General features: G+C 45.5%; 2 protein-coding genes, 1 long non-coding RNA gene and 1 pseudogene across 3 annotated transcripts; 3 read left to right on the top strand and 1 right to left on the bottom strand.

Moving 5' to 3' along the window:
• Positions 1–6,938: 6,938 nt before the first annotated feature.
• On the top strand, positions 6,939–7,482 carry LOC110197981 (large ribosomal subunit protein uL11 pseudogene; annotated as a pseudogene).
• A 51,887-nt stretch (positions 7,483–59,369) lies between these two features.
• Positions 59,370–88,576, top strand: SLC25A33 (solute carrier family 25 member 33). The gene is made up of 7 exons (XM_020974403.2): positions 59,370–59,719; positions 77,980–78,159; positions 81,964–82,041; positions 83,673–83,773; positions 84,321–84,387; positions 85,583–85,869; positions 87,057–88,576. The coding sequence occupies exons 1-7, from the start codon at positions 59,661–59,663 to the stop codon at positions 87,257–87,259; spliced, it is 975 nt and encodes a 324-aa protein (XP_020830062.1). The 5' UTR covers positions 59,370–59,660; the 3' UTR covers positions 87,260–88,576.
• A 977-nt stretch (positions 88,577–89,553) lies between these two features.
• On the top strand, positions 89,554–138,948 carry TMEM201 (transmembrane protein 201). Its single transcript, XM_020974395.2, has 11 exons — positions 89,554–89,834; positions 101,600–101,720; positions 103,082–103,278; positions 108,559–108,751; positions 110,390–110,757; positions 113,278–113,481; positions 124,614–124,837; positions 127,601–127,672; positions 131,436–131,735; positions 132,719–132,856; positions 135,596–138,948. Exons 1-11 carry the CDS (start codon positions 89,722–89,724, stop codon positions 135,691–135,693), a joined length of 2,028 nt encoding a protein of 675 aa, XP_020830054.1. The 5' UTR covers positions 89,554–89,721; the 3' UTR covers positions 135,694–138,948.
• Positions 138,949–139,050: 102 nt separating this feature from the next.
• On the bottom strand, positions 139,051–142,496 carry LOC110199511 (uncharacterized). Its single transcript, XR_002322001.2, has 4 exons — positions 142,211–142,496; positions 140,983–141,237; positions 140,123–140,229; positions 139,051–139,226 (listed from the first exon to the last, which is right to left on the bottom strand). It is a non-coding gene; the product is annotated as an uncharacterized LOC110199511 (long non-coding RNA).
• Positions 142,497–142,879: the final 383 nt, after the last annotated feature.

The raw sequence follows: 142,879 nt of genomic DNA, 5'->3' as shown, positions 1-142,879 counted from the left end.
GAAGCATGGAACTAATGCTTGTTGATTTAACCTAACCCTCTTCGGCATTCTCTGCAAGCTGGCTTCCAGACTCAGCATTCACGGAAAACTCTTCTCCCCCAAGTTACCAAAGGTCTCTTAATTGCCAACCCTAATGGCCTTTTCCTAGTCTGTGTGCATCCTTCTTGACCTCTCTCTCAGCCGGTCACCCTCTTCTCCTCCATACTCTCTTCCCAAGGTTTTGGTGACACTGCTCTCTCCTCCTACCTGTCTGACTGCTCCTTCCTTGTCCCTTTGGATGCATCTTCATACAGGGCACACACACTGACCATGGGTGTCTTCTGAGCTCTGTCCTGAGCCCTCTTCACTTCTTCCTCCAGACTGTTTCACTTGGTTATCTCATCAGCTCTCATGGATTAAATGATCATCTCTGTTGCTTTCCAGATCTACTTATCAAGCCCTAACCTCCACGTCTGGCCAGCTCCAGCTGCCTATTGGAAATGTAGATCTTAAACTCCACAACTCGTTTATGCTTCCCCTCAGCCTTTCCTTTCTTCCTAATGTGTCTGTTACCATTGAGCACGCCATCTTGCCAGCCACCCAGGTGCACAATCTAGGTATCATCCCAGACTTCTCACTCTCATCTGCCATATCCATTCTCTAGCCAAGTCCTAGCATCTCTGTCTTCATAACGTTTTCTCCCATATATCCCCTTCTCTCCTCCAACACTGTCCCCACCCTGGTGCCCATCACCTCCAGCCTGGACTATTGCAATAGCCTGCTGGTGAGTCTCCTGGCTTCGGGCCTCTTCCCACTGCATTCCATCCCCCACTCACCTGTCAAATTGATCTTCCTAAAGCTCAAGTCTAACCAAGTCACACACACACACACACACACTCAAAAAACTACAGTAACTCCTTATTATCTCCAAGACCAAATATAAAATCCTTTATTTGACCTTCGAAGCTTTTCATAACCTGGTTCCCTCCTACCTTTCCAGTCAATTTAAACCTCACTGCCCACCACATGTTCTACAATCCAGCGACACCTGCCTCCTTGATGAACAGGACCCTCCATCTCCCTTCTCTGGGCACTTTCTCGGCTTATCCCCCATGCCTAGAATTCTCTCCTCCCTCATCTTCTCTCCTGGCTGCCTTCAAATTCCAGCTACAATCCCACCTTCACCAAGAAGCTTCTCTCATCCTCCTTAATTCTGATATCCTTCCTCTATTGATTATCTCCAGTGCATCCTGTCTGTATATCTTGTTCGTAAGGTACGTAGTTGTTTGCATCTTGTTTCAACCATTAGACTGGGAGCAACCTGAGGATAGGGGCTGTTTAGTTTTTATTTTGCCTTTTTTGTGTCCCCAACATTTAGCCTAGTCCTTAATAAATACTTAACTGACTTTCTAAAAGTTAGTTACTGAGAGTATGTGTCGGAGGACAGACAATGTTAGATTGCAAACCTTTCTGAAACCAAAGCTCTCTCTGCTCACTTGGACACTGGGCCTCATCTTTCTAACCTCTAGAGCTGTCTGGAGTGATACAAACAGCCCGGGGAAGGTGGGAAATTCCCTGTCACTGGGAATCTTCAAGCAGAAACTGATTGGCCACTCGTCGGTGCCAATGGAAGGCCCTGATCCTCATTCCAATATGGGCTGAACTCAAGGGAGTTCCTTCCATTTCTGAGTCTGTCATTCCAAGGAAGTGTCCTTGGGACAAGGGATAAGGACCACAAAGTCCACAAATTGACCCCTCTTCTCTACCTCTAGGGCCTCCCCGCCCCAATTTCATTACCACACCCAGAGCAATTGCTACCCACACCTCCACATACCCCAGCTATAGCCCAGAAGGCAGAAGCTTTGTTTGAGAGTCCTTTCTGTTTCCTTTGTAACTCCCCGCATATGGAGTCAGGCAGATTCAAGGCTCAGTAAATATTGGTGAATGAACGATTTCGAAAACCCTAAACAAACAAGGCGAGGTGTCACTTTCAACAACTGCTCTAGTTCCATCGGGCTGAGAAGCCCCTTCCCATCTTTCTAGTCTTCTTGCAATTTCAGCCTCAGCCACACGGGTCTGTTTACTGTTCCTCACACACAATGCCCCATCTCCTGTCCCTCTGCCTCAGCACTGGCTCTTCCCCACACCTGCAAGAAGCGCTTTTTGACTTTTTTGCATCCCCTATGCCTGCCATATATATAGTAAGCTCCTAATAAATGCTCATTGACTGCTTGGTGGGTTGGTCACTGCCTCTTAGAATCTCTGGCTTCCTTCAAAGCTAAGCTCCTGTGCAAACTCCTATGGGAAACCTTTCCTGCTCCCTCTTGTTTTAAGTGCCCTTCTCCTCTCCAAATTACTATTGTATGCAGACTTATAGGTTCTCAAGTTGTATTCCTATAGTAAGCTTCTTGAAGGCAATGACTGGCTTTCCTTTTGTCGTTGAATCCTTATTGTCTTATACTAAGAAAGCATTTAAGAAATGGGGTGTGTGTGTGTGTGTGTGTTCATTTGGATCAAGTAAGATTGGATGGGATAAGATAGACCATGATGGGGTGGGATTAGATTAGATGGATGGGATAGGATGAGATGAAATATAATGGAATGGGATGAGGTAGGATGGGATGGAATGGGATGGGATGAGGTGGGTTGGGATAGTCTGGGATGGGATTGGATAGGATGGGTTGGGATAGGATGGAATGAAATTGGATAGGATAAGCTTGGGTTGATAAATCTCAGAGCCAAGTGAATCCACTGCATACCTAAACAGGAATCCCTTCTACTACATCCCTAACAAATGTCATCTTGTCTCCTCTTAAAGCTCTCCAATAATGGGGAATTCACTGTGACACAGCTCTAGCAGTTAGCAGATTGTAAGTGGGAGGCAGGGTCACAGAGTCAGAATTGATGCTAATAGCTGATACTTTCAGTGCTTGGATCATTTTTGTTTTTAACCCTTATGTGCCACTGCGGCCAACTGGGGCCAATTATTGATTAATAGAAAACTAGTGAGTCTCATGTGGGTTTTGGTTTTGTTTTTACAATAAAATGGAGGCATTTAGGTTTTAAAAAAACCCCAACAAGACCTCAAATATAACTACAGTTTAAATGAGGTGAAGAAGACCAGAACTACATTATAATTTTGCAACGTCCCTCTGCCAAGGGCTTTAACCTGAGTAGCAAAGTGCCACAGTGGAAAGAGTGCTAGATTTGGAGTCAGGAAGAACTGCATTTAAATCCTGCCTCAAACATGTACTAGCTGTATGAACCTGGGCAAGTCCCTTAACCTCTTTCAGCCTCTGTTTCCTCATCTACAAAATGGGGATAATAATAGCACCTACCTCCTGGGGTTGTTGTGAAGACAAAATTACACACCCTTAAAGCTCTACATAAATCTTAGTTATTATTTCCCTGTTACTATCAAGGGCACCCATCATTCTCCCAAATTCCCAACCTAGAGGTCATCCTCCACTTCTCTCTCTTGGCCCTCATGTCCAATATGTTCTCGAGTCTTGTTGTCTCTACCCTCATAACACGTCTTCTAACATAACATACCGTCTCTTCTAAAATAGCACTCCTCCTCTCTGACACTGAGATCACCCTGGGGCAGGCCCTCATCATTATCCCAAGCCTGGGCTATTATAACAGCCTGCTGATAGGTCTCCCTTTCTCACGTTTCTCCCTATTCCAGTCCATCCTCCACTCAGCTGTCAAATTAATATCCCTAGAGAACAGATCTGACCACGTCACCCCCTCTACTTAGTAATCTCTATTGCCTTCCTATCAACTCCATGATCGAATACAAAATCCTCTGTTTGTCGGGCAGAGACCTTCATAACTTGATCCCTTCCCACCCTTCACTTCACCCTTCATCCTTTACTTCCCTTCATACTCTCTATGATCCAGTGACGATGGCATTGAACAAGACATTCCATCTCTCACCTCTGGACATTTTTACTGGCAGCCACCCATACGTGGAATGTTCTCACTCCCCTTCTCTGCCTCCTGGTTTCCCTGGTTTCCTTCAAATCCCAGATAAAATCCCACTTTCTACAAGAAGCCTTTCCTAATTCCCCCTTAATGCTACTGCCTTCCCTCTGAGTTTCTTCCCAGTTTATCCCGTATATACCTTGTACGGACACAGCCATGTGCAGGTTATCTCCCCTGTCAGAACTGTAGCTCCTCCAGGGCAAGAACCATATTTTTGTCCTTCTTTGTATCCCCAGAGCTTATTTCAGTGCCTGGCGTGCAGTAGACGTTTAACAAATGTGTATTAACTGACTAATGAGTCCAAGAAAGACAAGAATCAATATTGTATTTGGACCCATTCTTCCTCCATGCAGCCGCTGCCCTCCTCTGAACAGGAAATGTTGTTAGAAGAACAGAACACTGTTTATTCAGTACCTATTACACACAAGACAGAGAGGCACCATGATGTTTTGGATGCAAAGCCAACCTCAGAGGCAGGAAGAGCTGGGCTGAAGTCACCTAACCTCTGAGTTGCCCCAGGCAACTGCTTAAGACTGGGTTACAAAGCAGGTGTTGATCTGCATTGATAGATATCACTCCTCACAGTGATTTCCCTATACAGATGAAATCTCAAGTCTAGATTTGAAATGTTCAAGGCACAGAAATTTACAAGGATTCAACAAACATTTCATTCTAATCAATAAGCATTGATGCTAAGCTCTAGAGGTATAAAGAAAAAGCAAAAACAATCCCTGCCCTCAAGGAGTTTAATGGAGGAGACAACTTGCATGAATCCGTGTATATATACATCAGGCAAAATAAAGAGTAGATATAAGGGTAGCCTTAGACTAGAAGGCACTAGCAGCTTGGGTGACCTTCAAAAGCCTCCCAGAGGAGCTGGTACTTAGGCTGTGTCTTATGAGAGGTGGGGGATGCTAAGAGGTAATGAGGGAGAGCATTCCAGGCATAAGGTACAGGCATAGCAAAGGCATTAGAGGTGGGAGACAGAGTGTCTTGTGTGAAGAACAGCAAAGTAGGCTATTATGGCTCTACACTAGGCTTCATGGAGGGTGTAATGGGTTAAAAGCCTAGAAAAAAATAAGAGGGGATCAAGTTGTGAAAAGGTTTAACGCCAAACAGAGGAATTTATAAGGATTGTAGCAGCAATAGGAAACCACTGGAGTTTATCGAGAAGGTGAGCAACGTGGTCAGCCCCACACTTTAGGAGCATTGATTTGACTGCCATGTGGAGGATGGATTGGAGGGGAGAGACTTGAGGAAGGGAGTCTAATTAGGAGATGATTGCAATAATGCACATGATTAGGGCCTCAAGTGATTAGAAGTTGCAGAAAGATAATGAGTTCTGTTTTGTACGTGATGCCTGTGGGACATCCATTTCAAAATGCCTGATGCAGGAGTGGAACTCAAGAGAGAGGCTAGAGCCACATAAACATATCTGAACATACAGATGATGATAATTGAGCCTATGAGGGCTAATGAAACAACCATGTGAGAGAATATACAGAGGAAAGAGAAGAGGGCCCAGGACAGAGGCACCCACAGTTATGGAGTTTGACTTACATGAAGATTCAGCAAAGAAAACTTGGGGGGGGGGGGCAGAGCCAAAATGGCAGAGTGAAAGCGGTGACTTGCTTGAGCTCTCCCCAAACCCTTCCAAATACCTATAAAAAATGGCTCTAAACAAATTCTAAAGCAGCACAACCCACAAAAAGACAGAGTGAAACAAATTTCCAGCCCAAGACAACCTGGATGACTGATCAGAAAGGTATATCATCTTGGGCTCTGAGAGGAGCTCAGTGCAGCATGGGCTCTCAGGCCACTGCTGCCTCAGAGCACTGAATCATAGGAAGCTGTGGGGGTTTCCAGACACCTCAATCCACGAATGCTAAAAACAACTTAGAAGGTCAGTGGGAAAAGTCTATTTTTGCAGTGCTGACAGAGGAACATGGGGTCTCAGTTCCAGTTCCCCAAGCGTGTGGCCCTGGGGGGGCAGCGGCCTCCTGAGCTTCCAGCCCACATACTGAGGGGGAATCCAGTGGCTGATCAGAGAGGGATTGCAGGGATCTCTTTGCCAGAGCTGAGGCAGGAATCTCTTGCTTTGCCCATGCTTGGATCTGGGTCACAGTTCTGGGCAGTGGTCCTGTGGTGAGGAGGAGTGCTGCCATGGTAGAGCTTGTAGTGGCTGTAGGGAGTAAACCCTCCTCACAGTTACAGGACAGAAAGGAGTACTTGTGGTCACTAATAGACCAGAGCACAGGCCAGGAAAGGAGTAAACACCTCGCCCTTTATCATACCACCTTGGAAGAACTGAAAATTTACGGGTCCCTAGAAGTATCTCTGAAAACAACTGTACAAACCCCCAAAGTTTGGGACAATACATTCTCCACATTGGAAGCAGACTCTTACCTTAACAAAGAGTTGAAAACTCAAGTAATTGGCCAGGATCATGAGCAAGCAGCGCAAAAAAAGTCAGACTATATTATCTTACTTTGGTGACAAAGATTAACATATACAACCAGAAGAAGACAACAAAGTCAAAGCTCCTACATCCAAAGCCTCCAAGAAAAATATAATCAGTCCCAGGCCTTGGAAGAGCTCAAAAGGGATTTTGAGAAGCAAGTAAGAGAAGTAGAGGAAAAACTGGGAAGACAAATGAGAGTGATGCAAGAAAATCATGAAAAACAAGTCAACAGCTTGCTAAAGGAGACCCAAAAAAATACTGATGAAAATAACACCTTAAAAAATAGCCTAACCCAAATGGCAAAAGAGATCCAAAAAGCCAATGAGGAGAAGAATGCCCTAAAAAGAAAAATTGGCCAAATGGAAAAGGAAGTCCAAAAGATTACTGAAGAAAATACTTCCTTAAAAATTAGAATAGAGCTTTTGGCTTCCAGCTCGTGGTGGTGAAGGTGCAACTTCTTTCAGTCATCCCAAATCCAGGTTCATCCGACACTGGCACCCACCCTGCAGCATCCAGGCCAAGCCTTCACCTTCACTGCTGCCATGCCTCCCAAGTTTGACCCTAATGAAATTAAAGTTGTGTTTTTAAGGTGCACTGGTGGTGAACTTGGTGCCACATCAGCTCTGGCCCCCAAAATTGGTCCCTTGGGTTTGTCTCCCAAAAAGGTTGGTGATGACATTGCCAAAGCTACTGCTGATTGGAAAGGGCTAAGGATCACAGTGAAACTTACCATTCAGAATAGACAGGCCCAGATTGAGGTTGTGCCTTCTACTTCAGCCTTGATCATCAAAGCCCTAAAGGAACCTCCTCGGGACAGAAAGAAGCAGAAAAATATTAAACACAATGGAAACATCACTTTCGATGAAATTGTCAGCATTGCTCGACAGATGAGACATCGATCCTTGGCGAGAGACCTTTCTGGAACCATTAAAGAGATACTTGGAACAGCCCAGTCTGTGGGCTGCAATATTGATGGCAGACATCCTCATGATGTCATTGATGACATCAATAGCGGTGCTGTGGAATGCCCAGCAAATTAAAAGCTACCAAGGAGACTATTGCAATAAATTAACATTTGACAACAGACAGAGGCTCTTCGTTTTTCGGTTTGGAAAATTTTTGTGTCAGAAGCTACCACGAATTCTGGGAAATAACTGTTAACTTAATTTCATTAGCCCTTTTACTCTGCAACAACTTTCAGCTACTTTGCAGTTCATTTGGAGGAGGGAGGGTAGTGTTAGAAAAGCAGGGAAGTTGTTCAAACTTAGCAGGGGGGCTGTAAATTGAGAGAAAACTGGTTTGGCAAGCCAAATTTGCCCCAGTAGTGAGCAAAGTTTGTCATCTTTGCAGACTAATGGGAAAGAGTGTACCTGTTTGCCTTAAAAACCTTGAATGTGGGGTATTTTGGGGTTGAAGATCTCCTCAATACAAACTCAGGACAGTTCAGTTAATGACAGTAATAGCTGGGACTCAGGAATCAAGAAATGGAGGAGAGATTCTAAAGGAATAATAACCTTTGGCTCGAGATTTTTGCACAAATAGTATGTGTGTATTCTAAGTTAATTGTACGTGATCAGCAATGCATAAACGTTTTGTATTCCTTTGTGTTCAAAAAAAAATTAGAATAGAGCAATTGGAAGATAGTGACTTTATGAGAAATCAAGACACTGTAAAACAAATCCAAAAGAATGAAAAAATAGAAGAATGTGAAATATCTCATTGGAAAAACAACTGACCTGGAAAATAGATCCAGGAGAGAGAACTTAAAAATTATCAGAGAAAGCCATGATCAAAAAAAAGCCTAGACATCATCTTTCAAGAAATTATCAAGGAAAACTGCCCTGATATGTTAGAACCAGAAGGCAAAATAGAAACTGAAAGAATCCATCAATCTCCCCCTGAAAGAGACCCCAAAGGAAAACTCCTAGGAATATTGTAGCCAAATTCTAGAGTTCCCAGGTCAAGGAGAAAATATTACAAGCTGCCAGAAAGAAACAATTCAAGTACTGTGGAAACACAATCAGGATAACACAAGATTTAGCAGCTTCTACATTAAAGGACCAGGGCATGGAATATAATATTCCAGAGGGCAAAGGAGATAGGATTACAACCAAGAATCACCTACCCAGCAAAACTGAGTATAATCCTTCAGGGGAAAAAATGGTCATTCAGTGAAATAGAGGACTTTCAAGCATTCCTGATGAAAAGACCAGAGCTGAATAGAAAATTTGACTTTCAAATACAACTCAAGTGGAACATGAAGAGGTAAACAGGAAAGAGAAATCATAAGAGACTTATTAAGTTGAACTGTTTACATTCCTGCATGGAAAGATGATATTTATAACTCATGAGACCTTTGTCAGTATTAGGGTAGTTGGAGGAAAAAATTATATGATAGTAGATAGATAGATAGATAGATAGATAGATAGATAGAGGGCACAGGGTGAGTTGAAGATGAAAGGGTGGTATCTGGAGAATAAAATTAAGGGATGACAGAGGATTATACTCGGAGAAGAAGAAAGGGAGAGGTAGAATGGGGTAAATTATCTCACAAAAAAAAAAGAAAGAAAAGTCTCTTACAGTGGAGGGGAAACAGGGGAAGGTGAGAGGGAATGAGTGAATCTTATTCTCATAGGATTTGGCTTAAGGAGGAAGCTTAAGGATATGGAAATCTGTCTTACCCTACAGGAAAATAGGGGGAGAAGGGGACAAGAGAGCAGGGGGATGATAGAGAGGAGGGCAGATTGGGAAAGGGGATAATCAGAAGCAAATACTTCTGAGGAGGGATAGAGTCAAAAGAAAGAATAGAATAAATGGGAGAGCAGGATAGGATTAAGGGAAATAGAGTTAGTTTTTCACAACACATCTACTATGGAAGTGTTTTGCATAACTATATTGATTTGCTTGCCTTTTCAATGAGGGTAGGTGGGGAGGGAGGAAGGGAGAAAATTTGAAACCTAAAGTTTTAAAAACATATGTTTAAAAAAAATGTTTTCACATGCTACTGGGAAATAAGAAATATAGGAAATGGGGTACAGAAGTCTATCCTGCCCTATAGGAAAATAGAAGGGGAAGTGGAGGTGGGGGAGATAGAAGAGAGGACAGACTAGGGGAAGGGATATTCAGAATGCATGCCATCTTGGGATGGGGGGGAGGGATGAGATGGGGTGAAAATTTGGAACTCAAAATCTTGTGGAAGTAAATATTGAAAACTAAAAATAAAAAATAAAAATAAAACAAAAAATCATTAGAAAAAGAAAATAAACAAAAATAAACAAAAATTTAAAAGAAATTTAAAAAAAAAAAAAGAAAACTTAGAAGGAGGAGCAGGCAAACACCAACACCTGGACTCTCAAGTGCCTCACTAAGGGTGAGGGAACTGGTGGAAACCAGCTTGGAAAACCACCAGGTGCCAGGGCATTCTACAGCAACTGGCTCTCCCAGTGCCTCAGCAAAACTAAGGCAAGCAGATAGGTTGCACAGTGGATAGAGCACCAGCCCTGAAGTCAGGAAGACCTGAGTTCAAATCCAATCTCAGACCAAACACTTGACATTTACTAGCTGTGTGACCCTGGGCAAGTCACTTAACCCCAATTGCCTAAAAAATAAAAAATAAAATTTTTTTTTAAATAAAAAAAAAAAAACTAAGGCAAGCAGTGCTCCAAGGGACCCCAGGTCGATAAACATCCTGCAACATCCATCTGAAAGGAGCTGAAGAAAGCAAAAGGAAGGAAAGGCCCAGGTGAACAGGAAATCTCCAGGAGCCATACTACCCAATTCTACCCCTAGGGTTCCAGTGTTGCTGATTCCAGCCCAACACCAGGTAAGCTGCCAGAACCTTACAGCCTCCAACTGCCAGTGTTGGAGGCCCCAGCACACAAAGCCAGCGACCAGGTCCTAGGTTCCCAACACAAGAAGCTTGGGTCGGTGCCCTCTGCTCCCCAGCAGGAGAGCTCAGTCTCTTTAAAGGCCAGGAAATAAGCAAACACCAGGAGCAAAAAGAAATGTACGATAGATTCTTATTATGGGAAGAGAAAAGATGAAGGCAGAAATTCTGAAGAGGACAACATTGTCAACAAACCCACATCTGGAAATTCAAAAGGGAATATGAACTGGTCTGAAGCCCAAAAAGCCTTCTTAGAAGAGCTCAAGAAGGATTTTAAAAGTCAAATGAGAGAGGTAGAAGAAAAAAATGGGAAAAGAAATGAGAGGTATGCAAAAGACAGTCAATAGCTTGGAAAAGGAAGGACAAAAATTAACTGCAGAAAACAAGTCCTTAAAAAATACAATTGGCCAACTGGAAAAATAGTACACTGAAGAAAACAGGTCCCTAAAAAATGCAATTGGCCAACTAGAAAAAAAGTACACTGAAGAAAACAGGTCCCTAAAAAATACAATTGGCCAAATGGGGAAGGAGGTACAAAATCTAATAGAAGAAAACAATTTGTTAGAAATTAGAATTGGGCAAATGGAAGCTAATGACTCTATGAGAGAGCAAAAATCAGTCAAACAAAAACAAAAGAATGAAAAAATAGATGAAAATGTAAAATACCTCATTGGTAAAAACAACTGACCTGGAAAATTGATCCAGGACAGACAATTTAAAAATTATTGGTCTACCTGAAAATCACGATGAAAAAAGAGCCTGGACAGTATCTTTCAGGAAATCATAAAGGGAAACTGCCCTGAGATCCTAGAATCAGAGGGTAAAATAGCCATAGAAAGAATCCATCGAACACCTCCTGAAAGAGATCCCAAATTGAAAACACCGAAGAATAGAGTAGCCAAATCCCAAAATTACCGTATCAAAGAGAAAATACTGCAGACTGCCAAAAAAGAAACAATTTAAATATCATGGAACCACAGTCAGGATTACACAGGACCTTGCAGCTTCTACATTAAATGACCATAGGGCGTAGAATATGATATTCTGTAAGGCAAAGGAGCTTGGATTACAACCAAGGATCAACTACCCAGCAAAAATGTGCATGATCTTTCAGGGGAGGAAATGGATATTCAATGAAATAGGGAACCTCCAAACCTTCTTGATAAAAAGACCAGAGCTCAACAGAAAATTTGATCTTCAAATACAAGACTAAAGAGAGACATAAAATGGTAAACAGGACAGAAAGAAACAACATGTTATTATTAAGGGCTAACTGTTTACATCCCTACAACGGAAGATGACACTTGTAACCTTTGAGAACTGTATTGTTATTATACCATGTTAAAGGAGTATACACAAAGGGAATGGGTATAAGTTGACTTTGATGTAATGATAAAAAAAATCTAATCAAGTGGGTTAAATGAATCCAAGTAAATGGATTAATCTGATCTAACTAAGAAAATGTACTGAGAGAAAAGGAAAGGAAGAGGCAGACAAGGGTAAACTACATTACAGGAAAAGGCACAAAAACCTATTACAGCAGAGGGAAAGAAGGGAAAGAGATGAGCATTATTTGAACCTTACTCTCATCAGATTTGTCTCAAGAAGGTAATAATATAATCAATTAGGTACTAATATTGATGGACAACCCTTCTCAGCAATACAAGGATCTAAGACATCTCCAAAGGCCTCATGATGGAAAATGCTATCCACATCCAAAGGAAGAACTTGGAGTTTGAATTAAAGCATACTATTTGCTATTTTTTTTTCTTCTGTTTTGTTTTGTTTTCTCTTTCTGGTGGTTCCTCCTATTGGTTCTAATTCTTCCTTATAACATCACTAACGTGAAAATATGTTTGATAGGAATGTATATGTGTGTGTGTGTGTGTGTGTGTGTGTGTGTGTGTGTGTGTATACACACACACACATATTTATATATATATATATATATATATATATATATATATATATATATATATATATATAAATATATATATACATAGCCTATGTCAGATTGTGTGCCGTCTTGGAGAGGAAGGTGGGGAGGGTGGGGGAGAAAAATTTTCAACTCAAAAGCTTATGGAAGTGATTGTTGATAAATCAAAATAAATTAGTTTTTAAAAAAGAGCTTGTTTATTTTATCATAGAGGCAATTAGAGTTTATTGAATGGGAAAATAACAGTAGATAGAGCACTGGCCCCGAAGTCAGGAGGACCTGAGTTCAACTCTAGCCTCAGACTAAACCCTTGAAACTTACTAGCTGTGTGACCCTGGGCAAGTCACTTAACCCCAATTGCATAAAAAGAAAAAAAAAAGGAGAGAAGGTATGGGACAAAGAGGTGTGAAAGGCTGGAGAAGAGAAGAGGAAGTTGGGCACAGATAAAGTAGTGAAAGCCTGCTAAATTTAGAGCGTATTATGTGCAATGCACTGAAATTTACATAGAGTCGATGAATCTTTCAGGTACCCCTTTACATTGTGCTTTGCACAGAGTACGCACTAAATAATTGATGGGGGAGGGACCAGGGGCTAAATCATGATTTCGGATTTCATTAATAACAGGAAGTTCTTAGATGCGGAAACTTTACCTTACAAATGCAGGTCAGCTCCTTCTCTGCTATTCAGGTCACTAAGTTCACTGGCAACATTCAAGAGACCAGTTTCAGGTGAATGACGAAAGTTGGAAGTTCATTCGCCAAAGTGCCTGGCACATTGTAGGTGCTCATCCAATTCTTATTCCCTTCCCTTCTCGAGCACAGAGAAGTTAAGTGGCTTGCCTGGGGTCACACAGCCAGTATGTGTTAGAAGTAGCATTAAAACTCAGGTCTCCCAATATCACTCCTCCAAGTGGCTGCTGATTTCAGTGCCTTGCCTAATAGTATGCTCCAGAGAAATGTATATTTCAATGGTGTTTCCAGTGATTTAGGTCAAGCGGCATATTCCATTCTCATGCCTGGTGCTGGTCTCTCTCTCTCTCTCTCTCTCTCTCTCTGTGTGTGTCTCTCTCTCTGTGTTTCTTTCTCTGTCTCTCTGTCTCTTTTTCTGTCTGTCTCTGTCTGTCCCTGTCTGTCTGTGTCTCTCTGTTACTTTGTCTGTCCCTCTGTCTCTGTTTCTCTGTCTGTCTCTGCCTCTGTCTTTCTCTGTCTCTCTGTCTCTCTGCCTGACTCTCTCTCTCTCTCTCTCTCTCTCTCTCTCTCTTTCTCTCTCTCTCTCTCTTTCTCCTTCCCTCCTTCCCTCTCACAATCAAATGTTCTAATTTGTTTAAACAAACAAGACCAGAAGGGGACCTGGCATCTCTCATTGAAACAAACCAGTTTCATCCAGGAACTGTCCTGAGATAGCCCAGGAAATAAAAATAACCCCAGCTGCAGGACTGGCCTTGCTCCGAGGGTGTGTTTGTACAGTACGTACCGGCTCCCCAGGCTCTGCGCCTTATTATTTTATCTTTCGCCCTGTGGCATCAGCTGAGCCCACATTTGAGGCAAGGAGAGAAGGAGGGTGATAAAGGTACACTGATCATGTGGCATTCCTGGATGAGTCCCTCTGGTCAACTGCAGCCCAGCCAGCTTCCACATATAGCCCTCCTCGGCTAGAGAAAGGTCATGACTCCAAAGTTATCCCGATTGATGTCACCCAGCTTGTCTGCAGACCTCAGTCTCAGGGTCGGCTTGTTTGCTAGCCTCTCCTTTATCAGTTGCAGGGGGGAAAAAAGAGCTGAGAAGTGAACTTTCAGTAGTCCTGGAGAAAAGAAACATCCATCCATCCTTTCATCAATTAGCCTTTATCTAGTGTCTGAGAATCCAGAGTGTTCGGGCTAGGGACTCTCCAGAGAGAATTACACAGACACAATCCTCACCCTCTGGGAACATCCAAGTAAGACAGATGGACTGGCTCACATAAACCAACGTGTAAAGGACAGCAGCTAATAGTAGGAAACCACTTAACCACTGCATGAATAGAAAAAAGCGCGTTATTGTTGGCTCCTTGTCAGGAAGGATTGAATACTGAACTTAGAGTTAGAGGACTTGGGTCTGAGAGCTACTTTAGATATTGTGTGACCCCTGGACCTTCATGTCATCGTTCATAGCCTCAGTTTCTTCATTTGCAAAATAAAGGGAGTTGTACTGATTAACCTCTAAGATCTCTTCCGAGTCTAAATGACTGGTCCTATGGAAACGATTGGAATAAAATCTAGGCTGCATAAAAATGACTATTCCTAGGGTTTTAAAAAAATTGTTGTTCATTTTATTCCCAGACCACAGTACTTGGCTCAACGTAAGTGCTTAATAATAAATCCTTGTTTAATTCAATTGACTCTGTCTTCTAAAAACAAGGTCCAAGTCTATGAACACAGTTAATTTGGCTCAAAAACAGTTGGTTTCTCCCTTGTGGTGTTGGGTTGTCTAGGAGGTTTCTGCAATTCCTTAAAACATTAGTTATCGATGAAAGTTTAATTCTCTGAAGCCTTTAAACTAGTATTTCCCAAACTATGTTCCCTAGATGGTTGGCATTCCAGGAGATTTAAATCATGGGGCCTCTGTGGGGCAATGGCAGTGCCAACAATGCCATTACCTCTAAAATATTAAACATTTCAAGTATATATCAATTCAAAACATTTCTTCAAAGGGACAGTTTTTTTTGGTTATGGAAAGAGGTCCAAAATTCCCTCTATTTGCCTCCAAAATTTCTCCAACTCTTTCCTTGAACTATTCATTCATTCAACAAACATTAAGTATTTTATGCCAAGCCCTCAGACCAAAAAACATAATTGTCCCTGCCTCAATGAGCTTACATTGTATTAAAGCAGGAAGGCAAGAAACATTAATTAAGTGTTTAGTATGTGCCAGGTAAACAAACTGCTCACAGATAAATAAATATGAGAGAGAGAATAGATAATAGATGGATGAATGAATGTATAGGTAGATATATGATAGAGAGATGGATGGATGGATGGACTAGATAGATGATGGATAGAAGGATGGATGGATGGATAGAGGAGAGAGATGATAGAGGTAGATAGATAGATAGATAGACAGACAGATAGATGATGGATAGATGGATGGATGATGGATAGATAGATAGATGGATGGATAGATGGATATAGACATAGATATAGTGAATACCATACAAAGTATGGAGGTGGCTAATACCATACAAAGGGAGATGGCTAACAATTGGACGAATCCAATATTCCTTACATATAGATGATCTCTGCCCCAAACAAAGCATTTATGGATTCTAACAATATATTTCAAACCCCAAAGTATTCCGTGACCAAATTACTTTGAGCCTCAGTTTCCTTCTCTATAAAATAAAGAGTGGATTAGATCAGGGATTCTTAAACTTTTTCCACTCACAATCCTTTTTTTCCATTAGTGTCGCACAGCCTGAGGGCATGCACAGTGCAAAGTGAGCATGCTTTGTGTCTGGAACCAAGGCTGCAGTGAAGTTTCCCAATGCAACATGGGCAAGTGATGTCAGAAACACCTCAGATCCATTATGTGTTTGATTTTGAATTAATTTTTGGTCACTGTGCATTCAGAAACCTTTTACTGTTGTCAGATTTTTCATGAACCCACATAGGGTCGGGACCCACAGCACTGGACTAGATGACACTGTCTAGCTGACTCTAAGCTTCTTTTGAGGTCTAATATTCTATGTTGGAATGGATACCTCTCAGGAGAGGCTGCTGCAGGCTAAGATACCCAGGAACAGAGGGAAAAAGAGATCATCAGAGTTGTGATTGGCATTCTGAAGAGTCTAGAGGAAGTTCCCTGTGGATATCACCCTGGGAAGCCAGAATCTATTCAAGGAGGCTGCTTGTCAGAGCAAAAGCTGAAAGCTGAGTGGCATAGGAAAAGCATTTCTCAAGTGCCTCCTAAGTGCACAAATAGAAAAACCTAATCACTCCCTGCTTTTAAGGAGTAGACATTTTCATTAGGGAAAGATGAGAAATAAGGGAGGGTTCATCAGCAGGGTACATGGCAAGGTCCAGTGGTCCACCATCAAATTGTAGCCGGGGATTCCTGCTCATACAAGTGCTGGGAACTGTCCCTGAGCAATGACTTTTGGGAAGAGAGGTAGTGGTCCTGAAGGGCAGGTTGGAGTGGTGTGGGAGGCGAGAAGTTGGCCTCCAGCTAGGAGACAGTGTCCAGCATCTCACCTGGTAATGGGTGCTGGAGCAGGGTAGAAAAGGGTCACTAAGGTCAAAGCCAGAGAAAATCAGACCCCGTTGACAGAGTGAAACACCTCTCATTAGAAGCCTATCTGAATTTGAGAACTATGGGTGGATTGATTCCCTCTTCCGGCCCAGTGATGCTGGTGTGACCTTGGGTAAGTCATTTTTCTGGGCCTCAGTGACCTCACCAGTAAAAGAAGGAAGTTAAGCCCTATGACCCTTACAGCTCTGAGCCGCAAAATAATTTTTAAAGATACTGATTTGTGGTTACTTTAGAACCCTAGTGGAACTGGAATTGCTTCATTGAATAAATGGAAATGGATCTATTAGCATATCAAAGCCTAACTAGTGAAAGCAACCAGCTCAGGGCAGAGTAAGTACTTTGTATGAAAATTAATTCCACTCACAGAAATGGATGTGGCTAAAGTCCTTTGAAAAAAAATTTTAATTCTCTAGTTGATAAACATTACTCTCCCAATTTTGTAATGGCTCTTTGAATCAAAGGACTCAATGGTTAGGAAAGACTTAGCAAAAATGGTACTAGATGGAGTGATGGATTGGAGGTTAGGAAGACCTGGGTTCAAATCCTGCCTCAAACACTTATTAAAGTGACCCTTGGCAAGTCACTTAACCTCTTTTTACCTCAGTTTCCTCATCCGCAAAATGAAGATTTTTAAAAACGGTCATTGCTCCTGCTTCATAGGGTTTCTGTGATACGCAAATGAGATTTGTTGTTCAATTGTTTTTCAGTTATGTCCCACTCTTCATGACCCCATTTGGGGTTTTCTAGGCAAAGGTATTAGATCAGTTTGCCATTTCCTTCTTCAGCTCATTTTACAGATGAGGAAACTGAGGCAAACAGGATGAAGTTACTTGCTCATAGCTAAGTGTCAGAAGCTAGATTTGAACTTAGGAAAATGAGTCTTCCTGACCCCAGGCCTGGCACTTTATCCACTGCACCACCTAGCTGCCCTCAAATGAGGTAGTGTATAGGAAATACTTTGCAAACCTTCAAGTTATCTATAAATACATTTATTATTACTGTCTATTTCAGTTGCCAAATAAACATTTTTCTCTTCTTTTTTTCTTTATTTAATGTTTCACTAAAACCTTAACATTGAACATTGGTACAATAAGTCATAACATTTTATTTTTTTTACTTTTTTTCACCTCCCTATCTAGGGTCAACAGCTAGATGGTGCAGTGGATAGATCATTGGGCCTGAAATCAGGAAGACTCATCTTCCTGAGCTCAAATCCTACCTCAGACACTTACTAGCTGTGTGACCCTGAGCAAGTCATCTCACCCCATTTGCCTCAGTTCCTCATCTGCAAAATGAGCTGGAGAAGGAAATGGCAAACCATTCCAGTATATCTGCCAAGAAAACCCCAAATGGAGTCGTGAAGAGTCGGTCATGCTTGAAGTGACTCAACAGCCTCCCTATCTAGATTGGCTAGAAATACAGAGGTCAGTCACAGGCCTGACCACATTGCTTATCATCAGGGAAGGTTTCTATATCTGGCCTGGACTGGTCTGACCCTCCTTAAATAGCCTGGTGGCTCCCTTGCTCTCAGAGCTTGCCATATTGGGGGCAGATCAGCTTTTTGCACCTCAAAACTCCTGAGCTCAAGCAATCCACCAGCCTCAGACGGCCCTGGTAGTAGGGATTATAGGCAAGCCCTACCATGACCCAGCATGGAAGTTTTAGAATGTAGATACTGAAGGACCCTTATAGCTTTAATAGTCCAACCTTTGACACAGTCAGTCAGCAGACTGGCATTGGCAAAAACAAAACAAAATAACAACCAAAAAAATTGGTCCATGCTCTCAGGGAGCTCACAATGTGATATGGAGACAACAGGTAAGCCACGCTGCATAAAGAAGAGATAGACAGAATCCGTTGGGGGTGGACTCAGAAGGAAGACCCTAAGATTAAGGACTGGAAAGCCTGCAGGCAGAAAATGGGACTCTGGCTGAGAATTAAAAAGAGAATAGCTACGTTTGAAGTTACATCACAATTTGAGTAAGGGAATCGTTATAAATTATTTTATTGTTTGTTCATATTTATTTTAGATTTATGAAACTTGTTATATATAACATGTCTGGTTCCTGGTACGTAGAAGAGACAAGGGGAAGGGAAAAAGCATTTACTAAGTGCCTACTACATGTTGGGGATCTGTAAGGATGTAGAGGGTCACAGGCTGTTCATGAGGTCTCATTGATGGGCAGAGGGAGGACCCTCTTGAATGACTGATCTATGAGCAAAGGTCACCTGGTTCGGTGCTCCACTGTATGGATCTGTAACAATCTTTAACACCCCTAGTTATTGTATGGTCATTAGCGGTTTCTCTGGGATTGGAGTCAGATAAGTGCACAGGACGTGCATGCACTGTCCTTAGCACAGCATGAGCTCTACGTCACGGTAACTTGAGAAGAAGCTCCTGTTACTTTACTGCTTAAGTGAATGCTTTGCTAAAATTAAACAGAGTTGCTTCCATCTTGTCTCCTGCCTCATCAATGCGCATCCGAGATAGAAGGTTAAGCTGGCCTTATCCCTTCAGAGTTAGTATAGGATCCTTGCTCTTGTGCTGAGCTGAATTAGTTGTGCACAACAACTACATCCCAAACGAAGCATTTTATAAAGATGATCTCATTTGATCCTCAAAACAACCTTGTGAGGTAAATGGTGTTATCATCCCCACTTTACAGTTGAGGAAACTGAGTCAGACAGTGGTTAAGTGACTTGCCCAGGGTCACTCATCTAGGAAGTGTCTGAGGCCAGATTTGGACTCAGACCTTCCTGACTCTAAGTCCAGCTCTAATCATTGCACTACCCAGTCTAGGTGCCAGATCTGTAATTTCATTGGCTTAGGAAACTTCTAGGTGAGGAAACTCCTGCATCTTATGATCTTAGAGGGCTGCCTAGAGCACTGAGAGGGTAAGTGACTTGGCTGGGATCAAACAGCCAGAATGGTCAGAGGTGGGATTTGAACCTGGGTCTTCCTGATTCCTGACTACCTTTTATATAGCAGACACTTAATAAATGCTTACTGATTGACTGATGTGTGCACGTATTGGGGGTAGTCCCAGGGGGCAGCTAAGTGACGTCATAGTGCACAGAGCTCCTTGCTTGGAGTCAGGAGCACCTGAGTTCAAATCCAGCCTCAGATATTTACTAGCTGTGGGACCCTGGGCAAGTCACTTCACCCTGTTTGCCTCAATTTCCTCCTCTGTAAAATGGGCTGGAAAAGGAATGGCAAACCGCTGCAGTGCCTTTGCCAAGAAAACCCCAAATGGGGTCATGGAGCGTGGGACAACTCAACGCCAACAAAGTGGTCGCCGGTCCTTTCCAAGGTATACCACTCAGGGTGTCACCCACACTACCCACCCATACTCAACCACTTGTTGGGGTTGTAGCAGAGGGGATTCATGGGCAAGTACAGTTAGATGGTCTCTGCTGTCCTTTCCTGCTCTAAGTTCCCATGACTCCAAGCCTTTAAAACTGGCAGGACATCATGAATCCTTAGTAGCTTTGGATGAGGGGTTGCATTCAGAAATTTAAGCTAGCTCAAGGTTGCCTTTAGCAACAAGCCTTTCCTATCTCCACCCCCTCACTACCCTCCTCCATTTTCCATGGAAACTCTACCAAGCCCTCACTAATGCAAAGGCTGGTCTCAGGCTCTCCAATCCTCTCACTGAGCAGAGGCCAGGGACCCCGTGTCCCCCCCAGAGGCCCTTATGTAATGCTTGGATTCACAGCAGTTCCATTTACCGGGGGGACCTTTCCATTTCAGTGGTAAGCCGGCTCAGGTCCTGGAATGCCAGGTATCCCTCCATTTGGTCTCCCCAAGAGCTTGGTCACAGGACAGCTGACACTTTGCCCTTTGGTAATTCAGGAAGCACAGGACTCCCTATTAAACCAGCTCCTAGCACGGAGCCTTGAACCAGAGGGAAGAAGGGGATGGGACCAGATTTGTGATTACATCTGTGTAAGGAGTTCCCGAAAGGAATTGTCTCTACCAGTGCAGACAGGAATTTGTCCTGCAGTTTAGAGTGTGGGGGCCCAGAGAAGTTAAGGTACCTGTCCAGGGTCTGTATGTCAGAGATTGAACTCAGGTCTTCCTGTCTTAGTGTGCTCCTCCAAGCCTTGCACGTAGCAAGCCCTTAATATGTATTTGTTGGATTTTGTTTCATTCCAGTCCAGATCAATCCAAAACAGCTCAACAAGTGTTTATGAGTCATCCAGAATGTATTAAGCACTCAACTATGTGCCCGGTGCTCTTAAAGTCCTGGGAACACAAAGAAGTAAAAATAAGCCCTACTTACTGGCTGTGTGACCCTAGGCAAGTCACTTAACCCATTGCCTCGCCAAAACAAAAAACAAGCCCTGCCTTCAAGTGGCTCCCATTCTAATAAAGGAGAAGGCATGGAAATCCTTAGAAGCCAACAAGATACGTACAAATGAAAGGCAGTCTGAGAGGGAAATGCACTAGCATCCTGAGGGACTGGACCCTTAGATTGGAGTCTTGGATGAAGCAGAGGAATGAGGGCAGAGCGTGCCACGCCCAGGATACAAAGTCAAGAGGTGGAGCATCCCGTTCAAGGGAAAGCATGAGGAGGTCAGTGAAGCCAGCTACAGTATTCCTGGAGGAAGTACAGCATAAGAAGCCCGGAAAGGGAGGAAGGGGCCGGGACTTGGCCAGAGCAGTTTTTATTTAATCCCAAAGACAACCAGGAACCACTGGAACTCCCTGAGCAGGGGAGGAAGGTAAGAAAGGAGGTGGCAAGTCATACCTACAATTTAGAAAAATTGCCTGGGTAGCCAAATAACAGACTAGCAAAACAGCTTGACAAGTATGTGTTAAGGGAATTTGCCAAGTCCTGGGAATATGATGTGAGAGAAAAGACAGTCCCTGCCCTCAAGGAGCTTGCAATCTAACGAGAGAGACACCATGCAATATGTACAGGATACTTTGTATATATACACAATATATACATAAATATATATATATATTATATATAACATATACATAAATATATACAATCTATTGTGTATATACATAAATATATACAAAGCAAGCTTTAGATGGGATCAATAGGAGATAATTACCAGAGGGACTTGAATGAAGAAGGCTAGGAAAGGCTTCATATAAAAGATGGGATTTTAATTGGGACTTAAAGCTGATAAGGGAGGGCATTCCAAGAATCTTTTAATTAACAAAATTCTATTTTCTCACCTTTTCACTCCACAGCCCCAATTGGGAAAACAAAAAGAAAGAAAAACAAACCCTTGTATTAATACACATAATCGAACGAAACAAATTCTGTCATTAGCCATGTTGAACATACACACACACACACACACACACACACACACACACATATACACACATATATATAATTCTACACCTCTAGATCATCCCCTCCTTCTCAGCAGGGGCAGCATGCTTCATCATTGGTCTTCTGGCATCATGATTGGTTATTGCATTGACGAGCAGTAAGTCTTTCAAAGGGATTTGTAATTACTGTATAGATTATTCTGTTTCTGCTCCCTTCACCCTGCATCAATTCGTACAAGTTTTCACAGGTTTCTCTGAAATCATCCACTTCCATCATTTCTTAAAATAGTAAAAAATTACAGTCTACACTAGTAATACAATTACCAAGTAATTACATTATGTTCATAAACCATAATTTGCTTATCATTTCCCAATTGAGGGGCACCCCCTCAGATTCTAATTTCTTTGCTAGCACAAAAAAAAAGGATTTCTATAAATATAGCTAGGTCCAGCTTAGTACAAATAATGAATATCATGAATGTGATTGCATGTATTCAAATTAGGTAAAAATTGGCAAGGGTTTTAGCCATATGGAAATATGCATTGCTAATTTGACCACTGAGGGAGAGGGGAGATTCGTTCATTATTCTCACTAATCGGCAACCACCTGTATTTTTTCACATAAAGGATCTTTTCCCTTTTCCTTGATCTCTTTGGGACTATAGACTTAGTAGCATCAATGGGCATTTGTTAAGCACCTGTCCTGTGGCAAGCATTGTGCTAGATACTGAAAACACAAGGATAAAAGCAGACTGGACCCTGCCCTCAGGAGATTGTTCCAAAGGGAGGAAAATCATGCCCATTCATAAGCAGATATCAACTGTGTATCTCTTGAGGCCCAAAACATTCTAAGTCTATGATTGCCTCATGCCTCTACAAAACTAATGCAAGATTATTTGGGGCAAGGGAAGCATTAGTAGTTGAGGGATCAGGCAAGTTCTCACTGGTGCTGGTGCTTCAGCTGAGCTTAGAAGGAAGCAGGGAACGCTGAGAGACAAAGGAGGGAAGATTGTATTTCAGACCTGGGGGACGGGCCCACATAAACGCATGAAGGTGGGAAATGAAAAGCTGTGGCTGAAGGATTATGTGAAAGTCTGTTTGGCTGGACCAAAGGAGTGCATGAAGCCAAGTAATGTATAATAACCTGGGAGAAGTTGGTGGGATCCCCACTTGTGGAAGACTTTAAATGTGAAAAAGTGGGGAGGGGAAGGAAATAAGCATGTGTATGGTGCCTACTACGTGCCAGGCACTGTGCTAAGCACTTTTTACAAATGCTGTTTCATTTGATTGTCACAACAACCCTGAGGGGTAGATGCTGTTATTTTCCCCATTTTACAGTTGAGGAAACTGAGGTAGAGGTTAAGTGACTTGACTTGCCCAGAGTCACACAGCTAGCATCTGAAGCTAGATATGAACTCAGGTCTTCTTGACTCTAGGCTCAGAGCTCTATCCACTGTGCCAACCAATGCTAAATTATATTTGCTCCCAGAGGCAAGGAGGAGCTGAATGGAATGTGGTGAAAACCCCTCATAAAATCTAAACTCAAAATACAGGCCTTTTGCCCAACTGTGTGAAGAAATGGTTGTATCGAGTCTGCAGGGGACCCTGAGTGGGGTGGGAACAGGAATTTTGCAGGGATTTGCAGAATTCGAACATTTCAAGATAACCACATCTGTTTGTTTGTCTCTATCTCCGGGAAGATTTACCTTCAAGGCTTGGGGGGTGGGGAGATGAACTGTTGGGGAGGGCCTTATAAAAACCTGCTGTATCTATGTTCAGCGCGCCCTGACACTGAGAGTTTTTCAGTGTGGGTCGCCTTTTCTTGTGAGATCGTAATAAAAATTCCTTTCTGCCTTCTACCTGGAGAAGCCTCTGAATTTATTGGAAATAAGGATAGCTGTCCCACACAGGAGCCAAGGAAGTTTATTGAGCAGGGGGATAATTTCCTTTAGGAAAATCATTTTGATTACATTAAATTGAAAAGATTTTGCACGAACAAAGCCAATGCAACCAAGATTAAGAGGGAAGCAGAAAATTGGGAATTTTTACAACCAATGTCTCTGATACAGGCTTCATATCTAAAACATATAGAGAACTGAATCAAATTTATAAGAATATGAATCATTCCCCAAATGACAAATAATGGTCAAAGAATATGAATGGGCAGTTTTCAGATGAAGAAATAAAAGCTATCTATAATCTTATGAAAAATGTCTAAATCACTATTGATAAGAGAAATGCAAAACAGAACAACTCTTAGGTATCACGTCACACCTATCAGATTGGTTAACACGACGAAACAAGAAAATTATAAATGCTGGAGAAGATATGGAAAAAGTTGCAACACTAATGCATTGTTGGTGGAGTTGTGAACCAATCTAACCATTCTGAAGAGCAATGTGGAACTATGCCCAAAGGGCTATAAAATTGTGCATACCCTTTTTGGCCCAGCAATACCACTTCTAGGTCTGTATCCCAAAGAGAGCATACAAATGGGGAAAAGACTCTCATGTACAAAAATATTTATAGCAGCTCTTTTTGTGGTGGCCAAGAATTGGAAATTGAGGGGCTGCCCATCAATTGGGGAATGGCTGAACAAGTCGCAGTATGTGAATATAATGGAATACTGTTGTGCTATAAGAAATTGATGAGCAGGTGACCATCAGAAAAGCCTGGAAGAATTTATATGAACTGATGCTAAGTGAAGTGAACAGAACCAGGAGAACATTGTACACAGTAGCAGCCACATTGTATGATGACTGACTTTGACAGACTTAGCTCTTCTCAGCAATGTAAGGATCTAAGACATCTCCAAAAGACTCACAATGGAAAAAGCTATCCACATCCAGAGAAGAACTATGGAGTCTGAATGCAGATGGAAGCATACTATTTACTCTCCTTTTCTTTTGTTGTTTTGTTTTGTTTCCTCTTTCTTGTGGTTTCTCCTATTGGTTCTAATTCTTCCTTACAACATGACAAATGTGAAAATATGTTTAACAAGAATGTATACATAGAGCCTATATCAGATTGCACGCCATCTTGGGAAGGGGGGAGGAGAGGGAGGTGGAGAAAATTTAAAACTCAAGTTTATGGAAGTGAATGTTGAAAACTAAAATTGAGCAAATTAGTTTACAAAGAAAAAAGGAAATTAAAAAAAAGAAATTGAAATGCACAAGATACTGAGTTCAAATCCGGCCTCAGACACATAACACTTACTAGCTGTGTGACCCTGGGCAAGTCACTTAACTCCATTGCCTAGCCAAAAATGACAAACAAACAACAACAACAATAAAAAATGCACAAGATTGAAAGTTCATATGTAAATGTAGCTTTAAAGAAAAAAAAGAAAATCACTTTGGCAGCTGAGTGGAGAGTAGATTGGAGATGAGGGAGACAAAGCAGGGAGACCAAAGCTATTGGAAGAATCCCGGTTAGAGGTGATGAGGGTTGAATAAGTGAAGAGAAGGGGACAGATGAGAGAGACATTTTGAAAACAGAATAGACAAGACTTAGCAACTAATTGTCTATGAGGGACCTTTGGAAATCAAGGACGATCCCTACCACCCTCCCCTTTCCAAACTACTCAAGCTCTGTTAACAAGGGGAAGTGGGAAAGCTTATCTCTGATTCCTAGTGCTTTGGGGCAGGTAGACATTATCTATGAAGTGATAATTGGTGATACAGATAGACCTGGGCTGGGTTTAAGGCTAAAAGCTAAAGAGAGCTAGAAGCAACAGAAACTACATAGGTAGGTATCCATGGTAGTTGGCAATTTGTATAGTCATGGGTCTCTCTATTTCCCATCCTGCTACACCCCTTTGGATTTCCTCATCAGGCCCCCAGAACCTCGCCATCCTGCAAAATCACTTCAGCCTTGATCTAACGGAGGGCTCCTGGGACCCCTACAAATGGAGAGGGGAAGAGAGAGTTTCTCCCCAACCCTCCATTTAAAGAAGGAAGCCAAGTCTGACATCTCCCAGTTCCCACCCAACGGCACAGAGCTGCACTTCATCATGGCCCCAGGCCCGTTCCTTCCATCAACTCCCTTTAGCAGCTTTTTGTTTTATTCTCTTCCTTCATTAGGTTGTAAGCTCCTTCAGGGCAAGATCTTCCTTTTTCCAATTTGCCTCCCAGGTGCCTGGCACCTAGCAGAAGGGATTAATAAATGTTTATTTAGACTCTCTCTAAATTGGCCAGACTTTGTAGTCAGAACAATATCCTAGCTCCTCCCCCTATGCAATTTAGGCTAGTCTTTGCATAAAACTTATTGGAACTATCCTCATACTTAGTCAGCTCAGAGGACTAAAGTCTCGGGCCATTGACATCACTGCCTGGTTGTCTAAGTACAAAATAACCACAAGGCACTTCAGGTACCGGCAGCTAGGTGATGCAGTGGATAGCGTGCCAGGCCTAGAGTCAGGAAGACTTATCTTCCTAAATTCAAATCTGACCTCTGACACTTAGCTATGTGACCCTGGGCAAGTAACTTCATCCTGTTTGCCTCAGTTTCCTCATCTGTAAAATGAGCTGGAAAAGGAAATGCCAAACCACTGTCCAGTATCTTTGCCAAGAAAACCCGAGTCGGACACAACTGAAAACAATTGAACAACAAAAGCTTGGATTAATGGACCACAATGGGTAACTCAGGCAAGGGAGTTTTCATTAACAGAATCAAATCAGGGTATTCTTAGTGCATATCTTTGTTGAATATCCCTCTCCTGCTATGGATAAGTAAATCTCTTTTTGCTAACTGTTGAATGACCTACAAATGTCCCGACATTCATTTTGTTCCAATATTGAACATAAACTACCAGGACCTCGACCTGAGGCAGATCTGGCTTACAACAATCGGCATAGCCCCAAAGGATTGGAACAGAATGGCAGGCGGACAGTACAGAGGAAAGTGAGTTGAAATTGACCATCATGTTTCCATGATGTTTTTGATGGTGGCTTTAGAGATGGTAGTTTCTTATTTGGAAGCACCTACCAACCCTAGAATACTAGAGTGTAAACTACCTGCTACAATTATTCCTGAGACAATTGTGGTACACTCTTTTAGGTCCACCAGCTGTGTTTTCCTTGGACCTTCCAGCCTGGCAATTAGCACATAGTAGGCATTTAATAAGTGTACTGATTGATTAAAGTCTCCTCTAAATTCTACCAGAGAGGGGCAGCTAGGTGGCACGCTGGATAGAGTACTGGCCTTGGAGTCAGGAGGACCTGAGGTCAAATCCGGTCTCAGACCAGACACTTGACGCTAGCTGTGTGACCCTGGGCAAGTCACTTAAACCCAATTGCCTGGAACAAATAAACCCCCAAAAAATAAAAATAAAAAAAAAATTCTACCAGCGGATTTGCTCAGAATTTGGTTTACCTTCAAAGCAGCCAGTAGTAATTGATTTGGGGGAAGAGAGGGAGGGAGGATTGAATGTTCCTTTCTTCTCAGTAGAAAAGGACAAATTCAGAAGAATGAGTTGTCCTCTACCCTCTAGGACTAGATGTCCTTGTATTACTTTAGTGTTCGACATCATCTAATTGCCTCAGGAGAAGACAGTTGAAACAGGTCTCCTCCCAGCTTTAAGAGAGTCATCGTTGTATGTCAACAGGGAAGGAATTGTGGTTTTGAACTGCAGTTACAAGAGCTATCTTTAATATTATGACTGTATATGGATATAGCTAGAAGGCTGGCATGAGGCTTCCCAACAGTGAGAATGCCAACCAAATTCCCTGGAATTTTAGGATCACCTAATAACTACTGAAGGAACTATTTGAGCTTTTGGGGGTTCTTGTTTTTGTTTTTTTCTGATTTAGGATTGTGAAGTCAACCAAAATTGTGCCTCATGATTTTCCTTGTGATTCTTTGGTACAAGCCATTGGGGACGGCACTTGAAAGGACAATGATTCATTCCAGAGACATTTCTGGAATTAACCACATGGACAAAAATGCCAATTGCACCCCCAGTTAATTTGCTGAAGACAAGGAAGGGTGCTGCATCACTTTAAAAAATTCCCATTCTCACTCTTAAACTGTGAACTGTAGGGGAAGGGGGAGGGGCTGGAAGCAGACGGTATCAGCTTTGAGTTGATTGTTAAATTTTCAGTTTGAGTATTCGCCCTTCAGAAATTGGTAGATCCTATATATCTAGGCTTAAGAAAATGATAGAAAATTGTTAATAATTCAGATTAAAACTGAAATTTATCATGTGTGTATGTGTATATATATAATTTTTTTCTTTTATTTTTTTGCAGAGAACCCATGATTAACCATTTACCAGCAAACTGCTGACTGTAGTTGTCTCTCTGGACTTCTAGTAAAGATCCTGTTCAGAGCTCAGGACCCAGGCACTGTCTGCCATACTGGTAGAAATTCTAAGTGCTTTCACAGGCAAATAGAGCACATATACCCAGCTAAAGGAACCTCTGGCTCCCCTCTCTTCAACACAATCTCTGCCTTTTGTGTCTTTTTCCTGAGCAGAAGGAGGTGATTCTGAGTTTGTGGCAGCTTTGTGAGTATCAGGGGCCTGGAGCGTCCGTGTCCCTCAGTGGGGACTGAGTAGCTGCAGAATTTCTTGTTACCGAAAAGACGATCGCTGATCAACCCAAGAACTAGAGCAATGGGCCAGAATCCTTTGGAACTGCCTGAGATACCCTGAGTGGCAGTCCTTGACCTCATCAACTATGACAGTCCAGCCAGGGACAGTGCCGCTCTGACCCAGTAGTACCTGGCCCCATCATAGGCGGACTGAGTGGATAGAGTTCTGGGCTGGGGTCAGGAAGATGAGTTCAAATGCAGCCTCAGGCACTTATTAATTGAGGAACCCTAGGCAAGTCACTTAACCTCCGCCTGCCTCAGTTTTCTAAACTGTACATGGGGATAATAATAGCCCCTGCCTTCCAATGTTGTATGAGAATCATATGAGAAGTTTGCAACATTCTTATGATGCTGCCTGGCCCAGACACAGTTGGGCAGTGGCAGCAGTGTGGACAGCAGTCAGACTCTGGTTCAGAGGGGCTAGCCTTTGATCCTGGCAGAGGAAGCCCTGGGCCTCAGTGGTGATACTGGTAACTAGTATGGACAGTGGCAAAGTCAGGCCCATTGTAGCTCTTTAGAACTGACTGGCTCCTCCGTATCACTGCCAGTGCTCCACCTTCTCAGAAGGGCTTGGAGGTCCAAGGCATGGTGCTGTTGGGAGGTGATTTGCTTTCTGGGAACAAGTGGGAAGTGAGAGTGTCTCCTCAGCCCCCACCAGAGAAGGAAGGAAGTTCCTCAGGACCCTCTCATGGGGTAAAGATTTTGTATTACATTCCACACCCCTGAGGGTCCTAAGGAGGAGGCTTTCCTGGCTGCTGGATGGTCTCACAAGGCAATTCTCCCTGAATTGTGATGAGGATCAGTGACTAAGCAGCAGGAAGTGCCATCATCTCTGCTGTTTCCCTGATATTCCTGGTGCTGCACTTTTTACATTAAAAGGCCTATTGTGAAGGGCAAAGATGTGTAATCACTCACCACAATTCATGATTGTTGGGCCTGGAATTCAGTTCTTCAAAGAGGGGAAGTTTGAAGCCTGGGATTTCTGGGCTTTATTCTTCCATATTCAGTCATTCCTTCAGGGAGCCATCGTTAATTTTGTTTTTGTTGTGTTTCTGGTTTATTTTTTTCCCCCTCATTTAATGCTACCTATATTAGGTTTCTTAAATACTAGTAGACTGATTAAAAGCTATGCTTTAAGAAACTCATTGATAGCTCCTGGAGGTGGAGTCAAGATGGCGGAATAATACCAGGTATCAAAGTTAACCTAATTCCTAAAGCCATTTAAGTGGTGAAAGTCCCCTAAAAGACCTTAAAGACCTTACCACCAAGGGGTAGAATGTGATAGGAGAACTCGCCTAACCACTGCCTTCAAGCAAATTAGGTTAGTTTTTCCTTAAAAGGCATAGAAACATTCTCAAGACTCAAGCGCTTCAAGGGACTAAAGGCTCAGTCCATTAACATTGCTTCTGGTTTGCCTTAGTACAAAACAGACATGAGGAGTTCCAGGCATTCTCTGATCATTGCTGAGTAAACCACAAAGGGTAACTTAAGCAAGAGAACTTCACTCTGCTAAAAACAATTTGGAGTATCCTCAATGCATTTCTCTCTCCTGCTTTCATCGCTGTTCAATCGTGTCCAATTCTTTATGACCCCCATGGGGTTCTCTTGTCAAAGATGCTGGAGAGGTTTGCCATTTCCTTCTCCAGGATCATTTTACAGATGAGGAAACTGAGGCAAACAGGGAGAAGTGACCTGCCCAGGATCAAACAGCTAGTGAGCGTCTGAGGCTGAATTTGAACTCAGGTCTTCCTGACTCCAGGCCCAGCCTCTATCTACTGTGCCAGTTAGCTGCCCCTTTCTCTTGCTATAACTAAGTAAATCTCATTTCGTTAACTTTTGAGTGACCTAGGTGTGAGCCTCATAAGCTACCAGAAGACTGGCCTAAAGCAAGACTGGCCCAAATAGATGGATGGCCTTAGACTGGTCTCTGAAGATAAAGATCCTTTGATGGAGGTATTCATTGGTTTTCCTTGGGGATTCTACATATGAATACCCACTCATCTTTTATAGGAGAGGGGGGATTAACTTTGAATATAAAGAGCCCAATATGGAGGTGGGATGGGGTGGAGAAAGGCCTTAATTATTAATATAGCTATACATAAATGTGTGCATGCATGTGTACATCTGACACATAGTGGCTGTGTGACCCCTGGGAAGTCAACTAACTTCCATATCCATTCTATGTCCTCAATGCCCCAAGCAACTCTCTAAATTTTTTAGTTACCTGCATGGATGGGAGAGTTCCCTCACCAAGAGTTCCCTTTACCAATGAAATCACAGGTCCCTATTCTTATATTTATGTGTTCATCCCCTAGCAAGTCATATCAAACCATTTGCGTTCCCAGAGGAAGGATGGTATTTGCCATTATGATAATCCCAAGAAGCACACACACACCCTTATATAAATCCCAAGATAAATCATAGCAACCACAAACCAAATACTATGAAACAAATCAGAGAAATCTTAGTCAAATGGATTCTACAACAGATACCCAGTTCAATATTTTAAAAAATCAACTTCACATGCATAAAAAATATTTACTTTTATATTTATAAACTATGAAAATGGGTTAGACAGCATTGGTTCAGAAAACTATCTGAGGGTTTTAGTGGACCATACGCTCCATATAAGTCAATAGTGTGGTGTGGCAGCCAAAAAAGTTAATGGGCTTCATTAAAAGTGGCCCAGATCCCAGGAAGAGGAGGGGATAGTTCAACTGTATTCCTCCCTGTCAGCCATCATCTGGACTATAGTGGTCACCCATGCTTCAAGAAGCTCGTTAATAGTACCTGGAAGTGGAATCAAGAGGACAGACTAAAGCAGGAGAAGTACTGCTTATCTTCTCCTCCCCATCACATTTCCTCTGTGAAGAACTAGAAAACACACCAAAGTAAACCATAATTGCAAAATCCAAGAGAAAGACACAGTGAGTAATTGTTTCTACCCAAGGCAGTTTAGGGAGACAGACAGAGAGGTCTTCAGACAGTGGGGGTGGTATCTGCCTGACCAGGAACCCACAACAGCAGCCAGGAGCTGAAAGCGAGGTGAGACTGGGCACTGGGGCAAGAAGAGATCCCAGGAGTTCCATGAATTAATGTGTACAAGAACTGGTACCATCTAGTATCTCTGTCACCTACTCCCCAGTTCCAGGCCATAAATCCTGGAGGGCAGGGGGGCCTGAACCTTGGAGTGGAGGACAGAAATGCTCTCAGTGTACTGAGCCCTAACTATGTCACTGAGCAAGGAACAAGTCCATGAGTCAACAGTAGCTGTGTGGCTCTGATCCCAGGAACAGAGCTGGGACTCAGTTCTGGCCTCCAACCCAGGCTGAAGCCTGCAGTAACCAGGACAGAAGTCCTAGACCAAAGGGGAGCTGGCAGTTCTGTCCCTCTGAACCTGCAGAACTTCCCAGAGGACTAAGTGTGGCTCAGTCCAGCAGGACTCTACTGGCACTCCCAACCAGGGACCAGCCAACAGGCCCAAACCTGGGTCAAGAACTTGTGGAGCTCAAAACAGGAGGGCAATGAGCAGATGTCACCCCAGATCACCTCTCTTTGTAAGTGCTGAAAGCTTGCACATGGCCAGCCCAACCTGTGAAAACAGCAGGACCCAAGAAGACAACAGCTCAGCACAAACATTCCCCACCCCCTGCAGAAGCATGTACATCCCAAACCTAACTTAGAGTCCAAAGTCAAAAAGTCCATGGAAAAATGAGCCAACAACAACAACAGAAAAAAAAAAGCCCACCATGAAGAGGTATTACTGTGACCTAGCCAGGAAGCTAAAGACACTAAACCAAGAAAAGAAAATAACTCAAAAATATCTTCAAACAAAGCCTCGAAAGCAACTTGGACACAAATCCAGCCAGATGCCTAGAAGAGATAAAGAAATAGAGAAAAGACAGAAAGTAAAAAGAGGAAAATGGAGGCTTGATGTCTGGAAAACCTTCTAAGCCTTAGGGCTGCCATAGAACGGTAGAACAGGCTGCCTTAGGAGGTGGTAAGGTTTTCCTCCTTGGACGTCTTCAAGGACAGGAATGCTGAGGACCAGTGGTCAGAAACCTCACACTAGGGATTCCTCTTGTGGATGGGTTGCACCAGATGGCTACCAAGATACCTTCCAACTGTCAAATTCCACATTTCTGTGATTCTGTGAAATGTCAGTACTCACCAGGGACCAGTCCAGTTGGTGACATGGGACTGTTTATGATCAGGAAGCCATTGGCATAGAGATGGTAATTGAACCCGTGGGAGCTGATGAAGTCACCAAAAAAGAGAGTGTGGAGAGAAAAGACACTATTTTTAGGAGGGAAAGAGCTAAAAAATCAAGGCCATCCTGTAAAAGGGAGCACATCAGGCTAGCCTTGAACGAAGGCAGGGATACTAAGCTGTGGACATGAAGAGGGAGTGCATTCTAGGCCTGTGCAAACACATGGGGGCCGAGGGACAGCAGGGTGGTGCCATAGTGCACAGAGCACTTGGCCTGGAGTCAAGAAGACTCCTGGGCAAGTCACTTAACTCTGATTGCCACCCCCCCCTCAAAAAAAAGCAAACATATGGGGGCAAGAGATGGAATATTCAATACATAGATACATAAATCCTAAAGCAGAGGAGAAAGAGCTCCCCCCTCCCAATTGTTCATACATGTATTCATTATCAATTATTGATATAGCTATGGGTAAATGTGTTTATGCAAGTGGACCATTTGAACTGGAATGTAAATGAGCCTAGATTACAAGAAAGAAAGCTCAGTCTTTCCATGGCTTAACCAGCATCAGGTTCCAGAATCCCAGCCCCCACCCTCCAACCTCCAGGGGGCTTGCTTTCTCTCCAAGAATAGACTGTATTCTCTTCTATCTAGGGTGCTTCTGCCTTTTGCACCTGGGGCAAATACTAAAAACTGAGAGGAGGACAGTAAGAGCCAGGAGTCCTCACTTTCATTTGGGGAGTGGGGAGGAGACAAGAGACCCCAGGATACTGGGAGGCAATGGCTACAGGAGATGGTCCTTCCCTCCTGTCACTTCTAACCCCCCCCCCCAGAGAAACTGGCCTGTTTGATTGCTTCCTATTTTAACCAAGTATCCTTGCTAGCTAGGTGCTAAAAGCAAGTGGTTTTTTTTTTTTTGCACTTAGCATCCAGGTGGTCATGGAATGAAGGAAAATGTTAACTCTTACAGCAAATTAATAGATGGTTTTGAAAAGAAGGATTAAAAAAAAGCCTTGAAATTATCCCCCCAAAAAACCTCAAAATATCCTATTGTTGTGACCTTCGATGGGGAATGATCTAACCTAACTCCTTTGTTGTTACAGAGGACAGAGGCTCAGGGAAGGGGGGATGACTTAATGGAGCTCATGGGCAAGAAAGGCCCATTTAACTCTTCTTGAAAGTGAGGCTTAAGTGAAGTAGAGCTAACTAGGACCCAGATCTCATAGCCTTACAGACTCTTAGACCTGGAAGAGCTTATCTTATTCCCTTATTTTAAAGAGAAATGAACAATTAATAATAGCATTTTTAAAGTGCATTAAAGTTGTAGTGAAAACACGTTTTGTTACCTTAATAAGACAAAAGAAATGTTGTCAACTTAGCATCTTGTTTTTGCAAGTCAATCATTTCAGTCCTGTTTGACTCTTTGTGACTCCATTTGGGGTTTTCTTGGCAGAGGTACTGGAGTGGTTTGCCATTTCCTTCTCCAGCTTATTTTACACGTGAAGAAAATGAGGAAAATGGGGTTAAGTGACTTGCCCAGGGTCACACGGCTAGTATGTGTCTGAGGCCGGATTTGAACTCAGGAAGACGAGTCTTCCTGACTCCATCTACTTTGACACTTAATTGTTCCCCATCTTGTTTTATACCTTTATTTTATGATTGAGTCCTTTTGAACAAGTCGTTTTTAGACAAAAAAGGCAAGCACTAGTGTAGCATGATGTAGTAAATAATGCGTATATTCTTTGTATCTTTTTTTTTTACAGGTAGTTGGGGTTCAGTGACTTGCCTAGGGTCACACAGCTAGTAAGTGTCTGAGGACAGATTTAATCCAGGTCCTCCTAATTCCAGGGCTAGTACTCTATCCACTAAGCCACCTAGCTGCCCCTAATGCACATATTCTTAAACAACTGATAAACATATGTGGCCCCTCTGATAAGACCGATGAAAAAATATTGCAAACAACTTGACCAGTAAGGAAGTCATGTAATTAAACCACTAGTTCTATAGCCAGAACTATAAGATGCCTGTCAAAGGTCTCAGCTATCAGATGCCTGCTCCTAGGTGGGAAATGGGGCAGCTCCTTTGTTCCCCCAACTTGAGACTCCAGGAGCTCGAGGCCAGGCCAATCAACTGATGGATGGAACGTTGCCAGATGGCCGAGTTGGTGGGAAATGCCTGCCTTGGACTGGCTGGCAGAGGGAACCTTGTCCTGAGTTCTGTCTGAAAGAAACTTACAGGAACATCTAAGACTCAGGTTGGTGATTTGTTCTTATATGGGGCTGATGTTTGAATTGCTTGCATCAAGTAGTTTGATTTGTCTAATTAGTCTAATTTGCCTAATTGATAAGTCTAATTAGTGCTTTGGTGCATGGAACAATAAATCATACATAGCTGATTATAAAGGTCTGTAAGTCCCTTCCCTTGTGATATTTCACTTTCATCCTCACAACAACCCTGGGAGGTAGATGCTGTTATTATCTCCATTTTATAGTTGGGGAAACTGAGGCAAAAGAGGTGAAGTGACTTGCCCAGGCTCACACAGCTAGGAAGTGTCTGAAGCAAGATTTGCACTAAGCTCTTCCTAACTCCAAATTCAGCTAGAAACAGAGAAGCAGAGTTAGTGTCAGATCAGAGACTGCAACCCCTTTGTCCTGATTCCCAGTCTATAACTCTTTCAGTCAGTTAATTTTGACCTTCCTTGGGGTAGGAGAAGAGGAGGGCCTGAGAGAACTGCAGGGTGTGGGAATGGTGCTTGGGTAGGAGGAATGGGCCTTCAGTCCTTCGAGGTGCATGCGGAGTTTCCAGGTTGCTTTCACATATATTCCAAAGCCATTTCCTTCTCCAGATCATTTGACAGCTTAAGTAACCTGAGAGCACAAAGCTTCCAGGGAAAGAACAGTCCCAGAACTGTAAGAAAACTGAGGCATTCACCTGAAGGCATAACTGTACTCTTACTTGTCTCAGGGGTTTAGAGACTCCCCATCTGCCATTTGCTTTGTCCCTCCTCAGATACTTCCTTCTCCCCTTACAGGAGGCCTGATACACTTTCAACCTACCTCACTGGCCTATAATCACTTCACTCCAGGCCAAGACTCTAGCTGGAGATGGAGAAAAAACTGCAAACTTTATTTTATTTTACCTTTTTCCAATCAACAAGGATTAATTTTCTTGCCTTCTTCTGCCCTATTAAAAAAATTTTTGTTAAAAATATACATAAACAGACCCTGGTCAAGCCACTTAACCCTGATCGCCTCACCAAAAAAAAAAAAAATATATATATATATATATATATATATATATATATATACATGAACAAAATAAAATTCCCACATTAGCCATGTGTTTGTCATTCTGCAATTTAAGCCATCACCTCTCAGGAGATGGGAGCATTTTCCCTCATTGGTCCTCTGGAATCACGGATAGTCATTGATCTGGGTTTTTAAGTTTTCCTAAGTTGTTTTTCCTTATATTGTTTTTTATCATTGCATAAATTGTTCTCCTTCCTTCATTCTGTGCACCAGTCTTCCCAAACTTCCCTGAAACCATTCCCTTCATCATTTCTTGCAGCTGTTCAGTTGTGTCCGACTCTTTGTGATCTCACTTGGGGTTTTCTCAGCAAAAAAGACTGGAGTGGTTTGCTATTTCCTTCTCCAGCTCATTGGACAGATGAGGAAACTGAGGCAAATAGGGTTAAATGACTTGCCCAGGGTCACACAGCTAGTAAGTGTCTCAGGCTGTTTGAACTCAGGTGGTCCTGGCTCCAGGCCCATCGTTCCATCTACTGTACCACACTGCTCATCATTTCTTATAATAAACAGAGTTCTATGACATTCACATACCATAACCTGCTCGGACATTCCCCAATTAATGGGTGCCTCCTCAGTTTATAATTCTTTGCCACCATAAAAAATAGCAACTATATATATACATACATATAAATATATACACATACATATGTGTGTTTGTGTGTCTATAAAACATATGGGTCCTTTTCCCACTTTTCTTGATGTTTTTGTTTGTCCTTTGTTTTTGAAGAAGACAGCAGCATCAAGGGGTGATGTCTTGACTTGTGAATGGATCAAATTTAAGTGAGGCAGGGTTGCACAAAGTCCTCAGCCTCACCCTGTCTTCCAGACTTATCAAAGTCCAGAGGCAGGACAAACGTCAGGACAACTGGTGATGGCCTGGGATGAAGCAGGTGACCTTGGCATCTTTGATGTCTGACCAAGCTCTAAGTGCCTACTTTATGGCCATTGGAACGACTTGTTCCCATCCATCCGTTCCACCAGAAGTCATATGCTTGGAGCAGACAACCCTCCCCAATTTACCAAGGGGTTTGAGGCGTATCAGTCACCCTTAACCTGCTTTAGCCCTTCTGCTGTTTTACCAGGGTGTGGCCAAGGCTCATGCTACAGCTCTGTGGAGCCGCAGGTGAGAGGTGGGTGGATGAGCAGCCGTCCCACCACAGCTGCTAGTTCTCCCTGAACACCCCATACAGCCCTCTTTTTGGAGTATATACCTGGTAGAGGCATCACTGGGTCAAAGGGTATGTATACGCAGTTCAGCAATTTGGGGGGCATAGTGCCAAATCGCTTTCCAGAATGGCTAAACCACCTCACGGCTCCACAAACAACGAATTCATGTGTCTGTTTTCCCACAGCCCTTCCTTCTGACATCGGTCATTTTCCTTTTTCTGTCATCTTTGCCAGCCACATGGATGTGAGGTAAAGCCTCTGTTGCTTTAATTTGCATTTCTCTAATTATTAGTAATTTGGAGCCTTTTTTATACAGTTGTTGCCAACTTGTAATTTCTTCCCTTGAACGCTGCCTGTTTGTATGCTTTGACCACTTGTCATTCGGGCAATGACTCATTCTTATAGAATTGAGTCAGTTTCTTATATATCTTGGAAATGAGACCCTTGTCAGAGAAACTTGCTGCAAAGCCATTCCCCCCTCCCCACCCAAGATAACTATTTCTCTTCTAATTTTAGCTGCATTGGTTTTGTTTGGAAACCATTTTATGGAATCAAGTGTCCCTTTTATCCCCTGTGATCAAGAATGCAAAATTTCTGAAAGACCAGGTTCTCCAGCATGAAGGAGGCAGGATTGTGTCTAGGCCCTTCCTCAGGGGCCACAGGTGCTCTTCTTTTCCCCCTCCTTCCCCTTCCCCTTTTCTATCCCTTTTCTTGAGGGATCCCTTGGCAGGCTAATCATAGATAAGAGAGGGATGTGCCCTTCCCAGACAGTCTCTGGTTAGTGAGACGCCTCCTTTCCTTAAACCAGTAAGAGGTAGCCCTGGGGCCACCATGGAAGGGGCAAGCTGGCTGAGCAAGGAGATCAACAGCTTCAGTTAAGGTGCTCCTGTCCACTTCCTAGGCGGGGGCCAGAGTTTGGGTCTGTGCTAGAGACACCCTAAAGACACTCATGTGCTCCCTTCCCCTCCCACTCCGCCAAGACCCCGTTCCTGCCTTCCCTCTCCCTATCCCACCAGGCCATAACTCCGCCTCACCAGCTCCCCTTTCCCCTGGCACTCTTCTTCCTCCCTGGGCAATTCCTGCGCCCGGGCCCTTTAAATGTGTTACTGTGGAACAAATTTCACTGCCTCGGGGGCAAAGCCCTTATCACCCTGCCCTAGTTCCTGCTCCATTAATTAGTAACATCAACTGTAATCTCTTTCTCATCAGGATGGTGTAAGCCAAGGGCAGAGGCAGAGACCTAGAAGGCCGGTAGATCAGATGGAATAAAAGGGGACAAAGGAAAGGAGAGAGGTGAGACCCGTAAGGGTTTGCTGGCAGCTCTGCCTGAGCACCAGATTTTGTTCTGCAGGCTATGGGAAACCACCGTAGGTCTCTGGAGTACAAAACAGGCTGAATTGGAGGGAGATAGAGACTGGAGGATCTGATGAGTAGAGAACTGAAATCAATCATCAACCAATCAAAGTAGCAGCAGGTAGAACACAGCCTTGAGTCAAGATCTGAGTTCAAATCCAGCCTCATTTGCTAGCTTGTGACCCTGGACAAGTCACGTCACCTCTGCTTAAATTTCTTCAATCATAAAATGGGATATTAATAGCACTTACCTCCCAGGGTGGTTGTGAGGCCTAAATGAGATAACATATGTAGAGTGCTTAACACAGTACCTGGCACATAGCAGGCATGTAATAAGTGCTTGGTCCCTTTCTTTTTTTTTTTTCATTTTTTAGGCAATTGGGGTTAAGTGACTTGCCCAGGGTCACACAGCAAGTAAGTGTCAAGTGTTTGGTCTCAGGCCGGATTTGAACTCAGGTCCTCCTGACTTCAAGGCCGGAGCTTTATCCACTGCGGCCACCTGGCTGCCCCCGTCCCTTCCTTTCAATCAACACTTAGTAAGCACGCCATTTTTGTTGTTTTTTTTGAATCATTTCGGTCATGTCCAACTCTCCCTGATGCCATTCTGGGGTTTTCTTGGCAAAGACACTGCAGTGGTTTGGCATTTCCTTCTCTAAATGGGGTCACAGAGAGTTAGATAGGACTGAAAAAAATGACATAAAAGAACTACAGCACACTTCAACATGCTTTCCTGTCCTTTGCCTTGCAGAACAACCAAAAGGAACAAGCATTTATTAAGTGCCCACTGTATGCCAATCATTGTGTTAAGTGCTTTCCAAATATTATTTCACTCTCAAGCAACGCTTTAAAGGAAATAAGGAATCCTAAGACATGGAAGTGAGGAGGGAATATATTCCAGACACGGGGGAATAGGTAGCTGGTGATAAAATGCAGAGAGGAAAGATTGTCGTTCAGTCATTTTTCAGTCTTGTCCGACTCCTCATGACCCCATTTGCAGTTTTCTTGGCAAAGATACTAGAGTGGTTTGCCATTTCCTTCTCGCTCTCATTTTACAGATGAGGAAACTGAAGCCAATAGGGTCACACAGCCAGTAAGTGTCTGAGGCTGGATTTGAACTCAGGTCTTCCGAGACTCCATGCCTGGTGCTCTATCCATTACACCACCTAGCTGCTTTTGAGAGGGAAGATGGGAGTATTCTATTTCAGGAAAAGCCAGAAAGACAGATTTCCTAGACCATAAAGTTCAGAAGCACAGAAATGTAGCGATAACTAGGTGCACAACACAGTAACAAGGTTAAGTGACTTTTCGCCAGGGCTACAGTCCAAAGATTGGATTTTAAAAGGTCTAGCCAAAGCGATTGTACTCCAAGGAGGATGGTGGGGGGTGGGGGGAGTAGAATAACATCTGGGCTATGTTTAATATGAATGTATATGTAAAGCCTATATTGGATTGCGTGCCATCTTGGAGTGAGGGGTGGGAGGAGATGGAGAAAACTTGGAACTCAAAATCTTATGGAAGTGAATGTAGAAAATTAAAAATAAATTCATTAATATTTTTTTTAAAAAAAGAATAACATCTGAGCTTCACCAAAGGTTTTAAGAGCAAAACAGAAGAGCTTGCTTAAGGATCTAAGACATCTCAAAGGTCTCATGATGGGAAATGCTATCCACATCCAAAGAAAGGACTATGGAGTTTGAAAGCAGATTGAAGCATACTATTTGCTATTGTTTTCTTCTATTTCGTTTCATTTTCTCTTTCTGGTGGTTCTTCGTATTGGTTCTAATTCTTCCTTACAACATCACTAATGTGAAAATATGTGTAATAGCTTATATCAGATTGTGCACCATCTTGAAGAGGGAGAGAAAAATTTAAAACTCAAAAGCTTATGGAAGTGGTGATTATTGATAAATCAAAATAAATTAATAAAAAAAAAAAGAAAAGTTTGTTTATTTTATCCAAGAGGCAATTGGAGTTTATTGAATGGGAAGATAACGTGGCTAAACTTGCTTAAGAAATATAGTTAAACTAATCACTGATATCAATTACAGGCAAGAAATAGAATAGTGTAGAGCAGGGGTGGGAACCTGCCGCCTTGAGGCTACATGTGGCCTTGGATTTGTTCTGTAAAGCTTAGATTCTGTCAAAGAGCCACACTTGAGGACCTAGAAGTCACAGGTTCCCTACACCTGGTATAGACAAGTGGATTTGGAGTTAGAAAACCTACTTTCAAGTCTTGGGTTGGGCAAGCCATTTCATTTCCTAGGCCTCAGTTTCCTCATCTATTAAAAAAAAAGGGACTGAACTGGATGGTATCAAAAATCCCTTCCATCAGTCAGTCAAGTAGCATTTATTAAGCCCTCCCTATTATGTGCCAGGCACTGTGCTGAGTGTTCCCAACTCTAAACGTTATGAGGCTAGGATAAAGAATTCTAGCTGGGGGGGCAGATAGGTGGATAGAGCACCAGTGCTGGTCAGAAGGATCTGAGTTCAAATCCTGCCTCAGACCAAACACTTGACACTTACCAGCTGTGTGACCCTGGGCAAGTCACTTAACCAATTAAGCCAAAAAAAAAAAAGAATTCTAGCTGGGACTGGGGAATGAGAGCAGAAAGGAGGGGACCAAAGGGATAGATGAGGAAAAACTTGATGAGTAACCAGATGAGAAGGGAAAGAGAGAAAAAAGTCAAAGATGACATCTGTTTTGAGCTAGACAATGGGAGAAGGGTGGTGATAGATAGAAGCGACATCCATAGAGGGAACGATAATAACACAGCTGATGCTTTCTGTATAGCAAGCAGGTCAGCTCAGTCTCAGGACAACACCATGAGATAGGTGCTATCGTTAGCCCCATTTTACCGATGGGAAAACGGAACCTCACGTAGTTCAGGAGACTTGCCCAAGGTCACATAGCTAGGAAGTGTCTGAAGCAGGATTTAAATACCGGTCTTCTTGACCACTAGGTCAAGCACTTTTCTGTCCTCTACGCTACATTGCCTCTCCAGCCCTGGCTTGGAAAGCTGGGAATTAGCAGCCATAAGATTCAAGTCCTAGACCTACAACTTGATCCAATATCTCAGGCAAACCACTTAAATGCTTTGTGCCTTAATTTTCCCATCTGTAAAATCGGGACCATGACCGTATGCCCTATGAACTTCACAAGTCTGAGGGTGGCTGAGAGAGGAAATGAGATAGAATCACCAATTTACAGCTGGAAAGGGGCCAGAGAGGATCATCATGTCCAATCCCTTCATTTTACGGATGAGAGACCTGGGGCCCAGAGAGTTTAAGTGATTTGCCCAAAGTCACACAGGTGACAGGGTCAGGATTTGAACATGGGTCTGGGTAACTCCAAGTTCAATGTTCTTGTCATTGTATCATGCTGCCTTCCCAGAAAGTTTACATGAAAGAATTTTGGAAAAGTAGAAAAGCGCCACACTAGGCCTGACCTCATCCCAGGCCTCCCACCCCCCCACATTGTCCCTTACCCAAAGTAGCTATGTTGTCCATATGGAATTCAGTGGATTTTAAATTTTTTTAAATTAAAGTTCTATTGATATCTTTTGTTATTTCGTCACCTGGTTTCTCATTCCACTTCTGCCATCACTTCACTGAGTGACCTTGAGCGAGGCATTTCTATTTCCTGGGCCTCAGTTACCACATCTGTAAAATGAGTGGAGGGGAAGACAAGATGTTCTCAGTTTTCAGATTCCAAGGTTCTACATTTTAAAAATTAAACACCGCAGCTCTGTTTCTGTTTAGCCTAGTCATGCCAGCAGGCACAGAGAACTGAGGGCTGTTGATGTCATCAGGTACCCAGGCTTCTCTCAGGGGTTTTATACCTGTCTTACTGATAGCTAGAATGAGCCAGTTTGCTATCCCAGAGCTTTGCTCTTAAGCAAGGCTCTATTTGTCCAACAGTGTTATCTTCAGGAAACTGAACACTGTTGCCATTTTAAAAATTCCATCAGGTACAAGAAGGATGATATTACCTAGAAAAGTCAACCACTGGATTTCTCGGCTTGCCTTTTAAGTCCACAATGCACTCTTTTTAAAAACACTTATTTTTGAACTTCTCTTCGCCAGCTCCCTTCAGGACAGCAACAGAAAGCCTCAGGAGACACAGGTAGACTTTCAAAGCATATTCAAAGCTGTTTATCAGGTAAATCTGTCACCAAGGCCAAAATGAATTTCTATCAGATTCCCCCAAACAAGCAACCTTGCTCTAAAACCAGGAGAGCTCATACTATGAGACTTTGATGGAAGGACCTATGTTCTCTATTCCCTCCGGTAGTGCAAGTAAAACCCCTGCTGGAACTCTTGTCTATACCTCCCACACATCTCAGAATGTTGGGTGCCTTCCTATAGACCTCTTGACATTCTTTGGATACCAATGGAGTACTTAGTTGGTTATCCTTCTTTCTTTCTATTTCCTATCTCCCAAATGAGATAATATTTGTAAAATGCTTAGCAGAGTGTCGGCCATAGCAGGCATATAGGAAATGTTTGTTCCTTTTCCCACTCAGACTAGCTCATCCTTTTTTTTTCAGGTCATTTCACCGGAAAGGCCCGTGGTGAGCCTGAACAGCCTTCATGGCATTGCAGACAAGAAGGACAAGATCACAAGAAGACATCCAATCCAGTTTGACAGAGGAGAAAAGGGAGGCTGGGGGAGATGAGGTGACAAGGCAGGAAGCCTCAGAAGTGAGTTTTGAACTCACTTCTTCAGTCTCTGCTGTCCCACGCGAAAGGGAAAATTAGTTTAAAAACGTCATCAAAGAAGTGTGTGATTAGAAAAGAACTTGGTCCAGCCATGTAATGAGAGAGGGATAACTAAGAGACAGCTTGAGTTCTCCATCGAGATCAATGCAATAACAAAAGTGTGTGGTACATTGTAAGCAAATAAATGCTTTACCTTAAAGAAATCAAAGATTTCCAACACATCGAGTGGCCCCCCAGGTGAATTTATGGAAGGACATACTGGCAGAATGTGTCTCCCATAGAACATAATGTTGTTTTTGTCTTTATATCCCTAGCATCCCACAGAGTATATGGCACATAGCGGGTCTCAGAAAGAGCTTCTTTCATTCTTTTTTTTTCTTTTTTTTGGTGGGGGGCAATTGGGGTTAAGTGACTTGCCCAGGGTCACACAGCTAGTAAGTGTCAAGTGTTTGGTCTGAGGCCGGATTTCAACTCAGGTCCTCCTGACTTCAGGGCAGGTGCTCTATCCACTGTACCACCTAGCTGCTCCTCAGGAACATCTTCTTGATTGACATGGATGCAAGGCACATAGTATGGACAGGCATGAATGATGGCCTGTAATTTTCATCACTAGATGGGGAGAGACCACAGCACAGGTCTCCAATGACATCCTTGACACACACAATCCCTCATTTTGTAACACTGCCGTCCTCCTGCTTCAAACCATACACCTTTCCATTTCCCTTTGGGTCATCTACAACGAACCCAGAGCTTAGCACAGTGCCTGGCATGCAGTTGGCACTCAATCCATGTTTGTTTACTGACTGACTGATTTCAGCATTCCACCATTCATAGCCCAATGGCCATTGGTGTTATGGCAGGCTAACCCCCTTTTTGGCTCTTCATGGACGAGGTACATTCTCAGAAAAGTGCCCATTGTTCCAAAAGACTCATGATGGAAAATGTTGTCTGCATCCAGAGAAAGAACTATGGAGTATGAATACAATTTGAAGCACACTATTTGCTCTTTTTTTTCCCTTTCTCGTGGTTTTCCCCTTTTGTTCTGATTCTTCTTTATAACATGACTAATGTGGAAATAAGTTTAATGTGATTGTACATGTATAGCCTATATCAGATTGGGAAGGGGGGAAGAAAGGAGGATGGGAAAAAAAAATTGAAACTGAAAATCTTATAGAAGTGAATGTTGAAAACTATTTTTACATGTAATTGGAAAATATAAAATACTATTCAGTGGGGAGAAAAAGCAAAAAAAAAAAAAAGTGCCCATTGGGCAATAAGAATCCTACATGATCCTTAATGAGAGAAGTGAAAACACTTACTATCGGTACCATCAGCTTGAAATGGAGCATTGTTAAAATATATGGAAAACACACTCTAGGCACTCTGAGAACCAATTTTCTTTGGAAAATACCTTTGTTCTTAGAAGTTACCAGGGCTTTATGTCAGGGACAAAGCAATTGTTTTGGAAAAGCTGGTTCCCTCCTAGTAGAAGGGGGTCACAGCCACTCCCTGCTAATGAATGCCCTTGATGGTGTCCAGAGAACAATGTAGTCCTTTATTAGAAGCCAGGGGAAGCTTGGACGCCAAATGTTCATTAGAAGCCCAGCCAGGCAGCTAACCGCTCCATTTGCTAAAGAAAAGCGAAGGGGGAGAAAGCGTTGGCAAGGTGGCAACAATCTTTGGCCAAGACCTGTAATTCCTGCCTGTAACAGCTCAACCTAAAACAGGGCAAGATTGCTGCCCTGAACAGAAAGGAGCCTTGACCAGCCTTCGAGGTAGTCCTTCTGCCAGAGGCCCCAGGGACTGGCCTTTTTATTTTGGCAAAGCTGCGGGCTCCTTAGGCTTTTGCTATGAGTGAATTCAATTCAGTCTGGAATCCCGGGAAGGAGGCAGCCGGCATGTCCTTCAAGAGCCAATAGCATCAGCAACCCTCAGCTCTCTGTTCCTGCCATGCAGGTAGCTCTTGATGGGAAGATGCAGAAAAATGAAGAATGGGGAAAAAAAAAAAGGCTGTAGGAAACTTTCCAGAGACCTGCCAGCTCATGACCGGTCTTTGGAGAGGCAGAAAAAGGAAAGGCAGTGCCTTCCTGGGAGTCTTTTGTAACCTCTGTTATTCACAGAATTCGAAATGGGCCAATGGTATGGCAAACACCAACATGGCCTACCTCCAACCCTGGCCCACATTTGAAGAAAGGCACACGGGTATGTCCTCAGGGATTTAGACCTGATCAGATAGCTAATTACATTATCTCATTTACAGACCTGGAAAATTAGGCCCAAAGAGGTTTAGAGATCTGACCAAGGGTCACTTAGGTAGATAGCAGACCCTCCCCACTTTTAGAATGTAATCTCCTTGAGGGCAGGGGAAGTTCAGCTTTTGTCTTTGTGTCCAAGATCTGGGAGTAAACCCTGAAATGTGCTGGGGGGAGCTCTCTCTGAAGCAGGAACTCACTAGGTGACCTCGGATTTTATTTTCACTAACATTTCACTAAAATGTACCATTTCCTTCAATGATTTAAAAGCCTGATTCTGAGAAGGGGTCCCTCCTTCTCTCTCTTTCTCTTTCCTTCCCTCTGTCCTTTCTTCTTTCTCTTTTTTCTTCCCTCACTTTCCCTCCCTCCTTTCCTCTTCTCTCCCCTTCCTTTCTCCCTTCTTCTTTCCCTCCTTCCTTCCTTTCTCCCTTTCCTCCTTCCCTCCCTCTTTCCTTCCCCTTTACCCCGGCTTTCCCTTATTCCTGCTCATCTTCACCTCCTAGATTCCTTCAGATTCAGCTACCATGACACCTGCTGCAGGAATCCTTTCCCGGTCCTCCTTCATTTCTGATCTATATCTAGCCACTGGACCCAGATGGCTCTAGAGGAGAAAGTGAGGCTGATGACCTCCTTACTTAAATTGGATTCATGTGCAAGTCATGGCATCATCTTCCTGTAATGGTCCTCTTTCAGAATGAAGGACAAACACCAGCCCCCCTTCTAGACAATCCCCATTTGTCCTTATTTGCATATGTTCTTATTTGCATGTTATCTCCTCTTTAGATTGCGAACTCCCAGAGAGAAGGGACTGTTTTTTGCCTTTCTTTGTATCTCTGATGCTTATCAAAGTGAGGACACTCAGAGGAAGCTTCATAAATGCTGACTGACTAATTGACTATGGGGACTATGCAGATGAGATACTCAGGCAGCTGCTGTCCCAGAGTTCATCAGTTGGTGATGTGTTTTGAACTTGGATTTCAGGGGCTGTGTTTTCTGGAGGGTTTCTGGGAGGAAAAAACTAGAAATTGTGAAGAGTAAACATGCCGAGAAGAGGGAATGAAGTTCATTCAGGGCACGCCAATCTCTGGGCCCCCAGGCACAGGCTAAACACTAGGGAGCTAAAATGATGGTGCCCCGCCCCCAGGAATTGATAAGTGCATATCGGTGAGATTAAGATTAGCTAAAGGGAATTGCATTTCCCCTCACTTTCCTATTAAAAAGAGTCTGGTTAGATGCTTATATCTAAATTGATAGATTATTTCCTTTCCCTTTGGGCTCGACCTTCTCCCAAAGGGAAGGAAAATCATTCACCAGTTTAACAGAGATATGAATCTAGATTTCTTAGGCAGTGTTAACCTTGTGAATGACCTCAACTAAAGAGTTCTGGTATTTGGCTTTTAGAGAAAGAAAAGGAGTTTCTGGGCAAGGCTCTTCTTGGAAGAGGAATAGGAGCATTCATGTAATCCTGATTTGGAAGAGTAGTAAGATTTTAAAATATTAAACTATAATAAATAAATTATAATAAAAATATCAAATTAAATAAAAAACCATTCAAGAATCAAAAAATTTGGACCTTGCTATCATCTCTGCTGTGATAGTAAGTTATTTGGATAATGCTTAAAAAAAATTTTTTTTAATGTCAGGATTCTCAGGCCAAGACTACCCCTCTCTTTTTACTATTAGGAGACACCCTGTTTTCCAGAACAAAGGCCCAACAAGCAAGCTGTGTCCTGGTACTCACCCTCTGGATGAATTCAGCCACAGCAAAATCCCAGGATTGCTTTACACCAGCACCAGGTGGTCCTGATCTCAGACAAGTACCTGCAGAAACCATGTTCTAGTCATAAAGCCCTGCTGATGAGGTCTAGAGGCTAAGGTGCTAGAGCCCCAAGATCACGCGGGTCCTGCCCAAAAGAATTCGACCCAAGCCTTCTTTCAACCAAAAACAAGGTTTATTAAAGAGCTGCCATATTAGCCCAGAGTATTAAGGAATCTGAGCATCTATGAGCTATTGGCTAGATTATAAGAATCTGAGCATCTTAATGGAGACAGGATTGGCTTTATATACAGAAAGATTATGGGAGGGGTCTAGGAGTGGCCAAGTAGTCTATGAGGTAATAGAACTCCAGGGACCTGGACCATGTGGCCAAGGGAGGAAGGAGCCTAGATAGGATTAAGGGTGGGAAGTGGCCATAGGGAGGTAAAACTATGGAACAGAGAATTGGGAGATTGGGGGTAGCCACAATGAAAAGCCAGTTCATGGGATTATAGCCTCAGGCCAATACCAGAGATTTGGCCATGTGGGAAAGTCCAGAGTTTTTCCTTTTTGGGGTCTAGATCCTATCCTCATTACTGCTATGAATCAAATTTCTCTCATTGTTGCTGTTATCCCTCATTGCCAGAGCTACAGCTCACTTCGTAACCATTGGTACATGTATTGCCCATACTCAAGGGGATCTCCTGCTTGAGCAGGCCCTGGCAAATGTGTCTAATTTCCCTCCTCCAATGGAATAAAGAAAGCTTTTTGCTTATGAGTGCTGTTGGCCTTATTTTTTCTTTTGTTTTCATTCCTTAGAGTTAACCATGGTTGTGATAACCTGTGTGAACTCTTTGATATTTTCAGAGTTAACTGTGTTTGTGATAACCTGTGTGAGCTCTCTGGGATTTGATTTGATTTGATTTTTTGAGTTGACAGTGGTTGTATAACCTTTGTGACTTTTTGGTCATTTGTTTTCAGAGTTGACAAATAAGAACAGGGTTATTCATTTCGTAGCACCCAGGGTCTCCAAGTAATAAACACTTAAGGTAATAAGTACAAATGACTCTACCTGGGATTGCTAACTGGGCATTTCTGTGGAATAGAGGGATTTACCCAAAATGCCAAAGTTGCCCCATTAACAACTCCAGGTTCAATTCCCTTCTGAGAGGAGCTTATGAGCTATTGGGGGTGTTTTATTGTTGTTGTTTTTTAATTATCTATTTATGGGTATCTGTGAGTCATTTCTACCTTCTGCATTTTTTTGTGTAATCAAATAATGACTATCCTCTACCCAATATATACTCATTACCTTTAAGGCTTGTTACCTAGAGCCCCTGGATGCTTGTTATCTGGGATCCTGTTATTCACATTTGCAAGAACCAAGATGCAAGCTATTTGAAGACTTCCCAGAGTAAACTGAGGGTAGATACAAATGAGCCAAAGACATTAGCTTTTGTGGTCAGCCCTTGAGATCTGAACTAGTACAGGTGAGCCAAGAGCTTCGGACATACTAAGTTCTGGGTTAGATACATATTACCACCTCTGGGCACTTCCTCAGTTACTACTATAAGGTTCAAAGGGAAACCTATGGGGCCATGCTCCTAAAATTATTGCTAATAAGCCACTACTGGTTAGCTTGCCTTTAATAATAAGCCAATAGATGCAATTAGCTCAAACGATTGTTGGAGGCCTTCCTTCTCACTGGAGCTATAAATATTCCCCACAACCTGAGGCGCACCGTCCTACAAATCTGTGGGAAGAGTGGGAACACCAAATAGAGAGGCACACGTGTGGTCAGGCCATATCAAGCCTCTTGGTACTGAAGGGCCCCAGTAGACTTTCTCTTCTCAGGGGAGTTCTTACCCTACTCTCCTCTCTGCTGGGTGAACTGAAATCCCTTTCTCCCCATCCCCCAATCTGTGAGGACCAGGTCCTGGTCAGGTACTAGGTTCTTCCTCAATGGCTGGCTCCTGCCTTCACTGACCACAGGGCTGGCAAGCTAGCTTTTTACATGCCAAAACAGGTATGGCTAGTCTTCAGCCAGCCAATGGCACTTACCTCTTCCAGTTGAATTAAGAAGCTTTTTTTATTCTTTGTAAAGGACTTTAGGGCTTAAATATACCTTTATATTTAGCTTAACAATTCCTTATCTACTCTGCATTTTTTTTTATGATTGTAACATAATTGCACTGTAATAGGAGCATCCCATGGAACAGTTCCAGGGCAACCCTTCCCTTCTGGCCCAACACCTGTGCTAGCTCAGCGCTTGGCTGCAGTGAGGATGATGAAATGCCTGCTTGCTCCCAGATGGCCCGGGTGCATGACTTGCTAACTTGGTGCTTTGGAGATGGTGAAGTAATAACACCTTATTTGCCACTGAGTCAGAAGAGCTGACAACTCACAGGAAAATCAAGTGACCGATCCTCTGCTATTCCCTTCTCTTGCTGGCTATAGGTCATGTCAGGAGTGTTTCAAGGCACTTCCTGTGACAGGTGAGGAAAGAACAGCTTGGCCTCCGTTCGGCCCTGCAGCCCAAGTCCCACCTAGGCAAGGCTGATCCAAGGTTTGGGTCTGTAGTCTTTGACCTTGTTCTTTCCTGGTATCAATAGTGATGCTCAGAGGCCACCGTCCTGGTCCCACAAACTGACAATCAGGGAAAGAGTCTCCTGAAATTACTGAAAGGTTTTTTGGAGATGACCACTGGCATGGGGGTGAACCCAATCCCTGACCCAGCTGGTCAAAAGACATTTGCTAGTCAAATCAGTCAAGAAACATTTATGAAGCACCTAAAGTATCTTTCTACTCCCTCCTTTGGGGAGATCTGAGACAAAAGCTAATCCTTAAACAATTTCTCCCCTAGGGAGCCAAAATGGGGGTATATGTGTGTGTGGGGGGGGGTTGGGTAGTAATAACTAGCTAAAGAGTATGAGAAAAGGAAGCTAAATTCCTATCAATAGATTCCAGACAGCAATACCACTTCTAGGTCTATATCCCAAAGAGATCATTAAAAAGGGAAAAGAATACATTTGTACAAAAATATTTATAGCAGCTCTTTTTGTGGTAGCAAAGGCTTTGAAATTGAAGGGATGCCCATCAACCGGGAAATGGCTGAACAAGTTGTGGTATATAATCGTAATGGAATACTATCGTGCTATAAGACATAATGAGTAGGATGATTTCAGAAAAACCCAGGAAGAGTTAATAAGAGCTGATGCAAAGTGAAGTGAGCAGAACCAGGAGAACATTGTGCACAGTAACAGCAACTTTGTAAGGATCATCAACTGTGAATGACTTAACTCTTCTCAGCATTACAATGATCCAAGACAATTCCAAAGGACTCATAATGAAAAATGCTATTCACCTCCAAAGAAATAACTGGAGTCTGAATGCAGATTGAAGCATACTATTTTTCACTTTCTTGATTTTTTTATGTGTTTTTAAATCTGTATCTTCTTTTACAACATGACTAATATGGAAATATGTTTTGCATGATTGCATATGTATAACCTATATCAAATTGCTCACCATCTCAGGGATGGGGGAGAGAATTTGGAACTCAAATTTAAAAAAAATAAATAAATGTCAAAAATTATCTTTACATGTAATTGGGAAAAAATTAAATATTATTTAAAAAATATAGATGCCAGGCTTCCCTCAGGAATGAACCTAGTCTGGACCACATGCGTGGGTCTGGAACAGAGAGGCCCTTTAATGAAGAGGATATTGACTTAGCCCCCTGGAGCCAGCAGCAATTCTTAATGTTAGAACATCCTGTCAAAGAAAAAAAAGATATTAATATTATTACTGTACTCTGTTCAAGCCTGCCAGAAATAATTTTATTTAATTCAAATTAATATATATTCAAGCCATTTCTAGTTTGGAGACAGCAATTTTCAAACTGGCATAGTACTCCATTATCTCTATCACTCCAGAAACATTTATTGTGTTAGGCACTGTGCTAAGGGGAAACAAATACCAAAAAGAGAGAGAGAGAGAGAGAGAGAGAGAGAGAGAGAGAGAGAGAGAGAGAGAGAGAGAGAGAGAGAGTTCCTGCCCTGAAGAAGCTTACATTTTAACGGGAAAATATAATACACAAAAGGAGGCTGAAAAAGGGAGGGGAGGGGAAGGAAGGTATAGATAAGGGGCATGATGGAACTGTCCGATGAAGCCAAAGATGGGAAATGAAAAAATGGTTGGTATGGGTGGGACAGCAAAGACCTAAAGGCCTTCAGATCTTATCAAGGTCAAGAGGAAGTGCACCACTGAGTAGAGGTCTTTGGTAGGTTCCTGGCTCAAGTTCTGGGCCACCTTTTTTCAAATGGAGATTTTGGGAGGAGCTCTTTTGCTCCAAGTTCCAATCCGGAGGGCTTAAAGTACTAATGAAGTCCAAATCCTGTTATCTTGTTTAAGGAACAACAAGGTAAAAATATCTTGAAATACAGCCTGGATTAATATTTCTGAACTGAGCAGCCAAGTCACTCTTCCATTCCTCCTAGAAGAATTTTATAGAAAAATAGATGTGTTTAGCTTTACTAAGAAAGCAGCTTTTAATATGTTTTCCACAGTCCTAAGCTGGTCCAGGAGGTGAGGGAGTAGGAAATCAACTTTCCTCCCTCCACACCCCGACAGTCATATATACCTGTACGTTTCTCTCTAGTAGAATGTAAGTTCTTTGAGGACAGGAACTATCTAACTTTTGCCTTTATGACTCTAGTCCCTTGCAGAGTTGCTGGCACACAGTAGACACCTAATATGTGTTTACTTAATTGAACAGAATCATTTCAAAAATTGGGGTGACTAATTTTTCAGCCACAGAGCAGCTAGGTGGAGCAGTGGACAGAGAGCTGAGCTTGGAGTCAGGAAGACCTGAGTTCAAATGTGACCTTAGACACTTACTAGCGGTGTGTCTCTGAGCATAACAACAATAACAATTTTTCAGCCCTAGCAACCGAGACAGCATGATGTAGCAGATAGAGCATTGACTGGACTGAGAGGCAGGAAGTACCTAGGTTCAAATTCCACTTCAGATACTTAATTGTACCTGAGTAACCAGGACTAGTACTACTATCTAGAGTAATGAATGAACCTGGGCAAATTATTTAATCTCTCTGTGCCTCAATTGCCTTTTGCATAAAAAGACAGTGGCTGCTGTCTGGAAGGCTCTATTTAGCACTAAATCTGATATGATCCTTCAAACAAATAAACCAACATTCTGTTTACATGTGATGATGGAAAGTGAAGGGAGCTCCACAATCAAACAATAAATAAACATTTCTGAAGTACCTATTATGTGCCAGGCATTGCGCTAAGTGCAAAGAGGCAAAAGACAGTCCCTGCCATCAAAAAGCTTACAATCTAATGGGGGAGACAACATACAAATATATACAGAACAAGCTACATACAAGATAAACAGGAAATAATTAAAAGAGGGAATAAAGAGGGGTTTAGGAAGTCTTCCTGCAGAAGGCGGGATTTTAACTGGGACTTAAAGGAAACCAGGGAGGTCAGAAATTTGAGAGGAGAGAAAGCATTACAGGCACAGGGGGACAGGTAAAGAAATCATTTTCTTTTACACACAAAAGCTGCTACTGAGTTATTTCAGTTGTGTCCAACACTCTGTGACCCCATTTGGGGTCTTCTTGGCAAAGATGCTAGAGTGTTGCCATTTACTTCTCCAGCTCATTTTACAGATGAGCAAACTGAGGCAAACAGGGTTAAGTGACTTGCCCAGGGTTACAAAGGTAATTAGTGCCTTACGCTGGATTTGAATTCAGCTCTTCCTGACTCCAGGCCCAGAACTCTACTTCACTACCTGGCTGTCTTTCACACACACAAGTCATCCCCACTATAACACTCATGATAAGGGATTATTCAGCTTCTGAGTAGGAGGATTCCCTTCCTCCCTCCCCTCCCTTCCCTTCCAAGACAGCCTGTTTCACTCTTAGACAGCTCTGATTGTTAGGAAATCGCTCTGACGACATGGAGTCTAAATTAATTTCTTTGGAACTTCTACCCACGGTTTCTGGTTCCACCCTCGGGAACAGCTTTAACCCCTCCACATCTCAGTCCTTCGAATGCATGACAACAAGCTGTCATGCCTTTCCCATCCTCAGCTGTCCCTTCTCCAGGTTAACCACATTCTGTTGCTCCTTCTTGTATGACATGGCCTCAGGACCTTTCCTGCAACCCCCCTGGACTCTTAAGTCAACAAGTAGTTGTTAAGTACGGTACAAAATACAAGGTCTCTACCTTCAAGGAGTTTACTTTCTAATGGAGAGGGCGAGGTGGGAGTCAAAAAGAAAAGAAATTCCTGCTCTTAAGCAGTTTACTTGTGAGAGAGACAGAGATAAAGACAGGCAGGCAGCCAGAGACAGAGAGAGACAGAGACAGAAAGACAAAAAATAGGCACAGAAAGAGACATAGAGACAGAAAGAGACACAGAGACACGTACAAAGAGAAAGTACCCTCCCTCCGGGCATGGTAGAGAAAGTCCAGTAGTCCTAGTGAAACCTAGCCAGGAATGAGGGTGTATTATTCACCCATCAATGAACTTTTAACTATGAAACCTAGAGCTCATCATAGTGCTTGAGATGAGGACAGATGAAGGCTGTTTACACTAGGATCATAACCTCCCCATTCCTGGGAGCTGTGCCCTTCATGCAGCCCAAGATCAAATTAGTTGTTCTTTTTTTTCTGGGGGAGAGGGGGCCCTGCCACATCTCACAGCAGAATCATATTGAGTTCATGGTCCACTAAAATTCTCAAACAAAGCAATTGTTGTCTAACCATGCCTCCCTCATCTTATGCTTGTGATGCTGATTTTATTGTGTTCAAGTATAAGACTTTATATCTATTTATCCTTATTGAATTTCATCTTAACTAGATTCAACCCAGTGTTTGAACCTGCCAAGATCCTTCTGGATTTCTACCAGTGCAGATCAGCAACTGCAGTGCAATTTTAAGCCTTAGAGAGGTACCTTGAGGGTATTGAAAGGTTGAGGGACTTGTCCAAGGTCATATAGATAGTAGGTGTCAAAGGCAGGGTTTGAAATCAAAGCTATGTCTCTAACCACTACACCACAATGCTCCTCATTTTGGAATCTTGGAAGCCCTAGGATACTTCACCCCCGTGCGATATCAATTTCCCACTGGGTGCTTAATAAAATGTCTGCTGAATTAATTTCTAGGTTTATTCTAGACAATCAGCCTTTCTGTCTGAGGAAAAAAGCCTAAGGTGGAAGGGGAAAATGTTCTATTCTTTATACTTTAAATGATAACTTCTCCATTTAGATTTGCAAATGTATCCAGAAGTTAATGAAGGATTCTGAATTTCTGAGATTCAATTCAGGCCCTTGGAATGGGGCACATAGCTTAACTTCCATAGAGAACAGAATATTGACTCAGGGAGGTCTAAGAAAGGGGAATTCTGTTGTTTTCATCTTATACATTTCCATCTTATACATCTTATACATTACAAGGCTTCCAAATCATCACGGGTGCCATATTGTTTCCATAAAATGCATTGGTTTCAGTTCCAGAAAAGCATCTGACTTGGAATCATGGAGTTTCAGAGTTGGGAGGCAGGGTGGAGGGGAACATTACATGTAATCTCTTGTCCTGAACCCTCTACTATGTCCTGGAACAAGGAGGTTCCTAGATAGTCACTCAAGGAATATACATATCATTTGTAGAAAGATACAGACAATATGGTCAGAAACTAAGGTCTGGCAAACAAATTGCTTCACCCTTCTTGGCCTCAGTTTCCTCCTCCATAAATGAAGGGGGTTGGCTTTGATGAGTTTCACCCCCACTCATGACAGGTTGTTGTCATAGTAATCTAATGGAAGAACACCAGGTTTAGACGCTTGGTTGAGAACCCAGTGGGGTGAAGATACCATCTGTGGGAATGATTGAAGCCTCTGAGTCAGAATCCCCCCAAAAGTGCTATCTCCTAATAAACTTTCTTTTATATTTTAATTGATATCATTTGTTTTTATAATACCTTAATTTCTTTTTTTCTTTTTTGGCAAGGCAATGGGGTCACACAGCTAGTAAGCGTCAGGTATCTGAGGCTGGATTTGAACTGGGGTCCTCCTGACTCCAGGGCTGGTGCTCTATCCATTGCATCATGTAGCTGCTCCATCACCTTAATTTCTAAATATATCCTTTCTCCCTTCACTAAGAATCACCCTAGGATTATGAACTAGAAGGGACCTTAGGGGCAGTATAATCCAACCCCCCTTGTTTTACAAATAAGGAAACTGAGGCTCAGATGGTTAAGTGACTTACCCAAGGTTATACAGGTAACAAATGCCAAAGACAGGATTTGAGCTCAGGTCCACCAAATCTGGACTGTTCTCTTTCTACTGCACAATAAGCTCATCTTGTCAGAAGCAATAAAAAAGAGAGAGAGAAAGGCAATTTTACCAAATTAGCCTGACAGAGAAGAGAAACTGAGAGAGCAAAATATCCACCTCTCTCCTTTCTTCAGGGCCAAATTTAATGGATGCTAATACACTTTCGAATGAAGGACATGCATATGGATTCCTTTTTTCCACTTAGGCACGGCTCTTTTGGCCCAGGTATTGCTTACTGTGTAATTCTGTAGATTTTCCTATTTACCAGGAATTACAGGGCAGCACTGGGCCTGGAGTCAGGAACCCTCATCTTCCTGAGTTCAAATCTGACCTCAGACATTTACTAGCTGTGTGACCCTGGGCAAGTTACTTTACCCTGTTTGCCTCAGTTTCCTCATCTGTCTAATGAGGTGGAGAAGGAAATGGCAAACCACTCCAGTACCCTAAATGGAGTCCTGAAGAGTTGGATACGACTGAACAAAAACTGGAATTATAGCTGCTAATGTACTGTAATTATCTGATTTTTCATGAGCTGACATAAATCTTTTCTGGGATGTTCCCCATCTTCGAGTAATGGAACATGAATGTCCCAAAAGAACTGAAGATGAGGATCACATCCAAAAAGGAAAAGGAGGGAGACTGGTGGGTGTGAGCAAGAGGCAACTTGGTCTATATAAAAAAGGAATTAAGAACAGGAACTGATATAAAGGATTTCATAAGCGAAATGCATGATCAAGGAAAAAAAAATATGGACCAGTCTGCTAGGATCCATGAGATATCAAGACACATGGAGGATGGCCTCCAGCAATCTGAGAGGAAACAAGGGTACTCTGGAGTCACCTGTAACCTGTCCAAGAGTCTAGCCATTTGTTTTCCAGGTGAGCATTTACACCTGGAAATCAGCAAATGCTAGAAACCAGGGTTGGATTTGCTGTTTTCTTGATTGAATACACTCAAAATTATTGAGAAAATATTAATAATGCATATTAAACTTACTTGTGTCTAGCTAGGACTTTTGGTTGTTAAACAGCTGCCAGCATATCCTGGCTGAATCCCTTGTGGAAGATTCATAGCAGGATAAGGATCAGAGTCCCATGATATGACCAAGCAGGGTGAGTTGTGTTAGGCATTGTAGGAGGAAGCACCCACATAGAGGGTGTCACCAAATTGCCCTATTTGTGTTTGGGATCAAAGCTCCTGAGGTTTGTTAGTGAATCATGCAAGGCATATTCGAATTGGGCTGATGACCACACCTTTACACGAAATCCTCCCCTTTATTTAGGCCAGACTTTGCACCCATTACTCTCTGCTTGCTCTGGCCAAATAACTATTGAGAGAAGTTTCCAAAGTAAAGGTCAGCATTCGGCACACCCTAATTGCTTAATCTATGCTTGAAACAATCATTTTCCCTGGATATAGGTCATAGACGTGATTTCTGCTTCCTGCTCTGCAAAGTCCCATTTTGCCTAGTACGGCACTGAGACTGTGACCCTTGAAAGAGTTTCTCGGTATTTTTTTTAGACCCATAACTGGGTAGATGACCAGGTGCACATTTTGTGTAAGCAAGAACACAACAACATGACCTACGTGTAGATTTTCGCTATCTTAAGAGATTTCTTGTGCTACAGGGGACACCCTAGAGATTGGGGACAAGTTCAGAGTCATTAAATGTGACTGTCACAGAGCTTCTAAAATTTCCAAACCCTTTGACCCAGAGATACCACTGCTAGGACAAAGGAAGGTCCTATACAGACAAAACATTCACAGTAGCCAAGAATTGTGAACAAAGTAGATGTCCACTGATTAAGGAGTAGTTAAAGAAATGGCGATGCATATATGTCATGAGATACGATTGCATTGGAAGAAACAGGAAACAAGAGTTCTGAGAAGTACGGGACGATTTGTCTACCCTTCAGAACTACTGCTGAGTCCAAGAGACCACATGGTTTCATACCTTCCTCTTCCCCCATAAGGAGCCCTGTCTTCTCTGCACCTAGATATTCATGATTCTAAAGGGTTCAAACTTGGGGAACCTGTCAGTCAGTCAATGAAGAGGCGAGACTCCCTTTTCTCCTGCTTTTTGACTCTTTCAGTCACCCACTATATGTGGGAGAGGGAGTTACTTAAGGCTTCAGGCTTATGTCTACAACTCCCCCAATCAGGGAAGTAAAAATGTTTTCAATGTACCATGTAAATCAAGCGTGGAATAGGTATTTATTTTCCACCTGCAAATACTTACACAAAAAGGCTCACAGTTTTCATTGACAGAATGATGTAAAACAGGAGCTTTCAGGAAGCACATAAAGACATAAAGTAATTCGGGAGACTACAGAATGGCATGCTCATATTTCAACTTGTTTCTGCACTTTTGAAATGTCTCCCCACCATCCTCCGGCTAGTGGTCATTTTCTCTGAAGAAGAAACCGCTCTGACTGTCTCTTGTACGTCCCAGTTACTCCAGACCTCTCAAACTCACAAATTCCATGCCTTGACACATACACTTTGAAAATGTGTCTGCCCCCTACTCAGGAAATGCAAAATAGAAGGCAACCAGGATCCCAAGAGTAATCTGGAACAAATGTCTCTCCTAGCAAGAGATGGGCTAGGCATGGTGCTGGAATGGACATGGGCATCTTATCTCACAGTAGGAGTCTTGGAGTTACGTGATTCCACGCACTGGGTCCAAGAAAGAGACAATATAATGTGCCATCCCCCTGGGGTGAGGGTAGGGGAGAACTAAGGGAAAACTTAGGGTTTTCTGTGCTATCCTAAGATGACTAGTCCTTCCAGGATCAGTCAACCCACAGCTGGAAGCAGCCCAAGAAGTCTGTCATCCATAGAGAGCCACGTGATGAGTCACGGTGGCCTTGGAGTCCCAGGAAGTTTCTAGGAGAGTTTGGGGTTCAGGCCGCCTGGTATAGTTCCTGGGGACGAATTTTAATCCAAACATTTGTATGAACTGACTCTGAGAGAAATAAGCAGAGCCAGTAAAATCAATGCACAATAACGAAGAGGGAAACAATAAAATAAAAAGGAATCCTGTGTTGTTCCAATGAGCAAGCTTGTCAGCAGTGAAGAATTAAGATGAACCTCATTGCAGAGGAGGGGGACTATGTGTGTGGAATACTGTGTATTTGTATCTCTCTCTCTCTCTCTCTCTCTATATATATATATATATATATACACACGAACATTATACAAATACATATATAGGACCAGGTCCTGTGGAATTATTGGTCGCTGAAAAAAAAACTGTACATTGATAGTTTTTTAAAAATATAAAATTTCTGTCCAACTATGTCCCTTCTCCCTTTCCTCCCAAGATAGCCCAAGAATGGGAGAGAGACAGAGAGGGGCATGAACTGCCCCTCCCCATTTTAAGTCTTTATTACGAGGAATGGCTCGCTGAGGGGGGCATGGGCAGAGGGACCGAATCGAAATGAGCTGGATGCAAAAACAAAAGGCGTCCACGAAGACTGAATCTAAAAAATCTCCGCGGGTCTGCGTCGGCCCCGGGTAGCCGGTAACTGCAGCTCCAGCGCGCAGGGCTTTGGCAACCACAGAACCCCCCGGACCGCGGCAACCGGCGAGCGGGCCAATGGGCGTTGAGGAGAGCGGCGCGCCCCGCCCCGCCCCGCCCCCGCCCTCCCTCCTTTCTTCCCTCGCGCTCCTCCGCGCCCCCTCTCGGAGCGTTCGGCCGAACGCATGCGCACGCATACGAGCGCGCGGCTGCTCTACGACTTCAGGCTCTCTCCGCCTTGCTCCGCCCCTGCAGCCCCGGGGCGCGCGGCCAGCCCCGGCGTGACGTCAGCGGCCCGGCCCCCGGCGCCACGTGACGACCTCACTCGCTCGCTAGCCGGCTCGCGCCGCAGAGGCCGGTAGAACGGACGCGGGCGGCGGTAGGAGAGGCTCCTGGATGGAGGCGGCGACGGCTGCGGCCGAGGCGGCCTGAGGCGGCGGGGAGGAGGAGGCAGGCCGGGGCCCGCCGCCCGACTGACTGTGATTGACCGACAGCCGGCGGCGGCGGCGGCGGCGGCGGCGGCGGCGGCGGCGGCGGCGGCGGCGGCGGAGGCGGAGGAGGAGCCCCGAGCCTTGCCGCCCCTCACTCCCGGCCCGGCCATGGCGACGGCCCCCTCGCAGCAGAAGGAGAACACGCTGCTGCACCTCTTCGCCGGAGGGTGAGTGGAGCGGCGTGCGCCCCCGCCCCCTCCTCCTTCGGCCTCCCCCAGCGGCCTCAGGGCGCCCCTCCCCCAGCCGCCCCTCCCCCCTCCCGGGCCCCTTCTCGCCCTTCCCGCGCACCTCGACCCCAGGGATCCACCCCCTTACTGGTGGTCTTCTGGAGAGCGTTCTTGGGCCCTCCCTCCCGAAGGCCCCCCCCTTCTTCCCCTTACTTACTGCCCGACTTTGTGCCTCCCTGGATCCCCCTCCCTCAGCTTCTTCGGGTGTCCCCGCTTCTGTCTCTCATCGTCCACTCGTTCTGCCTTCCTCGTCCTCTGCCCACCTCTACCTGTCTGGTCCCCTTCCCCGTTCTCTGCCTCCCTGCCCTGACGCCCCCCCATTTCTACCTCTTCACCCCCCCTTGCCATTCCTTTGTCTTCCCAGAATCCCCCTCCCACCCCCACCCCCACCGCCGTGTTGTCTTAACAGCTTCTCTTCCCTCACCTCGGTTCTGTTTTCGGTGGATCTCTACCACATACACACGGTCCCAGCCTCTTCTCCCCCTCCCCCCAGTCTGTCTCCCTGTTTTTTCTTCCTCTCCCCCCTTTCTGCCTTCCTGGATCCCCTCCCGATTTCTGCCTGTCCAACTTTGCCTCTGCTCGTGTTGACCCCCAGCTCTAATTCTTTTCCCCTTGGATTCATTTTCCCTTCGACTTTGTCACCCATTCCCCACTTTGCAGTCAGTTACCTTGAAGGAGAAATGTGGACATTTAGGAGTTAGGAAAGAGGAAGGTTGTTTGATTTTGTTTTCTACATCTGGGAAAATTCAAGAGAAGCACGTTCATGAAACTCCTGAAAGGGGTTGGCGTGTTGAATTTTACTGATGTTTGAGAGTGAGACAAGAGTGGGGGAGAGGACCTTGCTAAGCCTCTAAGCCTTTTCCAAAACCCTTTGGATCTCTGGAATCTTTTTGACCTAGCTCACCAACCCTCTGCTTTTCCTCCCCGTGCTGTTGTTCTCCTCCTGTGTCTTGTTGACAGACCTGCTTTTCTTAGGAGCATAGATTTAGATAGAGGTGGAAAGGCCCTTAGAGATCATCTAGAGCATTCTTTTCAATTTACATGTAAAGAAAACTGAGGCCTAAAAAGACTGCATCTTGTCTCTAACGAGGGTCATACAGGTAATCGGGCCAGAGCCAGGAATGGAACTCATGTTTTCTGACTCCAAGTGAGGGCTGTTTCTGCTACCTCCTTAGTACTCCATATTGTTTTCTCCTCCATCATTTGAGCCTCCTAATAACAATACCTAACATTTTTATAGCATTTTACAGTTTTTTCAAGAGCTTTCTTGTATATTTTCTTTTGATCTTCAAAAGGACCTTTAGAAAACTTAGTCTCAGGATAAGTGACTTGCCCAAGGTCACACAGCTATCTAGAAGAGGAGTCAGCATCACAGTCCAGGGCTTCAAAATCCAGCTTCCCAAACCCCAGTTCATTTTCCATTACACAGACTAGTACTTAAGCTCACAAAATTTAAAGAAAAAAGTCATCATTATCATAAAACTTTTAGACCATTAGATTGTGAGTTCCTTGCGGGCAGGGGCTGTCTTTTGCCTCTTTTTATATCCCCAGTCCTTTGCACAGTGCCTGACACATAGGTGCTTAATAAATGTTTTGTTTACTATGACTATGACCACGACTTTTCCTTATGAACTTAATCACAATGTACTTTTGGGATACTTCCGTGATGCATTTTAGGTACAGGAAGGATGAGTTTTAATTGTTTCTTGTAGGTCAAGGTTTGTTTTTTTTTTTTATCAAAATAGTTATCTTTTGTATGACACCTAGCCTATGAACCAGAGTACTCATAGTAAGTGCTATGAGTTCCATGCGTTTTATTTTGTTTTCTTTTTTAAATAATGATCTGAAGTGAGTCTGTTGGATTGACCAGAAAAGTGTACTGGATAGATTTATTATGTTTGTGGTTAATTAGTAGCAGTGTTGAGTCTTTCAGAAGTTCCACTTGTCTCCTGCCCTGTATTGTAAGAGGGTGACAGATTTTGAATAAAAGATTATTGTTCGTTTTGGGACAACAATGAACACTTAGATTACTGCATAGACTCTTGTTTTCTACATAACATCGTTCAAAAACATCTCAGTAGAGAAAGGGATAAAGCTCTAATTTGCTTATTTGTGTTTTGTGATTATAAAGAATGTCCCAGTAGTCTCTTAGCACAGTTTTAAACTCTACATGTGAAGATATGTTCTATTGGTATAGCAACACAAGGAATGTGTTTACCTTCCAAAAAACCTTGACTAATTTTTATAGATGTGTGAAGTTCCCTATGTAAAAGTGAATTACCATTTCCCTTGAGACTGATACTGAAGGCAGGCAGTATCTGAGAATTTGTATTAGTTAGTGTTTCCATACTCATCATTTCAGCAAACATTTGAAGAAATCTCAGTCTCAGCTTCTATCACTTCTGACCTGTGTGACTTCATGGAGACTTTCTAAGCTTCAGTTTCTTCCTCTCTGCAATGAGAAATTCAGACTGTGTGACCTTTAGGGCCCAATCTAGCTCTTAAATCTGTGATCTCGTGAGGATTACTTTATAAGAAATCCTCATGAGTCTTCTAAAGTGTCCTTCAGTACCCTCTCTGGGAGGATTTTTTTTAACCTTTTTTGGGTTCATGTACCCCTTTATGTTTTTACATATGTAAAATAAATACATAGGATTACTCAAGGAAACTAATTTGATTGATATAAAGATTATTTTTTTTCTCATTCATGTTAATGAATCCCCTAAAGTATCTATCCTTAGACCCCTTAGGGGTCTGTGAGTTCCTCGTTAAGAACCCCTACTCTAAAGTATTGCCTTGCTATGTATACATTATTCACTTGCTCTGTTTAGTAAAGTTGTTTGTTTTTGTTTTAGCATATGTTGATTTAAGCTTAAATAGAGGCTATGAAGCTTTTGTATTCATTGACTGGCTTTATTTTTGTAGTTTATCGATAAACTACGATTTTAGGAATTAGGTGAAGCAAGTAGTTAAGCATAGAAAATGCCTTTTTACAAAAAAGTTTTCTGTGTAATAAATCAGTATCTTAATCTATTTCCCTGTTCCCTAGCCTATTCTACTTTAGGGTAATAGGACTACTATAAAATGGGTCAGTTTGCTCTGTAAAATGGGGCAAAATGTGCCTACCTCCCAGGTTTGTTAGAATTAAATGAGGTAATAGATATAAAGCTGAAAAGCACTCTAAAATGCTAGCTATTATGATTATGTATTATGCACTTGAAACCAATCAGCCTAATGGTCCTTAAGAATAAAAGTGAAGACCATGTGGCTTCTGTGCTTCTCATTTCAACTGCTGAATAGTTTGTTTTTGCTGTTAATCTGGCAGCTTTTCAGAGAATTAATTTCTTTTTAAAAAAAACCCTTTTTTTTTAAAAAAAGAAAGACATTCCCCCTCCCTCCTAACCCCAGCCTCCATTTCTCTTTTAAAGCCAGTAGAGGTTATACTATTAAGCACTTTGCATTCAAGTGCTGACAGTGTATCTAGTAGGAGATGGTTTATAAGTAGTTGGCAAGACTTTAAATGAATTGCATGTCCTTGTAAACATTACAGTACCGTGGAACTAATTTGCATCTGATTATGTGGAGACCCAATAAGCATTCTTTTTTTATGGGGAAAAAGACTTAAAAATTTTCGATTGACCTTTGACATTAGCTAAAGATTTTGTCAGAAGATAACTGAGTATTCAGATAACTTATATATAATAGGCTGTGTGGATTAGGATCACGGATTTGGAGTTGGAAGGAATCTGAAAGGTTATCTAGTCCAATTTCTTCATTTTACTGATGAGGTAACTGAAACCCAGAGAGAGGCAAAAGTGTCATACTTTGGTGAGCTCTTGTCGGTGTAGGGCATGGTGCTAAACTTTGAAGATTCAGCAGCTCATTTTATTAGGTCATCAAGGTGTGATCCATCTCTGATACATGCTGACCAAATTTGTAGGACTTTTTTTGTTGTGGCTATTTTTTGCTAAGCAGTGGGGTTAAGTGACTTGCCTAGGGCCGCCTAGCTATACTGACTTGTCAAGTATCCAAGGCTATATTTAAACTCGGGTCCTCCTGAATCCAGGGCCTGTGCTCTAGCCACGCCCACCTAGCTGCCCAGAGGACGCTTATTTTTAAATGAGAATACCGGTGTATTTATTTATAATAACTAGAGATCTATTTGGCAGTAAGGCTAGTCATTTGAAGAGGGCACTTGCTCCTGGTGGGCAGGCCCACTCAAGAAATAAAATTATAAATCAAAAGGTTGTCTAGTGGGAATGAAATTGGAAGAAAAGGAGTTGGATATCTTGAGGAATATTTCCATCCAGCTAGTGTAGGGGTAAATTGCCCTTGATTCTAGGGGTATTTTTTCTAGCTAAATGAGTGGCTAGCATTAAAATTAGCAGCCTTCCTCCTAGGGGTGAGGAACATGCAGCTTCTTGTCCTAGACAAGACTGGAGGCCAAAGTTTTCCTTTCTGCTCTCCTTTTTCTAGATTCCATGGAGACTACCACCTTCTGTTTCAACACTTCCTGGTGATAGCTGCAATTATAGTCTAGCTTTCATGTGTTTTAGTTAAGGTTTGAAGAACATGCGGAGTGGATACTTCTGCAGCTGCTTGTAGTCATCAGTTTAATGTTGATTCTTTTTTTTTTTTTTTGCTTTTAGGCAATTGGGGTTAAGTGACTTGCCCAAGGTCACACAGCTAGTAAGTGTCCTGTTTGGTCTGAGGCCGGATTTGAACTCAGGTCCTCCTGACTTCAGGGCCAGTGCTCTATCCTCTGCGCCGCCTAGCTGCCCCTTAATTTTGATTCTTATTGGCTCCAGAGCTGGAAGGAACCTGGAAGGTTACCTAGTCCAAATCCTTCATTTTATAGGTGAGGAAACAGACCCAGAGAGATAAAGTGCCATACTTTGGTGGACTCACTGTGGATGTATTTTGAGAGGGTGACCTTTGCTGGTCTTGTCCTTGTCCCCTAATTCTGGATATATTTCCCTGGTGGAACCTGCAGCCCCAGTGTCTTGACAAATGTGACTAAACATATGTATGTATATTCATTATTAAGAGTATTTTCATTTTTAAATTTAACATTTTTTCATCACAGATTAAATTTAGAAATACTGAGTATATATTTTAGTACCTATGGTACAGTTTCTTGCATAGTACTTTTAGTACCTTGGGGTAGCTAGGTGGTAGTGCACAGAGTGCCACGCCTGGAGTCAGGAAGACCAGAGTTCACATCTGGCCTCAGGTACTGACTAGCTGTGTGATCTTTGGTGAGTCACTTAACCTCTGTTGCCACAGTTTCTACATCTGTAAACTGGGGATGATAATAGCACTTAATTCCCAGGGTTTTTGTGAAGATCAGTTGAGATAATATTTGTAAAGCCCTTAGCATAGAGCCTGGTACATAGTAGGCACTATATAAATGTTAGGTATCATTATTTTTTTTCTTATTATTATTACCTAGCTAGAATTTGATATGATATCCCTCATCTGCTATCACAAGCAGTAACTTGTAGACTTCTGAGGTTTACATATTACTTGTAATAACTGATCTGAGTTATAATTAGGTTTATATACTGCAGTACTAAACTATATGCTTTAAATCTTAAGTCTTGAGATAGATCCCTAGGACCTTCTCGTGGACCTTTTTATCAAGCTGGCTGACAGGCTACTTGTGCATCTCTTTTACAGAAAGTTTATAAGCAAAGTTTGTGACTTACAGCATAGAGCAGAACTAAAATTGGACCAGGGTAAAATGATACTTGTGAGGCTGTGTGTGTTATATTTGGGGCTCAATTGGGGAGGCATATGGATTTCTTTGAAGCATTTAGACATTTTGATGAGTTAAATATATATGAATTCTGTCTGCTTAAAAATAATTCTCTATGTGTGTGTATATATTTCCATTGGTAATGCAAATTAAGTTCCATTTCATTTACTGTCTCAGATAATTACTGTGCAACCTTAAACAGTTTTGAGATTGAGTTCTTTGGAAGAGATGCTACATTTTTTTATCTGTGATAGTAGGTTGTGGTAACCTATAAGCTTCACTTAAATAAGGGAAGCATCGCTGTATCTTTGTGGGTTGTAAATTGGGTTTTATAGTAAACATTCTCAAACCTTACATGCTCTAATAGGTAGTATGAAGAAATGACCAATCATTTGTGTACATTTGTGTATTTTCTTCCAGATGGCTGATTCTTTAAAGGGTCTAAACACATAACTACAAAGTGTTTCTTTCATTCGTATTACTATTTTTAACTTTATTCCCAATTGAGACAGGATACAGGAAGTGTCATTTGAAGAACTGGCTGATTCACGGTGTGCAAGTATTTATTTTCATGTGTACAAACTGTATAAAGACAGGTTCTCTGACTCATTGGAAATTCTGTTTAGCTTTAAATCTCAATTTCAATGGCAACGTTTACCAATCTTAAAAGTTTAAGCAGATTGTAGCATTGTGCTATCTATGCCAAGTTTACAGATTTAAAAAGTTGTTAAGTTGAAATATATTATGCTTTCTCTATTGAACTGGTACTCCACTATTGTGTATAGGAAAGTACCTAGAGGGCAGACATATCTATTATCCTAGAACCTATATTTAGAAAAACCCATCAAAGTATAAGCTTGGCTATCAGGTTTTGTTTTGTTTTTTTATTAAAAGGCAAATGAAGCATGCCAATAAAGTTATAAAGGTGTTTTTAAAACTTTATGTTGTTGGAAGTTGTGTCTACATCATTGAAATAATGGATTATTGAAGTATGAAGAACATATTTATATGTATATATGTCCCTTTCTGTACAATTATGCATTTATGCATAATTTCTTCATATATACATGCATATACATATTTATGCATGCCTGAAGTGGCAAATAATAGAGATAGCAAAACGTAGAGATAGAAACTTCCAGATATTGCCAGAAAAAGAGCAATTGTACCACTCTTGCAGTAGCAATCGCTGTTAAACTTCTCTTGCAAGTAGTTATATGGTATTTGGAGGGAGAATACTTTTTTCTCCAAGGTCATAATGGCAATAAGTTGATGACAGACAATAAGTTATTGGTTTATCAGGTGACTGAATGAGAGAGTAAACAACATTGAGACTAAAATATTTAATATTTTTTTAAAAGTAGTAATTTGTTTCTTTGTTCTTGGGAGTATACCAAAAATGGAAAGTATGAATGAATGTTGCTGAAATTGGGATTTATCCAAAACAAGAATTATCATTTATAAAACAGTTTGCCTCCATAGCCAAAATAGGTAGTCATTAGTTTCTGTTGTGATTATTTTAAATTACAAGCCAATAACAATTTTAATTGACTGAGCACTTAAATGTATACGTTAACAAATTTTATTTTTAGTTATGTTTGTCATTCTCCATTAAAGTATCACCCTGGTATAGATATGCCTCCCCTTCCTCCTTTAATTTTTTTTTTTTAGTTATTATTATGGAAGAGCCCAGCCAGATAGCGTTGTAGATAGCTCTCTCTACCAACTACTTCACAAAGATCTTGTCTTTCAGAGTTGTTTTTCTCTAAAAGTAATGTGCTCTTTGTATACGTCGTCGTTCTCCTTCTGCTCCCTTTACTCTGCATCGGTTCATTCAGATCTTCCCGTGGTTCTGGGTTCTTAAAAGCTATGCTGGTGGGACCAAGCTCTGGCACACTCTCTGCTGGAAAGATGGTCTTTGGCCTGAGGACAAGCTCAGCGAAGTTTAAGGAGGGTCTTTATCAGTTCCCTAGATGGTGAATGTTTGAGTCATCACATTCTGTCAGCAAGCGCTGTGCTAAGAAGTGGGAACAAAAATACAGAAGCAAGATAATAGTAGTAAGGGGGTTACAGCGCATGGAAGGGAGTGACGCTTATGGCGTGGATTTCTGGTTGTGAGTAGAGCTAGAAGGCAATGTAGTTCTGCCCTGTGCAGTAGCAGAGGTAGTATTGATTTGGTTACTGTTCTTAGTGCAAGAGGGGCTGTTGTGGGAAGGGAACAGCTTGTGCGTCAGGACAGAGTACAAGGTGAACGTGCTGGATTGCCTTGGTATTCTGCTGGATGAGGATGCGAAGCATGGTCTGGGGTCTGCTTGGTACTGTGGGTTGAAGTAAGTTTTCACTTGTCTACCAATCCAATCCATGTTCTGTTCATTTCTTAGTGAGAGTCTCAGATCTGAGTGAATTAATTCCTTTCCTCCCCCTTCGCATTCCCCCATGGATGACCTGAGGATTGCTGTTCTTGGTGGGTGCAAAGGGAAGGTGGGAATGAATGGCCAAAGAGAGCAGGTGGTGAAGGGCCTGTGTCTTCGTGGATGGTGAGAGGAAGGGAGAATAAGCATTTTTGAATTTATCTGCTGTGTGCCAGGCACTGGGCTAAGTGCTTTACAAACATTTTCCCGTGTGATCCTCACAACAGTCCTGTGAGGTAAGCACTGTTAAGATCCCCACTTTACATCTGAGGAAACTATATGCCTGGATGGAAAGACTGATCCCTCCACTAAGACACCTCTGACAAAATCATAGATGCTTGAAGTAATGAAGAAATATTTCTCAATCAGAATGGGAAAAAAATGGCTAGAGAATTTCTGGTTGGAAAAATGGCTTTGTGTTATCATTATGACTCCCATACCTTTTCATTGCTTTTCCTGTTTCTGAGAGCTTATCAGAAGTTAATTTTTTCCCCTCATTTTCAAAACTTCCCTCAGATCCCAGATTTACCTTCCTTTTGTAGGTAACTTCAGATTCTCTCCATTGTTGCTTAGAAAGGGATAGGTTATGGAGGGTGGAGCCAAGATGGTGGATTAGAGGCAACTTAGCTAAACTTTCTCTACATTTCTCTCTAAATGACTCTTAAAAAATGCCTCAAATCAAATTTTGGAGTGGCAGAGTCAATAAAAGGTTAGAATGAGACATTTTTCTGGTCTGAGAAAACTTAGGAGGTTAGCAGGAGAAGTTTGTAACTCTGGAGTGGAGGTCTCTTTGTAGAAATCTACATCCATGTTGGTGGTGGTGGCGGCGGCGGCAGCTTTGGGAGCTCTCAGCCCAGAGATGGTAAGGGGGTCCGACAACTGGTCAGAAAGAGATTACAAGGTGACCCTTTGCTGGCAGTGGGTATAGCTGGCACTAATTGGCAGCTCTATTTCTATATGCACTTCTTGGTCCAGGGTGAAGAGAAGCTCTGGGGATTGGTTACAAGGGAGAAGGGAGCCTTGGTTGCAGTTCCAAGACAAAGAAGAGCATTAGCACTTGTGGCTGCAGTGGAGTCGGGCCCTTTCTGGGTAAAAACCAAGAATTCAGACCAGGAGATCAGTGACCATGCCTCTCCCAGGATCACACCTCCTTGGAAGCAACAAAAACTTACCCCCCCCCCGAACTAGCTCTGAAAAAAATGGCAGCATGAAAAAGTCTGAAGTTTGGAGTAGTGCCTTCCCGCCCCTAGGCAAGGCAAGTCCAACTTTAACACAAAGTTAAATCAAGAAATAGACTGGGAAAATGGGCAAACAGCAACAAAAACTGACTCTAAGAAGCTGCTGTGGTGGCAGGGATGAACAAGATCACAAACTTAGAAGAAGACGGCAGTTTGAAAGCAGCTACAAACAAAGCCTCAGTGAAAAATGCTAATTGGATCCAAACCCAGCAAGAATTCCTGGAATCTTTAAAGAAAGGGACAAGACTGGTAAAGGAAAAATTAGGAAAAGAAATGAGTGATATAAGAAAATTAGAAGAAGTTTGGTAAAAAGAGGCACAAAAAGTGCTGAATAAAATTAACACCGTAAGAAACAGAATTGGGGGGGCACCTGGGGGGCAGCTAGGTGGTGCAGTAGATAGAGCACCAGTCCTGAAGTCAGGAGGACCTGAGTTCAAATCTGGCCTCAGACACTTAACATTTACTAACTATGTGACCTTGGGCAAGTCATTTAACCTCATTGGCTAGCAAAAAAAAAAAAAGGAAAAAAAGAAAAAACAGAATTGGCCAAATAGAAAAAGTACAAATCTCTCCCAAAGAAAAGAATACCTCAAAAATTAGAATTGGGCAAAGGGAAGCTAATGACTCCATGAGACATCAAGAAACAATAAAACAAAGTCAAAAGAATGAAAAAATAAAAGAAAATTCAAAATATCACATAGGAAAAACAGCTCATCTGGAAAAATAGATCAAGGAGAGCTACGTTAAGAATTTTTGGACTACTTTGAAAGCCATGATCAAAGAAAAAACCTAGACATCATATTTCAAGAAATTATCAAGGAAAACTGCCTTGCTGATATCTTAATCCAGAGGGTAAAATAGAAATTGGAAGAATCTACTAATCAGCTCCAGAACAAGATCTCAAAATGAAAACTCTCAGGCATATTATAGACAAATTTCCAGAGCTCCCAGGTCAAGGAGAAAATATTTCAGGTAGCCAGAAAGAAACAATTCAAGTATTGTGGAGCCACAGTCACAATCACACAAGATTTAGTGGCTTCCACATTAAAGGAGTTGAGAGCTTGATTTATGTTCTGGATGGCAAAGGAGCTAGGATTACAACCAAGAATCACCTACCCAGCAAAATTTAGTATAATCTTTCAGGAGAAAAAGTGGATATTGAATGAAATAGAGGAGTTTCAATCATTCCTGATGAAAAGACCAGAGCCAATAGAAATTTTGGCATTCAAACAGAAGACTCAAGATAAGCATAAAAATATCAATATGAAAGAGTAATCATAAGGGACTCAACTGTTTACATTCTTATATGTGAAGATGATACATGTAACCCTTAAGAATTATTAGGGCACTTAGAAGGAGTTTATATAAACTGACATAGGTGTGAGTCGATTTTATGTTGGAAGGGAGAGGTAGAATGGGGAAATTTTCTCACATAGAAACACACAAGGAAGAGCTTTTACAATCGAAGGGAAGCTGCAGGAGGTGGGAGGGGCAGGCAGTGCTTGAACCTCATTCTCATCAGAATGAGGTTCAAAGGAAGGAAGAAAATGTGTACATATGCACACGCAGTTATGTATAGAAATGTAACTTACCCAATGGGAAAGTAGTAGGGGAACGGAATAAAAGAAAGAGACCAATAGAGGACAAATTAAGGGAGGCAGTGGTTAGAAGCAAAATAGACTTGAGGAGGCACAGGATAAAAAGAAAGAAGAAACAAGAAAATGAGGTAGAGGAGAAACAGTAAAAAAATCATAACTGCATGTGAATGGGATGAGCTCACCCATAAAATGGAAACGGATAGTAAAATGGATTAGGAACCAGAATTCAACAATATGTTTTTTAACAAGAGGCACACTTGAAACAGAAAGACACACAAACAAAATTAAAATATAGTGCTGGAGTAGAATATTATGCTTTAGCTCAAGTAAAAGCAGGGGTAGCAGTCATAATATCTCAGACAAAGCAAAAGCAAAAATAGATCTAATAAAAAGAGATAATCAGGGCAACTACATTTTGCTAGAAGATACCATAGACATATAATATCAATTTTTTAACAGCAAGTTTCTCTGTTAAAGGAAATGTATATTGAGTGTAGAACATTGTCAAATTTGCAAAAGTAAGAGCTATTCCCCTGTTTATAAACAGACACCGGATATAAGCAGGCAACTCGCAGAAAAAAGAAATCAAAGTTATCTATAGTCACATGAAAAATGCTTTAAGTCACCATCGATTAGAGAAAGGCAAATTAAAACAACTTTGAGGCATCACCTCACACCTATCTGGAGGAAATGAGGGAAAAATAGATACACTAAGGACTTACTAGTGGAGTGGTGAACTGGTCCAACCATTCTGGAGAACAATTTGGAACTATGCCCAAAGGACTATGAAATTGTATAGCCCTTTGACCCAGCAATACCACTACCAGGTCTGTATCCCAAAGTAAAAAAGAAAAGGACCCTATATGTACAAAAATATTCCTAGCAACTTTTTGTGGTGTCAAAGGATTGGAAATTGAGGGGATATTCATTGATTGGGGAATGACCAAACAAGTTGTGGCATATGATTGTAATGGAATATTATTGTGCTATGAGAAATGATGAACAGGATAACTTCAGAAAAACTTGGAAAGACTTCCATAAACAGATGCAGAGTGAAGTGAGCAAAATCAGGAGAACATTGTATACTGTAACAGCAATAATGTATGATGAACAACTATGAATGACTTAGATACTTTGATTAAAACAGTGACCCAAGACAGTGCCAGAGGACTCATGATGAAGAAATGCTGTCTACCTCCAGAGAGAGAACTGATTGATGAACTCTTGAGTACAAATTGAAGTATAATTTCTCATTTTTAAAATTTTTTGCTTGCTTTTTTTGGGAGGTATGGCTAATATGGAAATAATATTTTGCACAATTTCACACATGTAATTGACATTGCTTGACTTCTCAGTGGGTAGAGTAGGTGGGAGGGATGGAGACAATGTGGAGCTCAAAATTTAAAAAGGACCCTAAAAACAAATAATCAATTAAAAAAGAAAAGGTGCCCCCAATATAATACTGATGATCGTTATTTTGAACAAATTGTATCAAGAATAATCATGCTGTGTGACAAAACTGAGGAGAGGAATTTTTGTTTGCCACAAGGCTCCTTAATGGGGGGAGGGGGGATGAATCAAAAGTGGTATGGAAGTTAAAACACCATTAATTTATGTTTTATTTTAAAAGCTGGACGGAAAAGGTTAAATTCACCTAATTTAAAATTGAATAGGGAAGCATACATTTTATTTACCACTGGCAATATTTTAAACCTTCAATTCATATGAGATTATGGGAACTTTGGACTGTTTAGCCCATTCTACTTGTCTTACAGATGAGGAAGTTGAGGCCCATCGTGAATTATTCGCTGGGGTGTGGTGACAATGTCAAAACATTTTTAAAAATCCTGGGGCCAAAATAAAAACAAAAGTTGGATCCTGAAAGTTCCCCAGCCTTGTAGCAAGTTAGAAACACCAGCCTCAAAGAGATACTGATGAGCTATCCAAAAGTAGAATGAGATACCTCAGGGGGTAGGGTGTTCCCTCATTGGAGGTCTTGAAGAAAAGAAGACCACTTGCTGGTTGTATTGCAGGAGGGATTTTTCACATGTGTGACACTAGATGGTTCCTTCCCAACTCTAAGACTGTAATTGACCTGTGAAAAGTTCTTAAGGTATTTTATTGTATATACTGCCTTCTAGCATGTGCCCTGTTTTAAATAGTGGTGTCCTTTTGACTAAGCAGTTGGCTAACTTTATTCTCAGTGCAGTCCCCATTTGCTGTCACTGGTTTCTGCAGGTGTGGGTAGGAGCCGTTGTTGGACAAAGAGGATAGAGTGCCAACAGTTTAAGTGATCTTATGATTTGTCCACTGTCATGGCCTCACATTGAAACCCTTGGGATTACATGCTAAAGCACATGATGTCAGTGATGGATACATAAGAAGAAGTAAATAGAAAATTAGGATACAGAGATGGAACTTTTGGTCTCATATAATAAAAGAGACAATTAATAGATGGAAAATTGAGTATTGTTCTGATCCCTTCTCTTCCTGCTCCCTCCCTCCTGCCCCCACTCTGTTAAAAGAGGAAGATAGAAGGCTCCAGTGTATTGGGTGGGTTTTCTTTATAGAGAAATTTCCAGAAAGTCAGGGACAAGGATCATATAAGATGAGACCTGAATCTTGCAGTCTCTTGTGTATTGACAAAATTCATTGACATTAAATGTCACCTGTATTCGACAGGACAGAGATTGGACTGATTTCATTCGTATAGGGATTTTCCTGGATGAGCTTCTACAAATGTAAGCCAGAACTTTCTCTGCAAATTACCCAGGGACACTAAGTTAGTATATGTCAAAGGCAGGACTTGAATAAATCTGTCTTCTGGTGCTGAGGCCAGCTTTCATGCCACAGTGCCACGGGGACAGTCTTGAAGTATTGAAAACTTCTGAGAATTTTTTTTCTTTAAAAAAAAAAGTTGTTTTAATCACTTAGCTTAATTTTTTTTCCCCAGAGAAGACTCCAATAAATATGTTTTATCCCCAGAGAAGACTCCAATAAATATGTTTTATTTATTGATCCATAAGGGAAAAAGGGCTAAAGTTGACCTGAAAATTGCTATGGCTTTCCTTTCTCCAGAACCCAGGTTATTTAATCTTGTAAAAAATAACGATTAGCAGTAAATAGACAATTTTTACACATCATAGTGATAAAATGGTCAGTTCAAGAAGGAATGTGCTTTGAAATTGGAATTGATTCTTTTCATCTAATTGAAGGTATTAAAATTTATACTCAACTTTTTTGATGTGAAATCTTCAATTACCTTTCAAAGGTCTTTTGAAACCAGTATTATTTCTAAGTGATATAGAAGGCTAGCAAGGTTCAAGAGATTCATTCGGGAGAAGTATATTAAAAACTGTAAGGCTTCAAGTATTCTAAAAAAGTAGCCACAGGTATAATTGTGCTAGCCTCTTGAAGACAGTACTGACTCATTGACAGCTGGGTGTGTTTTATTTATCCACACTTCTTCCTGATCCTCACTGACCAGTGTCCTAGGACTAAGAAGATAGCTGGGCAGGGTTACGAGTGCAGCTGACCGAGAGACACTATGAGCTGATGAAAGGATATACTCAGAAGCCACATTTTCTTTCCATTGAGAGTCATTTTATTAAACACAAGAACACTTTGAACAGTACATTAATCTAACCTACCTGCCAGGCCGAGAGGCTAATTGCCTGTGATGGGATTATTAGTTCAAATACCTTTTCCCCCCCCCACATTTATGGAATTTTTTTTTCATATATGTGGAATTTTCTCAAGAGAAAACGGTAGTGATATTTGAATTGACTTGGGTTGTAAAATTATATTTTTTGCTTCTGCTGTCCTGCGCAACACTTCTATACCTGTTTTCTTTAGATGTGTTCTATCTAGTTTTTTAGAGCGGCTATTTACTTGAAGAGTAACGTAAAATTCTGCTCTACTTAGTGTGTTTAAGTGAGGGAGGCAAAGCTTGACTGGAGGACCAGGTCCTTAAACTTCTACATTTCACCTTATGTATAGCCCAGAATTAATTGGAAAATAGCACATTTTTAGCACTCACTTGATACATCATTTTTTTTTTAGGTATCACAGGGCACATCTTTTACTCGGACTAAATAATAAATAGAATTGAAAAGATTTGTGATGTAGTAGAAACAGCGCCCGGATTTGGAGTCAGAGGTTAAGGGTTCAAATCCTGGGGTCTGTATGAACTTGAGCGAGTCTCTCTGGGCCTCAGTTTTTTCCTTCTTCATAGGAAGTGATTGGAATTAATCTCTTAAAGCCCTTTTCAATTCTAAATCTGTGGTCCTAGGTATGGTGCAACTAGAAAGTGTTTAGCTACAGTTTCCCTAAATAGTCAGAAAAATCTAGTTGCTGTACATCTTGACCTTTCTGACTCAGTACTGTCAGGCTGTTGGTTAACAATATTGTTTGTTGTCTCAGTCTATGATCTGATGATTAAAATAGTCTAGTCAGGTATAATAGGGGTGGAGGTGGTAGTTCTCTGAATGACTATACGGTGAGCATATGCTTTTTTAAAACACTGGAGCCTTGCTGTGCCATTGTTTACTACAGAGCAGAATTTAATAGAAGATACGTTTATTTGAGGTGGGATATATCATTGATGATTGTAAGGCAGAATCCCTTACAACTTTGAATGCTTCTCTCTGCCTTAGAGCTGGGAAATGAAGCCAGACAGCATCCGTCCCGTGCCTAATGCCTGTACAAGAGTTCCCTGTAATCTCTTTCAGTCGCTTTACTCTCTCTGGGCCACACTGTGCTCTTGACCAGCCTCTGCCCCAGTCCATAGACCTCTCCTTTTGATCTTAGTTGTCTTGGGCTGGAAACATGTGTCACTGCAGTCTTTCAGTAGCTGTGCTGCTCCAGGATTCAATTTGATGCATGATTTTAAAATTGTTTGAAGCGGAATGTTGGGAGAGTTCAACTTGAACATTCCCTCTGCTCCAGCAGCTTGGCTCTACGAGACCTGGGTTTTCTAACACATTGGTCATTGATGCTCCTGGTTGTTTCCAAGGTTGATGCTATGGGTTTCTGACCATCCTGGGGCTTTCCCTGGGAAACCTCTCTCTTCTCTTGCTGGCTTAGGCTACTCTGAGCACTGTTGCCTGTGGCTGTCTTTTGGATCAGTAATTCTTTATAGTGGCTTGTATCTTTCTTTGGTTTAGTCATTTCTCCAGCCTTAGTTCCAAAATCAGTACTTTGTACCAGGGCCAGACTCAGCCTTTTGCTGTTTTTGAGTGGAGTGGAGTGGTCAACCCTTCTTGGTTTCAGTCTGGGTTATGTAGGTTCTGGTGTTAACCTCCAGCCCCCACATCATTTCCCTAGCTAGATTTTTGAGGTTCAAAGTGCTGTATCTTCCAGGCCTGTATAGCACTCAAGACAGAGTGCCTGCATTTTCATTCTCTTCACTTTGTTTTATTGTTTCTTGATGTATCATTAGCTTCCATTTGACCAATTCTGCTCTTTAAGGATTTCTGCAGTGACCTTGGTTGTGTTTGGGTTTTTTTTATACTTTTGGCCAATTCTGTTTTTTAAGTTCTTTTCACTATTTTTTGTGGCTCTTACCAAACGGTTAATTCTCCTAAAATTTTCTTACATTGCTCTCATTTCTTTTCCCAATTTTTCCTCTACTACTCTTACTTGGTTTAAAAAGTTTATTTTTGTTCTCTAAAAAAAAATTATTTTTCTTTAGCTCTTTCCGGAGTTCTTGTTGGACTTGTGTCTCATCTGTAGTTTTCTTAGAGGCTTTGCCTGTAGATGTTTTCACATCATTATTTTCTGAGTTTGTGTCTTGACCTTCTTTGTCACCATAGTAGCTTTTTACAGTCAGATTCTTTTTCTGTTGTTTGCTCATTTTGCCAGCCTATTTCTTGACTTTAAGCTTTATCTTAGAGTTGGGCTCTGGTCACCTGGGGTAAAGGAGCACGGTTGCAAGTTTCAGATTTTTTTTGCCTGCTCTACTCACTGCTAGTTTTGGGTGACCAAGTTTTCTGTGCTTCCGAGGTGGTATGATCTGTGGAAAGGTGTGGTCAGTGCTTGCTTCATCTGCCCTCTGGTTCTTACGCAGGTAGGAGCCTGTGCGCTTCTGCAGTGCTAGGGTAGAATAAGTCACTTACTGTAGTTTGTCGTTGAATTCCTTGATCATGATTTCATTTGTTGCTACATTGAAGTTTTATGTTGGAGTCAGGGGGTGGGAGCTCAGTTATCTGCCTTTATTCAAACAGCCATCATTGAACAGAAATCCAGTTTTTTATTTTCAAGTTAAAAATATAACCCCATAAGCAGAAGTTAACACAAACTCTAAACTGCTGTCAGCTTGTATATGAGGTAGATTATTTTGGCAGAGAAAATAGTTGTTACGGGATGACGTTTGCAAGCAGGTAGTGATGTATATACAGGCAGCTGAGTGGTATAGTGGATATCAGTTTGACTTGGAGTCAGGAGGTCCTTAGTTTGAATTCTGCCTCTAGACATTTACTGGTTTATATGACTCTGGATAAATAGCTCTGTGCTTCAGTTTCCTCTTCTATAAAATTAGGAGATTTGATTTGATGGCCTCTCAGGGCCTTTCCAGCCTTAAATTTATGATCCTTTGAAATACATAGGGTTTTTTTCTTTTTTTACTTTTGGTCCGGGCCTGCAATATCATTTGTGTTTCATGGTGATGGAATTCTCTGTGCTTGTGCAGATAAGTAACTTCTCTACAACAATCTAAATTTTTTAGAGAGCTACCTAGGACACTAAATGGTTGTATAGGGTCACACAGCTGGACCATGTTAGGCACAGTATATGAAACCCAGCTAATCTGGGTCTTATTTTCTGGCTATTAGACCTTGGCTTGGTGGGAAGGGAGGAAAAAAAGAGAGGGAGTGACAGGTAGAAGTCCAATGAATTATTTCTAGTGAATTGTAAAGAATAAAGAAAATAACTCTGTGGCTTTATTTAAAGATGGAAATGGTGCTAATTTTTTAAAAATTCCTGAGATCTTATTGGGCCACTATAATTGGCTTAGCAAACGTTTTCTTTGTGTATTTTAAAGATGAGTTCACTAAGCCAGGGTTAAATTCTAAATTAGTAGAAATAAATGAGATTTAAAACTTTGTGTTGGAAGTTTATTAAAATAAGAATTTTGCTCACACTTTGTGATTACGGACAAAATAGCCGTTTTTCTGACATTCTAAATTCTGTCTTACAGGTGTGGGGGCACAGTTGGTGCTATTTTTACTTGTCCTCTAGAGGTAATAAAGACTAGACTTCAGTCTTCAAGATTAGCTTTACGAACTGTCTACTATCCTCAAGTTCAGCTGGGGACCATTAGTGGAGCAGGAGTGGTCAGACCAACATCAGTATCGCCTGGACTCTTACAGGTCCTGAAGTGAGTGGTTTTACTTTTGTTTCTTAACTCTTGACTTTATGATGCTTAATATGCCTGGAACATGGGACATATGAAATGAAAATTTTCTGTTTGAATGCTGTTAATCCAGTTTAAATGAGATTTTTTTTTTACCATTTTACCAGCATTATACAAATGTATCCTTGCTCCTTGGGTGACAAGGGGTGAGGGGTCATGAAAGGTCAGCAGCTTGTGATCAAATCTTAAAGTTGCCTTTATCAAAGGAAACTAGCGTGGTACTGAAGGAGTTGGTCAGATCGTTTTGGTGCCGTAGTGAGGAGTTACTAGCATTAATGGAGATGAAAAGAGGAGTTCATGCTGGGAGGTGCAAATGATAGGAAGGAGGCTGTTTTGAAAATGTTTGTCTTTATGCCTGAGCGACTTAAGGAGAAGTTGGCATGCTTCCTTGTTCTTGGTGAAACGTAGAAGTTCAGAAGATATTAACTAAAGACATCTGAAGCATGTACCTGGAAAGCAGGGCCATTGGGCTTGTCAACAGAGCTTTTTAGTTGAAACATTTTTTTCTTTTAGCTTGGGGCAGTGGTAGGAAATGGTATAAAATTGAGAGAGCCCTTTTAATTTTTTTTCTTTAATACCTATGATATTGAACAGTATTTTGAGTACATTCACATATTTTACAAAGAGGAATACATCAGGAAATGCTTAGGTTTTTTTTTAAAGATACATTGCATTTTGCTCATACTCAGTTTGGAACATTCATCAATCAGGTGGTTGTTAGGAACAGACAGAGAGACCAACCCCAGCTGCTGGCTGGTGAGCAGGCCTGAACTATAGGATTAGGCATTGACCCACAGAAAGGGAGTTAACAGCCCCCAGTAACAGTCCCCAGATGAATAAGTGAGTGGTAGGATGAAGCACAGGAAAGGGGAGAAGGGACTAGGAGGAGATCAGGACTAGAGAAATGAGGGGACCTAATTCATGTCCTGTCCTATATCTCCTGCCTGTTCTGCAGTGAAATCCATCCATTTGTGAATTCTCACCTTATTTTGTTTTTGAAGACTTTTTAACAGTGGAAAAACTAGCCATTTTAAATTGAGGTGCTAGATTATACAAAAATCCAAGAATCACAACCTTGGTTTTTGTCTGTTCACAAATTTAAGCGATAATATCCTGCTTTAGGAGATGTTTTGAAATGTTGAAACTGAGACAGGTATTCTGTCAGCTTATTAACACTGAAAATAAACTTCCTGTGTTTGCCAAATAATTCATGACTAATGAATTTACATTTACCGTAATTCGGGGCATACTGCTTGAATCCTTATTCAGTTTGGGGTGACCTGAGTAAATAGCTAAAAAGGAACCTCTTTTAGGATCTATGTCCAGTGAGTCAAGGAAGAGCCTGAGGTAACTTCTGATTTAAGTGAAAAATGTGTCTGGTGTTAAACTCACTAAGTAAGCGGAAAAAGCTTTTTAAAATGGAAAGATAACAGTTGGGACACATTATGTATGCTTTGTTCAAATTTTCAAAAGAAGAGATGAAAACTAACATTTCTAGCATGCATTAAAGCCCGTGGTGAGGAGCTTAAATATGATAATTTGTTTAAAGTTTAAACTATTACCTTATTACCTTGAATGTTATTTGTCAAAACCAGTCAGGCTGTCATTTGAAAGTAGCATTTAACTGAATAGGTTAGTTAGTACTGCAAAGGGCAGATAAGCCATTTTTAGTGCTGTCTCACTTGTGTTAGCCATATTGGAGGAGAGTAATGAGGACCTTAAGTTTGGAATTCTGCAGTAAGATATAACTGTTTAAAAAGAGGCAAAATTGCCGTCATTGGATGCAGGCTGAATGTAAGTTTAGCGGCCTGGGGTCATTTACCAGCTGATTTTAGATAGAATTTCAGAGCTCTTGGTCTTCAGTGCTTTCTTGCCATTTGGCAGCTGTCTAGCCCTAATCTGACCTGTTGAGCTCCAAGTTTAATAAAACCCTAGAAAGCAGCATAACTTGTGAAGGGTGCAACCTTTATCTTAATAATTAGTATTTTAAAGGGTTTATATCTTTTGACTTGCATGTAGTGACTAACATAACCCAGTCCTTAGGTCATTAGCTGTTACTCCTCTTTCTGAACTAAAGCATCTAGAGACTGGTAGCTGTGTTTTTAAAGCTAGGAAAACATTTGTTTTCATCTCTAGTGTCTTTATTGTTCTTCAGAGCAAGCATCTACTTTGTGTTAGGCACTAGGCTTATTTTGATGCTCAAATGCCCATTAGTAAGAAGTTTGTTGCTCTAGGAAAAATTGAGTAAAGATGCCAATAGGCTATAGTATTGGATTATGTAACATGCAATTTGGCCTTGTGGTGTTCATCTGCATAACTGCAGTGCTGAAGAGAGTGAGTCACGTGAGGACTCTAGTTCTCTGCTGCATTATAGATGAAAGGGCTGGAGCTTCCTGGAGCTGAGGCTGCTTCTAACTGTGCTTTAAATGGATAATGATGTGCACAGTGTACTTCACTTATGGCCACAAGCAAACAAAAGGCTTTTGAAGGTTTTTTATCCATTTGAAAAATCTTTTATCATGAATTTCATTATTGAAGAAAGTGGCGGTGACCAAAAGTGTAGCTCATGCCAAAGTGGTATCCATACAATACATTCCACTGGGGCAACCTCGTTACAGGATCTAGCTGAGTATGGGTAATTTTTTCTTTGAGACTTTCCATTTGGTGTAAGAGAAGCATAATTGATGTGCATGTTCATTGCATGTGGGAGAAGAAGATCTAAATTGGCTCACGGAGTCCCTAATCCAAGAGTCAAAAAGCAAGAGCTTGGATTTATACTTGCCTAGTAAGGAAAACCTCCTAGGAGTAGAAAATTAAGGGCCACTGTAAGCTACCAACACTACAGTCTGAAAGGGTTACTGGCATTCCCTCCACAGCTCAGTATTAGAGAATCACCTGAGGCATGAGAGCTAGTGACTGAACAAATGTCACTTAGCTAGTATGTGTCAGAGGCAGGACTAAGAGGCTCGGAGCTTTCTAACTACTCTCTTCCCTTCGTGGTTAATTGCGATTTCGTGGGCATTATTGACACTGACTTATTTCTTCCTGACCAAAACTTTAAAAGTCAAGCCTTTTTCATGGGGGAAAAACCTTAGGTATATGTCCAAATTTATTATGGTAATCTAGAAAGGAGAATACACTATAAATGTGTTAAGTTTGCAGTCACAACAATCTCCTTGGAGATATTGAACTTTCAACTCTTACATAACATGCAGTTATACTATGAAATGAATGTTTGAAACTTGCGCACAAATAATGACCCTGGTATGGACTCAGATGCATGTTTTTGGAGATTGCTGATGCTTCAAAAGATAGAGAATAGAATTATAAAATGAAAAATTCAAATAACGGATACCTTTTGAACTTTTTATTCTTTGCATGGTGAGCCATGTTTTTTAATGGATGGTTTAAGTTAAATTCTTTCACCCTGTGTCACAATTTTAGCTAATTATATGGGCTCTGGTTATTTTATTCCTATGTGAATGGAGAAAGGGCTTGAGGAGTTGTTTTTCAGAACAACAGTTATTTCAGAAAACCTATTTAGCACCTTTTATAGGCAGTATGCTATTATTTAAGCATATTTTTATACTCATAGCAAAAAGAGGGTCCCAGTTTTTCTACATTCTATACTGTACATTTCTACACAAGTACCTAGTCTGGTTCGGCCTCTTCCAGTGAACTAATAACTTTGATGGCTAACCAGTTAAGTTTCATAATTTTCCATAAAGTCATGCACAAAGGTTTTTGATCTGTGTTTTTATTGTCCAGGTCAATTTTGCAGAAAGAGGGACCAAGGTCACTGTTTAGAGGCTTGGGTCCAAACTTGGTTGGAGTTGCACCATCAAGGTAAGAATGAGAAAATATTCATATACTGTAAGGTGATCTTTTTTTTTTAATCAAGGTAATATTGCTAAATTTCTTTATTCATGTGTTGGGAGTATGTTAATATTTAATTTATACAAAGTTATTTAATGAATAAAATGTTGGAGCATACTGTAGTTGAAGATACAATTACTGATCTTTAGGTTAAAAATGAGTATGCGCTGCTCTATTAGACTATGAGGCTATCACAATTTACCTTTTATACAACAAATATTTCCTTTTATTGTACAGTTATGTCCTTTGAGCAGTGTTGGATAATAAAACATTGTAAATCAATACATATTGAAAAGTTTATAATACAGGAGTACATGGAGGAAATAAAATACGTATTCTTGTTGAATCTGCAGGATATTTCACGAGTTACCATAGTTGAAATTCATGTTCAGCAACACATCAAATGCATGGAAATTCTGGCCTTTTTGACTAGATGAAAACCCTTTGGTAAAACATAAGCAATAATGCAAATAGTTGAAGAGACTTGCACATTTGGAGATTACATAGGGAATAACATGATCAATAACAGAAGAAGAGAACACTCTAGTGATGAAACTCAGAAGTGACAGAAAGAGAGAAGCGATAAAAAGGAAAAGAGCAGGAAGGAAGTGGACAGTGGTCAGCGAGATGTGGATAAGTGACGACGAAGAACAGAGATGGCTCTGTGGGAAGAGAAGAGATGGGCCAGTTAGAACAGAATGTGTGACATGAGCAATTAGAGCGCCTTACATACCTCCGTCTCCTCTGAAACGTCTATAGCATAGAAAGGTGCTTGATGTATCTAACCCTTAATCATAAAGAGAAGGACTAAGTTAATGATGATTAATGTACCACAGCTAGAGACAGCCTCGGTAGAATGCTGGGATTTGGGCTCAGAAAAGACCTCGGTTGGAATCCTGCCTCTGATGCTTATTAAACTCTGTTACCCTGGATTAGTCAGTAATAATATCTAGCATTAATATGGTACTTTAGGGCTTACAAATTGCTTTACATATTGGTAACTCATTTGAGCCTCACAACAATCCTGTAAGATATTATCCTCATTTTACAGATGAGGAAATTTGAGGTGGAGGTTAAGTGACTTGCCCAGGGTCACATAACTAGTAAGTGTCTGAGGCAGGATTCGAACCTTAAGTCTTCTTGACTCAAGGTCCAGCATTCTATGCGTTGTGCTCCATACCTCAAGCAGTGCCCTCAGAATCATCTTATGATCTGCATCCATGGAAATTGTTGCCATCCTGGCAATTCCTTTGACACATCCAGACATTCTGGTTACTAAGGTGTAGTATAAGTATTAAAGTATATGTAGTATAACTACAGGAAATTTTCCATAAAAAGCTTTTTAAAAAATTGGACAAATAATCTTCATTTAGCTGGTAACTCATAAAGGGTATTTCTGCTGTTCTGGAAAACTCACTGTCTGGTACACAGTTCCTGGAGCGATGAGAATTCCCTGCTCCACTTGAAGTTGGTCTTGGCATGGAAGAGTTGAAGTGAAGGCTTATGTTGCAGATGGATGTTGATCCTCAGTTTTCAGATATCGTGTAGAGACTGTTGAGTCCTTTGGCTGTTTCTCAGAGTTCTCTTCTCTCTCCTAACAGGGCTGTCTACTTTGCATGTTACTCCAAGGCCAAAGAGCAGTTTAATGGCATTTTTGTGCCTAACAGCAATATCGTCCACATTTTCTCCTCTGGCTCTGCAGGTAGGTGATTTTGGTGGGAGCTGAATTGGCTGCATCGCTGACTGTGCTTAATAGCAGCAGCGCCACCTGGAGGTGTGGGACAGTGCTGCTCCCAGACACAGGATGATGAGCAAGTCGGGAGGGTAGTTTTTTAGGGTCATTGAATCATAACCTAACATCCAGACGAGTTGACCTCAAGTCATTCGTCTCTGGGCTTCGGTTACCTCTTCCCAAAAGTCCTTCCCAATTCTGAGATTCTGTCAGACATTTCAAATCATAGGAAATAGAACTTCATTGTGTCTGGGTCAGAAGACCTGAATTCAAATCCAGTCTCAGACACTACTAGCTGTTTGGCCCCGGGCAGTTCATTTAACCAACCTCTGTTTACCTTGGTTTCCTCAGCTGTAAAATGAGCATACTGATAGCTGCTACCTCCTAGGATTGTTATAAGGATTAAGAGAGAATGTTTTTTAAGGGCTTAGCACAGTGCCTGGCACATAGTAGGTCCCATAAAAATGCCCTTTCCTTTCCTTTCCCTTACAGTTGTACTGTTTTTCTCTTTTTATAGCTTTTATCACAAATACCTTAATGAATCCTATATGGATGGTTAAAACCCGGATGCAATTAGAACGGAAGTAAGTAATTAATTGAATTTTAGATTTTAAGTCTTTTAAAACCACATGTTTCCTCTGCATATGTGTCTTACTGCATATTGATTGAGAAAGGATTCTTTTTTACCTGTGATTCTTAGTAATACCCAATAGCTAAATAAAGGGTTATTTAATGATGATTCAGAGGAAATCTATCACAAACAAAAAACATTTTCCTTGGACTTACCTCTGTGCCCTACAGAGTACTGCTAGGCAACTTACAAATAATTAAACTTTTGAGTACGGCACACATGAAGTTTCACTTATTTCTGTATCCCTAGTTGGTCGGTAGCAATCAGCCTTTTAGTCCTGAAAGCTGTTTTTTCCCATCCCGACCCTCTGCTTTTAGAGACTGCTCTCCAGGGAGGAAGGAGAACTTCCTCAGCACTAGGGGTGTTTGAAGCAGTGTCTGCTTCCTTGATCTGAATGGCTTTCTTCTTTGCCTAGTCAGCAGCCTCACTCAGGCTGGGACTGTTTGGTTTTAATTTTTGTATCCCCAGCCTCTAGCATGGTGATTTGTACCTAGCAGGTCTTTTTGATTTGATTGAATGCTTGAAATTAGAAATAAAACTGTACACAGAAAATGCCAACATCAGTGAAATTCAATCATCAAAATAAACCTCCAAGTACAGTTGCACAATAATTCATTAAGATAATGTTCCTCAAAGTCTTATTTTGTTTTAGGACTGGGTTTATGCCAGAAACTGATGTTTGAAAATTTGTATTATGGCATTTCCTTTCTGAATTTGTTAATTAGTTTGTCTAATCTTTTTGTTTCATACATTTTATATCTGTATAACATGAGAGGACATAGTTTTGACACAATTATTTTCTTGTTTAAGTGCTATAAAAAGTTAAGATGAGTGGCAATGCAACCCAGATGATTAGTGTGCCAGTCTGGTTTAGTGTAACCAGTTTTCAAAGTGGCATATGCAGAGCTCCTGATATTTGATTTGTGTGGAAAAGGAGAAAAGTGTGATTTTTTTTTCTTTCTTCTGAGCTCTGCTTTAAGGTCTGATGATTAGCAGGAGACCAGAATCTATTATCGCTATCAGTCCTAATCACACATAAAGGTTGGTAAGGGATCCTCATTCTCATTTTCTAAGTTGGCGGTTTGGTGTAATGGGAAGAGTTAAAACTAATAGATAAGTTAATTGCTCTTTTATTTTTTCCTTTGCAGAGTGAGGGGTTCCAAACAAATGAACACTGTCCAATGTGCTCGTTATGTTTACCAGACAGAAGGCATTCGTGGATTCTATAGAGGATTGACTGCCTCGTATGCTGGCATTTCTGAGACCATAATCTGTTTTGCTATTTATGAAAGCTTGAAGAAATGGCTAAAAGAGGTCCCATTAACCCCTTCTGCAAATGGAACTGAGAGAAGCAGAAACTCCACCAACTTTTTTGGACTTATGGCTGCTGCTGCTATTTCTAAGGGGTGCGCCTCCTGTATCGCTTATCCACATGGTATGTTGTTATCCTTTATCTGACGGGATATTAAATTCATAATAACTAACACTGTAGTTGTTAGGTCTAGGGCTATGTGGAAAACATTCTTTGGAGGAATTAGTTATTTAGAGTTTGCAAGGCAGAGGCGGTAATTAAGGTGGCTTTAAATCTTATTTTTGGAATTTTTTATTTCATAAATATGCCCTCAACTTTCTGTTTGAGAAGATGTACTAATGCATATCTATACACAGTAATGAGAGTATGTGATGAGCATAGGTAAATAATGTCTATGAAGTTCATCTTACTGCCCCTCCTAGGTGGTCATCCTGTATTTTTAATATGCATAATTTTGTTTCTGACAAGAAGCAGGGGAATCCTGCACTTATGAACAGGCCATTATCCAATCCATTAAACATTTATTAAGTGCCTACAGTGTGCCAGGCACTGAAAAGCTGGGGATACAACTAATAAAAAGCCAGCCCCTACCCTCGAGGAGCTTACAATCTAAAGAGGGAGACAGCACACATAAAAGGAGGCAAGAAAGTGGGGGTGAGGGAGAAGGGGGAAGGTGGTGCATAGGACACCATGGGGGATTGCCGGCTTTGGGGGCAGCTTGTTCTGTTTAACCAAGCAGAGCCGAAGATGCGAAGGGCAGTGATCTAAGAGTCTAGCTTTTGCCCTCCATAAGGGAATGCATTGAGAGGAGTTTGGTACTGCGCCCTTCAGAGGGGAGGGGAGAGAGGAGGTGGGAGGTGGTGTCCAGGCTTGGTGAGCTGCTTGATTAGTGGTAAGATTAGAGGTGATGAGCTTATTCCAGGAGAGGCAGCCTGTTGGATTGGAAACCCATCTGGGCAGCAGATGCAGAGTAGAGTGAATTATCACAGGAAATGATACTGTGAACGTAGAGGGAAGAAGCTTAGACTAGGAATCTTGGCTTCTGGGCCTTACATCACCAAGAAGTTATTAAGTAATTCCTATGTGCCATGTGTTGGATCAACATGGGGGGAATCAGAGTAAGGCAGCGACTCACAAGGAGTCCTTTCCCTCAAGGAGCCTGCATATATTAATTGGGGGTACAGCATGTAAAGAGGCAGGTCCAAGCTTTAGAGAGGGGGAAAGGATGGCAGCCTCTCCAGTTGTGTTGCATTTTTATGATTTGGACGCAGTTTTCATCTGCACCACTAAATATGCGTTTCTCCTTGTAGAAGTGATAAGAACTCGGCTTCGAGAAGAGGGCACCAAGTATAAGGCTTTCATTCAGACCGCCCGCCTGATAGCACGAGAAGAGGGTTATCTGGCGTTCTACAGAGGACTCTTTGCCCAGCTCATCCGGCAGATCCCAAATACTGCTATCGTCTTGTCCACTTATGAGCTCATTGTGTACTTACTGGAAGACCATACGAAGTGACTGGCCAGAAAATGGGCATTGGGAGAACAAAAGTGAGAAATTGCCGGGCAGTTTCTCATCGATGTTGAGAGTGTTTAAGAGACTGATGCAGGAATGGCTGAAACATCTCTGGCTCTTACCACCTGCTGGACTTTTCCTTTTGGATTCATGCTTTCTGGAAGGTTTTAATTCATTAACGTTAATAGTTAATTACAATTTTTTTAACTTAAGAATTCAGAATTAAGCAGCTACTAAATTAAATCATGCTATTTAATTTAAGTATAAATTTGGTTTGTGTCCTTTTTTTATGTTCATTGTACTGTCATGTTAGGCATTAATTTATTTTAGTAAAAATCTGCTCCAGAAGGAGAGCTGATTTGTAATCTGCCCAGATTTCACCCTGCTGGTGTCAGTCAGACGTCAGTGTTGAGGAGCATGTGGAGCAGAACAGATGGGGTCTTGTTTTTTCCTGTGTTATGTTTCATTATTTTTCATGTTGCTTATAACCCAGGCTTTCAGACTGCTGAGATCAGCAAAAATGATCAGCTGTCTAGAAAGAAATGGTTTAGAATGTGAAATTATTTTTATGGCCTTGTAGCCACATCCCTTCCTCACTTCATCAAAAGCATGAGTCTGTTCCTTAAGCCCATGGGCACACCTCACCCCTACAGACCTGCCAAAAATAATTTTATAAGTTGAGCTTGGACTAAAACCACATGACGACAGCCTCTCGAGATTGGCTTTGAATGTGTATTTCTTAGGCAGTCTGGTTTTCTAACCATTTGCTTAGAATTCTTAGAGAAACTCTACAGGACAAGGACATTTCTTTCCACTGAGGCATTTCTGTTATGTCCTAGAAGTTAAGCTATCTTGGGAAACGGGTGGAAAATTAACTGGTAGTAATGAGCGTCAGAAAAGGGCATGCTAGTTATACCACCTCTTTCACATGTGCTGTTTCAATGTAATAAATAAAAACAGTCGACTTCATTTGAACTGTGAGAGGTCAGTCATGTCAAAATTAAGTAGTCTCTTGACACTTGTAACTAGGATTTTAATGTTTTGTACTAAGGTGGTTTTCAGTTTGAATGAATAACATAGTTGATGTTTGTGACTACCATGCTTGAACTGTTTAGAGTTGTAATTTATGATGATTTGCAGATGATCTGGAGAGGGTGTTTTCAGCAGATTGCATTAAAAGGTTACTTTTTCTCCTTCTGGACTGGTCAGTTAGCATACTCATAAACTGTGCTGTAACTTGCTTCACCCACTGTGACTGAAGTCGGAGAACCATCATCAACAGAGAAAGCTTGAAATGAACAATAAATAGTCATACCTCCATCAGGGCTCTGCTGTAGTTGTGTCTAAGCTGGCCCTGGGGCTAGTGGCCGGGCCTCTGCTTCCCCTATGGAGAAGGACACCAGAGCCTTAAAAAGAGGCTCATCGCTATTCAAGTGACTCAGACAAGGCATTCATTTCCAGAATGCCAACTTAAATCACTCGGCCCAGCTTCTGCCCCCGGCTGGGAAGAAAGCACACATCCAGGGCTTGGGAGGGGTTGTGGAGGAAGAATATACATGGGGCATTTCCGTGGGAAGCTGTTGCAACAGATTCGTTGGAATTTTGGTGAAATGCTTATTAGAGAGAGGCCTCCCTGCATCACTTATGTTTCCCATGAAGATCCATCCTTGAGTTTTAACTAAAGTTGTGAGTAGGCACAATGCGGTGGTAGGAAGGGAAGCCCCGACCAGCTGCTGCTTCTCCATGCCAGACCGGGAATGCCACCTGGGGGCCTGGGGAGGGCCCGGCGGCCCTGTGCCCGGGGGCAGCCGGGATGGATGCCCCTGGACGGTCGGCCCTGTGCCCAGGGGAGGGCAGAGCCCAGTGCACAAATAAACAGGGCCAGCCCCCGGCTGATGGGAAAACCCCGGGGGTCACCGGGGATAAGGGACGGCGTGCCCCCAAACCCCCGTACCCCGGCCTCGCGAGTGTGCGCCCCCTCCTTTTTCCCACCACAGTGGGCTGCAGGGGAAGCACGGGCCGGCGACCCCCGGCGGGGAGGTCTTCCGAGGCCGGGCTGCTGCGGCGCGCCGGAGCCGCGGGGCGCGTGCGCGCCAAATCTCGGCGCCAGGCTGCCGCAGCCGCCCGGGCCCACGCCGGGAGGACGAGGGGGCGGGCCCTGCGCCGGCCAGTAGCGGCAAGGCCCCGCTCGGCCCGCCCCCTCGTCCTCCCTCCGCCCTGATTGGGTGCGCGGCGGGAGCGCGCCCGTGGCGCGGGGTGGCCCGGCGCCGCTTCCAAAGCGAGGCGGAGAAGGTCACGGCGGGAGGCGCGCGCGGCGCCGGCACGTTCGTGGAGCGGCTCCTGGCGTCGCACCGCCGGCCCTTCGCGCCCGAGCCACGCCGCTTTGTCCGCCCGGCCCGGCCCGGCCCGGCTGTGCTGCGCCGCTCGGCCCGTTCTGGTCGCGGGCCGCAGCGGGAGGAGCGGTCATGGAGGCCGTGAGCGCGCTGCTGGCCGGCTGCCCCGCGGGCGGCCTGGCCGGCGGCCTCGGAGTTACCGTGTGCGCCGCCGCCGGCGTGCTGCTCTACAGGATCGCGCGCAGGTGAGTGCCCCGCCCGTCCGCGAGGCCGCCCCCCCCCCCGCCGCGTCTCTCGTCAGCCCCACGGTCGGAGCCGCGCGGGCCGCCGGGGCCAAGCCGGGACTCGAACCCCGGGCCTTCGGGCCGCCCCTGGCCCCTGCGCCCGGCAGCCGCCTTCACGTCAGTTGCAAAGTTGACAAAAATGCCCTTTCCCACTTCCCCGCAGCCCCGTGAGGGGGAGGGGCAGGGGCAGGGCCGTGGCCCCAGACCGGGGGGGGGGGGGACGGGACGGGACGTTGAGTAGTGTCCAGCTCTCCGTGACCGCATTTGGGGTTTTGTCGGCAAAGACTGGAGTGGTTTGCCGCTTCCTTCTCCATCTCATTTTGCAGATGAGTAAACTGAGGCAAACAGGGTGAAGTGACTTGCCCAGGGTCACACAGCTAGTGAGTGGCTGAGGCTGGATTTGAGCTCGTGTCTTCCCGACTCCAGGCTCTATCCTAGTTGCCCAGAGACTCCAGACAGAGGGGGAAACTGAGGCTCCCAAGTTGAAGCTGTAGCCTCAGGGACACACCCAACCCGAAGGGACGCGCCCCCCACCTTTGAACCACTATAAATGCTGCGGAGGCAGCACCCCAGGTTGGGTGGGCCGTGGGCAGTCACGGGCAGGGGACTGTTGCTCACCTTTCCCTCCTTCTTACACATACTTTACCCCCACCCCCCCACTCTCTTCCTCTAACTAGACTCCATCTCCCGACTCCAGGCGTTTCCTCTAGCAGTGCCCGTGCCTGGAATGCCCTTCCTTCCTTCCCACCTCCATCTCCTTGGCTTCCTTCCAGTCTTAGCTGAAATATCACCTTCTACAGGAAGCTCTTCCTGATCTTCCTTAATGCCAGTGCCTGCCCACTATTATCTCCAGTTTATCCTGAGCACTTCAAAAAGTGCCTGGCACACAGTAGGCACTTAATCAATGCTCATTGATTGAATGAAGGACACATTTCCCTGTAATAGGATTATGTAATCCTTGTAGAGCTGAGAGAAAGGATTCCTTCCTTTGGAGAGGCAGAAGTATTGGAGTGCTAGGCTTTGGGCCAGGAAGACCTGAGTTCAAATCTCACCTGTGACATTTAATACCTTAATCCTTTCTCATCTGTAAAAGGAGGAGGTTGGTGTCCATTCAGATAGAAAAAGGGGCCCACTAATCCATACAAAAGGATCCCTGTGACGTATTTCCCAGTTCCGTTTTGATCTGGTTCTGGAGGCACTCAGCATTCCTCTGGATATGATGGCCTTACCTCTGAAGCCCCTTCTGGCTTGGACTCTCCAATCTCCATTTCCAGATGAAAAAAAATGCTCACGTAGGTACAAAGTGTCAGAGATGGGATTTGGACCCACGGATTCTTCTCTGAAGCTCCCATTTGCCTGATGCCTTCCCCTTTCCTTCTTACGTGTACATTCACCCAGATATTTGTGTGATCTCGCCCTATTAGAATGTTCACTACCGGACGGCGGGGACAGTGGTTTGCACGGTTGGTGTTTGCCTTCCTGGGTATCCCCAACACTGTGCTTAATGAAATACAGATCGATCTAATTGAAATGCAGATACTTTCCCCTGAACTGTAACACAGTACCTGCCTCCCAGGATTGTTGGGAGGGTTGAGATAGTTACATAGAAAGTGCTTTTCAGACTTTTAAAGTGCTGTATAACTGTCAGTCATTATTATTATCATCCTCATCATTCATAAACAAAGTGTGAATCATCGTGGCAGAACCGAGAATAAACCTCCTTTCCCCCAGGCACTAGAAATTCACTGGGGCCACGATCCGATCCGGCAGTCCAAATGCTGCTCCAGCTGAGCCGAGAAGCTGCAGGACGTTTTGGGGGGCTGCTCAGCATCTGAGGCTCTCCTTCAGCTTGTTCATCTGACCCTCCTCCTGGCTTTCTCTCTGAGGGCTCCAGTCCCTCCTTTGGAGAAAGGAGAAGACCCTAGCGGTGTTTGGAGGGAAGGAGGCCCCATGCCAGGCCTTCCCTCCTTGATGACCTTGAAAATCACCGTGGTTGTGACTGTTCTGCTGTTTCCTTCAGCAGTGCCCAGAGGGAGACCTTAAGTTAGTTGCTTCTTTCTGGTTCTTCTGCAAACCGCCGGGAAAGGGGTAGAGGGTGAGCAAGGGGCCCAGGGCAAACGGAGGGTGGGGATTGGCCACAGAGTTGGAGACTTGGAGGCAGAAAGACCGAGGTTCAAATTCTGCTGGGCAAGTCACTTAACCTCCCTGAGCCTTACTTTCCTTATCTGTAGAGCAAGGGGTTTAGACTAAATGGCCTCTGAGGTCCCTTCCAGCTCCTGTGGGGGAGGGGGGCAAAAAAGGCCCAGGATAGTTGTGTCCCTTCAGTCTGTGGTGTCTGGACTGCTGCATGGTCAGTCAGCCAGCATTGATTAAGCACCTGCTGTGTGCCAGGCTCTGGGCTAAGCACTGGGGATTACTGAGAAAGGCAGAAAACTGTCCCTGCCCTGGAGGAGCTTCCAGTCTGTTGGGAGAGACAACACGCAGATGCCTGTGCAAGGGCAAAATAAATGGGATAAATTGGGAATGATCAACAGGGAAGGTGCTGGCATGGACAAACATTGGCAGGGTGAGATTTTAGCTGAGAGGTGCAGACAAGAGGAGAGAGAACGGGCCAGGCCTGGGGCATCCAGAGAAAGCTCAGAAGTGGGAGGGGGGCCGTCTTACCCGGCATCAGAAGCTTGGGAGGTAGGGAAGGTGCCCCGGGGACTCGGGGTTGTGTGTGGAGGTAGAGGGAGCCACGGGGCACCGTGGGTAGAGAGGTAACCAAGGGCAAGGCGCTCACTAGCTTCTGGGAGACTCATTCTCCCCACCCGTAATGCCTGCCTCTCACAGTTGTGGGGGAGGCTCAGGTGAGACCTCAGAGGCATTGCAGCTCTCTCATTTTATAGGTGGGGAGACCGAGGCCCAGAAGCTAAGTAGTTTGCCCAGCATCACACACTAAAGATGTTAAATAAATCTTTGTGGACGTGAATTAAATGCAGTCTTCTCTCATGCTCCAAGTCTGGTGTTTGGGTTCTGCCACGTTTAGAAAATGCACTGGAATTGCCATGTCCGGCCTAACTCCTCACCTGCTGACTCTGCTGCTGCCCCCTCACTCTTCTGATGCTCGCTGTCCTTGCTGGCTCCCTTCGGGCTCGGATGTCCTGTGACAAGTGGCCTTGTAATTGGGGAGAGGACCCAGGAGCAGAGTTGGGGCAGTGGGACCTTTGATACTCTTTTGAGGTTCTTTTTTTTTTTTTTGCAAGGCAATTGGAGTTAAGTGACTTGCCCAGGGTCACAGCTAGTAAGTGTCAAGTGTCTTGTCTGAGACTGGATTTGAACTCAGGTCCTCCTGACTCCAGGGCCACTGCTCTATGCACTGTGCCACCTAGCTGCCCCTCCTTCAATATTCTAAATGGGATCCTGGCTGGCTGCCTTTCAGCCACTCCTAGATTTCCCCACTGTCCTGGTATCTGTTCTAGAGGCACAAGTCAGGACTTAAGATGCTAGACCTTCCCTGCTGAGGAAGGCCCTCAGGACTCTCTTCCTCCATTCCTGGGCCCTGAGCCTTGGTGGCTGGGGGCCCAGCCTTCTCTGCAAAAGAGGCTGATGACAGTGTTCATTCTCTGCTTCACAGAGCGGCTGTTACAACCACACGAGTTCAGAGTTTGGGGAGTGGTGAAGTGGGAAGGTTATTTTAAAAGTAGCAAAGTAGTAAAGTTTTTAAAAAATCAACAAACGTTAGCAACTCAGTATATAAAGAGTAGACATGGGGGGCAGCTAGGTGGCGAAGGATAGAGCGCTGGCCCTGAAGTCAGGAGGACCAGAGTTTAAATTCGGCCTCAGACTACTTGTCACTTAGTAGCTGGGTGACCCTGGGCAAGTCACTTAACCCCAATTGCCTTTTAAAAAATAGACATGAGGATGATGTATGAAAGTGAGAACTTTGTGGTGTGGGGTTTATGTTGTTTTGAGAAAAAGGGTAATATTGCTCTGTGGTTCTTTGGTAGGGGTTTGGATGAAAAGTTGTAGAAAATGGGAAGGGGCCACTCTGGGGGCCATAGGCTAAGTGCTTCCCAAATATCAGCTCATTTGATCCTCACAAGCAGCCCTGGGAGGTAGGTGCTGTTATTATTCCCATTTTATAGATGAGGAAATTGAGGTCAGCAGAGGTGAAGTGACTTGCTGGTAAGGGTTTGAGAACAGATTCAAACTCGTCGTCCTGCCCCCAGGCCCAGGGTGCTCTCAAGCTGGGTGGCAGACTAGAGAAGCCCAGCAGCTCCAGGTGGCAGGGGGGTTTCCCGTCTGCCCCAGGCCAGACATTTGGGTTTAGGGCGGGAAGCCAAAAAGCCCTCGTCTTGGGTTCACACCTGGAAGATCCCAGAAGCAAATGAGGGACATCCTGCAGCACTTTGCTGTTACTGTATTGGAGGGAAATTGAATGTTTTGGGAATTCTTTAGACAATTTGGGGAACTTGAGTTTTTGTGAAAATGTCCCTTCTTTCTCCTTCAGAAGGAGGAGTGACACAGGCCTCCTGGCCTCCCTCATTTTTGAGGGAGATTAGTCTCTTACTAAGTGCTTTGTAATAGGCAGAGGGCTGGAAAGGAATACCTGCTGAGGAAACAGCCTTCGTCATTGCAGATAGGGAGAGAGGAAACAAGCATTTAGTAAGTGTCTGCTGTGTGCTGCACACTGCTGAGTGATCTCACACCAACCCTGGGAGGTAGGTGCTGTCAGTACCGTGGACAGTTCGAGGGGCCTGGAGTCAAGATCTGAGTTCAAATTTGGCCTCAGTTACTAGCTGCGTGAACCTGGACAAGTCACTTAACCTCTATCTGCCTCAGTTTCCTCAGCTGTAATATGGGGATAATTACAACATCTACCTCCCAGCATTGGTGTGAGAATGTGATAATGGTAATAAATCACTTAGTACAGTGCCTGGCACATCATGGGTGCTGTCTAAATGCTTAGCCCCTTCCCTTTTCCCTATTATGATCGTTACTATGCGGTTGGGGAAACTGAGGTACACAGAGCTTAGGTGACTCAGCTAATAGGTGTCTGAGGCCACATTTGAACTCGGGTCCTCCTGACTCCACACTTGGTGCTCTCTGCAATTTCCGGTCTTAGAGAGTTGTCTGAGGCGCAGAGACGGTTAGAGTCACAGCCAGCTTGGGTCTTGAGTTGGGACTTCAAGCTACATCTTCCTGGCGCCCAAGACAGGTCTGTCTCTGCTATACTAACCCGCCTCTGACGTGTGTGTGTGTGTGTGCGTGCGCGTGTGTGTGTGCATACACGTGTGTACATACACATGCAGAGATACACCTATGTGACTAGAAAGGACAAAGCTTTCTCACGGGCTGTAGCGCACCCCTGACGCATGGTAGAAGCTTGAGCTGCCGTCCAACTTCACTCCCCCCATCTTGTTCTTGTAGAGTGGATTTTTTTTTCAAGCTGATTATAAGACATGACGTTGCTCCTTTATTAGTTGCGTCTTATTAGATTTGACAGCATTCTAGGCTGTTCAGATCTTTTGGATCCTGATGTAGTCACCCGGTGTTGGCTTTGCCTATGAGCTCTGTGCCATTGGCAGGTTTGATGAGCGAGACATCTAGGCCTCCGTCCAAGGCATTGATAAAAATATTGCCGACTCAGGAGCAGAGATCTCGGACTCCAGAGAGCATTGCCCAAAGGATGAGGGGGTAGGGTCAGACCCAGGGACTGAGCTTGGGGCTCAGAACTCACCCCCCAAATGAGACTTGATGTTGGGATGAATTTGAGAAGGGGGAGGGAATGTCCCTGACCTTTTGCAGTCAAGGTGTTGGAGGGCATTTCCTGTTCTCTCTTGGGGCCCCGATTCCCGAGTTCCTCGGCCCATTGATCAGGTCCATGATGGCATTTGTCTGGCCTGATTCTCTGGCCATCCTTCATTCTGGCGAGTGGTGACTGATGCTGAGCAGTCTGTGGAGCCTTTTGGGGGACAGAGTGGCAGCCCTGTCCAAGCCCATAGATCTGAGGGCTTGAAAGGATCTTAGAAGGCCTCCTGTCTCACAGAAGGGAAGACTGAGGCTCAGGCTCTGGCTGAGGTCATGCTGGCAGAGCCAGGGCCTCTGACCCCAAATCCGGTTTTCTTTCCAAGGACACAACAGGTGCTGGGCTTGACCACAGGATAGCCCATTTCCTCTTCTTCGTTGACTTCATTTTTCTTGGCCCTGGAAGACTAAACTTAGTGGTTAGAGACCCAGCAGAAAACAGAATTTGTTTTCACTGGACCTGGGTAGATTTCCATTCGCTCTAATGGCACTTAGATGGGGCAGTGGTTGGAGAATGCTCTACTTGGAGTCAGGAAGACCGTTTAAATACTGCCTGAGATCCCAGCCATGTGACCCTGGGTGAGTCACTTCTCACCAGCCTTTGTTTCCTCATCCAAGAAATGGGACAGTAGAGCTGACACAACAGGATCCGATAACGTGCCACACATACAGGGACTTCTGGACGTAAGAGTGACCTGTAAATGCTGTGATGCTGCTGCTGACATCGAGGCCTGCACCCTCCCGGGGAGCCAGCCCTGGGGCTTGTGTCTCCAGGGAGAGGCTCCCTGGGGTCTGGGGTGTTACAGGGATGGGGAGTGGGCCAGCCCACCCTTGCCAAAGGAGGAAGCAAAGGCAGAGGTGCTCAGATGATGGCGTGGGGAGTGCCAGGTGGCATTTGGGGGCTGGGGTTGGAGAAGATTGTGGCATTTTATCATCCCCACTTTCCACCCTTCGTGGCTATGGTTTCCTGAGGGCCCTTTGACAGCCTGACAAGGAGGGGTGCTAGGAGCAAGTGGTTTTGGGCTCTAGGCCATGGCTTTTATCTCCCCTCCACCCCAACCCCAGGCTTGGCCTCTTAGAGCAAGTTTGTTCTTTGGGAAGCCTGTGCAAGGTAGGAGGGCTCTATGGGGCAGAACGGGGAAGGAACATTGCTTTTTGTCTCATCCCACAACAGACCTGCTCATGAAATGAGCCCCAACCAGGTGCTGAGGAGCATCCCTGGCAGGGAGGAAACTGGCTGCTGTGTTACTGTATTAAAATAATAATAAACAGTGTGAATTATTGGACTCTAAGCAGCAGAAGCCAGGTCAGGGTGTTAGACTGGGCCAGGGCCTCATCTGTAGAAGTCCCTTTGTATTGTTCAGGAGTGAGGGAGAGACTAACCCATGGGTTTTTGGGTTTTTCTTTTGATTTTGCTTTTTGGTGAGGCAGTTGGGGTTAAGTGACTTGCTCAGGGTCACACAGCTGGTAAGTGCCAAGTGTCTGAGGCTGGATTTGAACTCAGGTCCTCCTGACTCCAAGGCCAGAGCTCTATCCACTGCGCCACCTAGCTGCACCTGAACCCTTGTTAATTACTGTTTTGGTTTGATTTGATTTTAAAGTGAGAGGGCTGGATTGAATAGCTGCCTCTAGGCCCCATAGGTGCTGGGGATCCCTTCTCAGAGTGATGTTTTTAAATGTATAAAGCAAAATACAGAAGGTGACAAAAGGAACCAAAACCAAGTTTGTGGGCCCCAGATTCGGAGCCTTTGCTCAGAACCTCTGATCCTGTGTGGGAGATGTCTCTATCCCAGGCCTGAGGTTCCCGGAGGTTGGCTCTTATCTCACCTTGCAAGAAGCCCCAAGGGCTGGTGCTGGGGCCAGCAGTTTAGAGCTGGTAGAAGCTGTCACTTCCCAGATGGGCCACCAACATCCGGGGTCCTTGGGAGGTTCCTGGGTGCAGAAGGCATCTGGCAGAGAGGCCTGTGCATTTTTGCCTGGAAGTGCCCTCTCAGTGATCAGAAAGGGCTGGCATTAAAGCTGGAATCCACCTGTCTCCTGGGAATTCCTAGAGCAGGTTGGGGACCCCTCCCCTTCCCTTGTTCACCCAGCCTCTGCATCATTTGGTGAAATCTGGAACCATTTCTTTAGCAGCCAATCGGGGTGAGGAGCAGAAGCTCAGGGCTTGGGGGACCCACACTACCAGGTAGGCTGTGCCTGCAGAATTAATGGGGAGCCCATGTTGGACAGAGACCTGGCTGCATTTCTCAGAGCAAGGAGAGCTCCAGCCCCAGGATTGTCTGCTCATGAGTCATCCTCTGCTCTTGGGGGAGGTCTCCTGGCTCTTCTGTCCTTTCTTGTATTTGTTCATGAGCTGGTCAGATTTGGGTTTTTGCCGGCAGGTGGGAGGGAGGGGTGGGCACATGGAGGTGTTTTGGGAATAGAGAAGAGACAGCTGTGAAATTCACCTGCCTGTGCAGTGGTTAAAAAGCGGTGTTCTTGGGGTGGGGAGGACAAAGAATACATGGGAGCTTGTCGACGGCTGAGCACCTGCTCTGTCTGGGGGCCTGTACCAGGCGCTTGGAGCTGTGGGAGAAACACCAGACCCTTGGAAAAGCTAAGATTTGCATCTGTCTTCAGGGAATTTATAATCTAATTAGAGATTCAGGTCTCATACCCACAAAGACAACACTAGAGAAAATGGAGATACTGAGTGAAGGAAGCGCGTCCTCACCGATGTCCACACTGCCGATGATCATCCAGAACGGGTGTGAGGAGCATTTAGAGAGGGCCTGCTGAGTTCCAGGCACTGCGCTGAGTGCTTAATAAATATGATGGTATTGGGTCCTCCCAACAGCCCTAGGAAGGAGGTGCTGTCAGGCAGCAGTTAGGGTCTTGGAGCTGGGAAGCTCTGAGTTCAAATTTGGCCTCAGACTAGCTGTGTGACCCTGGGTAAGTCACTTCACCCCTGATTCAGTTTCTTCATCTGCAAAATGGGGATAATAACAGCACCTGCTTAAGTACCTGTTACCTCCTAGTCCTTGTGATGGGTGCTGGGGATACAAAGCAAAGTCCCTGCCTCTCCAGGAGCTTACCTTCTCTCTGTCTGGATGGAAGGATGCCCAGCTCTGGCACCGTCTTCTACTGGAGGCACCGCCCAGTTCTCTCTCCCCTCCCGGAATTATTTTGTATTTGCTTCTTCCATATTGTAAACATTTTGTTCTCAACTTAAAAACCCAATAAAACGAGCATTTCCGTCCATATGATGGGATGGGACAAAAAAGGATAGATGGTACATGAAATGATCACGCTCGCAGGTTTGGCTTGCTTCTCTGCTAAGTGTGACCTTCAGAGCTGTCCCGCTGGGCTGCGATTCCTTCTTGCCTTCCTTCGCTCTTTGTAGGTGTTTGTTATGTTCTTATCGCTGTGTTGGTTGTTTCTCCCCAGTAGATGGGGAGCCCTCGGAGAGCAGGGACTGTTTCATTTGGGTTTTGTAAACAATATAAAGCCTGCCTCCCTAAGTGAATGGAATTGGATTATGGGTGAAGTGAATTAGAGGCAGAAAGACTGGGGTTCAGTTCCCATCTCTGACCCATAGTACCTAGACCTCAGGAAGCTCTGTAAGATTAAAAACTTCAGAGCAGGTACTGATTTGCATTGTGAAGGGAATTTCCTTCCTGGAATTTTCCTACACCAAAGAAAAAAACAAGTCTGTGTGCCCACCGCCACCGCCCAAAAAAAAAAAAACCCACCTGTAGAAAGAGGACTCGGCGGGAGAAGATGCTGATATTTAGAAGTGTGGGTTGTCTTTGGCAGAATCCAGCTAATAGCCCATCTCTGCCTGGTTCTGAGACTCCTGACCCACAAGGATCAGTCAGTCAGAATTTATTGCTGTTCAGTTGTTTTCAGTTGTGTCCAACTCTTTGTGACCCCATTTGGGGTTTTCTTGGCAAAGATACTAGGTGGTTTGCCATTTCCTTCTCCAGCTCATTTTACAGATGAGGAAACTGAGGCAAACAGGCTTAAATGACTTGCCTGTGGTCACACAAATAGTAAGTGTCTAAGGCTGGATTTGAACTCAGGAGGATGAGTCTTCCTGACTCCAGGCCAGATACTCTTTTCACTTGCCACCTAGCTGCCCTGTCTCCCCATTTAGAGTGCTTAAAATATATCCTGCATTGCACAGTAGATAGAGAACTGGACACGGAGTCAGGTCTTCCTGAGTTCAAATCTTCAGGTATATCAGCTATGCATGTGTGTGGCCAAGTGATTTCATGTCTCTGGGCCTCAGTTTCTTTATCTGCAAAATGGCCTCAAAGGTCATCTCTGATCCTATGAGAGCTGGCCAAGTACATCCCTCTTGTCCTCTTTCCCCAAATAAGCAGCTAGATAGAACAGTGGGTAGAGCTCTGGGCATGGAGTCAGGAAGATCTGAGTTCACATTTGGCCTCAGACTGGTTTTGTGCCTGTGGACAAGGCACTTCACCTACGTCTGCTTAATTGCTCATCTGAGAATAGGGATGCTACATTCATAGCACCAAGCTTCCAGGGTTGTTCTGAGGATCACAGCAGAGACTGTTTATAAAAAGCATGGGCACATAGTAGGCCTAGATAAATGCTCATTCCTTCCAGCTCCCAAGGCCATGCTGCTGACTGCCATTTTTCCTCCAAGCTTTAGCCGTGGAGCAGATGGCAAGTGGGCTTTGGCCTCCTCTGGTTGCAGCTCGGAGATCAGGGCACCCATTGTCTGCCAGGAGCATTGGGCCAGTTTGTCTTCCTGCCCACCTGGGGGCAAGAAACCAGACCTGACCTGGGGTCGTTTAAGCACCTACTATGTGCCAGGCAGCTAGCAGAGATCGGTATTCACCCAGAGCTCCGCCTTGCAGCGGAGGTTTGGAGGGAGGGGAGAAGCCATCGGCTTCCATTGGAGGTCCCAGAATTCCTTGTGCAAAATTGATGTAAAGAGTGATTGTATTATTTTTAGGCTTCCAGAGCTGAGAATGTATCCATCCAGTTGCCCTTTCTCCCGGCCCCAGTTGAGCCCACAGGCATTGAGGCTGAGCAGCTGACATCCCCCTAGCACAGATCCCCCAGTGTCTGGCTTTGGGATTATCTGGTGGTCACCCACCTGTCACACACGCGTGCAGGGCAAGGGGACTGACCAATAGGGAGTGCAGCAGTGGGGGGGCCTTGTTGTCAGATTAGGACAGCTGTCCAGCAGCCTTGGGCTGGACTCTGATATTTATTTCACTTGCTTTTGCATCAAGCAGTGCTGTTCCCTTCAGCCCACAGCATTAAGAAAACTCCCCTAGGCTGTGTTTCCAGAGCGTGGGGAGGTGGCTGGGCCCCCTGTCTGCCGTGGGTCTTGTATAGGACTGAGTAACCATGTCTGAGCAGCCAGACCCAGGCTTCTGGAAGCTCCAGGGCTTCATGAGAATCTGGCAGAGTTTAGGGATCAGAAGAGGGTGAGTGTTACCTTTGCGTTTCGTCCAGCCTCCCTTGGGGCCCTCCTGGGCCTGCAGCCTGGGCCCCACACCGTCTGGGTCAGGAAGCAGCCAGGCCACTTGTTGGGAAAGAGCTGCTAGAGAGGCCCCTCTCCTCCTCCAGGAAGGCCTCTTCCTTCGTTCTGGGGCCGTGTCCCAGGAGCTGTCACGTGGCCACCTGCCTTCAAGCTCCCTCTGTTTTTCCTCCCTGAAATGTTCTTACATCTGGACAAGGGCATCATCATAGCATCAGTGGAGAGCTTTCTCTGGCAGAAGAGGAAGCTGAGGCCCAGAGAGACGCAGCAGCATGTCCGGGTGGTCAGCTTCAGAGCCAGGACGCCAGACTTAGGTCCTCCAGCTCCAAATTCTGTACTCTCAGACCTCGCCTGATGGGTTCGCCCCAATTCTGCAGGTGGGCTTGCTCCCTGGCTATTGCTTGCTCCGCCACTGATTACTCTCTCTTTTTGTGTTTAGGAAAAAGCCGACACACACAACTGTCAACTGCTGGTTCTGTAATCAGGACACCGTGGTGCCCTACGGGAACCGGAACTGCTGGGATTGCCCCAACTGTGAACAGTACAATGGCTTCCAGGAGGTAGGGCCCGGGAGCGAGACCCTCAGGGAACAGGCAGGGGATCTCTGTCCACAGCAGCTCCAGGGGGGAGGTCAGGACTCTGCTTCCCACCTGTGGATCGTGTCTGTGATTAGAATATAAGTTCCCTGAGGACGGGGATGGCTAGCCCTCAGCTCAGGGCCTGGCGCACAGCAGGCACTTCAGGAATGCTAGATGAGTGGCTGATTGCTGTGCCTTCTGACCTGTCTCCCAGTTAATGGAGTCAGATTCTTGGATGGGTATTGCTTCCTGTGGGAGGTAAGGCCTTCACCCAAATTCAGGCCCGTGTCACCTCTCAGCTGGCCAGACTCCCTGCCTTCTGCATCTCACACTCTATTCCATGCTCCCAGGGATGCCAGAACCGTGTCACTCCCATGCTCAAAGATATTCAGTGGCTCCCTATTGCCTTTCAGATAAAACACTTCTGGCTTCAAAAACACATTCCTTGCTGCCTTCTAGCCTCATCCTCCCTCTCTCTACCATTGTCTGTGCCTGGTCCCTTCCTAAGGAAGGGTCCCAGAGTCCTTCACCTCCACATTTACTGCCCTTCTACCTGTCGCAGTCCCTCCTTTCATTGCTCATTTCAGGGGCCACGTCACCCAAGACACCTCAGTTTCTCCTCCCCCACACACCCCTGAAAATGTTCTCTCTCTGTCTCCGGCTTACTCTCTGTCTCTTCATCCCTCTGTTTGTCCCTCCATCTCTATGTGTGTCTCTCTCTGCCTCCATCTTTCTCTGTCTCTGTCTCCCCCTCCCCTTATTTACTGTGTCCCCCTGTCCAGTCTTGCCCTTTGCCCTCAGCAGCATTTGCCTGCATCCCTGTCTTGTCTTTTGCCCGCCCCTCTCAGAACATAGGCCCCTGGAGGGGCTTGCTCAGGTGGGTTTGGGCCCGCGTCCTGTTCTTCTTTCTTCTTCCATCCCACTCTGCTCTCTGTGCCCACACTGGCCCTGAGTTGTTCCTCGGACTCAGCCCTCTCTTCATCTCCTGTCTCTACACTTTTGCCCTGGCAGTTTGCCCACGAACCTGATGTGTCCCCCTTGCCCCTGTCTTCGAGGCCTGGCTCTGGTGTCTCCGGCTGCGGGCACCCTCAGTGACACCTCCTTTCTTGGGAGGTGGGGTGGGATCCTTTGCGGGCTTTGGACTCACTTTCTTCATCTGTGAGATGAGGGGATTGGATGAGATGCCGCCGTGGTTCCCAGGGGCTCAGGTCCTCTCCACTTGTCACACGTGTCCCTCCATAGATGATAAGCTCTTCGGGGACAGGATGGGACAGGACCAGCGCCCCTGCCGGGGGCTGCCACCCTTGACTGTCTCCCCTCCCCTTCCCCCCCTCCCCCCACAGAACGGTGACTACAACAAGCCGATCCCTGCCCAGTACCTGGAGCACCTGAACCATGTGGTGACCAATGCCGCGCCCTTCTGCGACAGCCCCCAGCCCCAGCAGTGGGTGAGCAGCCAGGTCCTGCTGTGCAAGAAATGTAACAACCACCAGACGACCAAGATCAAGCAACTGGCGTCCTTCGCGCCCCCCGGGAGGAGGTGAGATGGGGCTGCCAGCTGGGGGAGGGATGGGAGGGGCCGCTCTCTCTAGCCTCTGGACAAAGGTTTTTTTATTGGTCAAGGTGAGCTGGGTGGCAGCCCTGTCATCCCCAGTTCCTGGCCTCTTCCCTCTTGCCTTCTCCACGTCTCGGTCTTAGATTGCGGTGGGTTCACCGGAGCCTGCTGGTGGCCTTGGACACTGCCTGGGACTCTAAGCAAGTCAGTTAACCCTGCTTGCCTCGGGTTTCCTCATCTGTAAAGTGGGGTTAACAACACCCCCTACCTCCCAGGATTGTTGTGAGTATCAGAGGAAATACCTATGAAATTACTTAGCACAGTGCCTGGCACACAGTAGACCCTGTATAAATGCTTCTTCCTTTTCCTTCCCCTTCCCTCTCTGAACTCTGACCATAGTGGAGAAAGTGCTGGCTTTGGAGTCAGGACCTGCATGCACACTCTGTGTGTTAACCTCTCTGGCCTTAGTTTCTCCATCTGTAAAATGAGGACATTCATTAGATGCCTCCAAGGTCTCTTGGGGCCCCAAATCTATCATGTTAGGACCTTTCTGGGCCAAGCACCGGTTGTCCTCTGCCTTGCCTGCCCCGACATTCCTTGTTGTGCTATTTCTGCATCAGCCTCCCTCCCTCCCCCTATCCTGCAGGTAACTGGTTTGTACCGGCATCAGGCTGCTGCTGAGAGCAGGGTGCCATGGTAACCAGGCAGGCGCTCACCCGAGGCCCTCCTCCCTCCCAGACACAAAAGTGGCTTTTGTTGCAGAGCTGGGGCGTGGGGGGAGTGGGAGCTTCAGGCCCCAAGGCCAGTGAGCCCCTGTGGCTGGGGAGGGCTGGATCCTGCCCCCAGGGGGGCCTGGGAAAGGGTGCAGGCATCTGGCCTGGCCAGTCCTGGGTTGTTGTCACAGCCCCCTGCCCAGGCCCTTGGGGATGTAGCCTCTGATTCCTGGGAAAGGGAGGAGGGAGCAAACAGAGGTCTTTGTGTCCCCAGCCCCCAGCACAGTGCCCTACACAGCAGGGGCTTAGCAAGCACTGCTTGGCTGGTGGATGGCTCTGGGAGGAGAGCCACCTTGTGGCCAGGAGAGGGAGCCCAGAGTGTGGCCGAGGGGCTTTCTAGGATCCAGGCAAGGACGACTGCGGCCGGAGTGATTGGTGTTTACAGAGTACTTTCAGACCCGCAAAGTAGGCAGCGCAGCTGCCGTCATCCTCGTGTTACAGATGAAACTAAAGCTCAAAAGTCAAGTCCCTCGTTCTTGCTCTCACAGTTACTAGGGTCAGAGGTGGAATTTGAACCTAGGCCATCCTAGCTCCGAGGCCGACACTAAAAGAGAGAAACACGGGTGCTTCAAGTCCCAGCTGAATTCCACCTCGTCCAGGAGGCCTTTTCCAGGTCCCTTGATCCTAGGGCCTTCTCGTCTTGATGATTTCTAGTTTGCCCCATCTGCAGTCACCCCGTTGGACTGGGAGCTCCTTCAGAGCAGGGGCTGTCTTTGGCCTTTCTTTGTATCCCCAGGTCTTAGGACGGGACCTGGCACATGCTGGGTGCTTAATAAATATTGATTGACTGGCTGACAGAGCCATCTTGACCAATAACTAGTTGGCTCCTTGCACTGTGTGCTTCCTTATTCCTTCGTGCTTCTCCCCACCACTGCTTCAGGGGTCAGAGGAGCTGCCCACTTGGCTCTCTCCATCAGATGTGGAGGACCGCAGAATCTGAAGGCTGGAGGGAAGGCCAGAGGCCCTCTGGTCCAGCCTGTGCCCGAATCCCCTCTGTCATTTCCAACATTCAGTCAGCCGGCAAACATTTATTAAACACCTACTGTATGTGCCAGGTGCTTAATGTGATCACTGGGGATACAGAGAAAGGCAGAAGACAGCACCTGCCCTCAGGGAGCTCGCATAACGGAGGGAGACAACAGGCAGACCAGTAAGCAGCTGTCCACCGCTTACTCGAAGACATCATTGAATTATAGAGCTGACGAGCACCGTCCAGTCCAGCTTACACCCAGAAGGAGTCCCCACTATCCTGTGCCCAGCCAGTGTTTGTCCAGCCACTGCTTGATGGGCCCGAGGAGGGGAGCCCACCACCTCCTCGGGCTGCCCAGTGCCCTCTTGGGTAGTGCCAACCGTCCCCCCCCACCTCCTCGTTTGTGCTCTGAGGCTAGGAGGAGTGAGCAAAGCCCGGACAGAGAAGTAGAAAGGAGGCTGGGCTTACTGTCCGAGGACCTGAGCTTGAATCCCAGCTCTGCTACTCACTGGCTGCGTGACCCTGGGCCAGTCACCTCACTTCTGTGAACCTCAGTTTCTTCATCTGTGAAATGAGGAGGTTGGCCTAGATGTCCTGTGAGGCCCCTTACGGCTTTCACTCCGGGGTCCTGAGTGGATCCCTCTTACTCGATGGCCGCCTTGTGCCCCTGAGGCTGAACGTTCCTGGCTCCTCGGGCCGGTCCTCCCCTGGGCCGCCTTGCTTAGTTTGTGCCCGAGAGTTGCCCTCAGCCGGCGCTTACCCTGGGCTGCCCGCTGCTCATGCCCCTCAGACCCACCCCGAGATGCCCTCTCCTTCTGGCGGGTAACTGCATTCCTGGGCTGAAACCCTAGATCTCCAGACTGGAATGTGGCACTGACAGGAGGGGAGGCTCCCAGGGAGTCTGGAGCCATGCCAGGCATCTCTGTGGCAGGAGAGACGGCTGAGCCTGGGGAAGGGGGGAAGAAGAACTGATGCCGAAAGCTCTGCCACCCCGCTGAGGCCCTGACGGGGGCCCAGACCAGGGTGACCCAGAGGGAGAGGTGGCCCTTCTGAGAGCCGCAGATGACATCTCTGAGGAAAGAGAAAGAAAGGAAGGAGAGGAGCTGGTGGGGAGAGGGAGGGGGAGAGATGGGGGAGAGGAAGGGGGAGAGATGGGGGAGAGGAAGGGGGAGAGATGGGGGAGAGGGAAGGGGAGAGATGGGGGGTAGAGAAGGGAAAAAGATACAGGAATGGGGGAGAGATGGGGGGGAGGGAGTGGGGGGGAGGCAGGAATGAGAGGCAGGGAGAGGGATGAAGGAGAACGGAGGAGGGAGGACAAGCTCCTGCTCGTGCTCCATCAAGGCTGATGAGTTCCTTGTTTCCATGGAAACAGGGGGCCTCCTCTGGGTCTACAGCCGGAGAGGTCATTGAGCGGAGGGTGGAAAGTCACCCACGTTGGGGGAGGGGATTGGCTGATACCTTTAGGCCCTTCCCTGAGCATGGGCAAAAATGGCTGTCTCAGTGTCCTCTGAGGTAGGACAGAGGTCCCGGGTACGAGGCTCCCTTCTGCAGTCCTGTAGCCACCCTTATCCTTTCTTCTGAGATTGAGCTGTTTGTTCGTGGCACCATCACTTGGGCATAACCCTTTTAAGCCACCTGGGGGGTGAGGGAGACGACAATAAAGCCACTTGGGGTCTCGTGGCTTGTCCAGAGATATTGTGTCAGGGAATGCAGCTGATGGAGTGATGGAGTCAAGAAGACCCGTGTTCGAATCCTGCCTCACACGCCCACCTAGCTGTGTAACCTTAGGCAGGTTAATTAACCTTCCTCAGTCTCAGTGTTCTCACCTGTGAAATGAAAATAGTAGCACCTGCCTTACGGGGTTGTTGGGAGGAATCAATCACAGGAGATAACATTGGTAAAGCACTCAGCTAACCTTTACTCACTCTACTGTACTATCACCATCATCTTAAAGGCTTCTCAAGCCCGTGCGCCATGAGGATCAGGGGAAATCACTGGGGCTAGAGAAGAGAAGGAAGTAGGGGTGTGAAAAACAGGCTAGCTGTCCTTTGAAAGGACTCGGCCTTGCCAGGAACAAGTGAGTGGTGGTTACAGATTTTGACTTGATGTCAGCAACAGCTCACCAGTCAGGGCTGGCCCCGAGTAAAATGGGTTGCCTCGGGAGGGCTGGCCTGTCCTCCCTGCAGACCTTCCTGGGATGGCTGCGGGTCCCTGTGGCAAGGACATTTCGGGTAGATACTACTTAGCATTTTAAGGAAAGCACCATTTACTCTGAGGCGTCTTGGTGTTTTACAGGAATGCGTGTCGTGTTTTGTCCAAACCTTTTCTATATCTATTGAAAGAATCATGATTTCTGTTGGTTTTGTTTTTAAGGTGGTCAGTTATGCTTACTTCTTAATATTAAACCAGCCTTGCATTCTTGGTATAAATCCAGCCTGGTCACAGCATATAATCTTTGGGACATGTTGCTGTAATCTCCTTGCTAATCTTTCCTTTAACATTTTTGCATGTCTTCATTAATGAAATTAGTCTGTAGTTTTTTTCTCTGTTTTGACTCTGTTTGGGTTAGGTATCAAGACTATATGTGTGTCGAAGAGGGAATTTGGTAGGACTCCTTATTTTCCTAAAGTTTGTGTAGTATTGGAATTAATTGTTCTTTAAATGTTTGGTGGAATTCATTTGGAAATCCATTTGGTCTTGGGTTTTTTTCTTTTGGAGTTCACTTATGACTCGTTCACTTTCTTTTTCTAAGATCAGGTTATTTAAGCATTTTATTTCCTGTTCTGTTAATATGAGTAATTTACATTTTTGTAATATTCATCCACTTCATTTAGATTGTCAGTTTTATTGGCATATTATTAGACAAAATAGCTTCTAATGATGGCTTTTATTTCCTCTTTATTGGTTGTGAATTTACCATTTTCATTTTTGATAGTGGTCATTTGGTTTTCTTTTTCAAAATCAAATTAGCTAATGGCTTGTCCATTTTATATTTTCTTTTTCAAAAAAAAAATTAGCTCCTAAATTTTGCAAGGGCATCACTAAGAGGCATGCATGTTCAAGTATGGATTAAACTAGATGGATCATTGATTTTGGCCTGCAAGGATCATCAAAGGCCGTCACCTCCATCCCGCTCCTTCATTTTACAGATTGAGAAAGCTAAGGCCCAGAGAGGTAGGGTGAATTGACCAAAGTCACATAAGCAGTCAGCATCAGAAGTAGTATTTGAATGCAGGTCCTCTGATATCAGAGCCAGGGGTCTTTCCACTCTACCACGATAGCCCTTAAGGTCCCTTCCAGGTCTGAGAGTTTGCAGTCAGACCCTGCAAGGCAACATCCAGGAGGAAACCCAACGCCTCAGCGCACCTGAGCTCTCTGCCTTCCTCTCTTCTCCCTAATCCTCCCTCCTCCTCTGTCTTCCTCTCCCTCCATATTCATTCCTCCAGCTTCATCTCCTCCCCATACAGTGCCAGCAGGTGGAGTGTGGAGCACCATCTAAGTATTTCCCTTGCCAATCCAAAGCCTCTGTTCTCAACAGGGTAAATATGATGAGGAAATTGAAGTCTACAGACACCATCTGGAGCAGATGTACAAGCTGTGCCGGCCCTGCCAGGCAGCTGTGGAGTATTACATCAAACACCAGAACCGGCAGTTGCGGGCTCTGCTGCTCAGCCACCAGTTCAAGCGGCGGGAGACAGACAAGACCTACATGCAGGTAGAGAAGGGACTCGAGCTGCTTGACAGCAGGTACTCATAAGGTGGTCATTTGAGAAGGATTTTCCCATAACAATATTAATAATAACGGTTAGGTTCCCACACTAGCCTGCTGAAACTTGTGTAGCCCATAATGTTGTTTTTCAGTCATTTCAGTCGTGTCTGACTCTGTGACCCCATTAGAGACTGTCTTGGCAAAGATCCTGGTTTGCCAGTTCCTTCTCCAGCTTACTGAGGAAACAGGGTGAAGTTACTTGCCCAAGGTCACACAACTAAGTGTCTGAGGCTGGATTTGAACTCGGGTATGAAGTCTTCCTGACTCCAGGACTGGTGCGCTCTACACTATGGCGCCCCCTAACAGCTCCATCCTATAACATAGAGGTGTCGAAGTCAAATAGGAACAGCGGTCACTAAACCACACATGAGGGTCTTTGTGGGGATGGACTTAGAAAAGGGGAATGAGCCTTTGTGTGGCAGCTGCTGCGTGCCTGGCACTGTGGTGAGCCCTTTACAAATATTCTCTCCTTTGATCCTCATAATAATGCTGTGAGAGAGGTGCTGTTATTATCCCCATTTTACTGTTGAGGAAACTGAGGCAAACAAAGGTTAAGTGACTTGTCCAGGGTCAGATAGCTAGGAAGTGTTCAAGGTGGGGCACTTGACCTCAGGTCTTCCCAACTCCAGGTCCAACACTCTACTGCACCACTTAGCTGCCTGTGGAAAACCACATGTTAATATCTACGTTCTGTTGTATTTTCATTTATTATTAAACTAAATTTCCCCATTATATTTTAGTCTTGTTGGAGTATGGGCTTAGTTGTTGACACCTCTCCTGTAATGTGTACCCAATGCGTTCCCATTTTTTGTGTAGGAAAACTGAGGTGTGAGGAGGTCATACATCTCACACAATCACGTGTAGCTGATTTAGTAAGGAATGGAAATGGTCATTACCCTAGTACAGACTGCTTAGATTTCAGGAGAGCAGATTTCAGAAGTTTTGAATAAAGAGTGAGTAAAATCCCATTGCCAAAATTCCAAAGGGCAGGGGTGGGGTTGGGAAACTCTACAGGGTGAGCTTACCAAACCACAAGAAGACATTTCTGAGTAGGAAGGCTTAGTGGGACAGAGTACTGATTTTGGAGTTGGGACTGGGATTCAAATCCCAGCCACTTAACTACCCTTGTGACCATAAGCACATCCCTTCCTTTCTCTGGGCCTCAGTTTCGCCATCTGTAAAATGAGGGAGTTGACCTCTAAAATCTCTTCCGGTTCAGATTTTGTGAGTAGGAGCTAAGTCTCTTCTTGATAAACCCCTTCTTCTCTCCCTCCCCCTCCTCCCTATTTGCTAGCTAGAGTGTGATCAGGTAGAATTCTAGAAGCTAGCCTGGTAGGCCCTGCCCCCCGGAGAGTCACGCCTCACACAGACAAAGGGAGGGAAGGGGAGTTCACTGTGTGAATCATGCTCCTCTAGGAGAGCCCTGAGAGTCCTGGGTGCTGTGTGGGCCTCCTCTGCCCTCCCCGTTCTCCTCCACCTCTCCTGGACCCAGATCCCCCAGTGAGCTCTTGGACGCTGTGCCCTAGACTCTGGCCCCAGATGCGGTGCGTGAGTCCTCAGTTCTTTTCCTTTTCTCCTCCTTAGAGCTTCTGTTCTTCACCAGTGACTGCTCCAGCCCAGGTCATCCTCCTCCGACTCCTCGCCTTCCTCACCTGCAGCTTCCTGCTTGTCACTGCCCTGTGCGGCTCTGCCCGTCCCTTCTCCCCAGCTGCCTCCCGGAGCCCTGCTCTGCTGGCAGGGGGGAACGTCTCTTCCTCGGGGACCTCGGCCTCGTCCAACGCCACCGTTGATCCAGGGCCCCTGGGTTGGCATCAGCTGCTCCGCCTGCTTCCCGAGCGTGTGCTGGAGAAGCTTTGTGAGGCCTGGGACTTGGGCCAGAGCCACCAGATGGTGGTGGTGGCGTCGGGCCTGCTCACCTGCCTTCTGGCCATGCTGCTGGCTGGCCGCATCAGGTGGGTGCCAGGGGCTCTGGGAAGGAAGGTGGCGGGGGTTGTTCTGGCTCATAGGGAACATAGAATTAAGAGATCATCGTGCCCAACTTCAGGGCTTGGCATCAGGAAAATTTGGGTTCACATCCCGCTGGTGACACTCATCGTAGTAGCCTCCCACAGTGTAGCCAAAGGGCATGATACTCAGCTGGTCTCCTGTACCTCCCTTTTCTCTCTTGGAGCTGGCTCACTTACCTAGATCAGCCCTCATATGTCTGAGTTTTTTCCCCCAGAGAGGCCCTGCAGTGGCCATGGCCCCAAAGTGAAAACTTAAGTTCTCTCAGAATCTGAGGTGTGCAGGAGGGACATCCTCATGCTAACTGGTGGTGTGGCTTCTGAGCTTCCCGTTTACAGGAAGCCAGGCACCACGGTGCCGCTGGCTCCTTTTCTTGGACACTCCTAATGCCATTAATTCTTAAACAGAAAACATTGACTTGGTGATAAAGCAAGAGCAGTGAGAATCACAACACTTACTTGAGAAGGAATAATCCAGACAGAGAGATGGACTCACAGGCCTGGGTCACAGCCTTCCACCAAGGCACGCAGCATCCATGGAGATAGTGCGCGCACACACAGAAACCCAACGAGGGAGGAGATGAGTCGGGAAACCCGTGTGCCTGAAGCAGTTGGTGGCTCTGGAAGGCCAGCTTTAATATCCAGGATTCCTGGAGTCTGCTGCACTCATAACCTTCCGTGTTATTCCCAGACCACTAAACAATGATAAAACTCTGCCACCCAGGGCAGGATGATGAGGTATTACTCTCTTTCGGTGGCAAACAGACCCCCACCCCAAGCCAGAGAACTGACAAGGACCTCAGCTCTTTTGGGGGGCCCTACGGAGTTTCTCCTTTCCCCAGTCAGCTCTTCAAGTAGCAGGGACTTCAGCTTCATCCAGTTGGCTCTCAGAGAAAGCAAGCTTCTTCTCCCTGGGAAATGCAACAAAGACTCTGTCTCCTCAAACCAGAGGGGGCAGTTGAGAGCAATACAGATAGTTGCAAATTAAATACGAGGTGGCTGGGAGGGTTGGTGCCTGAGCTGTGTCTTAGAAAGAGGAGAGACTTGGTGAGGAGGAAGTACGCCCCAGGCCCGTGGGATGGCCGAGACACCAGCAGGAGATGGGAGCTGGCGTGCATGTCAGAAGAGAAAAGACTAGATGGCCTGCATCACCGGGAGAGGAGAGGCGGTCACTGAAGACAGAGGCAGCTTCTCGCGTCTCCCGTTGTTGCTAACATAGCATAGTCCCGCCTTTTTGTCAGACGTGATCCCCGCAGCCTCAGGTCCTAGGAACGCTTTGAGGATTCCCGGCGTGATCTCATAGTCCCAGATAGTTATTTGGTTTACAGTGTCTCCATTATCACCTTTAAAGCTCTGGAAGCAGTCTCGAGTAAATGAGCTGATGGACTATGATGCCCTGCAGCCATTATTACCTCAGTCCTACCCTTGAAACAGTTAACAAGCATTTATTAAGCACCTGCTGTGTGCCAGAGCAACTAGGTGGCCCAGTAGATAGAGTGTTGGGCCTGGAGTCAAGAAGACTTGAGTTTAAATCTGGCCTCAGATGCTTACTAGCTCTGTGACTCTGCACAAGTCACTTCATCTCTGCCTCAGTTTCCTCATCTGTAAAATGAGCCGAAGAAGGAAATGGCAAATCACTCCAGTGTCTCTGCCAAGAAAACCCCAAATAGGGTCACAGAGAATCAGATATACGTGACTGAAACAACTGAACAACAGCTGTGTGCCAGGCTCTGTGCAAAGTGCCAGGGAGACAGAGAAAGGCAAGAGACAGTCCCTGCCCTCGGGGAGCTCCCAGTCTAATGGGGGAGACTGTGAAAACAGCTCTGAGCACCCTTCATCAGGTCCTCAGAACCGTCCTTGTGTCCGGAGAGGTCATCGGGTCAGGCTTATCTTTGTCTGCTCTTCTTTAACAGAGGCCCTTTTTCTGCCCGTCTGTGAAGGTAGGACCTTAGAGAGGATCATCATTTGGGAGCTGGAAGAGACCCTAGAGGCTGGCTAGTCCGGCCCCTTCATTAAACAGGCGAGGAGGCCGAGCCAAGAGAGGCGAGGCAGAGCAGACGCTGCTTCTGAGCCCAGCTCCTCTGGGAGCAGCCAAGGAGGAAAGCTCACTGTCGGACATGCAGAAGATGCTGAATAAACACTTTAGCGATCAGAGGAATGAGAAGAGCCACAGTGGTGCAGAGGGAAAGGGCTGCAGGGTAGGGAGGAAGGAGGAAGAAGGCCTTCTCCTGGCTTCGTTCCTCCCTCTGGGACCCTGGGCAAGTAACTTCGCTCCCTAGGCCTCAGGATTTCCTCAGGAGAAATATCCTCTGGGGTCCCTTCTGACTCTAGCATATGGTCTGCCAATAAAGAGGAAGTAGAAGAAGGGGTCTCAGGACTGTAGAGCGGGGGACAGGGAGTCGGTGGGCCCCTGGTGGGTGTTGAGGGGGTCCATGGGGACTCATTCTGGCCCATTCCCAATCCCTGCAGGCTCCGGAGGATCGATGCCTTTTCCTCCTTCCTGTGGTTTCTGGTCCTGGGGCTGCACCTGGTAGAACGCTACTTAGAGAGGGACCCCCCCAGCTGGCTCGACACGCTCAAGTTCAGCGCCACATCCCTGTGCTGCCTGGTGGGCCTCACTGCAGCTGTGGCTACACGGAAAGCAACGGGCCAGCGGAGATACCGGCCCCGAAGGTCAGAGCTCCAGCAGTGACAGACTGGGGGGAGGGGCTGTGGTTTTAAACAACAGAGCGCAAAGCTTGGCATCCTCCACCTGAGGGGTGCTTCTGTCTCTCTCCTCTCCTCCCCTCTGCACCCACATATCTCCTAATAGAGACAGTCAGGACTCTTCCTGTCCCCCCACTGCTAGCTCTCTGCACAAATACGAGTCCCTTCCGGACAAAGGCCCGGCTCACCTGCCTCGCTCCTCCCTCTCAGAGCCCATCAGTGACCCTCCTGCCACCCAGGCCCACTCGTCACGCTGCAGTGCCCACCACAGAGCCACTCTGTCTGGCTGTTCTTGGAGGGGCACCCTTGCCTCCTGAACTTCAGCCTGGCGTCCTGGTCCTGAAACCAGTGGAGGTTTTCATTGTTGTTGCCTTTTTTCTCCCCAGTAACCCTCCTGTCCTTGTTTTTGGGGCATGTGGGTAGGTAAGAAGGCAGAACTCCCTTTTGTTTCTTCCTTTCCCTCCTTAAAGGATGGGAGTTGCGGGGCTGCTCTGCCTCCCAGCATGGCCTGACCTCTCTCTCCTGTTGCTTCTCAGCCTTCCCTGGCGAGGAAAGGGGTGGGGTTTGAGGTCAGGAGTCAAGGCTCCAGGACATCCTAACTGTCCTGAATGTTTAGAACCTTCCCATTTATATTGTCATCTGCCCTGGCCCTTTCCCACTCCTCCAGTGCCTAGAACACTGTCATTTTTTCAGTAGGGAAGAAGTCCCCAGGCTGGGAATCTGGAGACTGGAGTCCCTGCTCTGCCACTAACTGTGAGACCTTGGGAAAGTCACTTCTCCATCTCTGGGCCTTCTTTCCCTTGCCTATAAAAAGACAGGGTTGGACAGTGATTTCTAAAGGTGTTTCTGGCTTTTGAGATTCTATGTTCTGTGTTCTAAGTCTCCTTCAAGCCCTAATATCCTGTGACTCAGTGTGACTGCCAGGAGTAGTCAGTCATTAAACATTTATGAAGTGCCTGCTGTGTGCCAGGTACTGTGCTAAGTGCTGGAGATAGAAAAAGAGCCAAAAGACATGAGCTAATAGGACTGGGGGCAGGGCACACCCACTCACCCCTTCACAGATTCTCCCTCTGAGTTAGCTGCCCTGGCCCAGCAGGGACTCTGGGATGGGCCCCCTTTGAGCCCACTGGCCACCTCCTCTCAGCCCCTACAAGGTAGGCAGTGATGGAGTTTGAGGTGGGAGAGCCTGGGTACAAATCCCAGCACTGCCTCTCACTGGCTGTATGCCATCAGACAAATCCCTTAACCTTTCAGGGCCTCAGCCTCCTCCACTGTCGAATGAACAGTGGAGTAGATGACTCTTGAGTTCCTTTGCAGATCTGAATCCCAAGATGCCAGTGGAGCAGGGCAGGGCGGTTGGTACCCTCTGCCCTTCATCCCTCTGTGGGTCCATGCTGGATGTCTCTTGACTTCTAACTCCCCAGGCCCCTGAGAACAGGAGGAAGGCCACCTGCCGTCTTTGGCATCTTCCTCTCGTCAGAAAATTAAAGCCCGCCTGGGGTGGGTGGGTCAGACCATCTCATCAAGGGGAGACCAAGGATTGGGATCTTCCCTGAGTTTGTCGGCCCCCAGGGTCCCCAGGCCTGTTTTTGAGCCCCACTCCTGCCTGTGAAACTTCAGGCTGTCCAGTCCATCTTGTCATTGGCCCCTTCCTTCTGTGGAAGGTCTCTTTGGCTGCTTTCTTGCTCCTGGGAGATGATCATCTTTGGCTCATTCTAGCAGCTGCTGCAGCACACACTCAAGTGGCCTGCTAATGCCCAGCTGGCTGAGTGGGTGAGTGACTGGATAAAGGAAGGAATGATTGAAAAAGCTTTTATTAAGTGCTTCCTCTGTGCCTGGAGCTGAAGATACAAATGGGAAAAAGACAGCCTTCTCCCTGGAGAGCTGCCCTCCAGAGAGTTCTGCTGCTACGGGGATGGGAAAGCCTGGACCCCTCTCCGGGAGGGATTCCTTTTGTATCAGATCCCTGAAACCTGACTAGATTCCTGGTGCATAGTGAGCGCTTAACATGCGCTCCCACCGTCTTTGAAAAGGATTCTTATCCCTGTTCTGGCAGAGCCTTCTCAGTGATCATTCCCTTCTCCATTCCACCTGCCAGCCTTGCCTCTCTTTAGGCCTTTCTGCTGGGGAATGCCGCAGGTTGTACAATCAAAGGCCTCATTTTGTAGCATTCGCCCCCCATTTCTTATGATTCCATGTCTCCTGATTTGCCAGCAGGGGATATCCTATTAGGCTTTCAAAACATGGCATTGTTTTTTTTCCTCAGACTTCTCTCATTTTCCCTGGGATGTCTCCTAAATGGCACCTCCTTATTAACCCTGGCATACTTGAGGACAGAATTATTACCCTGGTGTGGTAGCCTTCCATTCTACAAATTCTGGGGATTGATTTGGAGGCCTCTATTTGGGCCTGACTTCTAAAGGCTTACCATCCCCTGGCCCTACAACTTAGCTTATAAGAAGCCAGGAGGAGGATCAGCGAGACCTTTCTCTTCCTGCCTTAGCTCAGCTTATCTCCCCATCACCATTTGTTTAGCACTTTCCACCCAGAGAGTGGTCTTCTGTCATTTTTGTACAAGTCAGCAGGCATCTGACCTGCTCTTGGGGAAGATTAAGTGTAATGCAATGGGTAGAAGTGGTGGGCAGAGGCTCTGTAGCTGTCGACAAGGCCCTCGTTGTCAGGGCCTCTCCAGGTGGTCGTGCCACTGTCCCCCTCCATCCTTCCTCCCTCTGGTGTGGTGCATCTCACCATCAATGCCTGCTGGCCAGCGGGCAGCGTGTCCCTGGCCACCATCACCAACGCGCTGCCTCACTCTTCTCTCTGCCCTGGCTCTGCTTATCTGGAGTTCTCCAGGTCTGGCCCAGACACAAGTGAGTTTGGGCTTGTTCTGGTGTGTCAGATGTTCTCTTTGGTGCGTTCCCATCCACCACCTTCAGGATACCCAGTATACCCTGCTTCTTTGATGGCATTTGGGGCTCTTTCTGGGGTCTTACCCAGCCTGACTTCAACAGAAGTTGAATCCATGTGGGTGCTGGCAGCTAAGAGAGGCGGCCTTGTAGAAAGAACAAGAGATTTAGTCAGGAGACCTGAGTTCTAGTCCTGGATCCTCCTCTGGGTCTTAGTTTCCTTAATAAGATGAGCGGGTTGGACTAGATGTTCTTCTGTGGTCTAAAGACCCTCCCTGCCGTGACCTTCTCCATTCTGTTTTTTTAATTTATAATTTTGTTTTTTCTGTCACTTTTATTTCCTATCTGACTTTTGTTTTTACCTTATCTCTAATAACAAAGAACGTTTTCTCTACCTTTGGGCCCCCACCTGTACGGAGAAGGGCAGGTGATACGTTCTCGTTTCTCTTTTTTGGGGCCAATCTTTGACCTTCTGTGTTTTCAGGGTCTTCCTGGTCCTGAATTTCTGTGTATGCCTGTAACCCCTTTTTCCAGGCTAACCCTGGTCCCCTAAAGCTGTCACCATTTCTCACCTGTCTCTCAACTTATGAAAGAATTGTTCTCTAACTGAGATAAGCTGTGTGGGGAAGCCAGAGGCAGCTCTTATGGGGAGGTTTGAAAAGGAGCATAATGTAGAACGCTAGAGGAAGGGTTTACAGAATAAAGAAAACCCTGGACTCTACCATAATTCTGTATGACCTTGGATGAGTCACTTAACCACTAACTGACCCTCCCCCCTGCTAACCTCACAGGATTGTGAGGACCACAGGTGACCTCACATAGATGAAAATGCTTTGAGAAGTGTCACCAAATGGCCAGGAATCCTGTTCTGTTAGCCTGTGCCCTTTGGGTGCTAGTGGGAGAGGATTGACTGAAGGGTCCCCCCAAGGAGGTCCTCTGACTGGTGCTTTGGGGCTCTGTGCTCCCAGGTTGGCTGGTGTCTGTGGCGCTGGCAGGGCCCGACCTCAGGGGTGACCATCACTGCATAGACTGGCCTGAGAGACCCCTTCCAGCACTCAGTGCAGTGCCGGGCACATCGTGGGTGCCTGACAGATGCTGATTGATTGGCTGGTAGATAAGGGAGGCTATGTGTGCTGCTGTCTGGGAAAACTGGGCAGGAGAGTCCCCTCCTGGTGTGGGGGCCATGCTGCGCACAGATGAAGTTCAGACATTGGGCCCTCAACCAAGTTTGACAAACTGATACCTTTGCAGGGGCACAGAGGGCGCTGTGGATCTGGTGATTGGCACCCATGAGTGGTGGGCAGCTCTTGCATGATTTTGTGCTCCATGTTCTAGATTGATAGGTGGGTTGTTGGGGAACAGGGCCCATAGGCAGCCCTTGTGGTGGGTTGAGGGAAGGGTACAAAGTCCCTCTGCCATCCCAAGATTGGAGCTTACAGGAGTTTGGTTCTTGGTTCATTTCTTTCTAAGGGGTGACAGGAAAGGAAGCTGGTCACCCCTCTCTCCTCTCTGGGCCCACCCAGAACCCACAGGACAAGGCCTTCTGCCAGCCCCTCTCTAGTTGTGCCACAGTGGCATTAGTCACGAGGTAAAAACCCAGCCCAGGATAGAAGAGACCTCCCTGAGGCCTTCCAGCTCAGGCCTTTTGGGTTACAAGTGTGCCCTCCTTGCTACCCTGCGCCCCACTGAGTTTCTCTGAACGACTTTTCTAGCCTAACCTCCATGTCCTCTTTACTCCCTTACCATTGTTTTTTATCTGACTTGTGAAATCGTGAAAAGTTTATGTGAGGGGATGTTTGAGAGGCAGCTTAACCTAAGGAAAGGAGTGTCAGAGAAAACATTAAAGTCTGCACTCGGACAGTGACCAGCTCTGCACAGCCATACAGTTGGTCACTGAGCCTCTTAGAGGAAGGTCGTGCCCACCTCTTGAGGTGGCATGGAGCCGGGACTCCTTTGCCAGGAGTACTGAGCACATCCTGAGAGGAAGGAAGACTCTCAACTCCTTCTTCTTGGCAAGACCTTCAGGGGTTTCCATCTCCCCCACCCCCATCCCCCAGACTAGGCCCTGGGATTGCCGTTGTCCTGGCTCTCATTTTAAGTAGTTTAAAGTTGGGATAGATCAGCCTGACTGTGATCCTTCCAAAATCTGAAACAGATCTCAGTTGAGGCCTGGTCCCACGGTGCCAAGCTGCAGAAACATGGAGTACATTCAGGGGCCAAATGAGATCTTCCTTTCCTTCAGTGGGCTTGACAGCAAAGCCTAAACACCCCCTCTCTTTTGTTCCCTTAATTTTTGTTCATATCTCTTATTTTCTGTCACCTGGATTTCCCAACACATCCCTTCCTCTCCCCTGCCCAGGGATCGGTCCTGTGTGCTGGTTAGAAGCAAGAGCTGCTCAGCAAAACTAGCCTGGCCAGTCCTGAGCAGCTGTCTTGCCCCAGTCTGGTTGTGTCAGCAGCGTTCCCCATCTGTAGCCCCTCACTTCCTCAGAGAAGCGAGGGAAAGGCTCTTCTCAGATCTGTCCTTTAGGGCCAAGCTTGAGCTTTTCCCTGCTTGACTGGGGAGCCCTGGTCTAAGAGGCCGCAGGCCTGGATTGTGGTCCTAGCTGTACTTGATAAGTGGCCATTCTAATGATGGACAGGTCATGCCCTTAGTGTCTTTCTGTAAAGTGGGGACCTGAAGCGCTGCCTGCTCCACAGGGATCAGAGCAGGCTCTGACATTGGCTGTCACAGCCAGAGTGCCAGAGCTACAGACGGGGATGGGCAAATGGGACCCTCTATGTACTGGGTGCATAGAAGAAGGACCCTCTCCCCTGGGTGAGGACCGATGGATCCACTTAGCTTTTCTACTCCCAAACCCTGGTCCTGTCTCTGGGTCAGAGCCTGGGTATGTGAGTATAGCCTTCCAAGGATGAAGAGAGGTGGGTGTCAAGTTCCAGAGACGCTCACCATCTTTCTGATTTTTAGCAATTGATTTTCTGTTTCTCCTAAACCTGCTGTTTTCATGTACACTGACAGTGTGATACTAATAAGCCTTCTCTGATAGTTGTAGTTGTGTGTGTGAGGATTAAATTATTTATAATAATAAACAGAAATACATGCATATATATCTATCATTCTAACAAAGAGTTTCCCCTTCTGATTGGGGGTGGGGCTTGGAAAGGCAATCAGGGATAAGGTGGTTAAGACAGTGATTCCTGGTTTTGGGGGAGTGGTACTGTATAGCTGATATTTAAAATAACATACCTCCTTTATGTGTGGGGAGGAGGGGTCTCTGTGTGTGTGTGTGTGTGTGTGTAGATGTGTGTATGAGTGGAGGGTCATTTTGGTAACTTCTCTTCCTCTGCTTACAAGTTCTGTGTTGCATTTATTTTAACATAAATTAAACTTTTTTTGTTTTGAGAAATCTGTGATGTAAAAGGAGTATCATTGGGAAGATGTCCAATGGGGTTGGGTGTTGGGGAACCCTAAGGGTATAGGAAAATGGCTTCTTCCTCTGGGAAGTATTGATTGAAAATCTGGATTGGAAAGTGGCTGGGTTTTCTCCCCAGGGCCAAGGGTTTGTGGTGGCTGTCAATGGGTGCAGGGTGATTGATAAGACACTGAGGACAGGCTGAGAGGGTGGCGCTGTCGGGGGTTAAAAGTGTCCCAGCCCTTTAGCTTGGCCCAGAAAGGCCCCTTACCCGTCCCCGGTTCCCATCCCAGGGTTTTCTCCATCCCCAGGTGAACCTCTCTACCACTCCTAGTCGACTTCAGCTCGATCCCCATTGCTCCCTGTCCGGCTGTGGGCTTCTTCCCAGGTGACCCCAGGATGCCAGGATTCTAAAGACCATGTTTCTCCCAGTGTCCTTGTCCTGTGACATCTATCTCTGTGACTTTCTCTGAACATCAGATTGTGTAGTTGTTGTAGTAGTAGTAGTAGTAGTAGTAGTAGTAGTAGTAGCAGCAGCAGCAGCAGCAGCAGCAGCAGCAGCAGCAGCAGCAGCAGCAGCAGCAGTCGTTGTCATTGTAGCAGCAGTATTTTGGTTGATTGTCTGGTGACCCCAATTGCTGTAAACCTCACCTCTGGTGCCAGTTTTCATGTTCACAGCTTTCAAATAAATGCCTCCTGGCCCTTGCTTGTCCAACGGTTTTGATTCTGGGTGACATACTATTTTATGCTTTTTAAATTTTAAAGCATTTCCACCTGGAGAGAAGTTTCATTTTGGGCTTGGACTGTGATGTACAGTCTCCCACCGGCATCCCTCCAGGTGTCAGGCCTTGGGCCTCAGGCCGGTGGGGCTGGGTGGTCAGCCAGCGTAGGTGGGCTGGCCTCTTCTTCCTGCTCCACCTCTCACTGGACCTTCTCAATAAACTTTCCCCTCAATCTCTCATGTGTCTGACTACTCCATTGCTCCTCTCTTCTTGCCTTCCACTGCCTCTCCAGAGCTAATTTAGCGTGGTTCCCATTTGACCAGTGAAGATTTTAATTCAGGCCTTTTGGGCTGAGATCTTAACGTCCCTATTTTGGCTGGGAGGCCAGGAAGAGTCTCAGCTTAGATTAAGGCAGACCTAAACCAGGGATGAGAACTAGGCCAGTGATTTCATTGGCATGGGGAGCTCCCAGGTGAGGAAACTCCTCCGCCAGTGCAGGTCATCTCCTTCTCTACAACTTAGAGTCTTTGAGGGTTGTCTAGAGCTTAGACAGGCAGCTGACTTGGAGGCAGGATCACCCAGGTTCAAGCCCTACTCTCTGTGTGACTTCAGACAATTGACTTGGTCTCTTGGTATTTTAGGGGTGGGCTTAAAGAAGAAAAGAAAACCAAACTCTCTGGTGCCTTTGGAAGAATTCTGTAGCCAGAAGTGAAACTTGAATCTCTTGGCTAAAGGAAGCCTTTTCCATTGGTTGATGTTGTCCTCAGAGATGCTCTAAAGCCAAGACGTCTTGGTTTGACTGATGCCTGTCTTGCTGGAGAAGGGGAGGGGGCCCTCGGAAGGGCCCCCTACCAAGCGGATGGCAGGAATAGCAAGAGCCCTGGGTGTGAATTCCGGTGTGTCCAGGGGCGTGGAGGCAGCTCAGCTGCAGAGGCTGCTCCTGCAGGGCCTGGGCGTCTGGATGCAGAGGAGGGGCTCGTGGGCAGCTTCTTTCCTCCCACAACATAGAGGTGCGCATGCAGGATTCAGAGAGGGAGGATGTGCTGCACAGGGGGCCCTGTTTGAAGGTTAGAATCCGCAGCTCCCATCTTTTCTGGCTTAGTGACCCTGAGCACATCATTCATCTCTCTCTGAGCCCTGGCAGCTTCTCTGTGATTGTGAATAATGTTGGCACTGCAGCGTGGTATTGGTAGAGAGCCAGCCTCCGAGCGAGGGGGAGCCTGACCCTCTGATGCATCCGGACTTAGATGGGTAAGGCTGGAAGTCACAGGGAAGGTGCCAGCCTGTATTGATAGAGGGAGTTCCTATGCGTAGGAGTTCCTAGTAGTAATGAAATCACAGGCCAGGTCCCTATGCCTAATGAAGGAAGATGAAAAACCTTTTTTTTTTTTAGAGTTTATATTCCCTATTCTATCTATACAGCTAACCACTCAGAGGAAGGTACTTTCTAAATCTTAATTTGAACACCACACACACAGTCTGGATACAAAGTGAGACATAGCTAGACAAGTCAGTGGAAAGAGGCCCGGGTTCAAATTCTGCCTCTGATGCTAATGACCTGTCTGACTTTGGACTGTCACCTAACCCAGGCCACAGTTTCCTCATCTGTCAAATGCGGGACTTCTATAACATGGCCTCTGAAGGTGCCTCCCAGCTCAAAATCTCTGATTCTCAGGCAGTTAGAGGCCTTGGGTTCAGGCCTCACCTCTAGAACTTTGGGCTGGTCCCTTGGGGTCTCAGCTCCCCCCTAAGGTCCTGTGTACATGCATGCGTGCACGGACGTAAGCTTGGATCACTAGTTCTCTTTTCTCACAGTAGATCTATGCTTATATTTAGCTAGAAACCAAATTCCTTGGGAGCACATGCTCCTTAAACCTCAGCGGCTTCTTGGTGCTTGTTGAAGCAGCTTGGCACCAGCTGATAGAAGGCCTGGGTTCATGTCTTGTCTCTGGTCACTTGTGTGGCTCACCTCTCAGTGCCCCCAGGTCATCACCTAGGGCCCGTCTGCTCACTGATATACAAGTTTCTCTTGCATTTAGCGTAGGGAATTGGCTGTCCTAGGAGTCTCCTCAAAGCTAACAGAAATCATAGGCCCAGGAGTGGAGCCGCTGCCCGGTATAAGGACTGATATAGCATTGGGGGGGGGGTGGCATGTGAGAAATAGGACCCCAAGCAGGCCAAGCCTTTGCTTCTGGCTGTCTGGATAATTGAGCTTGGGAAGGCTTTTCTGCTCAGCTAGTTCAAGGAGGCCAGGCTGTTTGACACCTGGAGATGTGCTCCACCCTACCTGGGGACATCTCCAAACCTACCTGCCAGCCCCAGTGCCAGTGTGTGCCTATGTGTGTCTGCCTCAGGGACAGGAAAAGCTGCTGCCTTCAGTACTGATCACACGCATATACACACCTAGTGCCCACCCCCAGCCTGCCTGAGGCCATGCTAAGGTCTCTCCTAAGCAAGCTTTATCTCGGATCCAGGCATGAGGGTCTGCAAGCCCAGGGGCCGCACTGCTGGGCTTTAGGTTATATACTAGGTGGCTCTTTTTGGGGGGTGACTTTCCCTTAGAAGAGCAGCGACAGGGGGCAGAAACTGTCCTCAGGAGGGGCTGATGGAATGCTGAAGCTCACACCTGGGGACTGATCTTTGTGGTTTCCGCACAGGCTGGCTGTTTGAGTCCTCGCCTCCCCACATCTCCCAGTTTTCCCCAAAATGGACCATGTCTCTAAACAGAAAGATGGGAAGTCCTCTCTGTTGACCCCCTGCTACAGGTCTAGAAAGCCGACAGGCTGCTTCTCTTACCTTGCTGATAGCAAACACTTAATTTGGTGTGAATGGAAACCTTAGCATTGTCTGACCTGCCAATCCCATTGCCAAGGCCAACCACAGCCTTCCAGCTGCGCCCCATTCAGCAGCCTGGACAGCCAAACAAACGTCCATCCTAGGAATTAGTCCACCAGCCTCAATTGTCCCCTGGGACCAGAGGTAAGGTTTGCCCTTCCCCAGATCCCCTCCTCCCTACTCGCCACCCCCCCCCCCAAGTTGGCAGACTAATCTATTAATTCCCTCTGGTCACTCTCACCCCTCCCCCCCTCCATAATCGATTGCTTTAATCAGCAGCATGGTTAAAATTCTGGCTTGTGGACCTTCCAGTCTGGTGGTCGTTTGTCTTGTTCTTGAGTTAAAGAGACACTGTCACCTTTTGTCCAGTGGTTGGCTCATTTACATATATTTCTATCTCTTTGTTTTCATGTTTTTTTAATAGTCATTTTAAAGCCATCACCCCGAGCCTGGAGTTTGGTATATGATGTCGATGTCCTGCTGTGTCCATTCCAAAGCTTTGCATCCCCCTCCCTGCCCTTTCCTTGTCATTGTGCTGACCCTGGGGCCCAAAGCAGGAGACGGCTTTCTCCCCATCTTCCTGCAAGATCCTCCCCTTTGGCGAGGCAGCAGAAATGTACAAGTGTTTTTGGTTTTGTTTTTTTCTAAATCATGTAACTAGGGTTGCCCAACAAGGTATTGTGTTGGTCTGGAACCCCAAAGCGTGATCCTAACCCTTTTCCCATTGCCTGCCTGCAAACCCTGGTCCCAGCTGGCCCAGTTTGAGTAGGACTGCTGGACCACCAAGGGAGGCGTGCTGGGCATGAGCCTGGGTTTGGGTCCCAAGTCCTAGGAATCTCATAGGGGAAGAGGACAGGTGAGTGGACAGAGCAGGGGTCAGCAGGGGTGACAGTGTCCCTTTAAAGTCGAGACCTTTGCACTGTAGTGAAATTAGTCTGCCTGAGTGCTCATGGGAATTTCTGAGGGATCCAAAAAAAGGGCGGAGATGAGCTTGGGGGGTGAGGGGTGGGTCATGCTGGCACCTCCCAGCCGCCCGCTCCTAATGATGTGAATGTGGTTAGATTGTTTCCTTGCTTTCACTAACCTCACACCTTCCCCCGCTCTGGGCTCCTCCTGGCCTGGGCTCCTGCTCCCATTGGGAGGGATGGTCAGCGTCTACCTCTCGGGGCCTCCTGGGCCTGCTGTCTCTCCCTCCCCCGCCATGTCATCTGTGTTGTTCACAGGTATCTCTCAGGAGACTCCAGTTCCTTCTTCCCCGGCAACAATGGACTGGCCTTCCCATACCCTCCAGTGTCGCCGACTCTGTTCGTCCCAGCCCCACCCACCTTCTTCCATCTGACCAACCAGCAGGTGTTCAGGTCTCCACGACGGACATCCTCTTCCTCCCTTCCAGGACGACTCAACAGGGCCCTCTCTCTGGGGACCATCCCCACCCTGACCCGAGCAGGTGAGGAGCGGTTTGGCATTTGGATAAGCAGGAGACTGGTGGGGAGCGGGGAAGGACAGAGCCTGGAGTCAGGGGCCTGGCTGCTGAGGCCTGCCCTGGCTCTTGTAGGGCCTCTTCTGGGCCGGCTGCCTGTGGCTCTCAGAGGCTTCTCAGGTGGCTTTAACCACCCTTACATCTTCTTTGCAAAGTTACCTGGAAGCAGGGATTTAAGAATCATTGAATCTAAACCCTCACGTTGTATAGAAGAGGAAATAGGCTGGGGTAATTTTGTGGCTTGCCCTAGGTGACAGATGTAAGTGGCAAAGCAGGATTTGAACCCAGCTCCTCTGACTTCAGATCCAGTGTTCTTTCCAGTACTATGATGCTCCTCTGACCTTCCCTGGTCAGGCTGTGTAAGGACAAGATTAAGGCTTCAGCCTGGCTTGTGGACCAGACCGCCAGCACTGAAACTGATGCTAGGTGGATTCTGTGCCCTGAGGCCCCTTTGGCTCTGCTGTTGCCTGTTCTCAGGGCCCTCCCAGCTCTGGCATTATCCTTAGGCCCCTCCCAGCTCTGACATCCCCCCCCATTGCATCTTTCTGAGTTATCCATCTTTTTCCACTCCCCCTTTTCAAGACCAGAAAACAAGATTGCGGTGGAATGGCTGCTGGGATTTTTTGGATGGTGCTCTGAGGGAGGGAAGAACAAGGATCTGAAGGCACAGCGGTTTGCTTGCCTTTTTTTCCTTTAAATAAAGTATCGTTAATTATCCTTTACAGGATAAAAGGCAGGGTCTTAACTTCAGAAGGGGAGTGATTCCTGCCCCTAATCTTTTCCTTAGAAAATAAATGACAGGCTTGAGGAACAGGCCTTTGTCTGTAAGGATGAAGAGGGTCCCTCCCCTGCGGCGGGTTTGGGTGTCTCCTTCACAGCCGCACCCCTTGCTTTTCCTCCCTTTGAAGAGAGATGACACCGAAATCCCCTTTCTGGCTTTCACAAGCCCTCATTCAGGGCCTTAGCAGGTGTGGGGTGGGGGGGGGAGGGGGTCTGGAAGAGACAGCTTTCCAGTGCTCCATCTGGGACAGCCAGTTGAGCTAGTCCTGTTCTGGGGCTGGGCCTTTGACCCTCCTTGTGCCAAGGGAGCACTTCAAGTTTAGCGTTGCTCCTTCTCTCCTCTCACGTCAAGATGGCAGGATGCAGGGTACAGGGTCTTGGACTTGGAGTCAGGAGGACCCACCTGAGGTGTTGCCTAGTGGTGGGACCCTGAGCAAATCTTCGAGTTCTCTGAGCTTCGCTCTCTGCAGCTGTGAAAATGTATGTCATCATAATGCCCACCTAACAGTATTATTGTGAGGATTAGAGGAGATCGTGGAGGCTGAGAAAGCATCTTACTAAAGTCTTACATTGGGACACAAAAACAAAAAGGGAAAATGTCAGCCATCGTGGTAGAATATGAGCTCCTTGAGGGCAGGAAGAGTTTTGTTTTGGTTTTGTATGCTAATTGCGGAGCACAGTAGGCGCTTAATAAGTGCTGGTTGGGTTAGCCATAGTGGCTGCATGTTCTGAAAGGCCTAGGGACCCCTAAAGTCGTGTTTTTAAATGCATAGAATATGTTGGATTACAACCTATATTAAAATGCAGTTAGTCAAAATGTTTGAAAAAAGTCATGGACCCCGGGTTAAGAATCTCTGCTTCAGGGGCTTGATTCCTTTGCTTTTACAAGGACCCCTGCGATGTCTGTCCATGGTGCTGGAGGGCACATCGCTTGTAGGCTAGATTGGGGGTCAAGAGAGAAGAAGGATGGTCTGCTAAAGACAGGCTACACACTGGAACATATGGACCCAAAAATCAAAATATTCTCTAGCCTTAAGGAACTTGCATTCCTGAGCCCAGAAAGGAGCTAGGAATTCTGAGAGAGAAATGAAGAAGGAGAGCCTGCGCACAGACACAGAGGCAAGAATTGGAGTGTCGTGTTAGGCACAGTAGGCCAGTTTAGTGGGAAGCACTCCTTTTAGAACTATTTATTTGCTTTTGGCATTCAATTAAAAAAAACTTTGAGCTCCAGATTTTCTTCCTCCCACCCACTGAGAAGGCAAATGATACGTCAGTTATACATGTGAAATCATGCAAAACAAGAAAAAGTGGGGGGGGGAGTATGTTTCAGTTTCACTCAGAACTCATCAGATCTCTCTGTGCAGCTGGATAGCGTTTTTCATCATGGGTCCTTCAGAATTGTCTTGGATCATTGTATCAATCATAGTAGTTAAGTTTCGTAGTTTGTCGTCATTATAATATGCTTTTACTGTGTACAATGTTCTGGTTCTGCTCACTTCACTCAGTGTCAGTTCATGTCAGTCTTTGCAGATTTTTCTTAAAGCATTCTGCTTGTCATTTCTCGTAGCATAATAGCATTCCATCACAATCACATAACACAGTTTGTTTAGCTAATCCCCAGTTGATAGGTATCTGTTCAATTTCTAGTTCTTTTGCCTGGAAGTTTGAGTACGTGAGAGCGTAATAGAAAATTTGACGGGAATCACAGCAGTCTATGAACGCAGACCAAACAAAGCGTAAATGTTTCACGGTGAAGAATTCAGAAAAAGAGGAGACTGGTGCAGGCAGAGAAGGCTTAGGGGGTGGGTCTTGAGCTGTGCTTTGAAGGGCGGGTGCCATCTAGCTCGAGGGAGCGAATATGCTGTGTGTTCTAGGGTGAGATGGGAAGCTGAAGCACTCTGCTCAAGGTGGCCGTACTCATGACATTCTCTGTTTCTCTTTCCTCTCCAGATTCAGGATATCTTTTCAGTGGGAGCCGCCCACCATCTCAGGGATCTCACTCCAAGGAGGCGCCTCTATCAGGCAAGGAGAAATGCCAGATTTGGGGACTGGAGTGGGATCAGAGGATCACAGACTTGAGCCAGAAGGGACTTTGAGGCCATCTGGTCGAACCTCCTTACTTTACGCATGAGGAAACTGAGGACCAGAGAAATTAAGGGATCTGCCTGAGGTCCCACAGGTGGCAGAGCTGGGACTGGAAGGCAGGTTCTTTAACTTCATGTCCAGCCCTCCTCTGACTGCACCCTCTAGAGGGAAGGGGAGAGAGTTGGGGGAAAGGGGAAGATTTGAAAAGTAGGTTTTTCAGAGGGTTAGTATTAATAATAGTTCACATTTTCGTAATACTTCAGTGGCTTTTCTCACAGTGAACCAGGCATTTAATCCTATTATTTCACATTCCCAGGCTTTGGGGGATGATCTCAATTCACAGTTGGAGAAACTGAGTCACAGAGAGTCACTTATGAAACAGCAAGTAGCAGGACTAGATCAAGAACATCAAATCCAAAAAGTTCATTGAATTGTGAAAGCTTTCAATCTCAGCTTTGTTCCCCCAAATACCATCTTGGTCCCCCTGAACTAGGAATGTGCTGAAGACCCTACTGGGCCTGGGTGCTGACACAGGTTTAGAAAGAAGCAGAAATCCCAGCAAGTGTGTTCCCTGCTCCTTCCCTTCTGGTAGCCCCAAAGCTATAGGGGAAGGGCTAGGAGAGGGGAGTATTTCCTGGCTTATCTCCTGCAGTTATGCTTGAGGCTAGAGGAGAGAAAGAGAGAGATCCAAGTCAGAGGAGGAATGTTGGAAGTGGAAGAGCTTCCAGAACTCGGCTGCTAGAACGGTAAAAAGCAAGCAAGACGTAAGAGTGCTTGATAAAGCACTTAACTCTGTGCCTTGCAGAAAGATCATGGAAAATCATGACTAGTGCTGCTTCATGAAGCAGAAAATGACAAGAGACTCAACTAAGCTTTCATCTTGAGGCTGTTTAAAGATAAAAATGGAAGGGCAACAAATGGGAGAAGAATGGGAGAGATCGGCAAAGATTTATTTTAAAATGATAAACTTTTTACCACTAGGACAGTAGAGGTACCACACTTGGATTCTTGACAATGAGCTAAAAATGGCAGCAGTAATGAGAACAAAGATAGGAAAGAGCTGAATTGAAGCAAGCATCCACAGAGGAGATGAGGGCTAGAGGGCATGATGGGTATGAAGGCCCAGCGTGGTGGTCCTCTCTGCTGGACATGTCCAGATATACACAGTGGTGGCCAGGTTCAGGAAGGTTCAGCTGCATGTCATAATCTGGGCAGCAGATGCTGTTCATCCATTTGATCTTTCTGGTGGGGTGGTCAGGCCAAACACTTTTTTTGGTGATTATCGACGTCTTCCAGGAGGTTCTGCAGTATCCTGGGGTGTGATGGAGCCAACTTGATACCAACCTGCAGGTTGATGTACAGCATCCACAGGAGATCTCTCTTCAGCTTACACTGCTCTCAGTCTCAATCACAGAGGCAAACACAAGTACATTTATCTCCATCTTAGGCCTTGCCAGATGATGGTGAATAATTCTGACTTCTTGTTGAAAGAGTAATTCTAACGTGTTTTGCTTCGCCAAGTCAAATGTTCTTTCAAACAGTCACAAACAGCAGGCACCATAGGATCTCATATTTCATACATCTTTCAGTAAATTGTGTGATGGTAAAGATGATGGTCTATTGTGAAGGGTCTCTTGTGGCATCCCACTTTCACTGGCTTCCTTCAGGTACTGGCTAAAATCTCACCGTCTAATTGTACATACGTAACCTATGTCTGATTGCTCACTGTCTCAGGGAAGTGGGGAGAAGAGGAAAGGAGAGAGGGATAGAATTTGGAACTCAAAACTCTAAATAAAAATGTTTTAAAAAAATTGAAAAGCTCTTTTTAATGACCCCACATTTCTTCCAAAAACAAAATTCCATTTTTGTCTCCACCTTCAATTCAGTAATGCAGTTTAACAGACATTTATTAAGCACTTATTTATCTTTTTCATTTTTCAAATTTATTTTTACCTTGAACTTAACACTTTGAATAAAATGGGCATTTCCACATTCATAGTAAAAGAAGATTGTATGATTCTCCTAAATCTCTTATGTACATCTTTTTTTTGTTTGTTTTGTTTTGTTTTGTTAGTGAGGCAGTTGGGGTTAAGTGACTTGCCCAAGGTCAAGGTACTTGACCCAAGGTACGGGTCAAGTGTTTGGTCTGAGGCCGGATTTGAACTCAGGTCCTCTTGACTTCAGGGCCGGTGCTGTATCCATTTCGCCACCTAGCTGCCCCTGCTTTTCTTTTTAAATACATAATAAATTCAATATAATAATAGCTGGTATTTCCATAGCACTTTAAGGTTTGTAAAGTACTTTACGGATATCCCACTTTATCTTTAAAATAACCCTGGGAGAGGGGCAGTTAGGTGGCGCAGTGGATAGAGCACTGGCCCTGAAGTCAGGAGGACCTGAGTTCAAATCCGGCCTCAGACCAAACACTTGACACTTACTAGCTGTGTGACCCTGGGCAAGTCACTTAACCCCAATTGCCTAACAAATAAAATAAAATAACCCTGGGAGGTGGGTGCTGTTATCCCCATTTTACAGGAACTTTATGAGGAAACTAAGGTAAGCAGAAGTTAAATGACTTGCCAAGATCACACAGCTAGTGTCTGAGGCCAGATTTGAACTCGAGTCTTAATGACTCTGTTTAGTGTGTTGTACCACCAAGATGTAACCTTCAAAGCTCCTCTGCTTGTCTGATTCTTTCTGGCCAACCTTCTGTTGTTCTCTGCATTTGGTTTTAAACCAAATGCTTTAATGATAGTCTTTCCCCTTCTTTCCTCTTCTTCCCCATCTTCTCTCTTTATCTTACACCTAGCCCTTTTCTCCCTCCCAAACCATCCCAATTAGAAATAGGGCGGGGTATAATAAAGGTGCCTCTTTGTTATATAATAAAGACACCTCTTTGTAACCAAAATACATCAGCTGTGTCTGAAAATGTCTGTTCTTCTGCCCCTGGAGTCCATCCACTCTGTCTGGAGGTTGGCAGTGTGCTTCATTTTAGTGCCTTGGGACCCATCTTTTTAATAGCAAAATTCTACCAGTGTTGCTTTGTGGCTACAGCAAGAAACATGACCAACGCCAAAGAATGGGAAATAAGCATCACAAAAAGAGGGCGGTGGAAACGCAGCCTTTGGTGTGAGTGGGCCGTAACCCAGTACCAGGAAGGAATCTCAGAACAGGAGGAAGGCATGCGCTCAGGGAAATGGAGGCTAGGAAGGATGGGGGGACCTGAGGGGTGATGGGTGAGCAGCCCATTCAGTGCTCTGGATGTGCGGGCGTGGTGAGTGGTGAATGTGTAGGAAGGGGTGGCTGAGGCCTGTGATGAGTAGGCTACAGTCTTATGGGATCGAGCTCCTGAGTCCATGGGATCACAGATCCATTTGCTAGCAGTGGGAGCTGTCCAGCAGTGGAACAGGCCCGGGGGGGGGGGCATGGGTTGCTAGTCAGAGGTCTTTTAAGCAGCAGCCTGATGATAGCTCGTCAGGTATGTTGTGTGAAACTGGTCTAGGTGGCCACCGAGGTCCTTCCCAATGCTGGTGTTCTATGATTCCGGGTAACCAGGATTCCCTGCTTCTCACATCCACAGTGCTGAGAAACCCCTTTTCTCCCCTTGATGTCTGTTTCTGGCCATGCTTTTATTTGTCACAGCTACTAAAGGTCTGATTTCTCTCCCTTGCAACCTGCCCCTTCCTTATGTCTCCTCCAGATTACTTCAGTCTGCTGTCTGGGAGCTGTGCGTCATCCCCTCTTCCTTCCCCGGCTCCCTCCGTGTCAGAGTCTGTGGGCTCCAGCTCCGGTTCCCTTCGCCTCCGACGGCCTCTCATCAGCCCGGCCCGCCTCAACCTGAAGGGGCAGAAGCTTCTGCTGTTCCCGTCCCCGGGGGAGACCCCCCACATCCCCAGCAGCTCTGATGAGCCCAGCCCTGCAGATGGTGGTCTGCTCAGCCCAGAGTCCTCCCGATTCCCTAGCAAGAGGCAGCCTGCACAGGGCCTCCAGCCCATGCGTGGTAAGTCCTTTCCCCATCAGACTGGAAGAGGCGAGAGAAGCCTTGTGCCTGGGCCCCTTTACAGTTTGGCAAGCTACGTACAGAACATCAGGTCTGGCCCATCCTTGGGTAAGAGACCCCCAGGGAGGAGGGAGGGAGCTGGGGGGCAAGTGGTGGCATAGGTCTGAGGTGAGGTGATAGTTCCCATGGTCTCTGGCCTTGGAGGAAGGGCCTTGATATAAGGAAGAGCTAATGAGCTAGCTTGGAGAGTAAGGAGCTCTCTGTCACTAGAGGTCTTCAAGCTAAGGCTCCATGACCTGACTGGGTGGAGGAGAGGAGATTCCTCTTGAGCTGTTGGTTAAACCAGATGGCTGCCAGAGATCCTCTGAGCTTATCAAGCCCTTGCAATTTAATTCAACAATTAATGAACAATTTGTGAAAGTAAAGGTCCTCTGGCAAATAGAGACAAAAGTGAAGCAGGGCCTGGCCTCATGGAACTTACATTGTCCTTAATGATTCTGTAATGGTGCCCAGTTAATGAGCATACAGTAGTAGGCCTTTCCAACTCCAGCTCTGCGGTGAGCGCCTGGACCCCTGGGCCGCCCTCCAGAACCTGGTTCCCTTCACGTTACCTGTAGTCATTAGGTTACCTTAAGAGGATATTGTTTCCTGTGCCCCTCTAGTCTGATTCCATTTTCTTTTCCTTCTGTGGTTTTCAGTGACCTGCAGGGTCCTCCCTCCTCCGCTGCTTGTGGTGGCCGTGTGGTCACTAAAGCTGCTACTCACCACCCCAGACGCAGCTGCCTTGCAGTGATCCTTGAGTGAGCAAACAGCTTTTGCTTTCCTGCGGGGGTTAGCCCTTAGGTTGTTGGGTCCCACCCACCCCACCCCCCGAAACTTGACCCAGAGTGATGGGGAGTGGCCAGAGAGCTCAGAGCAGGCCTCCCCTCGTCTCTCCCGTGCGCAGTCAGATCCCCTTGTGAAGTGTCTCTCTCTGTCCCCAGACTTGCGGTGCCACATCGAGAGCGGTAGCATCTGCAGCGACCACTCCGTCAAAAAAGAGGATGGCTCATCACACTCATCGGCCTGTGTGGTTGACACCACTACCAAAGGGTGCCTGGAGGAGGCCGTGGCCTGGAAAGGTGTGTGTTCTACCCCCGCACACTAAGGGAGCTTGTGTTCCCGGGCTCCTGACTGCAGGAGCACGTTACTAACTCCCATATCTTTGTTCATGTAACTTCAGCAAACATCTGTCTAGTAAATAGCGCCTGCTCTGTGCCCAGCCTCGTGCTTGTAAAGACAAAACCAGGGCAACCCCTGCCCCCGAGGAGCTTACATTCTAACGGATGCTTCTGCATTGTAAGGCTAATAAGCCTAGTGTGAGGAATGTTTCCTTCAGAGCTCCCTTCAAGCACCGTTCCCTACACGAAGGCTTTGCTAGTTAAGGCCCCAGCTGCTGGTGCTGCCCCATAATTGTTTTGGGTGTATTCACAGGGTATGTGCTGCTTCCCTGGGTAGAATGTCAGCTCCTGGAGATGTGCAGGGACCTTCTTTCTTTTGTATTTGTGTCCCAGACACGTAGCCCATGAGTCTTTAATGCCTTTTGATTGAGTGATTTAGTAAGGTGCTTTCTAAGCCTATGACCCATGACCTTTGCTGAACCTCACATAGAAGTTGGGTGTTCAGCCTGTTTCAGAGTCCAGGGCATTGCTGTGGATGGGGTGGTGGATTTCTTCCACGTTCTAGCTAATGGGAAGACGGTTTGTGTGTGCTAGGGTTGTGGCCTTCCCTGTAGCGGAGACATCCAGCTGGCCAGCTGCACTAATATTTCAAGGGGACAAGGATGGAAGCTTTGAGTGGACTTAATGTGTGCTCAGAGAAAAGCCCAGGAGTCTGAGATGATCTGATCCTGAAAGAGGATAACCCACAGATTGAGTGAATAATCATGGGGTCTGACCCCTTCATTTTGCAGAGGCCCAGAGAACTGAAAAGGTCCTGGGTCTGAGAGAGGTAGGGAGGAGGGAGGGAGACATGGAGTTTGAGGTGTAGACATGGTGGTCCCAGCTAGGTTCAGGGTCTATATCCTCAAGAAAGGACTCGAGAGGAGGGAGAAGACAGGAGTTGCATTCACCCCTAACATCTGAGCTTTGACTCTGGGTCGAGACCGAGGGCACCTCCCAGAGCGTCCTGCCTCTCACCCGGGCAGCAGGAGCTCCCTGCCCCGGGGGTGGAGAGACATCTTTTTCCTGAGGGGTGTGGTCATCTTTTATCAACCTGCAGAGGCAGTGAGGTAGAGGAGAGCAAGGGATGGATCTAGAGTTGAGAGAGCTCGTATTCATGTCCCGCCTCTGATACCTGCTCACTCTGGAGCCCTGGGCAGCTGGCTCCACTTGCTGGCCCTGCCCTGTGCTCATTGGTGAATGCGGGGAGTCAGCCTGGAGGAGAGGTCTAGGGTCCCTTCTGGCTCCAGGCCTCCAGTCCACTTCTCACGGTACTGGGCTCTGAGGAGCTAGGCATCCTTGGATACAGAAAGAACCAGTTAGGGAAGTCGCTGAGCCACTGTAGGTGATTTTGGGGAGGATAGCTGAGAACAGGAAAGGGCCCACAGGAGTGAAGATGCACCTGTGTCCCTATTTTAAAAAAAGAGGAAGAGAATGACATCTGCAGACCATAGCTTAGTGAGCTGCACTTGGATTTCCCAAAGATCCTCGAGCATAATAATCAAGGGATGGTTAGTAAGCACCTAGGAAAGAAGGCAGTGATCCGAGAGGCAGCATGGCTTCCTCAGGAGCGGCTCCCAGCAGAGGGACCAGAAGAGCCAGGATGACTAAACCCTCAGGTCTGGGGAACACTGGTGAGATCGCTTACCTAGGTTTTAGCCGAGCATCTGGCACGCTCCCAGGCCATTGACTGGAGAAGATGGCGAGTCTGGGGCCTGGGGTGGTTAGATGGTTTCCAGTGTGGCTGAATGGCCAAACTCGGAGAGTCCGGCACAAATGCTTATTGGTGGAGGTCTGCAGGGGATTGCCCAGGGGGTCTGTGGTTGGCTCTGTGTTAGACAGCATTTTTATGGCTCTTGAGTAAAGGCACAGGTGACGTGCTTGTGAAATTGGCAGCTGCCTTAAAGCTGGAGGGGGATAACAACACCTAGGGACAGCAGGATCCGAGGCCAGAGACATCTTGACAGACCAGAACACTGCACTGAATGAAATTTAGCAGGGATACGCTGAATAGGGAGCTTTAACAGGCTTGCAGTTGAGTTCCCAAAATGAACATCACAAATACGAGAAGGACGCACGGCCAGACAGTAGCATGAGTCCATTCTGCAGTGTGGTGTGACTGTTAAAGTCAGCGCAGTCCACCAAGCATCTATTAGGCACCTGCTGCGTACCAGGCACTGCATTAAGAAAGGTGCAGGTGACAGGCTCACTGTCTACTCTGCTCTGCTTCGTTCTGGGCACCCTGTTTTAGAAAGGACGTTGATGACATGGAGGGCAGCCAGGGCGGTCAGTGCTTCAGGCCTGTGCCGTCAGAAGACTAGCTGAAGGAATTGGAGATAGCCTGGAGAGGAGAGGTTTGGGGGGACCGGGGGAAGAAGGGAGTGTAAAGGGCGTGGCATAATTCAGAAGCAGCATTGGGCCTCTTGTGCTTGGCGAGAGGGCAGAACCAGGAGCAGCCGGGCAGAAGTCACAGAGAGGCTGTTTGGGCCCGAGGTCAGGAGAGGCCCGCCCAGGGCAGGCCGCAGCCTCGGAGGCCTTCAGGTGGAGGCCAGCCGGCCGGCTGCCACATGGGGTAGTGTACTGGGGCTTCTGCAGGGACCTACCGCGGGTCCTTCCAGCCCCCAGGTGCTCCCGTTCCAGTTCTCTCCTTTCTCTTTTCAGCTCGTTTCGGCAGCTCCGTGGTGCGAGGCCTCCTGGCCGTGAGCCTGGCGGCCAATGCTCTCTTCACGTCCGCCTACCTGTACCAGAGCCTGCGCTGAGCCCGCGGCCCAGCCAGAGGGGCGCGGGGGTCTGCGGCCCCCAGACTCTGTGATGCATGTTGCTGTGGATCCTGCCGCCCCCTCCTCTCCCTTCTCCCCCGTGGGCCTTGCTTGCTTCTACAACTGAATGCTTATTGCTCCCCCCGCCACCAGAGATAGCGCTGGTGGTGAGGACCTCAACAGGGTTGTGACCTGCTCTCCAGGGAGCCACCTCCGAGACTGCCCCCTCCCCTGCTGACGTCTCTGGCTCTTTTCCCTTGAACCCCGGTGGCTTCTGTGAGGTGTGTTCGGGATTGGAAGCTGCTGCCGAGGAGAGAGCCCAAGCCGTCTCAAAGGAGAGGAACTGGCTAGCTCTTAGGTCTCCTTCCTCCCCTTCTCTTTTGGCCTGTTTTTTGGACAGGGTGGCTGTTCTGCCCAGGTGCTCAGACGCTCAGGTGCCACATGGTCTTCTGGGGCTGCCTGAAGACTCTCCCTGGTCTCCTTCCTTGGGCTGCTTGGCCTCATGGTGGTGTCCAGAGCCTGGGCCCCTCGGATACCCCATCCACCACCTGGCCAGAGGGGCCGGCGCCACTGGGATGCTGGTCTGTAGCAGGGAGTGAGTGGAGGCCTGCCCTGACCCGGTGGGGACTCGGATCACCACCCGTGACCTTGTTGTGCTGTCCTGTCTTTCAGGGATGGCTTTCCTAAGGCCAGGCTTTCTCACTTGGAGCTTGGTTTGGGAGTGAGGAAGCAGACGAGACCTTCCTGAGGTCTTGAAAGCACTTGGGGGTCGCGTGTGTGTGTGTGTGTGTGTGTGTGTGTGTCTGTGTCTGTGTCTGTGTCTCTGTGTGTCTCTGTGTGTGTGTGTGTGTGTGTTGCCTTCTGGAACCACAAAAGTTCATGAATTTTAGGCCCTGCAAGCACTCGGTGGGTGGGTGGGTGTCTGTGTGTGTGTGTTTCCTTCTGGTAACAGAAAAGTTCGTGAATTTTAGGCCCCTTGGATGGGAAGCTTGTCATCTTAAGAACAAACATCCTCTGCCATCAACCTGTAGCAAGCAGGCCCTGTTTCCTCTGTCTCCTGCTGGGGCAGTGAGATCTGCTTTATGCCAAGGAAACTCTTTCCTCTTTCCACCGGGATGTGGAGCTTCTGCTCCCACTCCCTCTCCCTCATCCCTCAGGGGATAGCCCGAGCAGCCAAACAGCGCCCATCAACATTGTGCATTTTGTCACAGCTCACACCCTGGCTCCCCTCACCCCATCCCCAACAAGAGTCCTGTTCAGCAGTCACACTGCCTCCCTCTGCCCTCTCCTGCACAGGTCCGTCTGCTCAGGGTCCCTGACCCAGCTCTCTTCATGTGGCCTCTTCTTTTTTGTTTGTTTTTTCTTTGCCTATGGAGAGAGGGGCGTTTGGGGATGCGAGCTAAGATCCAGCATCCTCCCTTGAGCACTGATTTTTCCCAGGCCAGCTCCTCTCTTTCTCTCCACCCGCTGTCGGTGGGGGGCTTCACTGTGAAACCTCTCCCCCAGTGACCTACCCTGTTCAAAGTCGATGGATGGTGCTACCTCCAGCCTTCCGTGCTCACCTCGGAGCCACCATCTGTGTTCGTCCAGGCTCTCGTTTCAGCCTCCCTCCCCCTCTCCTCTGCCGTACCTGCCTCTGTTTTCACCTCCCATTTCCATGTTTTCTTCTGGTGACTAGTGGCATGGTGGTTTTCTCCATCTGTACTTTTCTGACCTTCCCTTGCCGCATCCCCTCATGAGTTTGAGAGTGATTCCAGGAGGGGCAAAGTGGCCTTTTGACACCTGGTGCTTGAACTCTCTGCTTGACGGACGAGATGTGGCTCGCGTCCATATCCGTGCTTGTGTCTGTGATCTGAGCCAAACTGTCGGTCTCGTCATCATTGGCTTGAGTTGAGATTAGGATGGATCGTGTGTGTGTGTGTGTGTATGTGTGTGTGTGTGTGTGTGTGTCCCATAACTATGGCATTTATGCTCGTGGGATGGACGTCACTGTCTCATGGGGTTGTGCTGGTTAGAAGGAAGCCCCTGGGCGTGAATGAATACTTGGTGGGGGTAGAGGGGTCAGGGAGAGAATACTGGGTCTTCGGAGGGCTATCATAGCTTTACACATAGTTGTATTCAAGGAGTTTGCTTTATTTTTCTAAAAAAAAAATCCAACCCTTTTTTTAAACCAATCAGGTGTTTGGGGAAGAATGAACCGTCTTAGAATCTTTTGTCCTAGGAGACTTTAGATTTCTTACTCTAGAAAGTTTTTTGTTACTATTTTTTACCAAGTGTTTGAGGAAGGGTCAGTGACTGTGGGAGTCATCTGAGGCCTAAGTGAATTTGTCCTTTTCCCATCATCTGTCCCTCCCTAATTTGGGATCTTGGAACCTGCTTCCTGCCCTCCAGGGGTTTTGGGGCCTCCGGATCTCTTGGGGAGATGGAATTCTAAAGAATGAGGATTAGTTTCCAAGGCACATCTGCTTTTCTGCAACCTTAACTTGGGGGCTGAGAAGGCAGCCTCTGAGTTAGGAAGACCTGGGTTGAAGTCCTGCTGCTGACATAGACTGGCGGTATGACCCTGAGCAAGTCACTTGACCCCCAGCAACTCTCTAAGACTAAGTTCCAGAGGAATTGATGTTTGAGGCTGGGGTTGTCATTGATCTGGACCTAAACCCACTCTTTCCGAAGGAAGCAGCTGGTGGACTAGTGGTTGATGTCACCTAGTCCTAACTAATTAGAACTTAAAGGATAGGTGGGGGTTTTTTTTCTTCCTATTTTAATAAATTAGCCCAAACAGTGAGGTTTTTGTTTGCTTGTCTGTTTTAAACACAAACACTACCACTTTTCCCATTGGCTTCCTTCCCAAAGAAATAGTGAGTGGGGAAACTTCAGATAGTGCCGAAGTCTCCCAGCTGGGCTAGAACAGCCACATCCCCCCACCCCTCAAGACTCAGGCCCTGCCTTGAGGGGAGACCCCACCCCAGCTTATCTGGCCTCTGCAGGGGCTCCTTGCTGGGGAAGCCAGGTAGATCTCCACCCTCCCCCCAACTTTCTTTACTCGTGGTCATTAGTGGGTATCTGACTGTGTCCTGGGGTGGGGGGTGGGACATGGCGGATGGGACGCGCATCTCCCAGCTTTGAGTTTTGTTCTGTGTTTCAAGCAAAAAGAGACAAACCTTATTTTTCTTTATAAAAAAAATAGGAAATTAAAAAAATAAGATGTCTGTGGTATACTTTTTGAAATATAAATCAGCGCAATGTTTGCATTTATTTATGCTTCTGGTTTAGGGGTCCTTGCCATTCCTTGGCCCACTTGGGGGATGGGAGGGTGAGGAGCCAGGCTTGGGATTGGGAAGGGAAACTCCCATCCCGTCCAGAGGATGGAGGTTTACTCCGTGTCTGGGAATGTGATGGGATGTTCCAGGAAAGGAGAGGTGAGGGTCAGAAATTCTCATCCGATCCGGGGGCTGACAAATGCTCTCTGAAGCCGCAGCAGTTTTAGCAGTTAGCAAGGATTTGGAGGTTTTCATGAATGTTAACAGCACAACCTGGCAGCGAAAAAGAGACACCGGGCCTCCTCAGAGCAGATGTGGAGGGGTGGGGTTCTGTTCTGCGTGCCAAGTTTTCTTCTGCCTTGTTCCTGTTTGTCAATACCACCATGGCCTCCTAGCTTTCTCTGATCCATCTTTTTGGCAGCACGGCTGCCAAAGCAGTGTTCCTGGAGTGTGGGTCTGGCCATGTCAGCTCTAAAGGACCGTCACTGGCTCCCCATTGCCTCTAGGATGGGATCCAAACCGTTTGGCCTTTAAGCCTTTCATGGTGTGGCTCTAGCCTGCCTTTCTAAACTGTGAATGCTCCCTCTTGCATTCTGTGGTGGTTCTCAAACCTTTTTTAGCCCAGGGCTCAGTGTTCTTTGCCACGGGGAGCCAAGGCACACTGCTGGATTTGACAACAGCGTGAGAGAGGCAGGAGATGCCCACACGCAGGATTTCCCTTTAGTGAGAGAAGACTTTTTTGGTGATTTCTTTGTACAGTAGTGTGTTCGTGTGCTAAGTAAGTTTTATTCATTTTTTTCAAGAGGTGCATGTAACTACACTGGGTACGCTATTTAAAATCTGCATTCAACAAAAGTCAGTTTCATCTTCAGTAACCAAACATCCAAAATCTCGGGGCACTCCTAGCAAAGCTACAGATGTGCTCTTGGGGAACCACTGGTCGATTCCACCTGACTTCATGGTCCTTCACCCACGACGTCCCCTCTCCTGTCCTCATACCTAGGACAAACTTCCTTCTCACCTGTCAGAATCCTGGTCTCTGTCAAAGCTCAGCCCATGTGACTCCTGTCTGAGACCTTTTCATTTTTAGCTTTGCACGGAAAACAATAAGTTGTTGTTAATTTATCTCAGTCTCCAAACCCCCACACACACACATACCTTCCCCATACCTGTGTCTGTTGGAATAAAGTTGTCCTGTGGATATTTTGTGTTCACTTAAATGTGTCTCTGGAGGGGCCCAGGCTGACCAGCCTTCATTTCCTTCCCAGCCTTGTTCCTGAATTTCCAGAAAGAAGGAAACATTTATTAAGCACCTATTGCTTTACAGATTCGAGTTAGATATTCACAACTCTAGGGGGTAGGAGATTATCCCCATTTTGCACTTTAGGAAACTGAGGCAAGCAGGGCTAAGTGATTTGTCCAGGGTCACACAGCTAGTAAGTGTCTGAGGCTGGATTGCAGGCCTCTGCTACTATCTCATCCCAGAACTTCCCACAGCTTCTAGGGCCTCCTCACCTTGATATATCCAGCTACCCCTGTGGCCTTCTCACCCTGGGAAATCCCCTACAAGAATCAGTTCTACTCTTGGTGAGTTCTTCCTGGGGCCTCCATTTTGTGGAGGGGCCAAGGCTGGACATTGTCCTGCAGGATCTGTTCCCAACTTTCCAGGCTTCAGAACCATGGCCTCTCTGCTTTCCAGAACTCTTTTGGGTGTTCTTTTCCGAATGTAAGCTCCTTGAGGGCAGGGGCTCCTTTTTTGTCTTTGCTTCTATTTGTATCCCCACCACATAGCACAGTGCTTCATAAATTGCTATTTTCTTGAGTTGATTCTCCCAATAGAATAAGCTCTTTGAAGACAGGCATTGTTTCATGTTTGTCTTTCTATCCCAGAACCTAGCATAGTACCTGATTCCCAATATCCACATCCCCTACCCTGAACCCAATTCATGAACTCAAAAAGCATTTAATAACCAAAACTCCCCCAGTTAAACAGAACCATCAGACAATGTGTACGACGTTCCATACTCACAGTCCAACACTCCTCTAGGAAGAAAGTGTGTTTCGTTATCTATTTCTGGAACAGAGACGGCCTGATACAGTGCCAGTGCCTCTGACGTTCTTCCCTCTGCATCCCTGTAGTCACTGGGTGTGCTGATCTTCTGATGCCCTTTTCTTAGCTCTGCTCATTCCAGTCTTCCAGGTGACACATTTTGGGAAGGAGGCTGACAAGACAGAGTGGTGAATGGTCCGGAGAGAGTGCCTCATGAGGACAAGGAATTGTATCCTGGAGAAGAGAAGAGTAGTGACTGGGAGATTGTGCCTGGAGTCTTGGGTAGTACCTTCAAGTGTTCGAAGGACTGGCCGGTGGAGGAGGGTTTCAGTTTGCTCCACTTGAGTCCAGAGGGCTCAGTGGGCAGGGAAGTTACAAACAGGCAGATCTAGACTCAATTTTGTTTAATCATTTCAGTCATGTCTGACTCTCTGTGATCCCATTTGGGGTTTTCTTAGCAAAGATGCTCAAGCAGTTTGCCATTTCCTTCTCCAGCTCATTTTACAAATGAGGAAACTGTCTCTTTGACCTAATGTCATTTACACCCTGCAAAGCATCCGGCCTGTATCAGCCTCGTCTTCTTTCTCGGCTCTCACATCTCCATCCATCTTCCACAGAGCTGGCAAAGTAATCTCCCTAAGGCATAGGCCTGGTCATGTCAGTCCCCTGCTCAAAAGTCCTCAGTGACTTTCTTATTACCTCTAAGATAAAATACAAACGAATGAGCCTGGCATTTAAAGACTGCCATAACCTGGCTCCCTACTGCCTTTCCAGCCTTATTTCATGCGGGACCTCTCACACCCTTCACGTTCCAGCCAAAATGGCATAGTAGGCATTCCCTGAACTTGGCTCTGTCTCCACCCTCTGTGATTTTGTACAGGCTGATTCCTGTGCCTCTTTTCTCAACCCTGTCTAAGAATTCCTAGCTTCCTTACAGACCTGTCAGAGATGAAGGCTCCGCCCTTGTAACCGAAAGGATTACGTACTGCGCAGATTCGATTTGGGTTCAGATCTCAAGATATAATGATACATACTCGGGATAAACTTAACCAATAATCACATTTATTTACAATGATTAATAATGATTAAAAACCACACAAGCAATAAAGATAATAACATTCAATGCAATAAGTGATAATCAACATGAAGGAAAGTAGGAATAAGAAGAGAAAGGATACACACTCACTGATCAGGTGAGCTCAAATACCTAATAGACCGGGGAGCCTGGAGAACGGCCAAAAGGTCTGATCAGGGAGGCAACGGGGAGCGTCCTACCCCAGGACGCAGCAAAGGCTGTGCCTGCAGTTCGCCTCCGGCAGAGAGTCACGTCCCTGTCTCTGCATCAAAGTCTCCAAAATCTCCCTTTCCAATGACCCTTTTTATACGTACGTAAACCAGGAAAAACGATCTTGATGTTTTGTTTTGTGTACGTCTCCCTGGGGAGTGCTCAGATCCAGGGTACACGTTCTAACAATGGCTGGAGCTTGGCCAGAGCTCCAACTACCTGTTTGTTGTGTAATTGTCCAAGGAGTGATCAATTCCTTGGACAATTACACTCTTTTCTCAAGAAAAATGTTCCTTGAGATAAAATTGGTTTCCCAGGTAACATTGTTTAATTGTTACTTAATGTTCCAGCCTCCTTGATCCTGGCCATGCTTTGATGACTCCATTTTATCTTTATGTCAGGTCATGAGGCAGTTATATCGTTAGGTCATAAGATGGTTACACAGGGGGCTGGGGAGGATCTATCCTCAGTTTCCCTTACAACCCTCCAGTTAGTAGCACTCTGTCACCTCCTAAGTCACTTACTTATTGATGTGTTTTCACGGACAAGGATTTATTAAGTATCTACCATTCATTCAACAAACATTTATCA

Source organism: Phascolarctos cinereus, unplaced genomic scaffold (assembly GCF_003287225.1).
Source record: "Phascolarctos cinereus isolate Bilbo 61053 unplaced genomic scaffold, phaCin_HiC Scaffold_726;HRSCAF=1367, whole genome shotgun sequence".
In the NCBI taxonomy this organism is placed as follows: Eukaryota; Metazoa; Chordata; class Mammalia; order Diprotodontia; family Phascolarctidae; genus Phascolarctos; species Phascolarctos cinereus.
This window is presented reverse-complemented; position numbering and strand designations above follow the sequence as displayed.

Excerpts from the sequence above, each read along its gene's own strand:
- SLC25A33 (XM_020974403.2), top strand. The coding sequence starts at position 59,661 with ATGGCGACGGCCCCCTCGCAGCAGAAGGAGAACACGCTGCTGCACCTC. Across the intron at positions 83,774-84,320 it reads TTTCTCCTCTGGCTCTGCAG|CTTTTATCACAAATACCTTA; the intron begins GTAGGTGATTTT and ends CTCTTTTTATAG. Across the intron at positions 85,870-87,056 it reads CTGTATCGCTTATCCACATG|AAGTGATAAGAACTCGGCTT; the intron begins GTATGTTGTTAT and ends TTCTCCTTGTAG.
- TMEM201 (XM_020974395.2), top strand. The coding sequence starts at position 89,722 with ATGGAGGCCGTGAGCGCGCTGCTGGCCGGCTGCCCCGCGGGCGGCCTG. Across the intron at positions 110,758-113,277 it reads CTGCTGGCTGGCCGCATCAG|GCTCCGGAGGATCGATGCCT; the intron begins GTGGGTGCCAGG and ends CAATCCCTGCAG. Across the intron at positions 113,482-124,613 it reads CGGAGATACCGGCCCCGAAG|GTATCTCTCAGGAGACTCCA; the intron begins GTCAGAGCTCCA and ends TGTTGTTCACAG.